The sequence below is a fragment of the Nelumbo lutea genome, chromosome 7 (genome assembly GCF_056320005.1).
Source record: "Nelumbo lutea isolate HS-2025 chromosome 7, American lotus-T2T, whole genome shotgun sequence".
In the NCBI taxonomy this organism is placed as follows: domain Eukaryota; kingdom Viridiplantae; phylum Streptophyta; class Magnoliopsida; order Proteales; family Nelumbonaceae; genus Nelumbo; species Nelumbo lutea.
Genome location: NC_142690.1, coordinates 29,868,395 through 29,988,171, shown reverse-complemented (window position 1 = coordinate 29,988,171; position 119,777 = coordinate 29,868,395). Strand labels below are relative to the sequence as shown.

Below are 119,777 nucleotides of genomic sequence, written 5' to 3'. Positions count from 1 at the left end.
GTTGATCTTGCGTTGAAGTTTGGCTAGGGTTAGAGTAAAAAAAAAAAAAAACAGGATAAATTACAAAGACCCCCCTACTATGGGTAAGTGATAAATAACCCCTATACTCATTTGCGACAGGCCTCCCTTAACTTTTTATATTTTGACAAATGAATTCGGATTAACTGACCCCAATAGCTGTGGAATTAATGAAAAGGTTGCACGCCAATATTAAGATCATGGGCCTCACTCGAAAAGGTGCGGACTCCATGTATTTTATTACTGACGTAGAACCTTATCATTGGTTCCACAGCCTGCTGAACATTCATTGTAGTCAGCCAAACATAGTTCATGACAAATGCCCTCACCTGTTAGCATTTTGTCTTGAAAAAGATTATCATTCAGTTGTTTAGGCCATGTTTGGTTCTATTCTCATTCTTTCTCAATTTTATCCAAGATGAAATTTCAAGATGGAAAAAAATTGAGTAAAAATGTAAAGAATGAGAAAATATTGCTATGAATCAAATGCTTTATTTTTTCAATGGTTTGTCATCTCACTCCTTTTGCTATTATTGGTACATAGTGCTTGTTGAGTCCGTTAGAGTATAGAGAACACTAAATTGATATCATATGGATGCTTACGGTCGCTTTATAGCTCATCTTTCCCTTGTGATGAACTTATAGTACATCGCAGGTTTGCGATAAACACATGGTTTGTTACACGATTGCAATGAACCTACGCTTAATGCAAGCCCAAGATAGATTCTAGTTAAACCTGCAATGAATTTTATATGTATTCGGTTTTGCAGTGAACCTTGAACGTGCGTGACTTTGGGAAAAGCGTGGTCTTACAATAAATCCTGGACCGCTAAGGAATCCAGATTCATTAAGAAATCGGGCTTAAATATTAATTGCACTTGTAATTGCCACGTCAGTTAAGTAAGGTGCGAAAGGCAGTAGCACACGTAGATTATGGGAATCCTCGGGTGAAAGGAAAATTAACCCTTGAGAGATCTCATAAGAACACGTGGCAAAACCTTAGTAATGCTCCTTAATGGTTGACAATGGATCTAATATTCTCTTTCCTAATAGAAAATGAGCACTTTTGGCTCATTCCTTTCGGTACCTCGGGATCCATGCCTATAAATAAAGATCCTCCTCATAACGAAATTCATTCATTCAACCCTGTCATTGGATCCCCTACTTAAGTCGTTTCCATCACTCCCCTTATCCTAACCTCTTGGTTGGTTCTTTGCTCCCAGCCTTCCTTTATCCTTCAAGGAGACCATCCCCACGTAGCCCGACCACCTACTTACAGCTAGCAATGTTTCTTTCTCCATCCATGAAGGTGAAATTTTATATATCTAGGTAAGGCAATCTCCTTTGGATGCAAGAGTGCCACCTAAGTGGTATAGAACAATGATGTCGCATTCCCATTTTTATCGCACATAAGCACTATATAGGTTATTTGATTTTAATGGGCTACACAACTGTGGTAGCTTATCCCCATACTCATAACCCCTAACCTTGGTGACAGTAGGATTCGTTGTTGAGTCTTTGTTAAAACAAGGTGCTGATTGTACCAACTGAGACATTCATTAATTGGATTGTGTATGGAGTGTTGGGGAAAATAATGGTTCAAAGTATTTATACATACCATATAATGTCTTGGTTTTCAGGGTCAACAATTGCTAAATACTAAGAGTTAGGGCCTTTTAATAGGCTTAAGCATTAAAACCCATCCTTATATATCTCATTGTTTTTTATTCTTTTTTAATAATCTATTTGTAAATTTATCAAATTCAAAAGAAAAAGAGTCTCAATGGTTCTGGATATGCAATACTTCCATCTCCAAAGTATTGATACTTTGAACCTTGTGGAAATATCAAAAAGACATTTCCATTATTTCAAGTGTGGTCCCACTTGTTATCCTATGTGAGACATGATTATTATAATGGTAGAAATTAAAGACCAATTATGGTGCATTTTGAATATTTGTTAAATCAAAATTTTAATAAATTTGGTTAAAGACCTCACATGGATTATTTATTTTTCATTGGTTCTGTACTTATCATTAAAAACTATTACTTTAACAATGTTAAAGATTCTACTGTGATATGTTATTTCAAGTTTTTTTGCTTCACCATGCAAATTTTGTTTTGAAATTATAGTAAAGTATTGCACCATGCATTTTGTATCAAAATATCACATTTGTTTGATTTTCCATATATGGTGTAAGTTGAAATATTGATATGTAATGATAAAAGCTTGGGCCTTGGAGGTAGCACCTTTCTGATGAAGCAACCACTAGCCGAGTAAAGGGTTTAATTAAAGAGGAAACACCTTAAACTATTTCAAAGACCAATTAAAAAAATACTCATCCTCTTTTGCCCGGTTTGTAAAAGGTCTTAATGTTGCTCTCATCATTAACGTCATTCTCTAGCAATGGAAAAGAACCTACAAGTAGTTAAAACTGTTGCTAAAGACCTATAACAAGGGTCTTGCTACGGATATAAAACTGTTGCACCTTCCACCATGGCAATAAGTTCTACTGCAAGAAATATCATTTAGTAATGAATATAATCGTGGCCTATTGCAACGGGCACTGACTATACTATTGCTGAAACATCTATCGCAATGGATATAATTGTAGCTAAAAACTATCAAAACATATTTAGTAGATATGTAGCAATAGCTACATAATGAAAATTGTAGTTATAAATATATTATAGCAATGGTTTTTTCATAGAACCATTTTGAAAAACCATCTCTAGCAATATTGAACAATTGATAGAAATCATCATTTGTAATGAATTTTGCATTGAACCGTTATTAGAAAATATCTCGAGCACATGTTTTTGTATAAAACTATTGCTAAAATCTATCTCTAGCAACGGTTTTTGTATTGAACTGTTACTAGAAAAATATCTCTAACAACGATTTGGAAGCTGTCTAGCAATGGTGTATCTTTAAAACTCTTGCTAGAAATTATTTTAACCACATATTTTTTCAATATAACTATTACTAAAAGAATGTTACTAGCAATAGTTTATACCTATATATACATTCTCTTGGTTCTCATGTTATACAACTGGATAATCAAATATATAAGCAAATGAATTTTTTATGAAACATTTAAATTACAAAATGAGTATACTTGCCATCATTTGTAAAAATTAAGTACATAAATATTTTTCCAACAAGAATACATGAATAAGGAGTACACATCAACACCATCCCATGAATAATTAAAAAACATGCATCAACACCACTCTCCCTCCCTCCTTGAAACGCTTATAGTAGCAAGCTCCAATAATAGACTTAACCATGTTTAGACCAGCCGTTTTGAGTGTGAACACTCTAAAATTAAATGGGACATCAAGGGGATAAAAAACAAGACCATCACCCAAGTGAAAGCTAAATGCACCAACTTGATGCGGTGTAGGAAAATTCTTGCTCTTGTTCTTTGCATTTGCATGCATAATTAAACATCTCATCTTTTTGTAAAATAAAATAAATATCAACCAAAGTTAAACAAATGAAGCAACTAAGAACTCCATGTTCTTTAGAAAATCAACTATTGAATAAGAGGGACCCATTATGGTTTAGTATTTGGCTTGTGGCTTAACACTTTCACTAGCTGCCACGGTCCTAGCCATAGTTTGGATCTATGACTAATATATTGCCACAAAATCCAACCAAATCATCAAAACATATCCAACAATGGCAAATAAAATGGGATGGTGTAAAATCAGAAAAGGAACATAAATAGAAAGACCGGGTAAAGCAATAAGGCAAATGAATAGGTACATGCACCATGTCTGTTTCTTTTTTTTTTTTCTTATTTAATAAAACATGCAATATGCTTAATTTGGAGTGTTTTAATAAAGCATACAGATATAAATATGTTTTTTTTAGTGTTTTAAAAGCATTCGGTCAATGTTTTAAAAACCGACTGGGAGTTGGAACCACTTTTATGTTCAAGTGCAGCTAAAATCTGTAACTTGTGCAATTCATAACAGTTCAAGTGCTATGTAGTGAGAATGGTTAATAAAACTATACAAAGAAATTTATTTACCACTATTTCTTAGGTTAATTGTAGATAAAAAAGGATAAATACCATACTCCCTAAAGGTGTACAAAGAACTAAAAGCATGAATGGAAATTGGAAAACCTTCATCACCATTTCAATAATCTATTTACACTGTTATAATATAATGTTTGCAGTGCCATGGAACCTAACAAAGCCATAGAGCTAAAATGCTTATCATTAATTCTTCATAATATGAATTAATTAAAAACAAATGACTAAAGGTGCCATAAAAAAAATATAGTCAACAACATAAACCAAGGGTGGCAAATTGGTGGGTTGGATTGGGTAAGGGTTGAATACCATCCCACCCATATTGACCCACCAACCCACCATGACCCATCACCAATCCATGTTAATGGATCACAACCCACATTGACCCACCCATATTGACCCACTTGACCCATTTGACCCATCCATATGACCCTTACCCACCCTCACCTATACTAACCTAATAACCTCACTTATAAATGCGAAAACAACTCAGGTTAATCCATATACCAAAAAAAAAACATTTTAAGAAAATCATCTCTCAGGACTATCGCATGGGAAATACGAGTCGGACCAACCCGCATATCCAAAAAGGGCAATTTAAGAGAATCATCTCTCTGGATGCTATCATGTGATGGATGTAGGTCAGGTTGACCAATATATTTGAAAAACAATTTTAAAAGAAACACCTCACTCCCAAGATTGACACACAACAAATACGTGTCGGGTCAATCCATATACCCGACAAACAATTTTAAGAGAACCGCCTAGTTCTCATGCCTAACACATGACAAATACGGGTTAGGTTAACCTGTATACCTGAAAAATCAAATTTAAGAGAACCGTCTCTATCATGATTGTCACATGATAGATATGGGTCGGGTCAACTTGTATGTCAAAAAGTTATAAATCATTCTAGGTAGCTACTAAAGCCAACGGTAGTGGAGCTAACTTTTCTACCTTTAGCGAGCTTTCAACAACAGTGGACCTAGAGAAACTAATAGCATTTTCTTCCTTGCCGACCTATAACTGGATCATCCATAACGATTCCTTCAAGGTCCTTACTTGACAAAACAAAATTAGAAATTTTCACTAGAAATATCATTCTAAAAAAATGGACGTTAGATGTTCTCGTAGAGACAGAGTCTCCATAGCCGATGGATCTCATGTTCCCATTGTTGGGAAGGGGTCTGTCAAGATTACTGATTCCATTTCCTTATTCTCTATCTTTCATGTTCCCATATTAAGTACTAACTTGTTATCTGTTAGTAATTTGACTAAGAACTTGAATTGCTCAGTGATTTTTTCTTCTGACCATTGTGTTTTGCAAGATCTGGTTTCGAAGAGGATGATTGTGAGTGGTCGTGAAGTGAATGGAATCTACCTCCTTGATGCGCTTCCTCATCAGCAGAGTCATCATGTTAGCAAGGATATTGAGTTAGAGTCTATGAGTCAGATTATGCTTTGCATAATCGTTTGGGTCATTTGTTTTTTTCTTCTTTGCGTTTCTTATTTCCAAAGCTTTTTGAGTCTGTTAATTTGTCCAATTTAGAGTGTGAAGGTTGTCAGTTTGGAAAACATTGTAGACATTCTTTAAAGCTAGTAATAAAAGATGTTCATCTGCTTTTAATATTATTCATACTTGTTACAGAATAGGAAATAAATACTAGGGAGATATGATTTACCTTGACTGTAGGACTGATTTGTAGGATATATGATTTACCTTGATTATAAGACTGATTTGTAGGAGATATGATTTACCTTGATTGTAGGATTGATTTGTAGGAATTTGATTAGTCTTCTTTCCTAACATAGAATTTGTAACTTGTATATATACATACGAGATTGATGAATACATATAACAAATTCTTCTTCTTCCTCTATTTACTCTTGTATTACATGGTATTAGAGCATCTAATCTCTGCCTGCCCTTTCGTTTTTGTCCTAAGTAAACAGTAGGTAGAGGAAAATTTTTGGGTGTTTTGGGTCACCTCCTTGGAGCAGTTTTTTACTCTCACCGCCCATCCAGGAAGAATCGATGCCCGCCGATCGAAGGTTCTGCAAAGTTCGGCAGTCAGCAGCCCTACGCGTGCATCTCACGCGCCACCTGAAGATTCTGTCACAATCACACGCGCCGGCACGTGAAGGCACGTCTGTCGTCGGAAAATTTTTCAGTCATTGTCTTTTGGCTCACCTCGTCCTGTATAGCACATATTTGTGCTTTGTTACTTGCATATCCATTCTGGTGTTTTCAACAGGTGTGCTCTGTTGATTTTCGATGTTCAAAATATTCTGTTTATTTAAATTTTGAGATTATGGCAGACAAGAAATTAGTAGTTATGTTGGATGTTGTTCTAGTAATGTCAAAAATAACTGAGCATAAGCTTAATGGCTCTAATTATCTGGATTGGAGTAAAACTGTTCAACTATATTTGCTGAGTATTGCTATGGATAACCATTTGACTGATGACTCTCCTAATGATGACTCGAGAAAGACTTGGTTGAGGGAGGATGCTCGTTTGTTCTTGCAACTCCATTGAAAGTGAGGTGGTTGGTTTAGTCACTCACTGTGGATTTGCTAAGGAATTAATAAACTATCTAGAGTTCTTGTACTCTGGAAAGGGAAATATTTTCCACATTTATGATGTGTGCAAAGCCTTTTACAGGGCGAACAAAGGCGATAGATCTCTAATAAGCTATTTCATGGATTTCAAGAGAACTTATGAAGAACTTAATATGTTGCTTCCGTTTAGTACTGATGTGACTGTTCAACAAGCTCAACGAGAAAAGATGGCTGTTGTTATTGGGTCTGGCACAATTAGTCCAACACCATCACTTCCTTTGTCATTTGTTCTTAGTTTACCTCAGTTATCATTTAATTTAATTTCTGTTAGCAAACTCACTCGTACCCTTAATTGTTGTGTTTCATTTTTTCCTGATTATTGTTTATTTCAGGATCTTACGACGAAGAAGATTATTGGTAAGGGACATGAGTCTGGAGGTCTCTGCATCCTTGATACACAAGTTCCAAGATCCATAGCCTGTTTTGGAGTTGTAACCCCTTTTGAAGCACATTGTCGGTTGGGCCACCCCTCTTTCCATGTGTTAAAGCAAATTTGTCCTCAATTTCAGAGTTTGTCTTCATTAAATTGTGAGTCTTGTCAATTTGCTAAACACCATCGTCTTAGTTCGAGTCCTAGAGTCAATAAACAAGCTAGTGCTCCTTTTGAGTTGGTCCATTTAGATGTTTGGGGTCTGTGTCCAGTTGAGTCCAAAACTGGGTTTAAGTATTTTGTTACCTTTGTTGATGATTACTCTTGTATGACATGGTTATATTTAATGAAAAATCGTCTTAAGGTGTTTTTCCCATTTTTCTACTTTCTGTGCTGAAATTAAAACTCAATTTAATGTTTCTGTACAAATATTGAGAAGTGATAATGCTAAGGAGTACTTGTCCAAATCCTTTCAAACTTACATGCTTCATCATGGCATTCTTCATCAAACTTCTTGTGTAGATACACCATCTCAAAATGGGGTTGCTGAACGGAAAAATAGACACCTTCTTGAAACTGTAAGAGCTTTGTTATTTCAAATGAAGGTTCCTAAGCCTTTCTGGGCTGATGCAGTTTCCACAACATGTTTTTTTATTAACCATATGTCTTCGCCTGTCCTTTAGGGTAAGACTCCTTATCATGCTCTGTTTTCAAATAAAACATTATTTCCTATTGAGCCTAGGGTATTTGGGTGTACATGCTTTGTTCGGGATGTTCGTCCTCATGTTACCAAACTAGATCCAAAATCTTTGAAGTGTGTTTTTCTTGGGTATTGTCCTGTTCAAAAAGGGTATAGATGTTATTTTCCTACTCTTCACAGATATCTTGTGTCAGTTGATGTTAACTTTCTAGAAGATACACCTTTCTTTCCAGATACTCCTCATTCAAGTCAGAGGGATGATGATGATTTGTTAATCTATATTGTTACATCATCTGGTTCACATCCTATTGAATCTGCTCCTGCTAGGCCTAAGCCACCTACATTACAGGTTTATTCTCAGTGACCAACCCCTCCGGATCCATGTCCTGCACCAGTTCCTTCATCGTCGGATCTAGTCTCAACTGATCATGTTCCTTCGTCATCAGAACTAGTCTCTAATGATGATCTTCCTATTGCTCTTCGTAAAGGTAAGCGTAAGTGTACTTATCCATTATCTTTGTTTGTGTCTTATAATCATTTGTCGTCCTCTTCCTATTCTTTTATTGCATCTCTTGATTCTATCTCTGTTCTTAAGACTGTTAAAGAAGCCCTTTCTCACCCTGGATGGCGTAATGCTATGATTGAGGAGATGAATGCTTTAGAGGACAATGGTACTTGGACCTTGGTAAATTTACCTGTAGATAAGAAGGCTATTGGGTGTAAATGGGTGTTTATAGTTAAAGTCGATCCTGATGGGTCCATTGCTCGATTGAAAGCCCATCTTGTTGCTAAAGGATATGCTCAGACTTATGGAGTGGATTATTCTGATACCTTTTCTCTTGTTGCTAAACTTACTTCTGTCAGGTTGTTTATTTCTATGGCAGCTACTGATAATTGGCCCCTTCATCAGTTAGACATCAAGAATGCTTTTCTTCATGGGAATCTTTAGGAGGAAGTTTATATGGAGCAACCGCCTGACTTGGTTGCTTAGGGGGAGTATGGAAAAGTTTGCTATCTTCATAAGTCTGTGTACGGGTTGAAGCAGAGTCCTCGCACCTGGATTGGAAAGTTTAGTCAGGCAGTCGAGAATTTTGGTATGAAGTAAGTTTGATCATTCTATTTTCTTCAAGCACTCTGCTATCAGCATCATTTTGTTAGTTGTGTATGTAGATGGATTGTCATTACTGGTAGTGATACTATAGGGATTTCATCCCTTAAATCATCTCCACACTCAGTTTCATACCAAAGATTTGGGAATGTTGAAATACTTCTTGGGTGTTGAGGTAACAAGAAGCAAGAAGGGAATATTCTTATCTCAAAGGAAATATGTACTTGACTTGTTGTCTGAGACATGAAAATTGGGAGCTAAGCCATGTAGCACTCCAATGGTTCCTAACTTGCAACTCACAAAAGATGGTGAATTATTTGAAGATCTTGAGAGATATAGAAGATTGGTTGGAAAGTTGAAGTATCTTACTATAACTCATCCAGATATTGCGTATTTAGTTAGTGTGGTGAGTCAGTACATGTCCTCTCCAACAATTAATCACTGGGCAGCTGTAGAACAAATTTTGTGCTACTTAAAATGAGCACCTGGGCGAGGAATTTTGTATGGCAATCATGGCCATACTAGAATTGAATGTTTTTCAGATGCTGTCTGGGCAAGATCCAAGGAAGATCGAAGGTCTACTTTAGGATATTATGTATTTATTGGAGGGAATCTAGTTTCATGGAAAAGCAAGAAGCAGAATGTTGTCTCACGTTCGAGTGCAGAATCGGAATATAGAGCTATGGCCAAGTCTATGTGTGAAATAATGTGGATATATCAGCTTCTGACTAAAGTAGGTCTTAAAACTTCAGTACCAGCCAAGTTATGGTGTGATAACCAAGCTGCTCTTCACATTGCATCTAATCCTATTTTTCATGAACGAACTAAGCATATCGAGATCGATTGCCATTTTGTTCGTGAAAAGATTCAGCAAGGTTTGATTTCCACAGGTTATGTGAAAATAGGAGAACTAGGAGATATCTTCACGAAGGCTCTTAATGGGGTACGAGTAGATTATCTTTGTAACAGGTTGGGCATGATTAATATCTATGCTCCAGCTTGAGGGGGAGTGTTACAGAATAGGAAGTAAATACTGGGGAGATATGATTTACTTTGATTGTAAGACTGATTTGTATGAGATATGATTTACCTTGATTATAGGACTGATTTGTAGGAGATATGATTTACCTTGATTATAGGACTGATTTATAGGAATTTGATTAGTCTTCTTTTCTAACATAGAATTTGTAATTTGCATATATACATACGAGATTGATGAATACATATAACAAATTCTTCTTCTTCCTCTGTTTACTCTTGCATTACAATATCGATGTGTGGGGACCATACCATGTTCCTTCTATGGGTGGCTACCAATATTTCTTTTTATTTGTGGATGATTTTTCTTGGTATTTTTGGATTTACTTAATGAGATCCCGTGATAAGGTACCATCATTGGTTCGACAATTTCATTAGATGGTGCTAACACAGTTTGAGGTACGAGTGAAAGTGTTCAGATCAAACAGTGCCAAGGAATATTTTGAAAAGAACCATATTTCGTATCTGTTAGAGTATGGAGTTGTCCATCATAGCACTTGTTCTTACAACCCACAACAAAATGGTGTTGCAGAGAGGAAGAACAGACACATTGTTGAGATTGCAAAAAGCATGATGATCACATCTATTGTTCCAGTTCAGTTTTGGGGAGATGTAGTTCTCACAGCAATATTCCTGATTAATAGGGTGCCCTCTCATATACTTGGATTCAGCACCCCATTCAACGTCTTTTTTCTTAAAGGGGAGATATTCCACATTCCTCTCAGGGTTTTGGGGTGTGTTTGCTTTGCACATGTTCTTGGTCCTCACCGCTCGAAGCTTGATCCAAAGGCAGAGAAGTGTGTTTTTCTTAGGTATGTAGAAAATAAAAAAGGGTATTGCTACTATGATCCAGTCTCTGGAGTCGGTATGTTACTATGGATGTCACCTTTTTTGAGTCCACATCCTTTTTCTCGAAGGGTCCTTCTCAGGGGGAGTGTTTTGGGGAAGAGAATGAGTAGTTTATTCCTCTTCCAATTCCAGTTCCTGTGTTTGATCCTCCTATGTCACCTATCTTACCACCTCCCTTGCATCTTGCTTGTCTGTATTACTCACTACAACAACTTCACAGGGAGGTTGATTCCACTACAGAAGAACCCACATCACTTTCTATCAGTTCCTTGGAGACTCTAGATTCAGCTGACATGGTATTCAGGTATTCCTCTTGATCCCTCTAATGTTTCAGTTCCTATTGATTCTACTAATCCCATTACAAATGACTTAGACCTTCCTATTACACTTAGAAAATGGAAGAAAAAGTGTACTGCTCATTGTATCTCATAACACCCATCCTACCATGGACCTTCTCCTTCTTATCGAGCCTTCATTTCTTCTCTTGACTGTTGGATGCAATGAGGCTCTCTCCAAACCTAAGTGGAAGATAGATATGCAGGAAGAGATGGAAGCCTTAATAAAGAATTGAACATGGGAGATTGTGGATCTACAAGTGGGCCAGGAGACTGTTGGATGCAGAAGGATTTATACAGTTAAATACAAGGCAAATGGAAGTATAGAAATGTATAAGGCTAGACTGGTTGCAAAAGGGTACACTCAAACCTATAACATTGATTACTTAGAGACTGTAGAGAACACTGATGTGGGCCCCACAGCTATGGTCCCACTGTGTTCGTAGGGTAGAATATGTTTTAGTCTGCCTAGGATTAGCTATTGGTCTTTTAGTTGTTTCAATTGTTATTTATTTCAATCTTATTTTCTTCTCTATTTGTTATGTAAAGACTAAGGGCAGATCTGTCCTTTCCATGTAATGAGCATAACCTATAAATATTAATTAAAGTGGTGGCAACAGAATATTAAGCTTTTGCTCCTCCTTTCAACTCTTGTGTTCTACTACTTCTCCTCCCTCTTCCTCTTCTTTCCTCTTACCTTTCTTCTTACTTTCGATCCTGAAATCCATTAGGGTTCAAGACTAATAACAGTCTTAAACTTCTACTTGGTATCAGAGCTAGGGTTTCTCATGTGAGTCTAGTCCAGCCGACCACATGAGAACCATCTAGCGCTGGAAGCTGAGAAAGCAGAGTTTGTTGATTGGTTCTTGGAGATCTCCAGAGGATTAACGGTTGTTTGAAGAAGTGCCACAGTTGCAGCGAGTTGGTGATCAGGAAGAATCAGAGAAGGCTAGGGTTCGGGTAACTTTGGTAGGCAACGAACTGCATCCTATTGTAAGTCTTTTATTTTCTAAGAGAAGTAATATCAGAGAAGATAGGTTGGACCTATCCAGCAAGGGTGGCCGAACCACTCTAGAGTTTTATCTCTCTATTCTCTAGGGTTTTGTCTTATCCATGCGGCAAACCCTAGTATTGGACTGAACCTTGTGATCTTATCCCTGCGACAAACCCTAATAGTTCTCCTCAACATTGATCAGATTTAGGGTTTCATATTAACCCTAATACAAACCTTATATGTACGGTACTGTCAGGAGTGTATGGCTTTTAGGACTGATTAAAACCTCAAATTGGCTTCAACATATCAAATTGTTCTTCAAACTGTTTCTCAGTTTTCTTTTGGGGTTTCGAACACTTCTAAAGGGGTGAAAATAGTTTGGACTGTTGTTGTGTGGTTGTTGATTTCAAATCAGTTTATACATGTTTCATGCACATCTACTGTGAGTACAGATTGGTTCTATACTGATTTTGTGATTGTGGTTGATAGTCCTAGTGCTGGTTTTGACTGTAGTAACCCTAATTTTGAGACTTCTGGTTCTTGACCGAAATGGAGTTTAAGAATCAGGCAGAAGGCAGTTTTGGGAACAATAGTTATGGTGGTGGTTCTGAGACAGGTTTTCAGATTACAATCGTAAAGTTTGATGGATCAAACTATTTGGAATGGGCACAATCAGCCATGATGGCTATTGGGGGAAGGGACAAAGTATGGTATCTCTTGGGAGATGTGGCAGAACCTTCCAAGGGAGACCCTATGTATACCAAGTGGGTCCAAGAAAACTACTTGGTTATGACATGGCTCTATAATTCTATGCAGCCCCATATCGACCGAAATTACATATGGGCAAAGATAGCCAAGGAGATATGGAATGTGATGAAAGAGATTTACTCCCAACCCCTTAATGTTGCTGAAGGGTTGAGAGATCCATCCCATGGACGCCCAAAGATTGCGGAATAAGGGGCGAATTTCAAAAATTTCTCTCCCTTCAACTGGGAATCACATTCCCTATTTAGAAAATCATATTTTCAAGGATCAATCTTGAACCTTAAACTGAACCAGATCTTAACCAAAAGGAATGGGAGAGAATAATACCTGATACGGAGAAGTAATATCTCCCAACGAAGGTGTTCACGCCCAAGGAAGGATCCAAAGACTGCTCCCACTAAAGATGGCGCAGTGCAGGATGGAGCAGAATCAGCAGTGTTCTTCCCAAGAACTCTGTCCTTCGCAAGAAACAGTAGGATGGAACGTGAGCACAGCTTCCCTTTTCAATCCTTTCTCAAAGAACTGATGTCAAGATCCAATATTGACTTCTCCCACAGCTGGAGATCGAACTGTCAAACAGGGCGGCAAGACCAGGGAGGCAGCAAGAGAGTATTCGTAGGGTGCAGAATTCTCTCTTCTTGATTTTAGCACTAAAGAGGATCTGATGTGTTTCTTGTTCTCTCTGAAGGCTGCCGCCCCCTCCTTCATTTTGTTAACTTGAAAAGATCAGCTCCTAATCCCATTAGGAGGTGCTTATCCAAATCATATTTGGATCAGCCTTCTCTTCTAGTGATAAGGATAAACCCTTATCTTATCTGCAAATTAGATTAGCTTTATCCTAATCTTATTAGGAAGTTTCTAGATCTGAATCACATTCAGATCTGGACTCTCTGAGTGGATAGGATTAAGACCCTATCATAACTGTTAATCCATCTAAGAATTCGCCCCTTTAATTAACTAAATTAATAGCTCAGTTCGAAATGGACTTTAGGCCCATTAAGCTTATGTGCTCACTTAACCTTCCTAACTGCTGCCCAGTTGGGCTTCCTTGTATGGCGTGGGACCCAAGCATTGATCTACACATCAGCCACATGGGTTTGGCCCAGCCTTTGTTACAAGGCCTGGTCGAATACACTGTTAAGACAGTGCACCCCCTGAAACCCATCAAATGGGCTCTATAGGCCCAACACTTACCCTAATATATATGGATCCCGGGAATTAAAACCTTTTTGCAAACATTTTAGAAACCATAATATATATAATTTTATATCTCATATAAAATATACTTTGCAAAAACAAATTTCAACGGTTGAAATCGGCTACCGGCAGTCTTGGTTTCTAACAGTGAGAGTGCATCCCCGATCATTACCTTTGTCCGACAAAGGGGTTGATCCTGTCACTATGATCACCCACTCAGATGAATGCTTGGATTGTCCCAACATACCCAGGTTTTGACCCCCGCTAAGGATCTCACTGATTGGTACATCAAAGACACCCCGATCCGACACCTAGTGCAGTATCATAATCGAGTCTAGGGGTCGGGTGTAACTTTCCAGTTTTGCCCATCAATCTCCAAGGTCCAGGGCAATACTGGAAATTTGGTCCAATTCAAAGATTCAATTAATCCCACACTGTATGTGCCTAGGGTCTCACCCCGGTAGCTGAGACAAGCCACCCCAACCGACTTGGTGGCACCACAGTGTCAGCCTTGTCAGGATAGGTCTCCCCAGACCGACCCACTGGCTGTGAACATTTTAAACTAACACGAGTCTCAATAAGTGTCCAGTTTAAGGGTATTACACAGAAACACACCAAGGGAACATGAATCAAATATGCACTTTTATTCATTTACAATAAACTCATAAAGTACATCAATTTTGATTGAAGCTAAGGGCATACAAAACTGTCTAACAACTCCCACTTGCACTTAGGTACAATCAGGTACTAGCCGGAGTCCCATGCTTTCCACGTGTTTCTCAAACACTTTCTATGTCAGTGGCTTAGTCAATGGGTCTACCACATTCTCCGATGATGCTACCTCTTACTATCATCCTCCCGTAGGTCCAGTGTTGTCATACAACAATGGAATGGGTGATGTGCTGAATTCCAAATTCATGAATGAACACCTTCATTCATAAGGCAGCCTCACTTACGGCAATGCGCTCGGCATGGGTTGTGGACTATTAATTTGCAACTTAGGACCCCTGTTTGCTGACACTCAGGAAACAACACACGATCCTATCATGAAAATATATCTAGATGTAGGCTTTCTATCATCTGGGTCTAACTGGAAATCGGCATCTGTATAACCTTGGATCTGTAGTGAGCTACTATCGAATACTAGACAAAACTCTTTTGTCCTTCGAAGGTACTTAAGTATGTTTTTCACAGCAGTCCAATGCTCCTGCCCTGGGTTGGCCTGAAATCTGCTTACTACATTCACTGCCTGAGCTATGTCAGGACGAGTGCACAGCATGGCATACATGATGCTTCCTACGGCAGAGGCATAGAGAACGTCTTTCATGCCATCAATCTCTTCAAAAGTCTTGGGAGACATCTTCTTGAAGAGAGTGACTCCGTGCCTGAAAGGAACATTTCCTTTCTTGGAGTTTTCCATGCTGTATCTCTTGACTATTTTGTCAATATAAGTAGATTGGGATAATCCTATTATCCGCTTCGATCTATCTCTATAGAGTCGAAGACCAGTATATAGGAGGCTTCTCCAAGATCTTTCATGGAGAATTGCTGTGATAGCCATACTTTCACCGTAGTTAACATACCTACATCATTCCCAATGAGTAGAATGTCATCTACATACAGAACCAAGAAGGTAACCTTATCTCCACTGTACTTCTTGTAAACACAGGGTTCATCCGGATTCTGCTCGAAGTCAAACGATTTGACGGCAGAGTCAAAACAGATGTTCCAACTTCTAGAAGCTTGCTTAAGTCTATAAATGGATGTATTAAGTTTACATACCATGTTTTCCTGACCTGTAGCAATGAAGCCTTGCGGCTGCTGCATATAGATATATTCAGTAAGATCTCCATTCAGGAATGCAGTTTTGACATCCATTTGCCAAATCTCATAATCATGGTATGCTGCTACAGCTAGCAGGATCCTAATGGATTTAAGCATGGCCACAGGCGAAAAGGTTTCCTCATAATCGATGCCCTCTTTCTGAGTGTACCCTTTCGCCACCAGACGAGCCTTGAAGGTCTCGACCTTACCGTCGGGGCCCTTCTTCCTCTTGTAAATCCATTTGCAACCGATTGCTTTTACCCCGGAGGGCGGATCTACTAGAGTCCAGACTCCATTGGTCTCCATTGAGTCCATCTCTGTTCTCATGGCCTCCACCCACTTCTAGGAATCTATTTCCAACATAGCTTCCGTGTAAGTCACGGGATCCTCCTCACTAGTCAAGGTTTCCACCAGGTAACTATCCTGGTCATAACCATAACGGACTGGTGGCCTAGATACCCGAGTGGATCTTCTAGGTTGGTCACTACCTGGAACTTGTGGGACATCTCCCACTGCTCCTGAGCTCTCCTCATCAAGAACAACTTCCTGACGATGGGTGTCCAGGATATAGTCGGTTTCCAAGAATTGCGCGTTACGACTGCAGAACACTTTCTGCTCACTTGGGTCATAGAATAGGTAACCTACAGAGCCTTTTGGGTAGCCTACAAATAGGCAATGACTGGTCTTGGATTCCAACTTGTCTGCACTCGTTCTTTTAACGTGTGCTGGACAACCCCAAATCTTCAAGTGTTTGACACTTGGTTTCTTTCCAGTCCAAAGTTCATATGGAGTATTCGGAACCGATTTGGTTGGAACCCGATTCAGCACATAAATTGCAGTCTCTAATGCGTAACCCCAAAAGGATGTGGGTAACTCTGAGTGTATGAGAAGCGACCAGACCATATCCAATAAGGTCCTATTCCTCCTCTCCGAAACACCGTTAAGTTGTGGTGTAGCAGGAGGAGATAATTGTGATATTATCCCATTGTCCTTTAAGTAGTCCCTGAATTCGTCAGAGAGATACTCGCCACCTCGATCTGATCGAAGGGCCTTAATTTCTCTCCCTAACTGTTTCTCGACCTCTTGTTTGAACTCTTTGAACTTTTCAAAGGATTCAGACTTGTGTCTCATTAGGTACACGTAACCGTATCGTGAAAAATCATCTGTGAAGGTGATGAAATACACGTGTTGATTTTGTGTCCTAACACTCAGGGGACCACATACATCAGTATGTATTAGGTCAAGTGTGCCTGTACATCTTTCAGGCTTACCGTTAAATGGTCGTTTCGTCATCTTGCCTTGTAGGAAAGGCTCACAAGTGGGAAGATCTTCTACAGTTAGAAAATCCAAATGACCATCCTTTACCAACCTTGTGATTCAGTCAACACCGATGTCGCCAAGTCGATAATGCCACAGACACGTGGGATTAACTGTATCACGAGCTCTCTTCTTAGGGATTTCAGCCGATGTAGTTTCGGTTATGTTAGTTTCTAGAGAAGGATGTAGAACATAGAGACCGTTCTCCAGTTCCCCGTATGCGATGAATCTGTTGTTTCTTTTAATAGTAATCGTATTATTAAAGAAGACAGAATAACCATCTGCACACAGTTTTGAGACAGAAATCAAATTTCTCCTTAAATTTTGCACATAAAGACAGTCTTTCAGTACAATTATTCATTCTCTAAAAATTAATTCCACGGTTCCTATAGCCGCGGCTGCAACTGTTGTAGTAGTCCCCAAGAAGAGTGTGACTTCTCCTTCACTCAGCCTTATGCTTACCTTGAACCCCTGCAGTGAGTTACAAGCATGAGTTGAAGCCTCGAAGTCAATACACCAGGATGCAGAAGCTACCAACAAATTGGTTTCTATAACACAAGTTTCGAAGTTACCTTTCTTGGATTCTAGGTAGGCAGGACAGCTCCTTTTCCAGTGGCCGGTCTTCTTGCAGAAGTGACAGGCATCCGATGCTTTGTCTTTCTTCTGCTTCTTGCTCTTAGTGGCTTTCTTCTGAGGCTTCTTTGTCTTCCTCTTTTTCTTGCCTGTCTTGCTAGCTTCAACAAGCATGGATACAGGCTTATCCTTTCTAATCAGTTCTTCAGCTCTTTGCAACATATTGCTGAGCTCTTGTAAGCTGACATTCAGGTTGTTCATGTTATAGTTCATGATGAACGGATTAAAGGAAGGAGGCAAAGAGTTAAGGATAGCATCTATCTGGGTTGCAAGGTCCAGCCTGGATCCAAGAGCCTCCAGTTCGTTGATGTATCCCATCATCCGAAGACAATGGTCGTGAACTTGTTGACCCTTGGACATTTGTGCGGTCATGAATTGTTTCAAGACCTTTTGTCGAGTAGAACGATTATGCTCTTCATACATTGTCCTGAGACTGTCCAATATGTCTTTGGCAAGTTTGATCTGATCGAACTGCCTCTGTATCGGGTTGTCTAAGGAGGCAATGATGTAACACCGGGCAAGGGAGTTTTTCTCCTCCCATTCTTGATAGTCTCTCCTTCGGGCCTCAGAAGCCCTATCACCCAGACGCTCCGGGGCAGGATTCTTTGCCACTTTGTCCATCTTTTCATAAGCTAGGACCAGCATAAGGTTCCTGTACCAATCAGCATAGTTTGGGCCCTTCAACTTGTTGTGACCCTCTCTCAGGCATACTCCTTAGTGAGGCAGTAGATTTTGACCAGAGATAGTGTGACCCTCTCTCAGGCATACTCCTTAGTGCACAACGAAGAAACCAGGAGGAAAGTCATGATGCAACCTCAGCAGCTTACACTTGCCTTGGTAGCTGTCAAACCCAAAACAGAGGGTGATTCAGAGAGGGACAGAAAGAAGGAAGATAAAAAGGATGTGGTGTGTGAGCATTGCAAGAAACCTAAACACACAAAAGAAACATGTTGGAAGCTGCATCCACATTTGGTCCCAACAAAGTTGAGAAATAAAAAGGGTAATGCTCATGTGGCTATGACTACTGATTCAACATCCTCATCTGGCATAAGAGGCACACCATTAGAGACCTTAGTTGTAGTTCGGGCTGCTCTAATACAATTGGAGAAGTTGGTAGTTCAGCTCAGTTACCGCAGTCATCGTCAGCCCTGACCACATCGGCCTTTGCACACTCAGGTACTCGAGCCTCAGCCTACCATGCCTCCGCTCCAAGTAGTACTAAACCTTGTTGGGTAATAGATTCAGGTGCATCCAACCATATGACTAGCTTGCCCTCTTTGTTTACTACTTATTACTTATCTTCTGGTAGGGATAAAGTATCTATAGCTGATGGCTCTCTTGTCCCTATTTCTGGCAAGGGTGACATCAAACTATCGGATACTATATCCTTGTCCTCTGTCTTGCATGTTCCTAAACTGGATACTAACCTCCTTTCTGTTAGTAGTATTACCAAACATTTGAATTGCTCAGTAACTTTCTTTCCTGACCGATGTGTTTTTTAGGACCTGGAGATGAAGAAGGTGATTGGGACTGGCTGTGAGACGAATGGGATCTATCTGCTCGGGGAGAGTTCTCGTCGGAAAAAGTCAGTGGATAAGAAGTTACTTGTTTCTCAGGTTGTGAATCCGGTTATGCTTTGGCATAACTAATTGGGTCATTTATCTTTTCGGTCCTTGAAGAGTTTGTTTCCTACTTTTTTTTATTCTGTTGAGTCATCTCAGTTGAAGTGTGAAAGTTGTGAATTTGCTAAACACTGTAGAAACTCTTATTCATTGAGTAATAAAAGGAGTAATAGTTCTTTTGATATTGTGCATATTGATGTTTGGGGGCCATATCACATTCCTTCTATGGGTGGGTACAGGTATTTTTTGTTATTTGTTGATGACCACACCCGGTTTTCTTGGGTTTATCTTATGCGTTCACGAGATGAGGTGCCTGCCCTGACCCAAAACTTCCACCAAATGATCCTAACCCAGTTTGATGTCAGGATCAAAGTGCTTAGATCTGATAATGCAAATGAATACTTTGCTAAGCCATTGGCATCGTACCTCCTTAATCATGGGGTTATCCACCAGAGCACTTGCCCTCATACACCTCAGCAGAATGGGGTTGTAGAAAGGAAGAATAGGCACATCTTGGAGGTGGCTAGAAGTATTATGTTTACCTCTAATATCTTTATTCACTTCGGGGGTGATGCTATCCTTACGGCGGTATATCTTATTAATCGGATTCCTTCCCGGGTTCTTGATATGAAACCTCCTTTTTCCCTTCTATACCCCAATGAGTTGTTCACTATTCCTCTCAAGACATTTGGTTGTACCTATTTTGTTCAGCTTCTCGGTCCCCATCACTCCAAGTTTGAACCCAAGGCCTCCAAATGCATCTTTCTTGGTTATACACAAACTCAAAAAGGTTATTGTTGTTATGATCATGTCTCAGGGAAGAAGTTTTTATCCATGGATGTCACTTTTCTTTGAGGAGACATCCTACTATTCTCGGGTCTCTCCTCAGGGGGAGAGTGGTGAGCGTGGAGTTTTGGGTCATTTTTTTCAGGGGGAGTGCAGTGAGGACAGGGTTAATATTTTTGGGGCTGTTCCCTTACCTATTCCAGTTGGTGATGAGGGCTGTAGAAGCGAGGGTGGTCAGAGGGATCAGGAGTTGAGAGTTTATCACAGGCGATGCAGGCAGGTTGATCCCAATCATCAGCAGTCCTGGCCAGCTCCAACCTCTTCTACGGCTCCAAGTCCAGATATTACAGTCCCAGGGCCCACAGAGACTCCTTCCATTGTTGTTACCTCACCCTCTGCAGATGACCTTGACCTTCCCATTGCTCTCTGTAAAGGAAAACAACATTGCACCACATCTACAGCCCACTGCATCTCCTAGTTTTTGTCGTATGATCGCCTATCTCCCTCCTACAGGTCCTATCTCACCTCCTTGCTGATGTCCCTATTCCGAGAATAGTCCTATCTTACCTCCTTGCTGATGCCCTGTTGAAAAATAATACCCGGGAGCTAGTTGACTTGCCCAAAGGAAAGAAACCAGTTGGATGCAGGTGGGTATTTACTGTGAAGCACAATGCAGATGGTTCCATTGAGAGGTACAAAGCTCGGCTAGTTGCAAAAGGGTTCACTCAGACTTATGGTATAGATTACTTGGAGACATTTGCCCCGGTAGCCAAGATGACCACCATTCAGGTTATATTATCTCTTGTAGCAAGCTACACTTGGCTTCTGTACCAAATGGATGTTAAGAATGCCTTCCTGAATGATGACTTGAAGGAAGATGTTTACATGCAGTTGCCTCCTGGATTCTATGATACAGAGGCAAGTAAGAAGGTCTGCCGGCTCAATAAGGCATTGTATGGTTTGAAATAGTCACCTAGAGCTTGGTTCGATAGATTCAGACTAGCGCTTGGAAAGTTCAGTTATGTACAGGCCCAGTCAGATCATACACTGTTCATCAAGAGGGTGGAGTCATCACTGACACTACTTGCAGTACATGTTGATGATATTGTGGTGACAGGAAATGACAACCATGAGATTGAGTCCCTCAAACAGCTTCTTCATCAAGAGTTTAAGGTGAAAGATCTGGGTACACTACAATATTTTTTGGGTATTGGGGTTGCTAGATCTAAATAGGGGATCTTTGTGTATCAGAGGAAATATGTTTTAGATCTCTTGGCTGAAACTGGAAAGATGGATGTCAAACCTGCAAATACACCCATTGAACAGAACCACAGGATTAGTGCAGAGTGGGGAGCTGCTTGAAGACAAAGTTATGTTCCAGCGGTTAGTGGGAAAGCTCTTATATCTATGCCTCACCTGGCCAGATATCAGTTATGTCGTTAGTGTTGTCAGTCAGTACATGCATTCTCCTAGAACCACACACCTTCTAGTAGTAGAAAGAATACTAGCATACTTGAAGAGATGCCCGGGTAGAGGTATACTGTTCAAGAACAATGACCACATGAAGGTGGAAGTCTATACGGATGCCGATTGGGCTGGGAGTGTTGATGACAGAAGGTCTACCTATGGATATTGTGCTCTTGTGGGAGGTAACCTGGTCTCTTGGAGGAGTAAGAAACAAAGTGTTGTCTCCCGATCCAGTGTTGAAGCTGAGTACAGATCAATGGCTAATAGAGTGGCTGAAATTCTTTGGCTGAGATCATTACTTGAGGAGTTGGGTATTGAGTATGAGAAGCATATTGATGTTGATCGACACTTTGTATGAGAGAGGGTCTCATCACAAGAAGTGTGTCTCCCATACATCACCTCCAATATGCAGCTGGCAGATATCCTCACCAAAGTTGTACCATGAAAGAAGCTAGAGGTAGATCTATCCAAGTTGGGAATGATAAACATTTATTCCCAACTTGAGGGGGATTGTAGAGAACACTGATGTGGGCCCCACAGCTACGGTCCCACTGTGTTCGTAGGGTAGAAGATGTTCTAGTCTGCCTAGGGTTAGCTATTGGTCTTTTAGTTGTTTCACTTGTTATTTATTTCAGTCTTATTTTCTGCTCTATTTGTTATGTAAAGACTAAGGGCAGATTTGTCCTTTCCATGTAATGAGCGTAACCTATAAATATTAATTAAAGTGGCGGTGACAGAATATTAAGCTTCTGCTCATCCTTTCAACTCATGTGTTCTATTGCTTCTCCTCCCTCTTCCTCTTCTTTCTTCTTACCTTTCTTCTTAATTTCGATCCTGAAATCCATTAAGGTTCAAGACTGATAACAGTCCTAAACTTTTACTGAGACCTTTGCACCAGTTGCAAAGATGAATTCTGTTCGGATCCTTCTCTCTCTTGTTGCCACATACTCTTGGCCCCTGTTCCAACTTGATGTAGAAAATGCTTTTTTGAATGGGGATTTGTAAGAAGTGTATATGGATCTTCTTGCTGGTTTCTATAGTGATGTTGAAAAGGAGAAGGTATGCAGATTGAAGAAGTCATTTATGGTTTAAAATAGTCTCACAGAGCATCATTTGACAGGTTCAGGAAAGCCTTGATTGCTTTTGGCTACACTCAGACTCAATCAAACCATACTTTGTTTGTGAAGCAGAGGGGGTCCCTGGTGTTAGTCTTGATTGTTTATGTGGATGATATTGTAGTCACAGGAAATGACCTAAGTGAGATTGACAATTTGAAGAAGAATCTGCATAGAGAATTTGAAATTAAGGATCTTGGGGAGTTGAGGTATTTCTTGGGCATTGAGGTTGCAATATCAAAAGATGGAATTTTTATTTCTCAGAGGAAGTATGTTTTGGACATTTTACAAGAAACAAGAAAACTTCGAACACAGGTAGCCAATACTCCTATTGATCAGAATCATAGGATTAATGCATCAGAAAGTGACCTGGTAAAGAACATTGGGAGATATCAAAGACTTGTGGGGTGGCTGCTATATTTATATATGACAAGACTAGATATCTCCTATGCAGTGAGTCAATACATGCATGCCCCACGAGTCCAACATTGGGAGGCTGTTGACAGGATTCTTGCTTATCTGAAGGGACACCTAGGCAGAGGCTTACTATTTGCTTACCATGGATAGTTGAAGCTAAAGGCTTATACAGATGCTGATTGGGCAGGATGCCTTGATGATAGAAGATCTACATCAGGAATTTGCACTCTTGTTGGGGGTAATTTAGTCTCGTGGAAAAGTAAGAAACAGACAGTTGTGGCAAGTTCAAGTGCAGAAGTTGAATACAGGTCCATGGCACATAGAGTTTCAGAGCTTCTCTGGATCTGCTCCTTGTTAGGAGAGATTAGTGTTAAGGCAAAAGAACCTATGATGTTGTACTACGATAATCAGACAACAATTAACATTAACAACAACTCAATTCAACATGACAAGATAAAGCATACTGAAGTGGAAGACATTTCATAAGAGAAAGGGTGACTTCTGGGGAAATTTGTCTTCCATACATCGCTTCTTAGTTGCAGCTTCCTGATGTTCTCACAAAAGGTGTTGCAAGGAACAAGCTGGAGTATGATCTGCATGAAGGAAGTAAGAGATCCATCCCATGGACGCCCAAAGATTGCAGAATGAGGGGCGAATTTCAAAAATTTTTCTCTCCCTTCAACTGGGAATCACATTCCCTATTTAGAAAATCATATTTTCAAGGATCAATCTTGAACCTTAAACTGAACCAGATCTGAACCAAAAGGAATGGGAGAGAATAATACCTGATACGGAGAAGTAATATCTCCCAACGAAGGTGTTCACGCCCAAGGAAGGATCCAAAGACTGCTCCCACTGAAGATGGCGCAGTGTAGGATGGAGCAGAATCAGCAGTGTTCTTCCCAAGAACTCTGTCCTTCACAAGAAACAACAGGATGGAACGTGAGCACAGCTTCCCTTTTCAATCCTTTCTCAAAAAACTGATGTCAAGATCCAATATTGACTTCTCCCACAGCTGGAGATCGAACTGGCAAACAGGGCGGCAAGAGAGTATTCGCAGGGTGCAGAATTCTCTCTTCTTGATTTTAGCACTAAAGAGGATCTGATGTGTTTCTTGTTCTCTCTCAAGGCTGCCGCCCCCTCCTTCATTTTGTTAACTTGAAAAGATCAGCTCCTAATCCCATTAGGAGGTGCTTATCCAAATCATATTTGGATCAGCCTTCTCTTCTAGTGATAAGGATAAACCCTTATCTTATCTGCAAATTAGATTAGCTTTATCCTAATCTTATTAGGAAGTTTCTAGATCTGAATCACATTCAGATCTGGACTCTCTGAGTGGATAGGATTAAGACCCTATCCTAACTGTTAATCCATCTAAGAATTCGCCCCTTTAATTAACTAAATTAATAGCTCAGTTCGAAATGGGCTTTAGGCCCATTAAGCTTATGTGCTCACTTAACCTTCCTAACTGCTGCCCAGTTGGGCTTCCTTGTATGGCGTGGGACCCAAGCATTGATTTACACATCAGCCACATGGGTTCGGCCCAGCCTTTGTTACAAGGCCTGGTCGAATACACTGTTAAGACAGTGCACCCCCTGAAACCCATCAAATGGGCTCTATGGGCCGAACACTTACCATAAGTGGTCCCTGGGCCAAGCCACCTTGTAACACCCAGGGACTGTGGGCAGATGCAAGATTAGCCCATCAGGTATTATCCTCAATGGTCTTACACTTAACCTCTCAGCCCATAATGATCATACACTGCCCGACAAGAGAGGACCTCTCCCTCGGCTGCAAGGAACAGTGTTGCACTCTCCACTTATATGGATCCCGGGAATTAAAACCTTTTTGCAAACATTTTAGAAACCATAATATATATACTTTTATATCTCATATAAAATATACTTTGCAAAACAAATTTCAACGGTTGAAATTGGCTGCCGGCAGTCTTGGTTTCCAACAGTGAGAGTGCATCCCCGATCATTACCTTTGTCCGACAAAGGGGCTGATCCTGTCACTATGATCACCCACTCAGATGAATTCTCGGATTGTCCCAACATACCCAGGTTTTGACCCCCGCTAAGGATCTCACTGATTGGTACATCAAAGACAGTCCGATCCGACACCTAGTGCAGTATCATAATTGAGTCTAGGGGTCGGGTGTAACTTTCCAGTTTTGCCCATCAATCTCCAAGGTCCAGGGCAATACTGGAAATCTGATCCAGTTCAAAGATTCAATTAATCCCACACTGTATGTGCCTAGGGTCTCACCCTGGTAGCTGAGACAAGCCACCCCAACCGACTTGGTGGCACCACAGTGTCAGCCTTGTCATGATAGGTCTCCCCAGACCGACCCACTGGCTGTAAACATTTTAAACTAACACGAGTCTCAATAAGTGTTCAGTTTAAGGGTATTATACAGAAACACACCAAGGGAACATGAATCAAATATGCACTTTTATTCATTTACAATAAACTCATAAAGTACATCAATTTTTGATTGAAGCTAAGGGCATACAAAACTGTCTAACACTGCACAAGTTGGGAATGTGTGACATAGACTCCCAAGTTGAGGGGGAGTGTTGAGTTGAGCCGATTTCAAGTTATTGGGCCCAATCTTTTATTTTTATTTTTAAGTTGTTAATTTAGATAGTTATTGGGTTTTAGACCCATTAGTTTATGTTTTTTAAGTTGTGATTATTCAACTACTTAAAGTAGCTGCCCTACTAAGGGCATTTTTATAATATTCTATTCTTTTGTTTTAAGTATATAAATCAAAGAGGGGTTGGCGACTAGATCTATTCAATTCTGGCTTCACCCGATTCTTTCTTTTTCTTCTCTCTCTTTCTCTCTTGCTGAAAGCTTTCAGTATCTTCTATTTTTCTTCAAAAGTATTCATCATAATTAGTTATCAACAGATTCTACTGGTAGAATCTATTAAAAGGTTCTGTTTTAATCAAGATTCCCATGAACTTGATCTTGCTTATAATCCATTTCTCATTCAAGGGTTTTTGTTAGGAAATGTTGAATGGAAAAGAAATAACTTAGCATGTCGTAGTTGTATGAGTTTATCAAAAAGAAAAATCCATGCATTTCCTGTGCACTATTCCTTTAGAAGCATGAAATGGCTAATGTAATGTTTCAATGAATAGATGAGGACTACTTAAGATGTCTAATATTTTTACTTGGTACCACTCTTGTTTGCTATCTAGTGAAGTTTTTCCCTCATTTGGGCAAGACTCACGCTTGTGTCCTTTTTGATGTCTAAATTGAATTATAGTCTGAAGAACAAAACCATGATGTTAGTTGTTGAGGTGCCTTTCAAGACAATAAAGTGGGACAATTATATATCATTGGACTCATTAATGAGAAATTGGAATCTTTGTTACTGATGTTTTGATTAATTGGAGTATTTTGGACTAATTTGTAAGCTCTAGATGTATTTGTTTACTCCTATGGGTGTGGATAAATTATACCCACAAAATTGTAAGCTAAAGTTTCATATAATGCTTAATAACTTACCTTTGCTGATAAATTATTTATGTATCATTGAATAACTTCATTTGCTTCTTCATTTGTTCCAATTGAATTTATGCTAGTGAATCCATCTACCATTTTGATTTTGCATTTGGTTGCTATCAAAGACTTTTTTTTTTTTTTTTTATAATTGTGGTTGCTTTCAAAGATTAAAACTCTTGTGATCAGTTAAATAATATTTAATTTGTTTGGTAACCTGCCAATATTTTAATTCAATCATATGATATTCTGCAATATCTTTAGGTTTGGAGAGAGAACATTTTAAAGCCCCTAGTAGGAGGCTTTGCAACTATTGAAATGATATCACAAGAAAATTGGCACAAGAATGTTTCAATAGATGGCTGAGCAGGTACACTCATGCTTTTGTAGTATATATATATATATAATTTTTTTTTATTTTTATGTGTTTTTATGACACTATTGTTTTTGGTATATAAACTAAATTTTCACCAATTTCAAGTAAAGAGACCAACTTTACTACTTAGAGTATGTAGGAACTTGTACGAAATAGTAATTATGGAATTGGTATCAAAGTTCAAAATAGTAAAAATATTTAATGGATCCCAAGTAAAAAGAGTAAGAACACAGTTTCAAGTCTTGAGAGTAGTGGCCACTTTGTTGTATAGTCCCTTGTTGTACATGGGTGCTAATTTGGAAATTTCAGATTTTGGATTGGATTCAGATTTGGAAATTCAATAATCAGATTTGAAAGTTCAATAGTCAGAAGAGAAAACAAAGAAAACTATACAAACACTAAGAAAACAAACAACCAAACAAATAACTAGCAGAACCACAACACCCATGCATCATTTTACTTCGTTGAATAACCCCCCTATCTTCCGGACTTCCAATTCCCAAACAAATAACCCTCCTATCTCCATTGTCTTTGATACAAGGTGGGGGCAACTGGAAACATCATTTTACTTCCTTATTTTACTTATCACAAACAAATAAGATAGATGTCAAATCTGAACCCCTCACTGATATCATGCCACCCTCCCATTAGCTATTTGCCTAATCCTTCCATGTTCTTTACCCAACCCACTACCATCCTTGAGTCTCCTTCTACCAATAAGTTTTCCAAGTGCTTTGGCCATTTTCAGCCCTTCTAGAATTGGCTCCATTTCAACTTTTTTTTAAGGCAAAGTATAGTAAAATGTATTGATATCAAAAGCATGGTCCTCTGTTTTTTTTTTAAGGCAAAGCATGGTCCTCTGTACAATGAGAAAAGTTGTACATGACATCCAATTAGAGACCCCCATAAAATCCACCCTCAAAACAGAAGAAGAAAAGTACCACTTCTAAATACACTACAGAGATATATCTACCTTGATATATAGATGACCTATAGTTGTGACTATAGCTAGTAATTTTATGACCCCATTAACCATAAGTTCCAAACCTACCAGATTAAATGACGTCTTTTTACATTGAAACTAGGGCTTCAAATGGTGTCCGTTTACCAGAAATCAATTTCTACATACAATACCTTGCACTTAATGCTTTGGAATTGATTGATGTTAAATTCAGAAAATTACATGGGCATTGTTTTTTTTTTTTTTAACCTCAAACTGTACTCCAGAAAATTACAAGGGAGGCTACTTAGCCCCCTAAACCCACCAACACATCTCTCCCTCTCACTGTCAACCCTACCCATTACAATACAAATAAAAGCAGAAAAATTAAACTCCCTGTTTCCATTTTATCCTGGTTACAGATCATCCAATGTAGTAGTCCTGATTGGGAGTCTTTTCCCTCTTTCCAGCTCCAATCTCATCCTAGTGAGGGCACATGAATAGGGCCAAGATCTTTTTGGCCCAAAACCATGTTTCTAATGGATGATTCTGGGGTCATTTGTCATATGTTTTGTCATGAAGAAAGCAAGAGAAAAAGAAAAGACAATATAGTTTTCTTTTAGGAGTGGGATGAGTGCTTTCATATCACTCCACTATTTTCCTCTGCTTTCTCTACCTTTTAGGAGAGAAAGTAGAAGAAGTTCAAAAGAAATTTTGCCTTGCTATTTTGCCTTTCTTTTGTCTTTTGGCTTCCCTTATCAGCCAAATCAAAGAAAATAAAGAAATACAGAACTTATTATCGTCTCACTTAGTAATAAGACAGAACCCTCCAATATAATAATAAAGATTAGTTGTAGGCTATAATCAGGTCTTGTCGGGTCATTCCCAATAGCCCCAATTAATGATCCAGTTGGTTTTAGTTTGTTATTACTGGGTCTGCTTCGGCACTAGTACTGTAAATTCACATATTGGTTTGGGACTGGGTCTACCCTGACCAAGATCAGACTCAATCCATTGACATCACTAGCAGTCAAATCAGAATTTGCCTAATCTGACTCTATTTGTGGGCTTCTGCCTGAGGCTTTCTTTTTACTCTCCTGGTTTAACCATTGGAGTTTGGATAAGGGGCATATGGTGTCGTATCTAATCCAATAGATATTTTCTTTTGGTTGGATTAATATTTGTGCTTTATTTCCAATATAGGAGATTTGGAGTTGGCCCAGCCCAGCCACCCACTTCACATTTAGGCATTTTTCACATTTCTCCTCTCACAGGATGATGTCCCACTTAGACACGGAACCTGGAAAAAATCTCCAAAAACATAGAAGCTTTTAATGAATTTTATGCTGCAATTAAGAGGTGTCTTGATTCAATGGTTTCAGTGGAGTCCTCATAATTATTTTTCACCATGCCTTTTAATCTAAAGAGTATGCACATGTTTTTCTTTCATCATTTAAGTGAGCACTATATCAAATGTTTACAATCATCTAATCAGGTCATCTACAAGCATAGAAAATGCAATGAACAAAACCAATATTGGTAACAATCGTATGGTTACCATGGGAAGTTTCATGGATTACATATGTTGGGGAAGAAATCAAAAGTAAAAAACTTGCTGTTTCCCTCGCAGTTTGAGCAATCATACACTGCTCCAATAGATAACCTGGAAAGATAATCAGTGAATCAAGTAACCAAGTTCATATTTCCTCCACTTGACAATTTTAATCTCCAAAGGAGTAAATGATTAAATAAGAGAACAATTTTTCTTCAAGTTCTTATGAATCAGAACTTCCATTAAACAAATAATAGTAGCTAAATCATGACGAAGCAATATCAATTCAAGGAAACTATGGGTGCAATTCATGAGTGATCGAATGCAAATTCCAGAACTAATTAAATTGGGTAAAAGCAACTCAATATTGTTTGTTTTCTGAGGACTGGATCTCCATTCATGGAGTATTTTTTTTGGGAGATAGGTCATTCTTTTTTTTTTTTTTCTATAGAGTTTTTTGGGGTCTCTTAGCTAGTATTGTGGCCGGGTGTATAGATTCTTGTTTTACACTAGTTAGTTGTTTATTTTGTTGATAATACAAATTACTTTACCTTTTTTTGAAAACAAAATGCCACTATTTGTTCTCATTGAGGGAAGGATCTAACCACTATGGTCCACTTACTAATACCTAATTTTTTCGTAAAGGCCATTACCTAATGTTGGTCCTAAATATCCAAAATCTTGGGTGGGGTGGCCTGGATGTAGACCTAACCTTCAACATTTTCTTCCACAAAATGGCTGCTGCTATAAGTGATGCAGTGGGGCTAGAACAAACTATCAAAAAACAGAAATGAGAGAGGAAGAGAGAGTAGAAAGGGTAGAGAAAGAGAAAAGAGAGAAATTCCAAGGAATCACTCCAAGGGGTCCTAGAATCACTCTAGGGTTTGTAGGAATCACACCATACAGCAAGAGAGCTCTTAAGAAATCTTCATTCATTCATTCCTTCAAAAGGAAGAGAATACATCTATTTATAGAGTGACTTGTGTGGCCCAAAACACTGTTCACCATAATTACAAAAAGTGCCACTCTTTATCTTGTGCATTAAGAAACACAATAACTTTCTATCTACTAATGCAAATAAACTGAAAAATTTAAAGACAAGCCCAAGTAAACTAGAGGAACAAGATGTTATATCCCAGGCCCTACACAGGACTAATTAAAATGACGAAAATACCCATACTGTCCAAATATACAAAAAATACAAAAATTTTAAGAAAATTCCATATTTGATTCTTCAGCTCCTGCATTAATAAAACTCAAGAGAATTGCATACCAGTGTTAGACAGTTTTGTATGCCCTTAGCTTCAATCAAAATGATGTACTTTATGAGTTTATTGTAAATGAATAAAAGTGCATATTTGATTCATGTTCCATTGGTATGTTTCTGTGTAATACCCTTAAACTGGACACTTAATGAGACTCGTGTTAGTTTAAAATGTTCACAGCCAGTGGGTCGGTCTGGGGAGACCTATCCTAACAAGGCTGACACTGTGGTGCCACCAAGTCGGTTGGGGTGGCTTGTCTCAGCTACCGGGGTGAGACCCTAGGCACATACAGTGTGGGATTAATTGAATCTTTGAACTGGACCAGATTTCCAGTATTGCCTTTGACCTTGGAGATTGATGGGCAAAACTAGAAAGTTACACCCGACCCCTAGACTCGATTATGATACCGCACTAGGTGTTGGATTGGGCTGTCTTTGATGTACCATTCAGTGAGATCCTTAGCGGGGGTCAAAACCTGGGTATGTTGGGACGGTCTGAGAATTCATCTGAGTGGGTGATCATAGTGACAGGATCAGCCCCTTTGTCAGACAAAGGTAATGATCGGGGATTCACTCTCACTGATGGAAACCAAGACTGCCGGCAGTCGATTTCAATCGTTGAGATTTGTTTTGCAAAATATATTTTATATGAGATATAAAAGTATATATATTATGGTTTCTAAAAGGTTTGCAAAAGGTTTTGATTCCCGGGATCCATATAAGCAGAGAGTGCAACACTGTTCCTTGTAGCCGAGGGAGAGGTCCTCTCTTGTCGGGCAGTGTATGATCATTATGGGCTGAGAGGTTAAGTGTAAGACCATTGAGGATAATACCTGATGGGCTAATCTTGCATCTGCCCACAGTCCCTGGGTGTTACAAGGTGGCTTGGCACAGGGACCACTTAGGGTAAGTGTTGGGCCCATAGAGCTCATGAGATGGGTTTCAGAGGGTGCACTGTCCATAACAGTGTATTCGGCCAGGCCTTGTAACAAAGGCTGGGCCGAACCCATGTGGTTGATGTGTAAATCAATGTTTGGGTCCAACGCCATACAAGGAAGCCCAACTGGGCAGCAGTTTGGAAGGCTAAATGAATACATAACCTTAAACGGGCCTTAAGCCCATTTCAAACTACGCTAATTTGATTAGTCACTTAAGGGGCGAATTCTGAGATGGATCAGCTGATAGGATTGGGCCCAGACCCTATCAACTTAGAGAGTCCAAGATCTGAATGAGATCTAGATCTGGAAGCCTCCTAATTAGATTAGGAGATGGCTGATTTAATCTACGGATAAGATAAGGATTATCCCTTATCACTTAAAGGGACTTCTAATCCAAATATGATTTGGGTTAGCAACTCCTAATGGGATTAGGAGCTGATCTCTTTGAGATTATAAAAGGAGGAGGGGGTGGCAGCCTTTAGACATGACATGCAAGACACACATCCTTGTCTTCAGAGCTGAGATTACCAGAAGAGAGAATTCTGCACCCTGCAAATACTCTCTTGCCGCCTCCTTCCTGCAGCCGCCGCCTACAGCAGTTCGATCTCCAGTTCTTGGGAGAAATCAAGATTGGATCTTGATTCCAATCTTTTGGAGAAAAGATTGGTGGGAGTTGTATTCACAGGCCGTCCAAGTGACTCTTGAGAAGGGTCAAGTTCTTTTGGAAGAACACTGTTGATTCTGCTCCACCCTGCACTGTGCCATCTTCAGTGGGAGCAGATTTTGGATCCTTCCTTGGGCATGAACACCTCCATTGGGAGATACTGCTTCTCTGTATCAGGTATTATCCCTCCCTACTCCTTTTGGTTCAGATCTGGTTCAGTTTATGGTTCAAGAATGATCCTTGAAAATATGATTTTCTAAATAGGGAATTCGATTCCCAGTTGAAGGGAGAAAAATTTTTGAATTTTGCCCCTTATTCCGCAATCTATGGGCGTCCATGTGATGGATTTCCTATCCCTTCAACCAGATTTGTCAAAAGTAAAAAATTAAAAAAAAAAAAAGAAGAGTAAATAAGTAGAATGCCATTTACTGTGTGGCAGAAAAATCATAGTAATGTAACCAGCTCTTTGGAGGAATTGGAGAAATTCCATGCACTGCTAACCAAAATTGACAAGGGTGCAACAGTGGCCCTGTCCACCTAGTTTTCTCATTCAGGTATCTACTTTGCTCGTCATGCTACCTCATCCCACTCTGCCTAACCCTTGGATCATTAATTCTAGGGCCTTAAATCACATGACAGGTAACTTGACATTCTTTTCTTACTATATTCCATTTCTTTTTGGACATGATAAAGTTATAATTGCTGATGTTTCTTTTTTTGCTATACCTGAAAAAAGGAACTATTAATTTCAAAAGATGATACTTACCCAAAAACAGAATAGTATTGTCAAATGCAAGAACTGGAATTTATAATAAGTTGTTCAAAAACTTTTCTTCAGTATTCATATTCCAAAATGTTTATGTTTTTCAGAAGTTTTGCTCACTGCAACTTATTTTATCAACCAGACGTCATGTTTTCACTTAGTTTCCTTATTAGGTTCTATGTCTTTACCTTCATGTCTTTTGTCTTACTCCCAAAAGTATTTAGGTTTGTTTGTTTTGCATGTCTTGGGCCTATCACATTCAACTTGGTCTTTGGGCAATCTGATTTGTTTTTTCTTGGGTATTCTATGTTTGAAAGGGATATCATGTTTATGATTCTGAGTCCAATAAAAAGTTTCTCTCTGCAGATATTACGTTTTGAGAGTTTGTTCATTTTTTCTCTTCACCCAGGAGTTTTTTTTTTTTTTCAATGGGTGAATGACAATTGTAAAGAATAACCTAATCTGGAAGTATTCTTCCTATTCCTATCAGCATTCATATACTGGAGTCCTTACCAGCTTTTGAAACTTATAGCAAGCAGAAAAGAACTACAAATATAACCAAGAAGCACTGATTTGGTTGGATTTTTCGGTCCTATATCCAAAGTTTGTTCATTTGAGCCTTTGTTTCTGCATTGTCCTATATCCAAAATTTGAAGGATGTCTAGGAAGCCTTGAGCAAACCTGAGTGGAAAACTACAATTGATAAACAAATGAGAGCCCTAATAAAAAATCATATGAAGTACAAAGTGGGGCTGAAGTTTGACATCCAGGTGGTTAAATCTTTGAGGGCAGTGGCAAATATTTCGAAAAGCAATAATAGAAATAAGATTTCAGAATCAAACGTGATCTCCCATTACATTTATTCTCGGAAGTCCTTTAGTCAGCTACCTCCGGTTAGATCAAACCAATTCAAAGACTAGGGTTCCAATTTTCTACCCAGTCCACCACACATGAAATTTGAAAAAGGGTCCTCTCAAAATTCGTCCTAACTACCAAGAAAACCAAAACGAAACTCTTACCATCAGAAAAAACAAAATAATGAAACAAAGAGAAAGCAAAGAAAAAAAAAAAGGAAAAGAACGTACCCTTTGATTAGTTGGAAAAATAAAACTTTTTTTGATTCTCTCATTGCTTCAAAACAATTACCCATTACCTTCTTTGCAAAGAAAAATTAATATCTCACAAATTAGATAGAGAAAAGACACAATCAACTTCTCAGATCAAATAAGGTCTCGATTCTTTTCAAATTTCTGAGAACAGAAATTACAGAATCCATGCCATGCGGGAGTAAGGAAAACCCTGCTTTTGGGCGGAACTTAGGAGTCCAGATCTCCTACCCACGACAACTCTACCCAATGAGATCGCAACCATACATGGAGAACATTCACGCCCTTACATGGTGTTATGCATAGGGAGATGTTCCCAATGCATGGGGGTAGTGTTTTGTGGGTAGGTGTGGGTAGAGTTGTCGTGGTAGGAGATCTGGAGTTGGAATTTAGTATAGTGGCAGTCAATTAATCTATTTCTAACTCTGGTTTATGCCCATAGCTGACATATTAACGGTTTTAGCTACGGTGTTTGTTTGTGGTTAACATATTTCTATGGTTTTTAGCAACAGTTTGCATCCATGGCTATATCCTAAATTAAAAGGTTGGACCATGTAGAGAAGATGGGCCGAATGGCCCATAGGTAGTTTATTCTTCTTGTTATTTTGAGCCCAGCCTGTCAATATTAAGTTATTTTTTTAAGTTCTTTGTAAATTCTTGCCCAACTAAGGGCCTCCTTGTAATTACTCAAATATATCTAATAAAGCAGTGTTAGAGGGCTGAGAAAGAAACTGTTTGAAAACTCTTTTCAGAACCCTCATTGCCGAAACACACAAGTCTCCTCTCCTCTCTTCAGTTTCAACATGGTATCAGAGCATATATGAACTTGAACGTCCTAGGGCTGGAGGCTTAGTCACGTATTGCCTGATTCTTGGAGGTCATTGGACGAGCCCAAGACTAGAATCTCTTGGAGAAGGGGTTCAGTGACCAGGAAGAATCAGAGAAGAAGAAAAAAGGGGAAGGGGAACAGCTCGGTTCTGTTTTTGAAGCTCGACTGTGTTTGGACTGTTGAAGCTCGAACTGTAAGTTGTGCTCAGTTTTCTGTTCTGTTTTGCATTACCTTCGACTATGTTTGGACTGTTGAAGTGTCCGAAAATCCTACCTGTTCTGTACTACCTTCAACTGCATTAAATCTGGTTTAACCCAGAAATTTCTGGGCTGTTTTTTCTCTTCTTCTTGGACTGTTAAAACCTGCCGAAACATCCTTGTAACAAGGCTGTGTATTGTTACTCTTGTTCGGCTGTTTTAGAGGGCTGTACGAACAGTTTTTGGGGTCTTTTCTCTTCCTTGACAGTGGGGTTGTCTCTATTGCCCATACTGTGTTTGTGAAAAGGCCTATTCAGCAATACCGATTGGTACTTACTCTTCTTGGATGAGTGTACAACCTTGAAAAGGTACTTCGGCTGAGTGCACAGTGCCTAGGAGTTTCTGATTACTTCTTGAAGCCTGAACTCAGTGTGTTGCCTCCTTGTGGTCGGCTGAACTCAGTGTGTTGTCTCCTTGTGGTCGGCTGAACTCAGTTATTGCTTGTTCTTATCCAGCATACTTGTAGAAGTCATCTGAAATCATATTTGGAGTGTTTACATGATGTACTCCTCAGAGTTTGAAAACAAAAGTGGTGCTGAATATGGACTGGGTCAGGGGACTCCAAGTGATTCCTTATTGACTATGACCACAGTTAAACTAGATGGAACTAATTATCTGGCATGGTCACAATCAGTAAAGATTCATGTTTGTAGTAGAGGAAAGTGGGGGTTCATTTCCGGGAGTAAGAAGGCTCCCCCAGAAGATGATCCATCCTACGAGAAGTGGATGCAAGAAAATTACACTGTCATTGGGTGGCTTGTGAACTCAATGCAGCCACAAATCAGTCAATACTACCTATGGATGAATTCAGCAAAAGAAATTTGGGACAGTGTTGCAGAAACCTATTCCCAAAAACTCAATGTGGCCCGGGCATATAAATTGAGAAGTGATGTAAAGAATTTAAGGCAAGGAGAGAAACCTCTTGCTGTATATTTCTCAACCCTGAAATTCTTATGGCAAGAGATTGACCTGATAGAAGTTGTAACTTGGGACACCACTAATGATGTAGAGACCTACAGAAAATTGGTTGAAAGGAACAGGGTTTTTGAGTTCTTAACTGGACTAAACCCGGAATATGATATCACAAAACAAAATATTCTTTCCAAGGAGTGTGTATCTTTGTCACAAGCTTATGCATTGGTGAGTAGTGAAGAGAGCAGAAGGGTTGTTCAGGTTCAAGGGGCTGATATTAATGATCACTTTGCCAATATGGGGATTAAACCTAAAGGGAATGTTGGAACTTCTAGTGGCACAGGAAAGAAAGAAGTTGTATGTGAGTACTGCAAAAGGCCGAAGCACACCAAAGACAAGCGCTGGAAGTTACATCCTAATCTTGTTCCCATTAGGTTTCAGAAAAAATATGATAGTAAAAGATCAGGAAGTGCAAATGTAGCTGCTGGGCCAGATAGTGAAGAGATGTCTGCTTCTGCACAGTTGGCAGCCATGAGAGCAGAATATGAAAAATTTGGGAAGATGATCAGTCAGCTGAGTGATGTGACCTCTGCTACCGACCCTTCAGGAAATTCTACTACTTCAGCATTTGCTCATTCAGGTATAAGGGCTTCTGCTAATCATGCTACCTCTTCAGGTAATCTCAAGATCCCTTGGATTATTGACTCAAGTGCTTCTGACCATATGACCAATCTGTCTACCTTGTTTGTTTCATATGACTTACTTCCTGGACGTGATAAAATCACTTTAGCTGATGGTTTACTTGCCCCTATCTCTGGTAAGGGAACCATCAAGTTTACGGATTCCTTGTACCTCCCTTCTGCCCTTCATGTACCTAAACTAAATACAAATTTGTTGTTTGTGAGCAGTTTAACCAAGTCACTAAACTGTTGCGTAACCTTTTTTCCTTCCTACTGTGTTTTTCAGGATCTGGAGTCTCAGAAGGTGATTGGGAGTGGCCATGAGGCGAACGGAATATACCTGCTTGATACTCCGGGACAATGCACTGATCATCTTAGGAATGCTGCTCTTGGATCTGTCTCTTCAGAGTCTGTTAGTCGGATTATGTTGTGTCATTGTCGTTTTGGTCATCTGTCTTTTTCGGCTTTGAGTCATCTATTCCCTGAACTGTTTAAGAGAATTAGTCTGTCCAGTCTTCATTGTGAGTCTTGTGAATTGTCAAAGCATTGTAGAAGCAAGTATCCTTTGAGAAATAAAAGATCTTCTGTTCCTTTTAATATTGTGCATTCTGATGTGTGGGGGCCTTACCACTTACCCTCCATGGGTGGCTACAAATATTTTATCCTGTTTATTGATGATTTTTCACGATTCACTTGGATATTCCTGATGAAATCCCGTGATGAAGTTCCAAGACTTGTAAAACAATTCCATGAATTTGTTCTAATCCAATTTGATACCAGGATTAAAATCTTCAGATCGGACAATGCAAAAGAATACCTTGAGAAAAACCAATCCTGCTATCTTTCTGACATGGGGGTTATTCATCAAAGCTCATGTGCTAGGACCCCATAACAAAATGGGGTTGTTGAGAGGAAAAACAGGCATATTGTTGAGGTTGCAAGAAGTATCTTATTTGCCTCACATGTTCCTACCAGGTTTTGGGGATGCTGTACTTACTGCTACTTATCTTATAAACCGCATGCCATCCAAGGTTTTGGGGTTTAAGTCTCCCTTCACTCTTCTTCATCCGGACAAAGACCTTTTTTCCTATTCCTATTCGTGTCTTTGGCTGCACCTATTATGTACATGTTCCAAGTGTCCAAAGGCATAAGTTTGAACCCAAAGCCCAAAAGTGTATCTTCCTTGGTTATTCCCCCAAACAGAAGGGTTATTGCTGTTTTGATCCAAAGTCTGGCAATCGGTATGTCTCAATGGATGTCACCTTTGATGAGTCTTCCCCTTTTTATGGTTCCTCTCCAGAAGGACATTGTCCATAGGGGGAGAATTTGACACAGGTGTTTGCACTTCCTCTTCCTGTCCCTGTTGAGTCCCTTGATGTGTCTGCCTCTCCCTCAAATGAATCAAGGTTGGATCAGTCGTTCCATTCTCCTTGTCCCGGTACCCTACCTCCTCGTCCTGTCCTCAATCCCAAGGTGTATCAAAGGCAAAGATCCAGAAATGTGCAGGTTGTTTCTCCTACAACACATGAGCCTCCTACACTTCCAGTCACAGAAGAGTCAATAGGTACTGGTTCAGCACCTTTGGATTCATCCTTCTCTGACCTTGATATTCCCATTGCTGTTAGAAAAGGAAAACGGAAGTGCATTGCACACTGCATTTCCAGGCACCTTTCTTACAGTTTGCTTTCACCTTCATATTTTGCCTATCTCTCTTCTGTTGCTTCTCATCCTATTCACAGGTCTATGTCAGAAGCTCTTAAGATTCCAGAATGGAGGGATGCTATGAAATTTGAAATAGATGCCCTACACAAGAATGACACAGGGGAGGTGGTGGATTTGCCTGAAGGGAAGGATCCTATTGGTTGCAAGTGGGTCTTTACTATCAAATACAGAGCTGATGGCACCATTGAAAGGTACAAGGCCAGGCTGGTTGCAAAAGGCTATACACAGACATATGGGATTGATTATTTAGTGACTTTTGCACCTATTGCCAAGATGACATCTGTGAGGGTTCTTCTATCTTTAGCTGCTCACTTTGACTGGCCCCTTTATCAATTGGATGTGAAGAATGCACTTCTGAATGGTGAATTACATGAGGAGATTTACATGTCTCTTCCTCCAAGGATGTATGGAACTGATATAAAAGAGAAGGTATGCAGGCTGAAGAAATCTCTTTATGGACTAAAACAATCCCCTAGAACATGGTTTGAGAGATTTAGAACAGCACTTGTTAACTTTGGTTATGTGCAGACACAGTCCGATCATACTCTTTTTGTGAAGAGGAGTGGACCTCTGACAGTATACCTCATTGTGTATGTAGATGATATTGTAGTGACGGGTAATGATGCCTCAGGAATTCAAAATCTAAAATATTTTCTCCATACAGAGTTTGAGATTAAAGATTTGGGGGAATTGAGATACTTTCTTGGCATTGAAGTGGCTCGATCCAAGGATGGGATTCTTCTCCCAAAGAAAGTATGTTCTTGACTTGCTCTCTGAAACTGGAAAGATGGGTGCTAGACCAGCTACTACTCCTATTGATATGAGTCATAAACTCTCAGCCTCAGAAGGGACATTGTTAGAAGACAAAGGAATCTTTCAGAGACTTCTTGGGAAACTTTTGTATCTATGCATGACTCGGCCAGATATTGCATATGCAGTCAGTTGCATTAGCCAATTCATGCATGCTCCTCGAGACACTCATTTGGCAGCTGCAGAGAGAATCCTAAGTTATTTAAAGGGCTCCCCAGGAAAGGGCATTCTGTTTGCCAAGCATGGTCATATGAAACTTGAAGCTTACACTGATGCTGACTGGGCCGGGAACATTGATGACAGAAGATCTACCTCTGGGTATTACAGCTTGGTAGCTGGTAATGTTGTTTCTTGGAGAAGCAAGAAACAATCGGTTGTTGCTCAGTCTTCTGCTAAAGCAGAATACAGGGCCATGGCACATGGGGTTTCTGAATTATTATGACTAAAATCTTTGATGGAAGAACTTGGAGTTGAATATGACAAGCCAATGATGTTGTACTGTGATAATCAGGCTGCCATCAACATTGCTCACAACCTAGTGCAACATGATAGAACCAAGCATATTGAAGTTGATCGACACTTCATTAGGGAAAGGGTCTCTTCGGGTGAAGTGTGTCTTCCTTTCATCACATCTGAAGGACAGTTGGCAGATTTTCTTACCAAAGGCATTCCCAAGGCAAAACTTCAGCATGATACCAGCAAGCTTGGCATGATTGACATCTATGCTCAGTTTGAGGGGGAGTGTAGAGAAGATGGGCCGAATGGCCCATAGGTTGTTTACTCTTCTTGTTATTTTGGGCCCATCCTGTCAATATTAAGTTATTTTTTTAAGTTCTTTGTAAATTCTTGCCCAACTAAGGGCCTCCTTGTAATTACTCAAATATATCTAATAAAACAGTGTTAGAGGGCTGAGAAAGAGACTGTTCGAAAACTCTTTTCAGAACCCTCCTTGCTGAAACACACAAGTCTCCTCTCCTCTCTTCAGTTTCAACAGACCAATTCCAACGGATAAATAAATCTGTTGCTACAAACCACCCTCTAGCATCGGATTTTGTTGTCCGTTGCTAGAAGTTAATTTTCTTGTAGTGTGCCAAACAGATTTGGACAAAGAAGATGATCAATAGACAGAGTGCATTACGCCATGATCAATGGAAACATATCTGACATCTATAAAGTGAAATTTTCTTCTATGTGCTTGACCAAATGCATTAAATATTTTGGATCAATCAAATTTGGATACTCCCTGTGAAGGTTGGCTATGGCTGGAACACTCTAACCTGCAATAAATCAAACAAAGATCCTAGACACAGTCTAATAAAGCAGTACGCAATAGAGAGCTATCTAATCTGAATTAGGCTATCCAATCAGTAAGGAACATAACTGATTTGTATCTTGGGAGCAAGATACTCAACAGACTAATTCAAGCCCCTCTGGACTGAGACAAGTGTCTCATTGACCAAGGGTCTCATCACTTGATCATCCCACCTAGGCCAAGCCAAACAGTTTTCCATTGACTTAGTAAGGATTGGAAATAGGATCCAATGTAACCAAATAATAGTGGCTTCTTGTGCATAAAAAAATCACTTTCAAGGAAGCAAACAACCAATTTTTTGTATAAGATAATAGTGATAATAATAATAAAAATAAAAATAATATAAGGAAAAGGAAAAAAAATTGGTTGTGTGTATATGTGAAAATAAAGCACAGAGATAACCAATCTTCCATCAACATGTTGCTTATCACATGGCAACTGGATTTTCCAACATGTTTGAGGATTAAACGAGGGCATATGGGCAAAAATAACAGTGAACAAGCAGCTCTTTTGAATTTCAAATCTTTTCTCAGAGACCCTTCTACTCGTTTGTCTTCTTGGAAAGGCTTAAACTGCTGAAATAGGACTGGAATCCATTGTTCTGACTCCTTCCATGTCATAGCCATCGACCTCCGAAACCCCAATTCTAATAGTTACAGTACTTGATACTAATTCTGAACTGGTTTTCACCTCTGCTTCAAAATCTATTGCCATCGGTGGTACAATTGAGCCATCGCTTTTCACACTTGGCCATCTCAGCTACCTTGATCTTACCTCCAATAATTTCCAGTTTTCCAAGATCCCATTTGAGTTTGTTAGTCTCAGAAGTCTTGCCTCAACCTCTCAAATTCCAACTTGAATGACTCCATTACATCCCAGCTTACCAACCTCTTCTCCGTAGAATACCTTGACCTTTCATGCTCTTTTCCAATAATCGATGTGTCAACCATTTCGTTTAATCGATCTTCCAGGAAGAATTCTCTCCAATCTCAGTCTACTTACATTTCCAGTGGCTACTTATCAATTACAAATTTAAATTGGTTGCAGGAGTTGGACAGTCCTGGAGAACTTAGATTGAGTGGTGTTGATATGTCTAAGGCATCAATTGTAACTAACTGGGCAGAACCCATTTCACATCTTTATGATCTTAGTTTGCTTTATCTATCTGATTTTAAAATTTCTGGTCCTATTCCCATAGACCATTTTCCTAAACTAACTCGTCTTAGTTCTCTGAAAATGGATTTCAATTTTCTAGCCTCCCCATCCCCAGATGAGCTGGTCAATTTGACATCTCTCAGTCCTGGATTTGACAAGCTCTCATCTCCAACTGTCAAGACTGCTGGAACAGACCAACAGAAGGCAGTTAATCAGTTTTACAAGAGGAGGCCACGTCAGCACAACTAACCATCCACTTGTAACAACTGCCTTGTAACAACTGTAACAATCAAGATTGTAAAACTATAAGTAGTAGAGCAGAAAAGGGAATAGGACATTGTAACAAAGTTTTCCCCTCAAACTAATTTTATCTTCCTATTGCCCATATAAACAAGGATTTTTTAAAAATGTTGAGTTTCCATTCATATATATATATATATATATATATATATTAGGTACATGGGAAATAGGTGCTACAAACTCTAGATTCCAGGAGCTCCTATACAGTAACTGTACAAAAAATCAAAACAAAAGAAAATATATAAAAAAAATGGAAGAAACACAAGTATGGTGGACAAGGGCACTACAAAACTACCCCCACAGGTTATGTGCAGAAGGAACACATTTGAAGCAGTAGTCTTTGAACTTATTAACACCATATGAGGTGCTTAGAGAACAAAGGATTTTTTTCAAGAGTAAATTTCATTAAAAAAGAAAAGAAGGGATTACAACTAAAAGGTGATAAAACATCATCCAAAAGCAAAAAACAATACTCCCACAACAGAAAACAGAAAAAAAAGAAAAAATTACAGCACAAATCCAGGGTCAACACACAAAACCAAACTAAAACCATCTTCCAAAAACTAAACAAAGCAACACTAGCCCTGATCAAGATGAGAAAGTCTCCAACCAACCCTATTGAACACTTCAAACGACAACATCTGCCTCTAAAAACCAGTGGATCAAACATTCACAACTGCTCCCATCAATCGCACTTAGTCCTCCACATCTGAAATCCTGCCCCTCTCCCTCATCCCATGCCTCTCCACTAGACCTGTTCATGGGCCGGGTAGCCCAATGGCCCGGCCCGCACCCCGGTCGGGTTTGGTCATGTAATTAGGCTTGTGGGCCTGACCTCGGGCCTAACATAGTAAGCCCGACTGTGTTTTGGGCCGAGCTCGGGATTTGTCAAAAAGGCTCGGCCCGACTTAGCATTATATATTTTATAAAATATATAATATGCATTTTGTATATTATATAAAATATATAAATAATATAATATTTATTAAAAAATATATTTATAATTTAATATATACATTTTTTATTCTTTTTTTTATAATCTCCCTCTCTCTCTCTATTCGGCCGCTAACAGTATGGGCTAAATTTCGGGCTCGGGCCCAAGCCCGAGCTTCAGGCTTTTTATGAGGGCCGGGCTCGGGCCCAAGTTGTAGGCCCGATGGTCGAGTCGGGCTCGAGCTCAGGCCTTAGAAAACTCTGTTAATACAGAGTGAAAGCCCGACCCAAGCCCGGCCCGGCACGGCCCATGAACAGGTCTACTCTCCACCTTCATTTGGAGTGCTGCTCTTTCACTTCTCCTTTTCTTTTTCTCAAACTCTTTCGAAAGCACTTCTAGCAAAAGCCACAACACCCAAAAAGAATAGGCCTACAGATTTACCAACTTCAATGTGCCTCTCCACTAGTTTCCTTGAGTCCACTCCACCAGCTATCTAGATCTTCCAAAGACTGGTTTTGGACAGCAATGATTTTGGAATTTTAAAGTAAGTTAGCAAATGACTTATTAGCATAAACTAAACATTGATGCATTTGAAGACATTACTACAAAGAGCTTGTCCTAATGTTGAGACTTAAACAAGTTGCTATTGAATATGCTCACTGATTGCACACTTGCGTTTGTTATATTTGTCCAATTACTGATCAAAAAAGGAGGTTTGTTCTAGTGTTCAGAGTAAGGAAATTGGAAAGTGCTTACTGCTAAGTGATTTCAATTAACTCAATGAAACATTCAGCATGGTTTCTGGGACACAATAAAGTTGAGTTATAAAGCATCTTTTAATTCTAACTGCCAGATAGAACTAAATGGGATTTCAAGTTTCAATGAATCAACAACCACTTGTTTCAGATATCTCATGTCCACATTAAGATAGTACAGTACCATACTAAGTTTTCAAGCTGCCGGAATTCTCTATTTCCATCATGTCTAAAGCTTTTTGATCGACTTCAGCATCGTTTCAGCTTTTGGACTTGATTGTTTCTCGAATCAAGGTGCTTTTCAAGACTCAAAGCTTTTCTCTAAATCATCTATACACTCGTAGGGGGGTTCTTCAATCATCTAATAACCATCATGGGATTCTCTAAGATTTCCCTGCTCTTCTTCGGAAGACTCTTGTGTAGGCCCTTGGGTGTCTCCCTCTCTAACATCTTGTTGTCCTCTATGTTTGGAGAATACATCTATTTAATAGATTTAGGGGTTTAAGTAGTTAAATAAGAGGTATAAGGTAGTTAACAAAAGGTAGTTTGTACTTTGACCCAAAGTTTAAAGGATTGGCTAGGCAGCTGAACTAGAAAAGGAGAAAAAAAGGAGGAAGAGAAAGTGGTTGAACCCTAGAGGGGCTTCCTGCATACCCTTTGGTGAGGGATTAAACAAACCCTGTTAGATAGTGTATGCCCTTAGCTCCAATCAGAATGATGTACCTTATGACATTTATTGTAAAATGAAAAAAGTACATATTTGATTCATGTTATTGTGGTGTGTTTCAGTGTAATACCCTTAAACTGGACACATATGAGACTCGTGTTAGTTTAGAATGTTCACAGCCAATGGATCGATCTGGGGAGATCTATCTTGCCAAGGCTGACACTGATGTGCCGCCAAGTTAGTTGGGGTGGCTTGTCTCAGCTGCCAGGGTGAGACCTGAGATACATGCAGTGTGGGTTTTCTTGAAACCCTGAACCGGACCAGAATTCCAGTATTGCCTTGGACCTTGGAGATTGATGGGCAAAACTGGAATGTTACACCTTACCCCTAGACTCGATTATGATACTGCACTAGGTGTCGGATTGGGTTGTCTTTGATATGCCAATCAGTGAGATCCTTAGAGGGGGTCAAAACCTGGGTATGTTGGGACAGTCTAAGAATTCATCTGAGTGGGTGACATAGTGACAGGATCAGCCCCTTTGTCGGACAAAGGTAATGATCGAGGATGCACTCTCTCTGATGGAAACCAAAGCTGCCGACAACCGATTTCAATCGTTGAAATTTGTTTTTGCAAAATATATTTATATATAAAGATATACATATATATTACGGTTTCAAAATGTTTGCAAAAATTTTTAATTCCCGGGATTCATGTGAGTAGAGTGCAACACTGTTCCTTGCAGCCGAGGGAGAGGTCATCTCTTGTTGGGTAGTGTTTGATCATTATGGGCTGAGAGGTTAAGTGTAAAACCATTGAGGGTAATACCTGATGGGCTAATCTTGCATCTGCCCACAGTCCCTAGGTTTTTATAAGGTGGCTTGGCCAAGGGACCACTTAGTGTAAGTGTGGGCCCGTTAAGAGCCCATGGTGATGGGCTCAGGGGTTCACTACCCATAACAGTGAATTCGGACAGGCCTTGTAACAGAGGCTAGGCTGAACCCATGTGGCTGATGTGTAGATCAATGTTTGGGTCTCACACCATACAAGGAAACCCAACTGGGCAGCAGTCTGGAAGGTTAGTGAGCACATAGATTTAATGGGCCTAAAGCCCAATTCGAACTGGTCTAATTTGATTAGTTAAAGAAGGGGGTGGATCTGGGATTTGGATTAGCAGATAGGATAGGGAGTTATCCCTATCCACTCAGAAAGCCCAGATCCAAATGCAGATTTGGATTTGGAAACTCCTAATAAGACTAGGAGGGCTGATCTAATCTACAGATAAGATAAGGGCTTATCCTTATCTCTTAAAGAGAAGTCCTGATCCAAATACATATTTGGATTAGGAAACTCCTAATGAGATTAGGAAATATCTTTAAGGCTATAAAAGGAGGAGGAGGGCGAATCTCCATTCATCTCAACACAACTGATCTTACAGGGTAATTGTTTCTACAATGCCCAAGTCTCTATGTTCTTCATCCTTCACTGATTGTGACCATGCCAAGTAGTTGTTCCCATCAAGTTTAACTGTAGTTACAGCCAACATAGAATCGGCTGGGGTTCCCAAAGTCTGTCCATATTCAGCAGCACTCTTGCTTTCAAGGTCCGAGGAATCCATCATGCAAAGGCTCCAATTAGGGTTTTAATAAGTTTTCCAAGGTACAGGGAATCTTGATGAACTTAGTTTGAGCTGAATCGGCAACAACAACCAGCTCACAAAAACAGTTCAGTCTTGATAACCGTGACAATCCAGCTCGGTGGCAGCACTTTCTAGTGTAAGAAATACTATTTCAGCCTTCAAGGGACAACCAGCAGACCTCCAAACACAAAGTATTTCAAGTCCCTAACAACCGTTGTCCCAAAGAGAAGAAATAACAGTCCACAATTCTTAAGAGGCCTTTTGACAAACACTCTGTGTAGTAGTTAACACCCTACTGTTAACTAGTAGGAACCACTTCAATAATGTTTTGTATAGGTCCAAAACAAAGGCTGGACAGAATTTTCGGACTACTACCATTGAATCCAAATCAGTTTCAGCAACTTGACAGTCCAACAACAGCCGAACTGCACTCCAAAACAACCCAGAAATCTCTGAGTTGAATCAGTCCAGCAACAGCCGAACAGTAGGGCAGAATGGAGGGTTTCGAATACTTTAACAGCCCTCCCAAGCAACGAAAATAACCCAGCAATGACTGAGATAACTTACAGTAAGTGAATCTCTTATTTGAACTTCAAACCAGGCCGAACACCTTTCTCTCTGATTTGAAATCAGGCCGAACACCTTGCTCTCTGATTCTTCTTGGTCACCAAACTATTCTCCAAGTGTGTAGAGACTTGGGCACCCTCCAATGACCTCCAAGAACCAGGTGAATGACTATAAACTTCCAGCCCTAGAACATCCTCATGCAGTTGGCTGGACTAGAACCACATGAGGGTCACGCCAAGCTCTGGCCTGCTCTGATACCAAGTTGAAAACGGTCCTCTTGAAGTATAGGACTGCTTGAGATTAGATGCAAAACCAGAAAAAATGAACAAGAGAAGATTAAGAAGTTGAGACAGAGAGAGAACTGGCGGCAATGAGAAATAGAGAGTGAGAGGTTCGAACTAAACCTCCCTCTAACACTCTAAACATTTTATTAAGTTAATCTTTGAAATATTACAGAGAGGCCCTTGAGTGGGCTAGAAATTACAAAAACAGAACATTACAGAGTATGGGCCCAGAATAAGGCCCATTATAGAGGGAAACATAAACATAACATGAAATGACAGTCTATGGGCCATTTGGCCCATCTCCTCTATAGGAATCAATTTAATATTCCAATTGAGAATGACTACAAATACTTCATCTCCTTTATTAATGACTTCCCTCGATATACCTATGCACCAATGAGAAGAAGTCCCAAAACTTATGAAAGATTTTCAACGTATGTTCTACACGCAATTTTAAATAGAGATTGAAGTTGCCCAATGTGAGTGCATAGGATAAACCCAAGTATATCAAGAGAAGTCATCAATAAAGGAGATAAAGTATTTATAGCCATTCTCAGTTAGAATATTTACCGATCCCCAAACATTAGAAAATAGAATGTGAAAAGGAAAATGTGATTTTTTTCTGACCTAAAGGAAATGAAATTCTAGAATGCTTACTTAATTGACGCACTTGAGACATAGACAAACAAATCTAGAAACAAGCACTTCAAGTACCCAAAAGACATATGACCCAAACAATGGTGCCACAAAATGATTTGACTCTTACTTGACTAACCCAAAGACCTTGAGAACACAAGGCTAGCTTTATTCTCTAGCACATATAGACCATCAGCCATGTTCCCTCTACTAATTGTCTACCCAAAGGCCAAACCTTGAAAAACACAATAGGACGAAAGGTTACTGAACAGTTCAAGGCATGCATAATATTGCTAATTTTCAACAGGTTAATGGAAAACTTAGGAACATGTAAACCATTTGATAATGAGACACCAAAAGGCAAAGATATAGATTCTTAACCAACAATGGAGGATAAGGATCCATTAGCTAACCTCGTTTTATCTTTGATAGAAAGAAGGCCGTAGGAATGAAAAAAATTGATTTACCAATCATATGGATGGAGGCACCGTAACAATAAATCCACTTGGATTCTAGGGTATGCATGATCTCATGGAAAGTAGAGGCTAAGTTACCTGAGGAAGAGGCAAGCGATGTAAAAGGGGTGGATCCATATTCTGCCTATGGATAGCCCTACCATATTCCATCAAATGGTCACAGAAGGAGTTGATAATATCCTCCTTGAGATTAGAACCCAACGGGGGGATTCTAAGAAGAAACCATAGTAGAAAACCACTTTGAGGCTCATGAGATTCAAGGTTGATCGAGGTGAACTTCTTATGGTTTGGCTTCTTGATTTGTTCTTATGTTGATTTTTTTGCTAAGTTCTTGTGCCCACTTCAGTTTTCGTACAATTTGCAACATGTCTCACGGGTGTGCCAGAGGTCAACAAGTTAAATTGAAACATTGAGATTCGAGAAAGAAGTCGAACTGAAATACTTTATTTTCTCATAATGGATTGATGCATAAGGCTGAATCTTGATGGGAAAGGATTAAATCAGAGAGGGGGAAACAAAGAGAGAGGCAGGATTTAATCAGGGAGAAAGTGAGGAGAAAGAAGATAGAAGAGAACCACCACTGGGATGAGGAAAGTGGATATAGACAAGTTGGTAGAAAGACGGGAAGAGGTCAACAAGAATGGATAAATCCATAATTAAATGAATGATTCATTGTGAACAAAGGAATTCAGGAATGACTCGAAATAGAAATAAATCAATCAATTAAGTAAAAACAAAAAGAAGAAGAACGAATGAATGAATGACTGGAGGAAGAAAGGAAAGAAACAAAGCAATAAAACAAAAAATAAAGAGGTTTTGGTGAAGAGGTTGGATTAGGCTCCAAGTGGTTCTCGTGTTTAGTTGTTTCCATTCATATTTAATAGTTTTAGGAGTTTAAATGGTTGAAATATGAGATGTAAGGTGGTTGACAGAAAGTGGTCGGAGTCTGTACTCCAACCCAATGTTGAGGGATTGGCTAAGTGGCTGAATTGGGAAAAAAGGAGGAACAGAAAGTGGTTGGACGTTGAAGGGGCTTCCAACAAAACCTTTTGGCAAGGAATTAGGACAATAGGTAGTTGATGGAAGTCATTTATATGGAAGGAAGGAAGAGCATTCACAGTTCGGAGGTGAATGATTAGCTCCCAAAAGTCTATTGAACAGGAGGGGCAAGTAGAAGACTTAGACCGGTCTAAACCAAAAAATACGGTGTTTGACCCAACCCATGTTACTTTAAAGAGAGTATTGGCGCCATAACGAATGCTATTGCGAAGTAGGGATGAAATAGGAGAAATTGTTGGATTGGTTTATATCAAAAGAGAAAAAGATAAGATTTCAACAAGGAAAGATGAGGCCATTTTGCTTCTTCTTGTCTTTATCAAATTAATTCATTCATTTCAACATTGATTGATTCCTCAATATCTCCGTTAAAATTAATTCATTCCTTATCATTCTCATATTTATGCTTATATTTATCAAGATGAATGCATGAATGTAACCATATGAATGAATGCATATATGAATGAATGGATTCTTGATGCATGAATGCAAAGAAAAGAATGCGCCATTCAATGCATGCTTAAATGCGAGAATGAATTTATTAATAATGAACAAATCTATGCTTCAATCCATACGCATGAGTGCACAAAGGAATGTATAAATGCAAAATTTAATGAATGAATTAATGTGAACAAAAGGAATTTAGGAATGAATCAATGTAGAAATGAATGAATCAATTAGGTATGGAACAAAAAGAAGAAAAGAAGAATGAATGAATGTAGGATGGAAGCAAGGAAAGAAACAAAGCAATAAAAGAAAAAAAAATAAAAATGCAAGAGAGGTCTTGTTGAGTAAGATTCGATTACATTCTAGGTGGATTTTGTGTTTAGTTGCTTCTATTCAGATTTAGTAGGTTTTGGGGTTTATGTGGGAGACTTGGACCAGTCAGTATCACAAAGGAGGGGCTTCCAACCGAGGCATGTTGCTCTAAGTAATTACGAACTATCATAGCAATTAAATGGGCCGTTAGATTACTCATAGCCCAATACCTATTCTATGCCGAAAGTTGAAGTTAAAAAGGCTCAAAAACCTTGTCGTGATTCTAACAAAGAAGAGAGACGAGAGTTATTACCATCTATCAAGTAGAATTTTATGTGGGTAGAGACAGCAATAAATATAGGAACAAGTGAAAGCAATATACACAAAACAAAGGCAGTATGCTAGAATTTATCAGTTACAAGCCTATTCGTCAAAATGTAAGAAAGGAAAAAGAAGCTTATCAGCATACCATTCTGGCCTCGCTTTAATAAGGAAAGAGTTGGATTACTACCAAAGCATAGAATGGGAGAGTTAGAAAGATGCAAAAGCCTATAAATAGTTGATTTCCCAACAACATGTGATTCCTTTCCTACTAGGCCTTGACCCTATTTATGAGCCCATTTGGGTACAAATCTTGGGCATCAAGGATCTCCCTTCAGTCCAAGAGGTGTATATGCATTGGTTCATTGCAAAAAGCCAAACCAGAAGAAGTTCACCTCGAACAACCTTGCATCTCATGAGCCTCATAGTGGTTTCTCTACTACCAGTTTCTCTCAGGATTCCCCCTGGTCCTGATCTCAAGGAGAATATTATGAACTCCTTCGCTGACCATTTGGAGCAATATGGTTGGATCATCCGATAGGCAAATTCTAGATCCACCCCTTCTACATCGTTTACCTCTTCTTCAAGTAACATAGCCTCAACTTTCCAAGTAGCTACTAATAACCTAAAATCCCCATGGATTAGTGATTCCAATGCCTACAACCATATGTGAAGATATATCTTGATGTACATTATTAGAGTAGTCCTTGTTGTATAGTATCATAGTTCTTATTATTTTATTTGTTCTTTTTATCTTTAAGACCTGTAAGGGCATTCTTGTAACTGTACATACTTTTTATCTCTTTAATATAAAAGAGGCTCTTTGGGGTGGGATATAAAAGAGGCTCTTCCTGTTCGTGAACGATCTAAATTAATTGCTCAGTCTGCTATGTGTGCCTTTGTGGGATATAGTCCTGACGACAAAGGGTTTTTGTGTTATGATCCTGTTATTCGTCATATTCGGATTTCTCGGAATGTTGTGTTTCTTGAACATATCTCCTTCTTTGTTGGGGTTGCTAGATTGTCTGCTCCTTCCATCTCTGTTTTGCAGGACTTTGATTCAAATGGCACTACTACTTCCTCAACCGAGAGAGATCTTCTTGTCTTCACCCGCAAGCGGCTACATGTCCTGGCTCCTACGCCTACAACACTCCTTCCACCCGATCCAGAGCATTCATCTCAGATATCCTCTGTAAGTGATACCTTGACCCAAGATCCTCCTATTTTAGATAGTAGTTCAGTTATTCCACTCTGTCGTTCTACCCGTATCTCTCGACCTCCTAACCGCTATGGTTTTCCTTCAAACCATAGTTCCTATTCTGTTGTACTTTCTTCCACAGATATCCCTAGATCTTAAAACAAGCCATTAGAAGTTCTTAGTGGAAAGAAGCTATGGATGCCGAAATTCAAGCCTCTATGAGAGTGACACTTGGGATCTTGTGCCAGCTCCTCCAGATGCTTCTATTGTTGGAAGTCGTTGGGTCCATACTATCATACTAAAATCAGATGGCTCTCTTGATCGATATAAGGCCCGGTTAGTTGCCTAAGGATACAGTCAAGAATATAGGATTGATTATGAAGGAACATTTGCCCTGGTTGCTAAGATCACCACAGTTCTGACTCTTATGGCCATTTTTGTTGTTTATTCCTAGACTATTTCTCATTTAGATGTGAAGAATGTGTTCCTTCATGGCAAATTAAAGGAGAGTCTACATGAAACCTCCACCTGGATATTGCAGTGATCCTTTACGTGTCTGTCGCCTGAAGAAGTCTTTATATGGCCTGAAACAAGCACCCAAGGCTTGGTTTGAGCGCTTCCGGGATGTTGTTGTTGCAATTGGGTATAATTAGAGTTCCTCTGACTACTCCCTCTTTGTTTAGAGAAGACCCCACGGTATTACTATTCTTCTATTATATGTTGATGACATGCTCCTAACGGGGGATGACCATGACGACATTTGTGAGCTGAAATCCTTTCTTCATAACTCACTTCGCATAAAGGACCTGGTCCTCTCACTTACTTCTTGGGTTTGGAGGTTCATCGTAGCAGTCGAGGGTATTTTATTTGTCAACAAAAATACACCTCAGATCTCGTCAAACTAGCTAGAATCACTGATGAGAAACATGTTGATACCCCCCTAGAATTGAATGTCAAGCTATCCAAATCCGAAGGCCTCATCCTTCCTAATGCCACCCTGTACCGTCAGCTTGTTGTCTCTTTGATATATCTTACTATGACCAGGCCTGATATTTCACATGCAGTTTAGGTCATCAGTCAATTTGTCTCTGCCCCGAGACAACCTTATATGATTGTAGTTCGCCGCACATCCGTTATGTTCGAGACACAACCTCTTAGGGGCTATTTTTCTCGTCCTCATCATCCATACAATTGAGGGTTTATGCTGATGTTGATTGGGCTGGTTGCCCTGACACCCGCTGATCCACTACTGGGTTGTGCGTCTTCATGGGTGACTCTCTCATCTCATGGAAGTGCAAGAAACAACAAAGCGTCTCTAAGTCTTCCACTGAAGCCGAGTATAGAGCTATGTCTTCTGCATGTAGCAAGATTGTTTGGCTGAAGTCACTTTTCATTGATCTTGGGACTTCTCTTCCTACTCCTATCCCTTTATGACCATTCTTGACACCCCTAGATCTGTTTTCTTCTAGATCTAAATTCAGTTCACATCATATACTGGTAAGTCAACTGTTTTTCAATCCAACAACCTTCTCTCAAGCAAAGATAAAGTGAAGATAGCTGATGGATCTTGAACTGTTCAGAAACCTTTCTTCCTTACAAGTAAGTCAACCATAAAATGTTTAGAAACCTTTCTTCCTCACTCTTGTGTTTTTCTGGATTTGGCCTCTGGGAGACGATTGGTAGAGGGGACATGGTTGATGGTCTACATATGCTAAGGAATAAAGATAGCATTACGGTCTCAGGGTCTTTAAGTCAATCAGATAAGATTCAAATCATTTTATGGCACCACCATTTCGGTTTTATGTCTTCTGAGTCCTTGAAATACTTGTCTCCAAATTTGTTTATGTCCGTGTCATTCAGTAATTTTAAGTGACAAGTGTGTCAACTAAGCAAGCATTGTAGAACTCCATTTCCTTTATGTGACAAAGATCATTTTTTCCTTTTATTATTGTGTTTTTTGATCTCTAAGAATCGGTTAATATTCTAATTGAAAATAGGTACAAATACTTTATCTCATTTATTGATGACTTTTCTCAATATACTTGGGTTTACCCTTTGCACTCACGAGAAAAAGAGCCAAAACTTGTGAAAATTTTTCAACATATGGTTTACAATCAATTTCATGCTGATGGCGGTAAGTTGTAAGTGGGTTTTTACTATCAAATATTATGTTGATGGCACCATTGAAAGGTACAAGGCTAGGCTGGTTGCAAAAGGTTATACACAGACATATGGGTTTGACTATTTGGAGACTTATGCTCCTGTTGCAAAGATGACTTCTGTGAGGGTTGTTCTGCTATCTCTGGCTGCACAGTCAGACTGGCCTCTTTATCTGCTGGATGTAAAGAATGCATTTCTAAATGGAGAGTTACATGAGGAGGTCTATATGTCTCTTCCTCCAAGGATGTATGAAACAAGTATGAAAGGGAAAGTCAATATGCTGAAGAAATCTCTTTATGGACTTAAACAGTCCCCTAGGGCATGGTCTGAAAGGTTTACGGCTGCCCTTGTTAACTTTGGCTATGTATAGACTCAGTCTAATCATACCCTCTTTGTGAAGAGGAGAGGATCTTTGGCAATATATCTAATTGTGTATGTTGGTGATATTGTTGTGATTAGTAATGATGTATCAGGGATTAATGATCTTAAATCTTTCATTCATACAAAGTTTGAGATCAAAGATTTGGGGGAACTGAGATACTTTCTTGGCATAGAAGTTGCTCAATATAAGGATGGGATCCTTATCTCTTAGCGAAAGTTCTTGCTCTCTGGAACAGGGAAAATGGGTGCTAGACCAATTGCTACTCCTATTGATATGAGTCATAAATTCTTTGCCTCAGATGGAGTATTGTTGAAAGATAAGGGAAGGATGGGATCCTTATCTCTTAGCGAAAGTTCTTGCTCTCTGGAACAGGGAAAATGGGTGCTAGACCAATTGCTACTCCTATTGATATGAGTCATAAATTCTTTGCCTCAGATGGAGTATTGTTGAAAGATAAGGGAGTCTTCCAGAGGCTACTTAGGAAACTTCTCTATCTAAGCATGGCTCGGCCAGACATTGCATATGCCATTAGTTGCATTAGTCAGTTCATGCATTCTCCTAGGGACACTCACATGGCAGCAGCAAAACGAATAATGTGTTATTTGAAGCCTCAAAAGGGAACTCTATTTGCTAAGCATGGTCATATGAAACTTGAAGCCTACACAGATGCTGATTGGGCCGGGAATATTGATGACAGAAGATCTACTTCTAGATAATGTAGCTTGGTGGTAGGTAATATTGTCTCTTGGAGAAGCAAGAAACAATTAGTTGTTGCTAGATCTTCAACTGAAGCTGAGTATAGAGCCATGGCTCATGGAGTTTCTTGCTGTTACGGCTTCAATCCTTGATGAAGGAACTAGGTATTGAGCATGATAAGCCATTGATGTTATACTATGATAATCAGGCTGCCATGAACATTGCTCACAATCCAGTGCAACATGATAGAACCAAACATATTGAAGTTGATAGACACTTCACTCGAGAAAGAGTGGCTTCTGGAGAAGTGTGTTTACCTTTCATCACTTTTGAAAGACAATTAGTTGATTTCCTCACCAAGGGCATACACAAGGCTAAACTTCAGCATGATACTGGCAAGCTTGGCATGATTGACATCTATGCTCAGCTTGAGGAGAGTGTAGAGAAGATGGGCCGAATAGCCCATAGGTTGTTTGTCCTTTTTATCTTTTTATGTTCTTTGCTGTATTGGTCCTTTATTTCTCCTATGTTATGTTCTTAATTTTCTACCCAACCAGGGGCCTCTCTGTAAATTACTAAAGTTTAAGTTAATGAAATGGGATTAGGGGTGTAAGAAGAGGTTAGGTTCGAACTCTCTCTGAACCCTTATTGCCGCCACCTTCTTCTTCCTCTTCTTCCTTCTTGATACCTGATTTCTGCAACTTTCAATCGATTCTCTGCAATATTTTAAACAGTCCTTTCATTTCAAAAGGTTGTTTTTCTTCTCTTTTAAAGTCAAGGAAGGGCAAAGGGTTAAAACAGATACTCATTCTGTTATGCAAGCCAAACCCCTCATTGTCAAGTGAGCTAACCCAAGGAAGTAGTGTGGTCTACAATTACTATAGAGGGGATGTATAAATGAGGTTAGTTTGTATGGGCGTAGGTAAGTCGAGTGGTATTCATCTGAATAGGCTTCCAAGGTGAAATTGATTTCATTGAAACAAATCAACATGAGTTTCCTTAGAATTGGTTCAGATTGGTTTAGTTGGATCAAATAGAGTTGGGACAGATGGTAAGATCCTAATAGGTGTTGGAAAGTCTTATGCTTTAAAGGATTTAGATTAATGGAGGTATTTCATGTGCTAGTGATGTTGCAACTCCATTGTAACCAACGTCTACTTGGATGGAATTATATAGGAGTTCAAAGGACCTAGGTTTGTTGTTATGGTAAAGTAGGGATGAAATTGAGATAAATTGTTAGTTGATTTGTATCAAAAGAAAAAGATATGAGGTTTTAACAAGGAAAGAAGAGGTCATTAATCTTCTTCTTGTTCTTTACCTAATTAATTCATTCATTTTTCTTCCATTTATTTCTACATTGAATCATTCCTCGATTCCTTCATTCAGATTAATTCATTCATTATTATTTTAGCATTATGCATGCATTCATTATTGTGAATGCATGATTGAAGCCATATGAACAAATGCATGTATGAGTTAATGGATGATAGATTGAATGAATGAATGAATGCATAAATGAAAGCATGAATTCATGAAAAATGAACGAATCAATGCCTCGATGCAGATTTATAAATGAACAAAAGAATGGATAAATTCATAATTGAAAGAATGATTTTTGTGAATGAAGGAATCCAAGAATGAGTCGAAGTAGAAATGAATGAATCAATTAAGTATGAAACAGGAAGAAAAAAAACGAGTGAATGAATGAACGAAGGAAGGATGAAAGGAAAGAAACAGAGCAATAAAACAAAAAATAAGAACGGAAGAGAGGCCTTGGTGAATGGGGTTGGATTAGGTTCCAATTGGTTTTTGTGTTTAGTTGTTTCTATTCAGATTGAATAGGTTAAGGGTTTTTAATGGTTGAAATAAGAGGTGTTAGGCGGTTCACAAATGGTGGTCTGTACTCTGACCCAAAGTCTAAGGGATTGGTTTGATGGCTGAACTAAAAAAGAGAGAGAAGGAGGAAGAGAAAGTGGTTGGACCCCAAAGGGGCTGCCTACATACCTTCAAGAGAGGGATCAGGCCACTGTATAGTTCACCAGGGTTTGAATTTCTGCAATGATGGAGAAAGATGGTTGCATAGGTGATGGAAGGTTATTTAGATGGAAGTAAGGAAGAAATGAGAGCACTGACAGTTCGGAGGTGAATGATGAGCACACAAAGCTTAATACCTCTACTATCCCAAGAGTTGAAGTTAAAAAAGGCCTAGGGGCCCTTCTATTGATGCTAATAAAGGAAAAACGCGTGGGTGATTTAATATACACATGTTTGGGTAAAGTAAAGGTATAATAGATGAAAGAAAGCATCCATCATCGTCTTCATCAAGTTCTTTAGCTCGTAGTTGCAACTCAAGTGTAGGTTCTCCCTCAAATAGTTATCTCCAGTGAGTACATGTTAAGAAATCAGATCAAGAATCGTTGGACAGAAGAAACCACAAGAGTGTAAAATGAAGAGGCCCGAAGTTTTTAGATGATGGGGACTGCACATATGACAAGAGCAATGAAGAGTCAAATGGGCTGATACAATGGTACTAGGCAATGTTGATTTGCAAACAAACCTAAATATCTTGAACAAAACTAGTTTCAATATAGAACTCTTATAATAAAATTTTGGCAAAAGCACTGAAAAGTAGAGGTAACCATAGAAGAAGACAAAAATACCGGACATCTAGAAATCAAAGCATATGACGATGGATTCTAGACAATGGGTGACAATTAGTATGAGGAGATTTAATATTTTGGTGGACACCCTTCACCTTAAAGGGATCCCATTTCACTTGGTCCAACCTCCAAGCAAACCCAATTTGCTCTAAATTTGATAGATTACTGTTCTCTCTGGATTGGGAAGAATATTGGGGTGGATTGAATGAATTAATGAATGAAAGATTGAAGGAAGAAAGAAAGGAAAGAAACATAGCAATAATACAAAAAAAGAACGGAAGATAGGTCTTGGTGAATGGCGTTGGATTAGGTTCCAAGTGGTTTCTATGTTTAGTTGTTTCTATTTAGATTTAAAAGGTTTAGGGTTTTAAGAGGTTGGATTAAAGGTGTCAGACAATTCACAAATGGTGGTCTGTACTCCGACCCAAAGTCCAGTAGATTGGAGAGATGGATGAACCAGAAAAGCGGGAATGAATGAGGAAGAGAAAGTGATCAGACCCTAAAGGGGCAAGAAATTTACGCTTTAGCGAGGGATTTGGCCATTGTAGTTCACCGGGTTGGAATTCTGACAATGATGGAAAAAGACGGTGAGCGGTTGCATAGGAGATGGAAGGTTATTTAGATGGGAGGAATGAAGAAAAGAGAGCACTGAGGGTTTGGAGGTGAACGATGAGATCCCAAAAGTCCCTTGAACAGGAGGGGCAAGTAGAAGACCTAGACCAGTCTAAAAAAAAAAAGAGGGTTTTTGAACCAACCCATGTTGCTTTAAAGAAAGCAGTGACACCATAATGAATGTTATGGTGAAGTATGCATGAAATCGGAGAAATTGCTACTGGATGAAATTTAGAGGTGTAAGGCAGTCAAGGGATGATGGTTTGTACTCTAGTTCAAATTATAAGGATTGGTTAGGTGGCTAAATTGGAAATGGTTAAGGAAAAGGAGCAAGAGAAAGTGGTTGGACACAGAAAGGTTACCCTCTAGCAAGGGATCAGGCCGTTGTAATTCACCAGAGTTGAAATTTCGGGAGTTGAAGTTGGTGGATCACTCATAGCCCAATACCTCTTCTATGACGAAAGTTGGAAGTTGTTACCATGTGGTGATGCTAATAAAGAAGAGACATGAAAGCTTTTTTTTGGAATTTCGAGAGTTGAAGTTGGTGGATCACTCATAGCCCAATACATCTTCTATAATGAAAGTTGAAGTTGTTACCATGTGGTGATGCTAATAAAGAAGAGACATGAAAGTTTTTTTTTTTTTCTTGATAGGAAAAGTTGAGGGGCTACCCAAGACAAATCTGATTGAGATCTTTTGGGACTGAACCTAAACTAGTTGGACGATAGGAAGGGGCATTGCGTGCTAGCCAATCAGCCTCCTGGTTTGCCTCGCGATAGCTATGCCGGAAGGATATGCTTGAACTAAACTCGGTCTTGAGGAAGAGACACTCACTGATGATGCTTTCCAATCACCATGGGGGCCTAACTCTTTCCTTATTAATCGGATAACCTCCTTCGTCCTTCATGGTCGCTCTCCCTTTAAATTATGTTCCCCACCTTGTCTCCCTTTCCATTAACACCCTAGGTCTTTGGCTGTGTGTACTTTGTTCACAATCCGAGTCCTAAGTTAGACAAGCTAGATGCACGCTCTATTAAGTGTATCTTTGTTGACTACTCTTGGACCCAGAAAGGGTATAAGAGTTACAATCCCATTACTCGGCAGTCTTATGTCTGCCCTTATGTCACTTTTTTTGAGTCCGTCCCGTTCTTCTCAGGACCTGAAGTACCGGTATCTCCACCTTTGCTTCCTCTCCCTCTTCCAGTCCGTGATCCCGTTCTAGTTATTCCAGTTGGGGCTGGACCTTCACCTCCTCCAGTGCAGATTCCTACTGAAAGACCACTGATCCGACACATGTATACTCATCGACAGACACCAGCTCCTCCTCCAGCTTCTACCTTGTCAGTGGATCCTATTGTTGCTCCTGTTCCAGAACCTTCAGATCTTGATCTTCCCATTGCTTTATGGAAAGGAAAGCGTAGTTGTGCCCTCCATCCCATTTCTGATTTTGTTTCAGTCTCACCTTTCCGCTTCACATCGCCTGTTTGTTTCACTTTTGTCATTTATCTCTATACCTAAGGATGTCCAGGAGGCCTTTACTTCACCCAGGTGGCATCAAGCAATGGAGGAGGAACTCTTAGCTCTTCAGCATACTCAAACGTAGGAGCTCACTACTCTTCCTCCCGGTAAGCATGTTATGGGTTGTAAATGGGTGTATACTATTAAATACTTGTCGAATGGTAATGTGGAGTGTTTGAAGGCCTGACTTGTTGCTAAAGGTTATTTGCAGTTGTATGGGGAGGACTATATGGAGACCTTCTCACCAGTGGCAAAGATTGGCTCTGTCCATGTCTTAATTTCCCTGGCCCTTGTTTCAGGGAGAGCCACCGCCTGATTAATTGAAGAGACCCCAAAAAAATAGGATTTAAGGTCCAAAATAAAACCCATATGGTCAATAGCAATGCACCCTATGGTGCACCAACCATCCGACTTGTAGGATGCATCAAAACTAACTTTGATAGCCCCAGGGTTGGGACTGCACCATCTTATAAAATACCATTCTATAGAAATCTCATTGGGACCAAAAGAAAAACAAGATTTGATTTCTCCGCAATAACCAAGAGTCTTTTTTACAATAATTTGGGGACGAGTAGAATTATTGTTAAAGCACTTGTCATTTCAATTCTTCCAAATAAATCAAAGCAACACTGCCAACTTTTCTTTAACAAACTATTCAGTAATAGAATCTTAGTTTCTCAAAGCACTGGACCACTAGATATTTATCAAATTATCATTAGAACTTGGGATCAGCAGCAAGGATCCCACCCTTAACCAAATCTGCTTACCATTAGAACTTGGAATCTTAGTTCCCCTACTAGCTCTCACCTCATTAGAAGGAAAATCATTAAAAAGAATCTGAAAGGAAGCTGATTTTCTGCATTCTAGAACAAAGCACTATGCTGGAATTTATCAGTTATAGGCATAACCATCAACACATAAGCAAGGACAAAGAAGTTTATCAGCTAAATATTATGTGCTAACTTAGTTTGGAAAGAGTTGGACTACTACCAAAACACTGAATATTTGATCTCCCAACAACAGGTCTTTGCTTTGAGACTAGGCCTTAACCCATGTATGAACCCATTTGGGTATAGATTTTGGGCAGCAAAGATATCCCTTTTGTCTAAGAGGTGTATGCATTGATTTAATTTGTGGAGAGTAGGAGATCTTCTATGAATCCCTTTGAGGGCAACACCATGGCTCCAGTTCAACAAAAAAGGGGAAATCAAAAAAGGGTAGACGATAAAGTTGTAGTGTATTAACTATCAAAAATCCAGACACACTTGTGAGACATGTTGGGAATTGCATGGGAAACTAAAGTGGGCAGAAGAATTAAGCAATAAATAATCACAAGAACAAACCAAGAAGCCAAACCAAAAGTTCACCTCAGCCAACCTTGCAACTCATTACCCGCTAAGTGGTTTATCTACACTCCTTCTGCAAACATTTGGAGCAACATTGTAGGGCTATCCAACAGGAAGATTCAGAACCCACCACCTCTTCTACATCGTTTGCCTCTTCCTCAAATAACTTACCCTCTAATTTACATGTACCTTCTAATACCCTAGAATCACCGTGCATTATTGATTCTGGTGCCTACAACCATTTCACTGGTAAGTTGACATCTTTTTTCAGTCTAACACCCTTCTCTAACAAAGACAATGTGTGATTAGTTGTTGAATTCTTCTCCTCCATTTGTTTTACATGTTCCAAAGTTTCCCATTAACCTGTTGTACATTAGCAGTATTGGACATGCCTAGAATTGTCCAGTATGCTTTCTTCCTCATTCTCGTGTTTTTTAGGATTTTGCCACCGAGAAGACAATTGGTAGAAGGAGCATGGTTGGTGGTCTATTTGTGCTAGATGAATAACTACACTTCCGATCTTAGGGCCTTTGAGTAAGTAAAGTAAGAGTCAAGTCATTTCTAACACCATCGTTTGGGTAATATGTCCTCTGAGTCATTGAAGTACTTGTTTCCATAATTATTTAGGTTTGTTTAAATCAATGATTGTCACATGTGTCAAGTAAGCAAGCATTGTAGAAATTTATTTCTTTTATGTAATAAGAAATTAGAATTTCCTTTCACATTTTGTTTTTTGATGTTTGAGAACCAATTAATATTCCAACTAAGAATGGTAAAAATAGTTCATCTCCTCTCGATATACTTGAGTTTACCCTATGAGAAGAAGTTCCAAAACTTGTGAAAGATTTTCAACATATGGTCTAAACCCAATTTTAGACATAGATTCAAGTTACCCTATGTGAGTGCATAGGGTAAACCCAAGTATATCGAGAGAAGTCATCAATAAGGGAGACAAAGTATTTATAGTCATTCTCAGTTGGAGTATTAACCAGTCCCTAAACATCAAAAAACAAAATGTGAAAAGGAAAATCTAGTCTTTTATTACTTAAAGAAAATGAAGTTCTACAATGTTTACTCAATTGACAGACTTGCCACACAGACTTAAACAAATCTGCAAACAACTACTTCAAGGACTCAAAAGATGTATGGCCTAAATAATGGTGCCAAAAATTATTTGACTCTTATTTGACTAACTCAAAATCCCTAAGACTACAAGGCTAGCTTTTTTCTCCAAGTGGTTCTTGTGTTTAGTTGTTTCCATTCTCATGTAATAGGTTTAGAGGTTTAGATGGTTGAAATAAGAGATGTTAGGTGGTTGATAAAAAGTGGTCAGCTAAGGGATTGGTTAGGCGGATGAATTAGAAAATGGAAAAAAAAAAGAAGAAAGATTAAGTGGTTGGACCCCGAAGGCGCTTCCTACATACCCTCTGGCGAGGGATTAGGACATTGTAGTTCGTTGGGGTTGGAATTTTGGCAATGATGGAGAAAGACGGTGGGCGGTTGTATAGGAGATGGAAGGTGATTTAGATGGAAGGAAGGAAGAAAGGGAACATTAAAGGTTTGGAGGTGAATGATCAACTCCCAAAAGTCCATTGAATAGAAGGAGAAGGTAGAAAACTTTGATTGGTTTATACCAAAAAAGAGGGTATTTGAACCAACCCTTGTTGCTTTAAAGAGACTACTGGTGCCATAACAAATGCTATGGCGAAGTAGGGATGAAATAAGAGCAATTGCTGGACTGATTTGTATCAAAAGAAAAAAGCTAAGGTTTTAACAAGGAAACATGAGGTCATTTTTCTTCTTCTTTCCTTTACCTAATTGATTAATTCATAAGATGACTGGACCCTAGGACCATTTAGTGTAAATGTTGGGCCCATTAAGAGCCCATAGTGATGGACTTAGGGGTTTATTGTATTCGGTAGTGAATTCGGTCAGGCCTTGTAATAGAGGCTAGGCTGAATCCATGTGACTGATGTGTAGATCAATGATAGGGCCCCATGCCATACAAAGAGAGCCAAGCTAGCCAACATTAAAGAGGAAGTAAGCCTGAAAGCTTTATGGGCCTAAAAGCCCATTTCGAACTGGGTTAATTAGATTAATTAAATAGGGGGGGATCTGGGATTTGGATCAGCAGATAAGATAAGAGATTATCCTTATCCACTTAAAGAGTTCAGATCCAAATAAAATTTGGATCAAATGAACTCCTAATTTGATTAGGAAGGCTGATCTTTATCTAAAGATAAGATAAGGGATTATCCTTATCACTTAAAGAGTCCAGATCCAAATAAAATATTTGGATTAGGAAACTCCTAATGGGATTACAAAATTTTCTCTTTAAGGCTATAAATAAGAGAGCAGGGCGAACCTCCAAAGACACATTCGCTGAATTCAGAGAGAAGACAACACAATTAGACTGCTCTTGCCTTCTGCTCTTTTTTTCTTCCTGCTCTTGCCGTCGTACCCTATTCGATCTCCAGTTCTTGGATTGGATCAAGATTTGATTTTGATATTGTTTCTTGCCAGAAGAAACAATTTAGAAGCTATGCTCACTGTCCCATTCGATTCTTGCTGAAAAATCACTAGTTCTTGGTGATGAACTATCTGTTGATCTTGTCTCACCCTAAGCTCTGTCATCTTCAGTGGATGGAGGATTTGGTACTCTCTTTGGGCGTGAACACCTACGTTGGGAGGAGCATTCTTGCGTGGATTCCGTATCAGGTATATCCCTCCCCTAATTTGGTTTCAAATTTGGTCTGGTTTGGTTACAAGAACGAACCTTGAAAATGCAGTTTTCTAAATTGGTAATAGGATTAAGGATGGGAGTAAAGAAATTTTTGAAATTTCGCCCAACCTTCCTGTAGGGTTTGGCCATCCATACGATGGATCTCCCATCCTTTCAGTGGTATCAGAGCCAGGTTCAAGTCTTGAACCAAATTAGGACAGATCTAAATCTGCACAAATGGGCAGATGATATGGAAATTAAATCTTTATTATTCTCTAAAATTTATAGAATTTTTCTATGAATTTTTCTTGAATTTTTTGGCTACACATGTGATGGAGATCGAATCTTTATGGTGCCAAGATTGGCACACCTTGCGATTTCTCTTCTATTCAATTCTGGTCTGTAAATAATTTTTTATTTTTAGACAAATTGTATAGGAATTCGATGTGATGTAATAATAGAAAAGTTAGGTTTTTCTATTTTATTTCCATCTGGAGATCACTGGAGCGTGCAATAGAGGAGACGAAATTTTCGCAGAAACAAGTTCTGCGATCTGCGATCTTGCAGATATCAATTCTATAATCTGCGATTAACTATTCCTTGCAGGTTTGCAGGATATCCAGAAAGTCACAGTGTTGCCCTCTGATATTAGTATCTTGATAATTTGATTATCTTGAACTAAATTATTTTCAAATCATTATTCTGGAATTAATTCTTGAACTGGACACCAAAACTTGGACGATTTACACAAGATTTGTACCAAACTGGTTGGACCAGATTGTTGGTTCGATGGGGTTGGTTTTTCTAACCCTAATTCGATTCAGGCCAGAGAGTTGATGGCCCACTTCAATCTTTATTTCGGCCCACCTCTATAAAAACCTAATTTTAATTGGATAATGACTGAATCAGCCCTAAATTAGCTACATGGGTCGAACTGCTTTTTGCAGTACCACCCATGTACCTAGATAATGTTATATGATAACATTATGGGCTCTATTGGGCTGATACTAATTTAACCTAATTAATTAAGGTTTTATAGATATTCTAATTGATTGGATCAATTTATTTCATACATGTGATGTATGGATGTGTGATGTGCTACGTACATGGACCGTAAGTACTTGGCCCATGATCATCTTGATAGTGGCTCTTTTACACACCATGGCTGAATGCACATCATTGCCATGGTGTCCATAAGACCATTGGGTGATCTCCCGCTTGGTGGGCCCCACATCAGCTTCCTCCCCAAGAGGAACCGTGCAAAACCCTAGTCGTTTAGGGCCCATTTAAATCTGGCTTTGAGAAAGTCAATGGGAGCCACTTTGGTTTGACCTAAATAAAACTAGGTCGTAACCCTCCACTAAAATAAGAGTGCATGTGAAAGGGAGATTCATATGATGAACTCTCTAAAGGCCTTCCATCATTAACATGAAGATGGGTCCTTCGGTAATGAGGAAATGCACCAAAAGTTGCGCTATCCATTTGCTGATGGATCTATTGGATTGTTTCATAAGATGATAGGGGCGTCATAGACTGATGTGGGAGGGGCCTATCCTAAACGGACTCTCACTGTACCTTGGCGTTCACGAATATGATGGGAAAGCACTCACTGGACAGAAAGGTTTAACCTAAAATGGCAATAAACCTTATCTGAATGTGGTGGGGTTATGCAGTTGAAATAGTTGGCTCCATGCACCCTATGTGGTTTCCCACATTTTCATAGGCATAGTTCACAGTCTCCGTCACTGAGATTGGAGGGAAATCTCAAAAATGAACAAATGGAAATGGAACATAGATTAAAAGCCATATCTATGTAGAAAACATGAATCAAATCAGGTTGTGGACTAATATTTGCTTTGCCTTTTATCAGAAATGGTAAACAAACAATTCGCCAAATTGTTGGACAACAATAAGCTTAAGGGCCCAAATTACGCTGACTGATATCGTAACCTTATGCTGGTCCTGACGTCCGAGAAATTGGACAAGGTTGCTAAGAACCCTGCTCCGGATCGTCCGGGGGATAGGTCTTCTGAGGCTCGCAGGAGGGAATATCAAGAATGGGATGGGAAAAACTCTCTTGTCCGATGCTATATCATAGCCTCCTTAGACAATCAGATACAACGACAATTCGATCAGATCAAAGTGTCCAAAGATATCTTGGATAGTTTAAGGACAATGTATGAGGAGCAAATTCATTCTACTCGTCAGAAGATCCTAAAACAATTTATGAACACACAAATGTCCAAGAACCAACTAGTTCATGTGAAGGGATAGAAAATCCATCATATGGACGCCCAAGATTGCGGAATAAAGGGGGGGCGAATTTCAAAAATTTTTCTTTCCCTTCAACTGGGAATCGAATTCCCAATTTAGAAAATCATATTTTCAAAGATCATTCTTGAACCATAAACTGAACCAGATCTGAACCAAAAGGATGAGAGAGAGATAATACCTGATACAGAGAAATAATGTCTCTCAACGGAGGTGTTCACGCCCAAGGTAGAAACCAAAATATGCTCCCACTGAAGATGGCGCAGTGCAGGGTAGAACAGAATCAACAATGTCCTTCCTAAGAACTTGATTCTTCCCAAGAATCACCTGGGCGGCTAGTGAATACAACTCCTACCAATCTTTTCTCCAAAAGATTGGAATCAAGATCTGATCTTGATTTCTCCCAAGCAATGGAGATCGAACTGCTATAGGCGGCGGCTGCAAGAAGGAGGCGGCTAGAGAGTATTTGCAGGGTGCAGAATTCTCTCTTCTGTGATCTCAGCTCTAAAGACAAGACTGTTGCTGGTGAGTCTCTTGGATATCTAAACGTTGCCGCCCCCTCTTCCTTTTATAGTCTTAAATGGATCAGCTCCTAATCCCATTAAGAGTTGCTAACCCAAATCATATCTGGATTATAAGTCCCTTTAAAATATGGGATAATCCTTATCTTATCTGCAGATTAGATCAGCCAGTTCCTAATCTAATTAGGAAGTTTCCAAATCTAAATCTCATTTAGATCTTGGACTCTCTGAGTGGATAGGGTGTGGGCCCAATCCTATCAGCTGATCTTATCTCAGAATTCGCCCCTTAAAGACTAATCAAATTAGCCCAGTTCGAAATGGGCTTAAGGCCCATTTAGGGTTATGTATTCATTTAGCCTTCCAAACTGCTGCCTAGTTGGGCTTCCTTGTATGGCATGGGACCCAAACATTGATCTACACATCAGCCACATGGGTTCAGCCCAGCCTTTGTTACAAGGCCTGGCCGAATACACTGTTATGGACAGTGCACCCCCTGAAAACCATCAGATGGGCTCTATGGGCCCAACACTTACCCTAAGTGGTCCCTGGGCCAAGCCACCTTGTAACACCCAGGGACTGTGGGCAGATGCAAGATTAGCCCATCAGGTATTATCCTCAATGGCCTTACACTCAACCTCTCTGCCCATAATGATCATACACTGCCCGACAAGAGAGGACCTCTCCCTCGGCTGCAAGGAACAGTGTTGCACTCTCTCACGTATGGATCCCGGGAATTAAAACCTTTTGCAAACATTTAGAAAGCATAATATATATACTCATATCTCATATAAGATATATTTTGCAAAACAAATCTCAACGATTGAAATCGGCTGCCGGCAGTCTTGGTTTCCATCAGTGAGAGTGCATCGCCGATCATTACCTTTGTCCGACAAAGGGGCTGATCCTATCACTATGATCACCCACTCAGATGAATTCTCAGACTGTTCCAACATACCCAGGTTTCGACCCCCGCTAAGGATCTTACTAATTGGTATATCAAAGACAGCCCAATCCGACACCTAGTGCAGTATCATAATCTAGTCTAAGGGTCGGGTGTAACTTTCCAGTTTTGCCCATCAATCTCCAAGGTCCAGGGCAATACTGGAAATCTGGTCCAATTCAAAGATTCAATTAATCCCACACTGTATGTGCCTAGGGTCTCACCCCGGTAGCTGAGACAAGCCACCCCAACCGACTTGGTGGCACCACAGTGTCAGCCTTGTCAGGATAGGTCTCCCCAGACCGACCCACTAACTGTGAACATTCTAAACTAACACGAGTCTCATTAAGTGTCCAGTTTAAGGGTATTACACAGAAACATACCAAGGGAACATGAATCAAATATGCACTTTTATTCATTTACAATAAACTCATAAAGTACATCAATTTGATTGAAGCTAAGGGCATACAAAACTATCTAACATCATGACCATTGTCTTAAGATGACGGGGTACATCAATGACTGGAGGCTCTTGGATCTAGGCTAGATAATGTCACCAAAGTTGATGCCATCCTGAACTCTTTGCCTCCTTCCTTTAATCAGTTCATAATGAATTACAATTTGAACAACATAAACATTAGCATTCAAGAACTCAGCAATATGTTGCAGAGGGCCAAGGAGCTAATAAAGAAGGACAAGTCCGTTGCCATGCTTGTTGAAGGTGGCAAATCAGGCAAGAAGAGGAAGGTAAAGAAGAAACCTCAGAAGAAAACTAGTAAGCCTAAAAAGCAGAGGAAGGACAAGGCATCACATGCTTGTCACTTCTGCAAACAGGTCGGCCACTGGAAGAGGAACTGTCCTCAGTACCTGGAGACCAAGAAACAAGGTAATTTCGAATCCTTTGTCATAGAAACCAATATGTTGGTGACTTCTGCTTCCTGATGAATTGACTATGGGGCTTCTACTCATGCATTTAACACGTTGCAGGGGTTTAGGGCAAATAGAAGACTGAGTGACGGTGAAATGATTCTTTACTTGGGGACTTCTACAAGTGTTGCAACTACAGCCATAGGAACTGTAGAATTGTTTATTAGAGAATGAACAATTACATTAAAAGATTATATATGTACCCAATTTGGGAAGAATTTTGATTTCTATTTCAAAACTGTGTGCGGATGGATATTCTGTTCTCTTTAGTAATGTGATTACTATCAAAATAAATAACAAATTCCTCGCATATGGAGAACTTGAGAATGGTCTCTATGTTCTCCATCCTTCTCTGGAAACAAATATAACCAAAACTACGTCGGATAATAACCCCAAGAAAAGAACTCGTGATACAGTTAATCCCACGTGCCTGTGGCATTACCGACTTGACCACATTAACATAGATCGTATCACAAGGTTAGTAAAGGATAGTCCTTTGGATTTTCTAACTATAGAAAATCTTCCAACCTGTGAACCTTGCCTTCAGGGTAAGATGACGAAACGACCATTTAACGGTAAGCCTAAAAAATCAACATGCACACTTAACCTTATACATACAGATGTATGTGGTCCCCCGAATGTTAGGACACGTAATCAGCACGTTTATTTTATAACATTCACCGATGATCTCTCTCGGTATGGTTACATGTACCTAATGAGACACAAGTTTGAATCTTTTGAAAAGTTCAAAGAGTTCAGGCAAGAGGTCGAGAAACAATTAGGGAGACACATTAAGGCCTATTGACAGGTGTATTATATGTATTGTACGCAAGTTTAGTGCCCGTAGGGGTATTTTTGTAATTTTGTAGACCTCTTGTATTGTACGGCCAATATAGTATAAATACAAATGCTTCACTCGACTGAAGTAGTTCTTTTGAGGCCTTAACTCAGTAGCCTCTTCTTTCTTCTTCTTCTTCCTTCTTTCCTTTCTTCTTCTCCTGCTCAACATGGTATCAGAGCAGGACCGTCCAGGCCTGGAAAACAACCAGCTGAGGTCTCTCTCCATTGCTGCATAGAAGCTATAGTCCTGATGCTCGAAGACAAGGAAGAGGAAGCTTTCTCTAGTGCTACGATTAGTCTCCACTACCGAGTAGGGTTCTGCCGAGTAGGGTTCTCTAGTGTTACAAGTTTTTTCTTCTTCATCCTTCATCCTTCAGCCCAAGGTGCTGGTAACTGGAGTTGCTCAGCTAAGAAGCCTGTAGAAAACCATCCCAAATGTACGAAGGAGGGTTCTGACCTGAAGAGAAGTTTGAGTCCATGACTGTACTGCCTATTCAGAGATCAGGTGACCTAGCTGAGAAGCTGCATTAATGTTGTAAAATTGTAGGTCATTCAGACTTGGTTACACTGCAAGTGCAGTTCGTATATTGTTATGTGGACTCCTACACAGTGTAGGTCATACAGCCTAGTACTGCAGTTGCAGTGTTTGTGCTTGGTTCTCTGTGAAACCGAAAATCAACAAGTGCCTAGTTGTAGACTGTAGCAGCTCTGTAAGGCAGTGTTCTGAACCTAGAAGTATGAATAGTGAAGATTCAGCTACATCCAGAATCTCCACAATGCTGAATGGAATGAGTGGGAGCAGTGTCCTATCCTTCCCTATGGCTGTTGTTCCTCTTGATGGGTTAAACTACCTAGAGTGGTCAAGGGGGATCAAGCTATGCATAACTGCAAGGGGAAAAATAGGCTACATAAATGGAAGAATCAAAGAACCACCTTCTGGAAATGCAGAACATGATAGATGGGATCAGGAGAACAGTATGGTTATGTCATGGCTTTTGATCTCCATGCAACCGCAAATAAGGAAGAACTTCATGTGGGTTGAAACTGCAAATGAGATCTGGGAACAGACAAAATCCACATACTCTGAACTTCGACACTATGCCAAGATTTATCAACTGCAAACAGCTTCATCTACTTGTAAACAGAGGGAGAGGAGTTTATCAGTTCATTACTCTGATTTGTCCACTGTTTGGAAAGAGTTGGACGATTACCAGAATACTGATTGGAAGTGTGATGAAAATGCAAAATTGTATAAGAAACTTGTCTCACAGCAAAGAGTGTTTGCTTTTTTACATGGTCTCAATCCTATCTATGAATCCAACAGAGTACAAATTCTAAGTTCTAAGGATCTTCCTTCAATTCAGAAGGTCTATGCTCTTGTCCAGTCTGAAAAGAGCAGGAGAAATTTGATGAACAGCACCGAAGGGGATGCAATTGTGTTGGCGGCAAAGGGGGGTACCTTTACTAGTGGTGGACCTTCTTCCAAGAGAGGGGATCTCTAAAAGAAAGCAGAAGATAAGGAAAATTTGTGGTGCACTAATTGTCAGAAACTCCGGCACACCAAAGATACATGTTGGGATCTCCATGGGAAACCAAAGTGGGCTCAGGATTTACCTAAGAAGCAAGGCTCAGATGTAATTAGAAGACCCGGGCAACAAGGTACCAAGAAACACCACAGGGCCAACATGGTTACTCGGGAGAATCGGCCATCCACTTCTACAAGAAAGCAGAAGATAAGGAAAAATTGTGGTGCACTAATTGTCAGAAGCCCCGGCACACCAAAAATACTTGTTGGGATCTCCATGGGAAACCAAAGTGGGCTCAGGATTTACCTAAGAAGCAAGGCTCAGATGTAATTAGAAGACCTGCGCAACAAGGTACCAAGAAACACCACATGGCCAACATAGCTACTCTGGATCTGACCCAAGGGAGGATATTGTAAACTCTTTCGGTGACCATTTAGAGCTTTATGGTAGAGCAATTCGCCAGATGGATGCTCCTCCCACCACATCTTTTGCATCCACATCAGGTAATCCTACCATAGCTTTCCATGTTGCTTCTCACGACCTTGACTCTCCATGGATCATTGATTCTGGAGTGTCAAAACACGACCGGTATGTCCTCTTACTTTCAAACTTATCACCCTCTTTCCAGAAGAGATAAAGTGAGACTAGCTGATGCATCATACACTACCATAGCTGGTCAAGGAACTCTCTCTCTTCCCCTTGGCATTACTCTTTCTAATGTTCTTCATATTCCAAAATTCCCTGTGAATTTGTTTTCAGTCAGTAGTGTTAAAAATTCCTTAAACTATTCTGTGACTTTTTTCCCTTCCTATTGTGAGATTCAGGATCTGGCCTTGGGGAGGATGATTAGTAGGGGACGTATGGTTGATGGACTCCATATGCTAGAGAATACGACTGGCCTTCATGTTATAGAATCTATGAGTCTGTTCAGAAAGAGTACAATGTATTTGTGGCATTATCGTCTGGGTCATTTGTCTTTTGAGTCCTTGAAAGTTGTTTTCCCAGAACTATGCAAGTCTGTGTCTGTTTCTAATTTTTCTTGTCAAACGTGTCAGTTAAGCAAGCATTGTAGAACTCAATTTCCTCAAAAAATAGTAAATCTGAGTTTCCTTTTCACATTGTGCATTCTAATGTGTGGGGCCCTATTACTTTACCTTGTGAGAGTGGCTACAAGTACTTCATTACCTTCATTGACGATTATTCCAGATACACTTGAGTATATCCAATGCGAACCCGTGAGGAAGTATCAAAAATTATCCAAGATTTTCAGCGGATGGTCTTCACCCAATTTCAAACCGAAATTCAAATATTTCAATCAGACAATGCAAAAGAGTTTTTTCATAGTGACCTCATGGAGATCTTTGCTTCACATGGATCACTTCACCGGAGCTCTTGTGTCCGCACGCCACAACAAAATGGTGTGGTTGAACGGAAGAACCGACACCTTCTTGAAGTGGCATGGGGTTTACTACTCCACATGAATGTTCCTAAACGATTTTGGCTTGAGGACGTCCTTTGTTCTACATACCTCATTAACCGAATGCCCTCTCATTGGTTAGAGTACAAAGCCCCACATCAGCTTCTCTTTCCTAAGGCCCCTCTTCTTTCTATTCCTGCTCGTGTTTTTGGTTGTCGGTGCTTTGTCCAAAACCTATCTCCCACCCGGGGGAAAGTGGACTCTCGTGCTATTCCGTGCATATTTCTTGGCTACTCATTCTCTCAGAAAGGGTATCGTTGCTTTGATTATGTTTCTCAGAAATTCTATGTCTCCATGGATGTTACCTTCTTTGAAGATGAGCCATTCTTTCCTGTTTCTCCTCAGGGGGAGTGTAGGCATGAGGAGAAACTGGTTCAACTTCCTCCTCTTCCTACTCCTTCTCCTTCTCCCCATTCTCATTCTAATCCTATACCTTTCCATGTTTTTTCTCGTCGTCGTAAAGGCCAACCAGGTTCAAGAGCTGTGGAGAATCCAAAAGCCGTACCTCAAGTGCCATCAAATTCCTTGGGAGAAGATCATACTCACTCAGGTAACTTGACTCCCAACCTCCCTGTTGCTAATGATCTTGACCTTCCCATTGCCCACAGGAAAGGTGTTAGGTCGTGCACCACTAAACACCCCATTTCCAACTTTGTTTCCTATGAGAACATCTCACCTTCATTTCGTGCTTTTCTTATCTCCATTGACAGTATCCCTATTCTCAAGAATGTGGCAGAAGTTCTCTCAGTACTAGAATGAACAACGGCCATGAAGGAAGAAATTGATGCCCTTCATAAGAATGGCACGTGGGAACTTGTTGATCTCCCTAAGGGAAAGAATCCAGTTGGATGTAAATGGGTGTTCACTGTTAAGCATGGGGCTGATGGAACCGTGGAGAGGTATAAAGCTCATTTAGTGGCAAAGGGTTTTACTAAGTATATGGAGTTGATTATGCAGAAACCTTTGCCCCTGTTGGATGTAAAGGGTTTTACTATTAAAGTCCTTTTCTCTCTTGCTACCAATCTGAATTGGGATCTACATCAGCTCGACATCAAGAATGCCTTCTTGAATGGTGACCTTGAAGAGGAAGTTTATATGGTTCAACCCCCTGGTTTTTTGGCTCAAGGAAGTGAACAAAAAGTGTGCAAGTTAAAGAAGTCCTTATACGGGCTGAAGCAATCACCAAGAGCTTGGTTCAGCAGATTTTATACTACAGTTCAACAGAGGGGATACAAGCAATGTCAGTCAGATCACACACTGTTTGTAAAAACAGAAGAACATGGCTGCCCTAATAGTATATGTGGATGACATAATTGTTACTGGTGACTGGAAGGATGAAATTCAAAGTTTGAAGGGCTTCCTTGCCACTCAATTCGAAGTGAAAGATCTAGGACCCGACAAATACTTCCTTGGAATTGAGGTTGCCCGATCAAAAAAGGGTATCTTCATCTCTCAAAGGAAATATGTCCTAGATTTTCTTAAGGACACTGGAAAGATTGGGGTTAAACCAGTTGACTCTCCCATTGACCCCAACCATAAGTTAAGTGACAGCCAAGGTGAACCTCTTAAGGATGTGAAGCAATTTCAAAGGCTTGTAGGGAGATTGTTGTACCTCTATGACTCGTCGAGACATAGCATATGATGTTGGTGTCCTCATCCAGTTCATGCATGCACCTAGGTCCACTCATCTTGAAGCAGCGGAGAGAATACTGCGGTATCTTAAGAAGTTCCCGGGTGCTGGCTTATTATTCCAGAAACATAGACATTTGAGAGTTGAAATTTACACAGATGCGGATTGGGTTGAATCTCAAAGTGACAGAATGTCTACTAGTGGCTATTGCACCTTTGTAGGAGGGAACCTTGTTACTTGGAGGAGTAAGAAGCAAACCGTGGTAGCTAGATCCAGTGCTGAAGCTGAGTATCGTGCAATGGCACACGGAGTAGCCGTAGGTATGTGGATAAAGAATCTATTGGGAGAGTTGGGTTTTGCAGTTGATAAACCCATGACTCTACTCTGTGACAACAAGGCAACTATAAGTATCGCTGCCAACCCGGTACTACATGATAGAACAAAGCACATTGAAGTTGACAAGCACTTTATCAAAGAGAAAATCATCATAGGCGAAGTATGCTCTCCATACATCAGCTCTGAAGACCAACTAGCAGACATCTTTACAAAAGGGCTAAACCATTCCAGACACCAAGGTCTCTGTGAAAAGTTGGGCATGATTGATATCTATGCCCCAACTTGAAGGGGAGTGTTGACAAGTGTATTATATGTACTGTACGCAGGTTTAGTGCCCACAGAGGTATTTTTGTAATTTTGTAGACCTCTTGTGTTGTACGGCCAGTATAGTATAAATACAAATGTTTCAGTCGACTGAAGTAGTTCTTTTGAGGCCTTAACTCAGTAGCCTCTTCTTTCTTCTTCTTCCTTCTTTCCTTTCTTCTTCTCCTCTGCTCAACAAGGCCCTTCGATCAGATCGAGGAGGCGAATATCTCTCTGATGAATTCAGGGACTACTTAAAGGAAAATGGGATAGTATCACAACTAACTCCTGCTACACCACAATTTAATGGTGTGTCAGAAAGGAGGAACCTGACTTTATTGGATATGGTCCGATCACTTCTTGTACATTCAGAATTACCCACATCATTTTGGGGTTACGCATTTGAGACTGCAATATACGTGAGGAACCGAGTTCCAACCAAATCCATTCCGAAGACTCCCCATGAGCTTTGGACCAATAAGAAACCAAGTGTAAGACACTTGAAGATTTGGGGTTGTCCAGCACATGTTAAAAGAACAAGTGCTGATAAATTGGAATCTAAGACCAGTCGTTGCCTATTTGTAGGTTATCTAAAAGGCTCTGTAGGGTATTTATTCTATGGCCTAGGAGAACAGAAGGTGTTTTGTAGTCGAAATGCCCATTTCTTGGAGGAAGATTACATCCTGGACAATCATCGTCAGGAAGTTGTTCTTGATGAGAAGAGCTCAGGAGTAGTGGGAGATGTCTCACAAGCTCCAGTTAATAACCAACCTAGGAGATCTACCCGGGAATCTAGGCCTCTAGTTCGTTATGGCTATGACCAAGAAAGTTACTTGGTGGAAGTCACGACCAGTGAGGAGGATCCCGTGACTTATACGGAAGCTATGTTGGGCATAGATTCCTTGAAGTGGGAAGATACCATGAGAGCTGAAATGGACTCAATGGAGACCAATGGAGTCTGGACTCTAGTAGATCCGCCCCCTAGGGTAAAAGCAATTGGTTGCAAATGGATCTATAGAAGGAAGAAGGGCCCTGATGGTAAGGTTGAGACCTACAAGGCTCGTCTTGTGGCAAAAGGGTACACTCAGAAAGAGGGAATCGACTATGAGGAAACCTTTTCGCCCGTGGTCATGCTTAAATCCATTAGGATCCTACTAGCTATAGCAGCATACCATGACTACGAGATTTGGCAAATGGATGTCAAAACCGCGTTCTTAAATGGAGATCTTACTGAAAATATCTATATGCAACAACCGTAAGGTTTCATAGCTGCAGGTCAGGAACACATGGTATGTAAACTTAATCGATCCATATATGGACTTAAGCAAGCTTCTAGGAGCTGGAACATCCGGTTTGACTCTACTGTCAAACAGTTTGACTTTGAGCAAAATCCAAATGAGCCTGTGTTTCTAGGAAGACCAGTGGGGATAAAGTTACGTTCTTGGTTCTGTATGAAGGCGACATTCTACTCATTGGGAATGATGTAGGAATGTTGACCACAGTGAAAGTATGGCTTTCGCAGAAATTCTCTATTAAAGATCTTGGAGAAGCCTCTTATATCTTGGGACTTCGACTCTATAGAGACAGATCGAAAAGGATAATAGGATTATCCCAATCTACTTACATTGACAAAATAGTCAAAAGATATAGTATGGAGAACTCCAAGAAAGGAAATGTTCCTTTCAGGCATGGAGACACTCTCTCCAAGGGTATGTCTCCCAAGACACCTGAGGAGATTGAGGGCATGAAGGAATTTCCCTATGCCTCTGCCATAGGGAGCATCATGTATGTCATGCTGTGCACTCAGCCAGACATTGCTCAGGCCATGAGTGTCGTAAGTAGATATCAGTCTAACACAGGACAAGAGCATTGGACCGCTGTTAAAAACATAATAAAATACCTTCGAATGACAAAAGAGTTTTGTTTGGTATTCGATGGTAGTTCACTACAGATCCTTGGGTATACCGATGTCGATTTCCAGTTAGACCTAGATGATAGAAAGTCTACATCTGCATACATCTTTACGATGTTGAGGATTACACCTGATGGGCTAATCTAGCATTTGCCCACAGTCAATGGGCCTTCATAAGATGGCTGAACCCAAAGACCATTTAGTGTAAATGTTGGGCCCATTAAGAGCCCATAGTGATGGACTCAGGGGTTCACTGTATTCAGCAGTGAATTCGACAAGGCCTTGTAACAGAGGCTAGGCTAAACCCATGTGGCTGATGTGTAGATCAATGATAGGGTCCCACGCCATACAAAGAGAGACAAGGTAGCCAGCATTAAAGAGGAAGTGAGCCTGAAAGCTTAATGGGCCTAAAAGCCCATTTCGAGGAATTCACATTTGGGATTCAAATTCATGCCTCTAGAAATGAGCTTACTTTCAGTTGGAAGCTTGTCACTGAATAGGAGGAATAAGAATACTTTAATGTTTGGAGGAATCTTGAGATTCCAAAAAGACCTTTGACAACTAGCAATAAAGCCACTTTCACTATTCCAACTACACTCTTCATTGTAGGCCAATTTTACAAAAAAATTTCCATCCAGAGCGAGTCTCCAAACAATTCTATCCTCAGATAACTTAGAGGGAATCAAGATTGTTTTGATGCAATGCCAAACACTATCAGGAACAAAACTCTAAACAAGATCCTCCAACCAAATCTTTCTATCATGGTCAATAACATTGGAAACACAAATATCCAAATTTGACACAACCTATGGATTAACAATCTCAAGGAAAGGAGAGTTACCAGCCCAAACGTCCCTCCAAAAATTGACACAGTTTCCATTACCAATCGTCCAAATAATACCACTCCTAAGAAGATCTCTGGAGTCAAGAACACCTCCCCTATCCCAAGAGATACCACACTTAGACTCCACCACCATAAAGTCTACGTTATTTAAATACTTGGCTTTAACCACCATAACCCATAAATTATCTTTGTTTGTAATAATCTTCCACCCTAGTTTAGCAAGGAGGGCCTTGTTAACCCATTTCAGGTTTTTCAATCCTAGACCTCCCATTTTCTTAGCCGTACACATTCTCTTCTAGTTAACAAGATGAATAGGATTTTGACTTCAAGAATTGGACCAAATAAAATCCCTTTGGGCATTTTTCAGCTTGCTAATAACACTATTTGGGATTTTGAAGGATTGCATTAAAAATTGGGGGATCATAGAGGAAGCAGAATTGATCAAAGCCAACTTGCTAGCAAGGGAGAGAGTATTTTTCTTCCACCTGGAAAATTTACTAGCCATTTTCTCACTAAGAGATCTAAATACCTCTTTTGAAACTCTCCCATTAATAACAAGAGCACCCAAGTAACTTTTATCTTTTTTTCTCCAAAGGAATTTAAGAATTCTGGCCATAATCTTTTGAAGCCTACCAAGAATATTCTTGGAAAAGGAAATAAAAGACTTACTGTAGTTTGGAAGCTGATCATAAGCCAAAGAGAAACTATCAAAGATATTTTTCACCTTAAGCCAAGCATTAATTGAAGTTTCACAAAAATAGGGATGGTGGAGCCATTTCTTGATGCCTTACAACCAACAAGCTTATCCCCACTCGTGGCTTCTTTCAATAGCATACTACTGAAAGGAAGCTGATTTTATGCATTCTAGAACAAAGCACTATGCTGGAATTTATCAGTTATGGGCATAACCGTCAACACGTAAGCAAGGGCAAAGAAGCTTATCAGCTTAATTTTACGCGCTAACTTTGTTTGGAAAGAGTTGGACTACTACCAAAACACTGAATATTTGGTCTCCCAACAACAGGTGTTCGCTTTCATACTAGGCCTTAACCCATGTATGAACCCATTTGGGTATAGATTTTGGGCAGCAAGGATATCCCTTTTGTCCAAGAGGTGTATGCATTGATTTAATTTGTGGAGAGTAGGAGATCTTCTATGAATCCCTTTGAGGGCAACACCATGGCTCCAGTTCAACAAAAAAGGGGAAATCAAAAAAAGGTAGATGATAAAGTTGTAGTGTATTAACTATCAAAAATCCAGACACACCTCTGAGACATGTTAGGAATTGCACGGGAAACGAAAGTGGGCACAAGAATTAAGCAAGAAATAACCACAAGAACAAACCAAGAAGCCATACCAAAAGTTCACCTCAGCCAACCTTGCAACTCATTACCCTCTAAGTGGTTTATCTACACTCCTTCTGTGAACATTTGGAGCAACATTGTAGGACTATCCAACAGGCAGATTCTGAACCCACCACCTCTTCTACATCGTTTGCCTCTTCCTCAGATAACTTACCCTCTAATTTACATGTACCTTCTAATACCCTGGAATCACCGTGCATTATTGATTTTGGTGCCTACAACCATTTCACTGGTAAGTTGACATTTTTTTTCAGTCTAACACCCTTCTCTAACAAAGACAATGTGTGGTTAGTTGTTGAATTCTTCTCCTCCATTTGTTTTACATGTTCCAAAGTTTCCCATTAACCTGTTGTACATTAGCAGTATTGGACATGCCTAGAATTGTCCAGTATGCTTTCTTCCTCATTCTCGTGTTTTTTAGGATTTTGCCACCGAGAAGACAATTGGTAGAAGGAGCATGGTTGGTGGCCTATTTGTGCTAGATGAATAACTGCACTTCCAATCTCAAGCCTTTAAGTAAGTAAAGTGAGAGTCAAGTCATTTCTAACACCATCGTTTGGGTAATATGTCCTCTGAGTCATTGAAGTACTTGTTTCCATAATTATTTAGGTTTGTGTCAATCAGTGATTGTCACATGTGTCAACTAAGCAAGCATTGTAGAAATTCATTTCCTTTATGTAATAAGAAATTAGAATTTCCTTTCACATTTTGTTTTTTGATGTTTGGGAACCAATTAATATTCCAATTAAGAATGGTAAAAATAGTTCATCTCCTCTCAATATACTTGAGTTTACCCTATGCGAAGAAGTTCCAAAACTTGTGAAAGATTTTCAACATATGGTCTAAACCCAATTTTTGACATAGATTCAAGTTACCCTATGTGAGTGCATAGGGTAAACCCAAGTATATTGAGAGAAGTCATCAATAGAGGAGATAAAGTATTTATAGTCATTCTCAGTTAGAATATTAACCGGTCCTCAAACATCAGAAAACAAAATGTGAAAAGGAAAATCTAATCTTTTATTACTTAAAGGAAATGAAGCTCTACAATGTTTACTTAATCGACACACTTGCCACACAGACTTAAACAAATCTGCAAACAACTACTTCAAGGACTCAAAAGACGTATGGCCCAAATAATGGTGCCAAAAATTATTTGACTCTTATTTGACAAACTCAAAATCCCTAGGACCACAAGGCTATCTTTATTCTCCAAGTGGTTCTTGTGTTTAGTTGTTTCCATTCTCATTTAATAGGTTTAGAGGTTTAGATGGTTGAAATAAGAGGTGTTAGGTGGTTGATAAAAAAGTGGTCAGCTAAGGGATTGGTTAGGCAGATGAATTAGAAAATGGAAAAAAAAAAAGGAGAAAGATTAAGTGGTTGGACCCCGAAGGCGCTTCCTACATACCCTCTGGCGAGGGATTAGGACATTGTAGTTCGTTGGGGTTGGAATTTTGGCAATGATGGAGAAAGACAGTGGGCGGTTGTATAGGAGATGGAAGGTGATTTAGATAGAAGGAAGGAAGAAAGGGAACATTAAAGGTTCGGAGGTGAATGATCAACTCCCAAAAGTCCATTGAATAGAAGGGGAAGGTAGAAGACTTTGACTGGTTTATACCAAAAAAGAGGGTATTTGAACGGACCCTTGTTGCTTTAAAGAGATTACTAGCGCCATAACGAATGCTATGGCGAAGTGGGGATGAAATAAGAGCAATTGCTGGACTGATTTGTATCAAAAGAAAAAAACTAAGGTTTTAATAAGAAAACATGAGGTCATTTTTCTTCTTCTTGCCTTTACCTAATTGATTAATTCATTTTTTATTCATTCACCACTATATTGATTCATTCCTTAATTCTTCGTTAAAATTAATTCATGCCTTGTCATTCTCACATTTGTGCATACATTTATTAAGGTGAATGCATGAATATAACCATATGAACGAATGAATGGATGCTTGATGCATGAATGCAAAGGAAAGAATGCAGCAATGAGTGCAAGCATAAATGCGAGAATGAATTCATTAAATATGAACGAATCTATGCTTCAATCTGTATAGAACACTGATGTGGGCCCCACAGCAGTGGTCCCCACTGTATTCGTAGGACAGCATGTGTAATTATTTGTTTCAGTCATAGTAGTGTCAGTTGGGGTCAGTTTGTTATTTCAGTTTTTTATTTATTTTATTTGTCATGTAATAAGGGCAGATCTGTCCTTTTCTCTATGTACTGAACATAACCTATAAATAGTAAGAGAGTGGCGGCGGCAGATGTGTTAGAATCCATCCCTCCTTTCAAACCCTTGTGTTCTCCTGTTTCTCTTCTCTTCCTCCTCCTTCCTCACTTTTCTCCTACTTTTCTTAACCTAAAATCTATTAGGGTTCAAGACTGGTTGCAGTCTTGATCTTCTACTTGGTATCAGAGCCTATCTAGGGCTTCTCATGTGTTTCTAGTCCAGCCGACCACATGAGGACCAGCTAGGGCTGGAAGCTTATGAAGTATTCGTTGGCTGATTCTTGGAGATTACCAGGAGAGTTTCGTAGCTGTTGAAGACTTGTCGCGGTTTGCAGAGAGTTGGTAATCAGGAAGAAGCAGCGAAGGCTAGGGTTCAGGTAACCATGGAAGGCAGTGAACAGCATTCTTTGAGTAAGTTTTTATTTAGTTTCCAGAGACAGCTATCAGTCGAGATAGGTTGGACCTATCTAGAAGGAGAGGCCGAACTGCTTTAAGGTTTTTCTCTCTAATCTAGGGTTTGACTGTTGGGCCGAACCCTCTTTATCTTCTTGGAAAGTGATTGTTTTAGATCAGTTTTAGGGTTTCAAATTGACCCTACGACAGGTCCTAACTGTACGGACTGCTTGGAAAGTGCGGCTGAGAACTTATTTCAGACCTATGAATAAAACCCTAATTCTGCTCCAGCATCTCAGATTGCTCCCTAAGCTGGTTTCAGACCTATTTTTGGCTTCGAGCTCTTCTAGGGGATAAAAAACTTGACAGACTGCTTGGTACTGTGATTGCCGATTGATTTCAGAACAGATTTGTATTGGTTTCATGCATATATTGTGATTGCCGATTGGTTTCAGATCAGACCTGCACTAGTTCATGCATATACCGTGATTACAGATTGGTTTCAGATCGGCCTGCATTGATTCCATACTGTTTTCTGATTGTGATCGACTGTCCAAGTGTTGATTTCAGGTGTAGTGGCTCTAACAGTTTGTAGCTACTAATTCTTGACCAAAGATGGAGTTTAAAAATCAAGGAGAAAGTAGTTTTGGGAACAGCAGTTATGGTAGTGTATCTAAAACTGGGTTTCAGATTACAACTGTGAGATTTGATGGGTCAAATTATTTGGAATGGGCTCAATCATCCATGATAGCTATTGGAGGAAGGGGAAAACTGGGTTACCTCTTGGGAGATGTGAAAGAACCTTCCAAGGAGGACCCAACGTACACCAAGTGGGTTCAAGAGAACTAATTTGGTTATGGCATGGCTGTGTAATTCTATGCAGCCACATATCAGCCAAAATTACTTGTGGGCAAAGACAGCCAAGGAGATATGGGATGTTGTGAAAGAAACCTATTTCCAACCCCTTAATGTTGCCAGAGCCTATGAACTGAAGTGTGAGGTGAACAGTCTTAAACAATGAGAGAAGCCGGTTTCTGCCTACTTCTCTACCTTGAAATCCTTGTGGCATGAGATTTACCATCTAGAGACCCTTGAGTGGGAGAGTCCCAAAGATGCACAGACTCACAAAAAGCAAGTCGAGACAAATAGGGTGTTTGAGTTTCTGGCTGGCTTGAATTCAGAATATGACATTGTGCGGCAACAGATACTGACCAGAGATAGTGTGACCATCTCTCAAGCATACTCCCTGGTGCATAGTGAAGAGACCAGGAGGAAAGTCATGATGCAACCTTAGCTCCCTTCCCCAGCCCTGACAGCTATTAAACCTAAGTCAGGGGGTGATCTAGAAAGGGACTAGAAGAAGGAAGATAAACAGGATGTGAACATTGCAAGAAACCCAAGCACACAAAAGATACTTGTTGGTCATGTGGCTGTGAACACTGATTCAGCATCCTCATCAGGCACAAAAGGCACATCCCTAGAGACCTTAGTCGTGGTTCGGGCTGCCCTCATACAGTTGGAAAAGGAAGTTGGGAGTTCAGCCCAGCCATCTCAGTCACCACCAACTCCTGCCACATCTGCATTTGCACATTCAGGTACTCGAGCCTCAGCTTACCATGCTTCAACTCCAGGTAGAACTGACCACTGTTGGGTAATAGATTCAGGTGCATCCGACCATATGACTAGCTTGCCATCTTTGTTCACTACTTCTCACTTGTCCTCTGGCCAAGATAGAGTATCCATTGCTGATGGCTCTCTTGTTCCCATTTCGGGCAAGGGTGACATCAAGTTATCGGATACTATCTCTTTATCTTCAGTCTTGCATTTTCCTAAGCTTGATACTAACCTGCTTTCAATCAGTAGTATTACCAAACATATGAACTGTTCAGTAACCTTTTTCCCTGATCAGTGTGTTTTTCAGGACTTAGAGATGAGGAAGGTGATTGGGACTGGCCGTGAGACGAATGGGATCTATATGCTTGGAAAGAGTTCTCGTCGGGAGGAGCCAGTGGATAAGAAGTCCTTTGTTTCTCAGTCTGTGAGTCCGGTTATGCTTTGGCATAATCGATTAGGTCATTTGTCTTTAAGGTCCTTGAAGAGTTTGTTTCCTGCTTTATTTGAGTCTGTTGAGTTATCAAAGTTGAGGTGTGAGAGTTGTGAGTTTGCCAAACATTGTAGAACTTCTTATTCTTTAAGTAATAAAAGGAGTAATTCTTCTTTTGATATTGTGCATATTGATGTTTGGGGGCCATATCACATCTCTTCTATGGGTGGGTACAGATATTTTCTATTGTTTGTTGATGACCATACCCTATTTTCTTGGGTCTATCTTATGCGTTCTCGGGATGAGGTTCCTACTATGACCCAAAACTTTCATCAGATGATTCTCACTCAGTTTGGGGCCAAAATCAAAGTCCTTAGATCTAATAATGCAAAGGAATACTTTTTTAAGCCATTGACCTCTTACCTCCTCAGCCATGGAGTTATTCACCAGAGCACTTGCACTCATACACCGCAACAGAACGGAGTTGCCATAAGGAAGAATAGGCACATCTTGGAGGTGGCTAGAAGCATTATGTTTACCTCCAATGTACCTATTCGCTTCTGGGGTGATGCAATCCTCACAGCAGTATATCTCATTAATCAGGTTCCTTCCCGGGTTCTTGATATAAAAACCCCTTTTTCCCTTCTATACCCAGACAAGGAGTTGTTCATCGTTCCCCTTACAACCTTTGGTTGTACCTGTTTCGTTCAGCTTCTCGGGTCTCATCATTCCAAGTTTGAACCTAAGGCCTCCAAATGCATTTTCCTCGGTTATGCACAAACTCAAAAGGGTTATTGCTGCTATGATCTTGTTTCAGGGAAAAGGTTTGTCTCCATGGGTGTCACCTACTTTGAGGAGACACCCTATTATCCTAGGGTTTCTCCTCAAGGGGAGAGTAGTGAGAGTGGGATTTTGAGTCTCTTTTCTCAGGGAGAGCGCAGTAGAATCTTTCCTCGGGGGGAGCGCAGTGGGAGTGGGACTGTTCCTTTACCTATTCCACTGGGTGATGAAGGTTGTAGGGGTGAGGGTGGTCAAAGGGATCAGGAGTTGAGAGTCTATCACAGGTGATGCAAGCAGGTTGATCCTAGTCATCGGCAGTCCAGGCCAGCTCCAATTCCTTCTGCGGCTCCAGATCCAGGTATTATAGTCCCAAAGCCCACTGAGACACCTTCCACTGTTGCCACTTTCCCTCCTGTGGATGACCTAGATCTCCCTATTGCCGTCCACAAAGGGAAACAGCATTGCACCACATCTACAGCTCACTACATCTCACAGTTCTTATCCTGTGATCGCCTATCTCCCTCTTACCGGTCCTATCTCACTTTCATTGCCAATGTCCCTATTCCAAGAACAGTGCAAGAAGCTTTATCAGTTCCAGAATGGAAAGATGCAATGCAAGTCGAAATTGATGCCCTGTAGAAGAATAATACTTCGGCACTGGTTGACCAACCCAAAGGAAAGAAACCGGTTGGATGTAGATGGGTATTCACTGTGAAGCATAATGTTGATGGCTCCATTGAAAGGTACAAAGCCCGGCTGGTCACAAAGGGGTTCACCCAGACTTATGGTATAGACTACTTAGAGACCTTTGCCCCAGTAGCCAAGATGACCACCATCCGAGTTCTGTTATCCCTTGCAGCAAATCATTCTTGGCCCTTGTTCCAGATGGATTTTAAAAATGCTTTTATGAATGGAGACTTACAAGAAGAGGTCTACATGCAGTTGCCTCCTGGATTCTATGATACAGAGACAGGTAAGAAGGTTTGCCGACTGAACAAGGCATTGTATGGTTTGAAACAGTCACCTAGAGCCTGGTTTGATAGGTTCAAATTAGCCCTTGGAAAGTTCGATTATATACAGGCCCAGTCAGATCATACACTGTTCATCAAGAGGGTGGAGTCCTGTCTGACACTACTTGCAGTATATGTTGATGATATTGTGGTGACAGGAAATGATAGCCATGAGATTGAGTCCCTCAAGCAGCTCCTTCATCAAGAGTTTGAGGTGAAAGATCTTGGTGCACTACGGTATTTTTTGGGTATTGAGGTTGCTAGATCTAAACAGAGGATTTTTATCTCTCAGAGAAAATATGTTCTAGATCTGTTGGCGGAAACTGGAAAGTTAGGTGTTAAGCCTGCTGATACACCCATTGAACAGAATCACAAGATTAGTGCAAAGGGCGGGGAGCCTCTTGAAGACAAAGTTATGTTCCAACGTTTGGTTGTAAAGCTCCTATATCTCTGCCTCACTCGGCCAGATATCAGTTATGCAGTTAGTGTTGTCAGCCAGTACATGCATTCCCCTAGAACTTCTCATCTCCTTGTGGCAGAGAGAATATTAGCATACTTGAAGAGATGCCCGGGTAGAGGTATATTGCTTAAGAACAATAATCACATGAAGGTGGAGGTCTATACAGATGCCGATTGGGCTGGGAGTGCTGATGACAGGAGGCCTACCTCTGGATATTGTGCCCTTGTGGGGAGTAACCTTGTCTCTTGGAGGAGTAAGAAACAGAGTGTTGTTTCCCGCTCTAGTGCTGAAGCGAAATACAGGTCAATGGTTAACGGAGTGGCTGAAATCTTATGACTGAGATCACTGCTTGAAGAATTGGGTATTGACTATGAAAAGCCCTTGATGTTGTATTATGATAATCAAGCAGCTATTAATGTAGCCCACAACCCAGTGCAGCATGACAGAACTAAACATATCAAAGTTGATCGACATTTTGTGCGAGAGAGGGTCGCATCACAAGAAGTGTGTCTCCCGTATATCACATCTAATATGCAGCTCGCGGATATCCTCACCAAGGCTGTACCAAGGAAGAAGTTAGATGCAGACCTATCCAAGTTGGGAATGATAAATATCTACTCCCAACTTGAGGGAGAGTGTAGAGAACACTGATGTGGGCCCCACAGCAGTGGTCCCCACTGTGTTCGTAGGACAGCATGTGTAATTATTTGTTTCAGTCATAGTAGTGTCAGTTGGGATCAGTTTGTTATTTCAGTTTTTTATTTATTTTATTTGTCATGTAAGTACTAAGGGCAGATCTGTCCTTTTCTCTATGTACTGAACATAACCTATAAATACTAAAAGAGTGGCGGCGGCAGATGTGTTAAAATCTGTCCCTCCTTTCAAACCCTTGTGTTCTCCTGTTTCTCTTCTCTTCCCCCTCCTTCCTCTCACTTTTCTTCTACTTTTCTTAACCTAAAATCTATTAGGGTTCAAGACTGATTGCAGTCTTGATCTTCTACTCAATCCATATGCATGAATGCACAGAGGAATGGATGAATGCATAATTTAATGCATGAACTAATGTGAACAAAGGAATTTAGGAATGAATCAATTGAGTGGGGTTCAATTACGTTCCATGTGGTTTTTGTGTATAGTTATTTCTATTCAAACTTAATAGGTTTTGGGGTTTAAGTGGGTAAAATAACCGGTGCAAGGCAGTCAAAAGATGGTACTATGTACTCTGATTCGAATTCTTAGGGATTGACTAGGCGGCTGAACTAAAATGTGGAAAGAAAAGGATCAAGAAAAAGTAGTCGGACCCCAAAGGACTGCCTACATACCCACTATAAAGGGATCAAGACATTGTAGTTCACCGGAGTTGTAATTCCGGCAATGATGGAGAAAGATGGTGGGCAGTTATCTGAAGGATGGAAAGTGGTTAAGACAGAAGGAAGGAAGAGGGAACACTGATGGTTCAAAGGTGAAGTTAAAAAGGCTTAGGGCCCTTGTTGTGATTCTAAAAAAGAAGAGACACGGGAGTTGTTACCATCTGTCAAGCAGAAATTTATGTGGGCAGAGACAGCAAAAGAAATATTGGAACAAGCGAAAGCAATATACTCGAAACAAAGGCACTATGCTAGAATTTATCAAGTACAAGCCTATTCGTCAACAAGTAAGCAAGGAGAAAGAAGCTTATTAGCTTACCATTCTGCCCTTACTTCAATTAGGAAAGAGCTGGATTACTACCAAAGCAGAGAAGGGAGAGTGAGAAAGATGCAAAAGCCTATAAACAGTTGGATTCCCAACAACATGTGCTTCCTTGGCCTTAACCCCATGTATGAGCCCATTCGGGTACAAATTTTGGGTAGAAAGGGTCTCCCTTCTGTCCAAGAGGTGTATATGCATTGGTTCAGAGCAAGAAGACAAAACTAGAAGTTCACCTTGGCCACCTTGCATCTAATGAGCCTCATAGTGGTTTCTTTACTATTAGTTTCTCTAGAAACAAGTACTTCAAGGACTCAAAAGACGTATGGCCCAAATGATGATCCCACAAAATGACTTCACTTATACTTGACTGACTCAAAGATCCTGAGACCACAAGGCTAGCTTTATTCTCCAACACATATAGACCTTCAACCATGATCCTTCTAGAAAGTCTTCCAGGAGGAAAAGTCTTGAAAAACACAAGAATGAGGAAGAAAGGTTACTGAATAGTTCAAGGAATATGTAATACTATTAATGGGCAACTTTGGAACATGAAAACATTTGAAAATGAAAGGCCAAAAAGAAAAGATATAGATCCTTGACCAGCAATGGAGGACAAAGATCCATCAGCTAATCTCACTTTATCTTTATAGAGGGAAAGGTGTAGGACTAAAAGCTTGACTTACCAGTCATATGGTTGGAGGAACCGGAATCAATAATCCATGGGGATTCCAAGGTATCAGTCGCTACATGGAAGACAAAGGCTAACCTTGCTCCCCACAGTATTTGCATTTTTTTTCTCTCCACTTTTCCTTCTTTCAAAATTCTCGAAGGCCTTCCTAGAAAATTCATCGCCAACCCAAAAAAACAAGCCCAAGCTTTTCCCAACTATAACCTCTTTGTCGACTAATATTTTGTTAGTCACATCACTTGAGTCTTCCATCACTGTCATTCTCTTGCAACATCTAGGATCAACTAGTATTAGAATCAATATCACTAATCTTGTTATTAGGAAAATTTTCCTACACCGTGGGAGCCCGAGACTAGTCTTGCACCTTCTCCCCCCTCTTTAAACCCATTTGTACATTTTTGGAGGTCCTGACCCTACCAATCCTACTTTTAAACTAAAAAAGGGAGGTAAGTTGCCTTAACTGATCGTGTGCCAACACAACAATTAAATGCACTGGTAGATCACACATTGCCCAATACCTATTTTGTCCCGGGAGTTGAAGTTAAAAAGACCGAAGTCCCTTTTTCTTAAAAGACACATGAGTTACGTAATATACATGTGGTTGAGGAAGGTAAAGATATGATAAATGGAAGAAAGCATTCATCATTGTCTTTATCGAGCTCTTTAGCTCATAGTTGGAACTCAAGCGTAGCTATCTCTAGTGGGTACTTGTTAATGTCTTCTTGGAGGGAATTACATGGAGTTCAAAGTACCTACGTTTGTTGTTATGTTGAAAGAATGTTATGCTAAAGAAGGGATAAAAACGAAGAAATTGTTCGATGATTTATATATATCAAAAGAACAAAAGACGAGGTCATTTATCTTCTTTTTTTTATCAATAACCAAAAATTTCATTAAATGAAGTACATGTTTTTGTATGCCCTTAGCTTCAATCAATTCTGATATACTCTTGATATTTAATGTAAATAAATGAAGTACATGTTTGATTCATGTTCAGTGGTATGCTTCTGTGTAAGACCCTAAAACTGGACACTTAATGAGGCTTGTGTTGGTTTTGAATGTTCACAGCCGTTGGATAAGTCTGGGGAGATTTATCCTGCCAAGGCTGACACTGGTGTGCTACCAACTGTTGGGGTGGCTTGTCTCAGCAGCCAGGGTGAGACCCAAGGCACATGCAGTGTAGGATTAATTGAACCCTTGAATCGGACCAGATTTCCAGTATTGCCCTGGACCTTGGAGATTCATGGGCAAAACTGAAAAGTTACACCCGACCCCTAGACCCGATTATGGTACTGCACTAGGTGTCGGATTAGGTTGTCTTTGATATGCCAATCAGTGAGATCCTTAGCGGGGGTCAAAACCTGGGTATGCTGGGACAGTCTGAGAATTCATCTGAGTGGGTGATCATAGTGACGGGATCAGCCCCTTTGTCGAACATAGGTAATGATCGGGGATGCACTCTCTCGGATGGAAACCAAACTACTGGCAGTTGATTTCAATCGTTGGAATTTTGTTTTTGCAAAATTTATATATATGATATATATTTAAGTATGGTTTCAAAATGTTTGCAAATGGTTTTAATTCCCGGGATCCATGTGAGTAGAGAGTGCAGCACTGTTCCTTGCAGCTTAAGGAGAGGTCCTCTCTTGTCGGGCAGTGCTTGATCATTATGGGCTGAGAGGTTAAGTGTAAGGCCATTTGGGATAATACCTGATGGGCTAATCTTGCACCTACCCACAGTCCCGGGGTTTTTATAAGATGGCTTGGCCCAGAGACCACTTAGTGTAAGTGTTGGGCCCATAGGGTCCATGTGATGGGCTCAGGGGTTCACTGGAATTTCTAGTGAATTCGGCTAGGCCTTGCAATAAAGGTTGTGCCAAACCCATGTGGTTGGTGTGCAGATCAATGCTTGGGTCCTACGCCATACAAAGAAGCCCAACTGGGAAGCAGATTGGAAACTAATTGAGCAATGATTACTTAATGGGCCAAAAGCCCATTTCGAACTGGGTTGATGTGATCACCCACTTATGGGGCGGATCTGAGATTAGGATTAGCAAAAGGATTGGGCTTTTAACCTAATCCACTCTTGGAGACCAAATTCAAATCAGATTTGAACCTGGTAATCTCATGATAAGATCAGGAGTAAGCTAACCAAATCTACAGATAGGATTAAGATCATCCCCTATCCAGATGTTGATTTGGATTGGGATAACTCCTAATAGGATTAGGAGATTTCTTAACCAAGAAGATAGAGGAGAAACCCTAAGGATGATTAACAGAATTCGAACCTAAGGTTTAAGTAGAAAATCCTCCTGCGCATTGAGATAAGGATCTCATACACTCCAGAGTGAAGAGAATCAGCATTCGCCATCTTCATCTCAGGAGTTCTCCTCCAGCTGCCGCCATTCACTGCAAGATTCGATCTTTGAGAAGAGGAAATCAAGAAATCAGTTCTTGATATCAGTTTTCCAAAAAGAAACTGATCAAGTTCAGTGCTCATTGTTTCCAGAGGATTCTTCTGAAGAATTCAGTGTGTAGGATGCACTCTGCTGGTTCCGTTCCACAGTTGTTGTGTCATCTTCAGCAAGAACGGATCTTGGTGTCTTCTCTGGGCGTGAACACCAACTTTGGGAGATATTGTTTCTCTGGATCAGGTATAATCCCTCCCTTGTCTTTTGGTTCAGATCTGGTTCGGTTATGGTTCAAGTAGGATCCTTGAATATTGTATTCTAAATTTAGCGAATATGATTCCCAGTTCGAAGAAAGGTAGGAAATTTTTGAAATTTGCCCACCCATTCCGCAACCTTTATGGCGTCCATACGATGGATCCTACCATTCTTTCAGGATTAGGTTCCAAGTGGTTCTTGTGTTTAGTTGATTGTATTCAGATTTAATATGTTTAGGGGTTTATGTTGTTGAAATAAGAAGTGTAAGGTGGTTGACAAATGGTCATCTATACTCCAACCCAAAGTTATAAGGGATTAGCAAAGTGGCTGAACCAGAAAAGTGGAAAAAAAAGGAGGATGAACAAGTGGCCGCACCCCTGAGGGGCTGCCTACATACCCTCTGGTGAGGGAACAGGCCGTTGTAGTTCACTAGGTTGCAATTCCGGTAATGACGCAAAAATATGGTGAGCGGATGTGTAGCAATTGGAAAGTGTTTCAGATGGAAGGAACAAAAGAGAACACTGAAGGTTTTTAGGTGAATAATGTGCACCCAAAATTCCCTTGAATAGAAGGGGTAGATCGAAGACTTGGATTGGTCTAAAATAGAAAATAGGAGTTTGAACCAAGGCATGTTGCATTAAGGATAACATCCCAATGGAGCAATCAAATGCGCTGGCAGATCACTCCGAGCCCAATACCTCTTCTATTCCAAAAGTTGAAGTATAAAAGACCTAGGGCCAATTTATTAATGCTAATAAAGTTGAGACACGTGAGGAAATTAATATGCACGTGTCTGAGGAAAATAAAGTTATGATAAATGGAAGAAAACATCCATCATCATCTTCGTTGAGCTCTTTATCTCATAGTTGCAACTTAGGATAGATTCTCCCTCAAATAGCTATCTCAAGTGGGTAAATGATAAGAAATCAAATAAGGAATCACGGGATAGAAGAAATTCCATGAATGTAAAACCAACAGCCATTAAGTTTTTAGATGATAGGAACTGCTCAAACAACGAGAGTAGTGAAGAGTCAAACGGGATTGATACAATGATACAAGGCAAAGATGATTTATAAACAAACCCCAAAATGATGGACAAACCTAGTTTCAATATACAAATCTTATCTATTGAGGAAGAAAAGACCAATGCTATACAAGTTCTTGAAGTTGAGGAAGGGTAGACTATTAAAACAGACGTTCATTCTGTTGTGCAAGCTAAACCTAACCCAACAAAACAGTGCGGACTGGAGGTTAGTACAAAGGGGATAATTAAATGGGTTAGTTTGTATGGGCATAGGTAAGTCTAGTGGGTTTGAATTCAATAGGCCCCACAGGTGAAATAGATTTGGTTGATACAGATTGGTCAGTTCGTTATAACATAGTTGGGACAGATGGTGTGATCCTAAAAGGTGTTGGTGAGTGTAAAGTCTTTTGCTCTAAAGGGTTTAGATAAACGGAGGTAGTTCATGTGCTTGTGAGGTTGCAACTCTGTTTTACCTAACGTTTGCTTGGGAAGAATTACAAAGGGATTCAAAGGACATGGTATGTTATTATGTTGAACATATGTTATGGAAAAGTAGGGATGAAATGGGAGAAATTGTGGGTTGATGTTTATCAAAAGGAAAAAAAAAAAAAAAAGATGAGGTTTGAACAAGGAAAGATAAGGTCATTTATCTTCTTCTTGTACTTTACCTAATTAATTCATTCAAAAGTACATTGATTCATTCCTCAACTCCCTTGTTAACATTAAATCCTTCATTACCATTCTCGCATTTATGCATGCAATCACTAACGTGAATGCATGACTGAAGCCATATGAATGAATATACGTGTATGAATGAATGGATGCTTGAATGCATTAATGCTGAAGCAAGAATGATGTAATGAATGCATGCATACATGCGAGAATGAATTCATGAATAACGAATGAATCAATGCTTGAAATGCAGATGACAAATGCACAAGGAAATGGATAAATGCATAATTGAATGAATGAAATATTGTGAACAAAAGAATTCAAGAATGAATCAAAGTAGAAATAAATGAATCAATTAGGTAAGAAACAAGAAAAATAAGAAGAACGAATGAATCGTTGAATGAAGAAAGCAAAGAAACGGAGCAATAAAACAAAAAATAAGAACGGAAGAGAGATTAGGTGAATGGGGTTGAATTAGGTCCCAAGTAGTTCTTGTGTTTAGTTGTTTCTACTCTGATAATAGGTTAAGGGGTTTAAGTGGTTGAAATAAGAGGTGTAAGGCAGTTGACAAATGGTAGTTTGTACTCTGACCCAAAGTCTAAGGGATTAGCTCGGCAATTGAGCCATAAAAGAGGAGAAAAAAGGAAGAAAAGAAAGTGGCTGGACCTCGAAGAGGCTGCCCACATACCCTCTAGCGAGGGATTAGGCCACTATAGTTCACCGGGGTTAGAATTCCAGCAATGATGCAAAAAGATTGTGTGCAATTAATTGTATAGGAGATGGAAAGGTCATATAGCTGGAAGGAAGTAGAGAGAGCACTGACGGTTCAGAGATGAACAATGAACTCCCAAAAGTCCCTCTAACTAAAGGGGTATGTCGAAGACATAGACCGGTCTAAACCAAAAAAGAGGTGTTTGAATCGAGGCATGTTGCTTTAACTAATCACGTGCCAACACAACAATTAAATGGGCAGGTAGATCACTCAAAGCCCAATACCTTTTTAAAACTGCCCAGTGCCCTTTTATTGATCTTAATACAGGAAGACACGTGAGTCACTTAATATATACATGTTTGAGGAATGTAAAGGTATGACAGATGGAAAAAAACATTTCATCATTGTCATCATTGAGATCTTTAGCTCATAGTTGCAACATAGGCGTAGGTTCTCCCTCAAATAGCTATCTCCAATGGGAACTGAAAGAATGGTAGGATCCATCTAATGGACGCCAAGAAAGGTGCGGAATGGGGGCGAATTTCAAAAAAATTTCCTACCTTCTTCCAACTGGGAATCATATTCCCTAAATTTAGAATACATTATTCAAGGATCCTACTTGAACCATAAACAAACCAGATCTGAACCAAAAGGAAACAGGAAGGATTATACCTGATCCGGAGAAATAATATCTCCCAAAGTTGGTGTTCACGCCCAAAGAAGTAACCAAGATCCACTCCTGCTGAAGATGACAGTTGTGGATGGAACGGAACTAGCAGGGTGCGTCTTACACATTGGATTCTTCACAAGAACCCTCTGGAAACCTCGAACACTGAATCCTAGTGTCTTTCTTGCAAGACTATTGTCAAGAACTGCTTTCTTGACTTCCTGTTGCTGCAAAGATCCAATCTTCCAACAGGTAGTGGCGGCGGATGAAGGAGGAGAAGTCCAGGGACGAAGAGGGCAGAATTGTCTCTTCTCTCTGGAGTCTGTGAGAGATCAAATCTCAGATTGCAAGATGTGTTTCTTGCTTTCTCAAACCCCCTAGTTCGAAATCTGATATTTCTGCTAGGGTTTTCTCCTCTTTCTTCTTGATTAAGAAACCTCCCAATATTTTGGGAGTTATCCCAATCCAAATCAGTATTTGGATAGAGGTTAATCTTAATCCTATCTGCAGATTAAGTTAGTTAACTACTGATCTTATCAGGAGGTTACCAGATTCAAATCTAATTTGAATTTGGTCTCTTAGAGTGGATAAAGTCAAAGACCCAATCCTTTTACTAACATTAATCTCATATTTGCCCTATGAATTCGTGATCATATCAGCCCAGTTCGAAATGGGCTTTTGGCCCATTAAGTGTTCAGTGTTTAACTAGTTTCCAACCTGCTGCCCAATTGGGCTTCTTTGTATGACGTGGGACCCAAGCATTGATCTGCACACCAGCCACATGGGTTCGGCCCAGCCTTTATTACAAGGCCCAGCCGAATTCACTGAAAGACTCAGTGACCCCCTTGAGCCCATCACATGGACCCTATGGGCCCAACACTTTACATTAAGTGGTCCCTGGGCCAAGCCATCTTATAAAAACCCAGGGACTGTGGGCAGGTGCAAGATTAGCCCATCAGGTATTATCCTAAATGGCCTTACACTTAACCTCTCAGCCCTTAATGATCAAGCACTGCCCGACAAGAGAAGACCTCTCCCTCGGCTGCAAGGAACAGTGCCGCACTCTCTACTCACATGGATCCCGGGAATTAAAACCTTTTGCAAATCTTTTGAAACCATACATATACATATATATATATATATATATATATATATATCTTATTTTGCAAAACAAAATTCCAACAATTGAAATCAACTATCGGCAGTTTGGTTTCCATCAGAGAGAGTGCATTCCCGATCATTACCATTGTTCGACAAAGGGGCTGATCCTATCACTATGACCACTCACTCAGATGAATTCTCAGACTGCCCCAATATGTCCAGGTTTTGACCCCCACTAAGGATCTCACTGATTGACACATCAAAGGCAGCCCGATCCGACACCTAGTGATGTGTCATAATCGAGTCTAGGGGTTAGGTGTAACTTTCCAGTTTTGCCCATCTGTCTCCAAGGTCTAAGGCAATACTGGAAATCTAGTCCGGTTCAAGGGTTCAAGCAATCCCATACTGCATGTGCCTTGGGTCTTACCCTGATGGCCGAAACAAGCCATCCTAACACTTGGTGGCACACCAGTATCAGCCTTGGCAGGTTTTGACCCCCACTAAGGATCTCACTGATTGACACATCAAAGACAGCCCGATCCGACACCTAGTGATGTGTCATAATCGAGTCTAGGGGTTAGGTGTAACTTTCCAGTTTTGCCCATCTGTCTCCAAGGTCTAAGGCAATACTGGAAATCTAGTCCGGTTCAAGGGTTCAAGCAATACCATACTGCATGTGCCTTGGGTCTTATCCAATGGCTGTGAACATTTAAAACTAACACAAGTTTCTATAAGTGTCCAGTTTTAGGGTCTTACACAGAATTATACCAAACAACATGAATCAAACATGCACTTTAATTTATTTCCACTAAATAACAAAAGTACATCAAATCCGATTGAAGCTAAGGGCATACAAGACTGTCTAACAGGAACATTGTTAGACAGTGTATGCCCTTAGCTCCAATCATATTGATGTACTTGATGACATTTATTGTAAATGAATAAAAGTACATAATTGATTCATGTGTTTTGGTATGTTTCTAAATAATACCCTTAAACTAGACATCTATGAGACTCGTGTTAGTATAGAATCTTCACAGCCATTGGATAGATCTGGGCAGATTTATCCTGCCAAGGCTGACACTGATGTGCCGCCAAGTTGGTTGGGGTGGCTTGTCTCAGCTGCTAGGGTGAGACCTGAGGTGTAAGCAATGTGGGTTTTCTTGAAACCCTGAACCAGACCGAAATTCTAGTATTGCCCTGGACCTTAGAGACAAATGGGCAAAACTGGAATGTTACACCTGATCCCTAGACTCGATTATGGTACTGCACTAGGTGTCGGATTGGGTTGTCTTTGATATGCCAATCAGTGAGATCCTTAGTGGGGGCCAAAACCTGGGTATGTTGGGATAGTCCGAGAATTCATCTGAGTGGGTGATCATAGTGACAGGATCAGCCCCTTTGTCAGACAAAGTGAATGGTCGGGGATGCACTCTCTTTGATGGAAACCTAAACTGCCGACAGTTGATTTCAAACGTAGAAATGTTTGCAAAAGATTTTAATTCCCGAGATCCATGTAAGTAAGTGCGGCACTGTTCCTTGCAGCCGAGGGAGAGGTCCTCTCTTGTCGGGCAGTGCTTGATCATTATGGGATGAGAGGTTAAGTGTAAGACCATTGAGGATAATACCTGATGGGCTAATCTTGCATATGCCCAGTCCTTGGGTTTTCATAAGGTAGTTGGACCGAAGGACCATTTAGTCTAAATGTTGGGCCCATTAGGAGCCCATGGTGATGGACTCAGGGGTTCACTGTCTCCTAAAGTGAATTCGGCTAGGCCTTGTAACAAATGATGGACTGAACCCATGTGGTTGATGTGTAGATCGATGTAAGAGTCCCATGCCTTACAAAGAGAGCCAACTAGGCAATAGGTTAAAGGTGTAAGTGAGCACATAGTCTTAATGGACCTAAAGCCCAATACGAACTGGGCTTAAATTGGTTAATTAAAAGAAGGCAAGAACTGATTTATAATCTGATTAGGATTAGCTGAAAGGATAAGATAAGTCTTATCCATTTAAGAGTCCAAATCCAAATATCAGATTTGAAACAAGAAACTCTCTCCTAATTAGATTAGGAGGCTGATCCAAAGAAGACTATAAATAAGGGGCGAATTCCTCAATTTCAAAGACAGCAATCTGTAGCATTCTCTCCTTCTTCTTGCTATCCTTACCCAATTCGATCTCCACCTATCAAGAAGAGTTCTTGATATTGTTTCTTGGCAAAAGAAACAATCTTAAGTCGTGCTCACCAGCCCTTTACTCCATTCCTACTGAAGAATTCGGTTCTTGTCGAAGTGTCATCTTGTTGATCCTGCTTCACTAGACACTGTCATCTTCATTGGAAGCGGGTTTTGGTTTTCTCCTTGGGCATGAACACCTTCATTGGGAGTTACTGTTACTTCGTATTAGGTATATCCCTCTCCTCCCTTGGTTTCAAATCTAGTCCGGTTTTGTTTCAAGAATGATCATTGAAAATGCAATTTTCTAAAATAAGGAATGCGATTCCCAGACGAGAGAGCGAAATTTTTTGAAATTTCGCCCAACCTTCCTACAAGGTTCGGCCATCCATATGATGGACCTCTCATCCCTTCTAACATATTAAGAAATTAGAATGGGAATTGTTGGATAAAGAATTCCCAACAGTGTAAAACAAATAGCCCAAAGTTTCTAGATGATGGGGATTGCTTAGATGACGAGAGTGGTGAACAATCAAATGGGACAGATATATTGGTACTAGGCAATCTTGATTTGCAAAAAAAAAAAAAAAAAAAAAAATCAATATGATGGATGAACCTAGTTTCAATATAGATATCCTATTTGCAGAGGAAGAAAAAACTGAAGCCATACAAGCTTCTGAAGCTAGTCTGCCCTCTGATTTTTAGTTCCTCTAGTAGAAAGTTCCTCGCGTCCACCTTGAGATACCTCCTCCATTGGTTGGCTTCCACAAACTTCTCCTCCATCCAACTTCTTGCTTCTTTTCCTTGGTTCTAGAACTTGCCAAGCATTAATGGAAATGATTGTTAGAAACCTAATATGACCCGCAACTCAGCCTTTACAATGTCTTTTTCTTTAAATGGTTTACATTAATGGAAGTAGTTCGCGTGCTAGTGAGGTTGGAACTCTATTGTAACTAACGTCTGCTTGGGAGGGAATTACATGGGGGTTCAAAGGACCTTGGTATGTTATTATATTGAAGGAATGTTATGGAAAAGTATGGATGAAATGGGAGAAATTAATGGCTATTTTATATCAAAAAAAAAAGATGAGGTTTAAACACTTGGTCCAACTTCCAAGAAAACCCAATTTGCTCAAAGCTGGACAGATTCCTATTTAATGAGGGTTGAAAGAACCACTGAAGAGGTTTGGTGGCTAAGGCCCTACCTAGGATAGCCTCAGATCACTAACCTATAGAAGTAGGACAAGAAGCTCTTGGTAATGGACCTAGACAATTCAGGTTTGAAAATATGTGGCTTGACACACCCAAACTTCTTGCCTAAGGTTAAGGAATGGTGGAGTGAAGAGTTGAGAGAAGTGAAATGTGATGGGGTTAGATTCCACAAAAAATTAAAAAGGTTGAGAGGCAAAATAAAAGAATGGAATAAGGTTCAATTTGGAAGAGTGGAGGAGGTAAAAGCTAGATTATTGGTTCAGATTGAGGAGTTTGATGCAAAAGAATCCCAAGGGATGATGGATGAGCAAGACAGAGAAATGAGGAGGAAACTGAAAAAGGAGTTAGAGGAGACTTTGTTGAGGGAGGAGATCTCTTGGAAACAAAAATCCAGACATAAGTGGATCAAGGAAGGGGATGGGAATACCAAATTTTTTCATGATTTGGCTAATGGAAGAAGGAGGAAAATTTTGATACTAAAGCTTGAGGTTGATGGTGTGGAGATAACCTCTCAAGAGGATATCACCAGAAGGATTGTGGATCACTTCAAATCCATCTTTCAAAGACCCTTAGAGAATCGGTTAATAGTAGGGGAGGAGAATTGGCCAACTTTGAACCAAACAGATAAGGGATGGCTGGAAAGACTGATTGAGGAAGAGGAAATTAAACAAGCTGTTTTTTCTATGGATAGGGCTAAGGCTCTGGGTCCTGACAGATTTACAATGGTATTTTATCAGGACTATTGGGACATAGTCAAAGAAGACTTAATTGGAGTATTTAGAGAATTCGAGGATAAAAATTATGTGAGCCCTGGAATCAATGCCTCCTTTATAGCCTTAATTCCCAAAAAGAATGATGCTAGACACCCCAAAGATTTTCGGCCAATTAGCCTGGTGACAAGCATCTATAAGATTCTGGCAAAAGTGCTCTCTAGGAGGATCAAAGTAGTTCTCCCCTCTCTCGTTAGCCAAGCACAAGGAGCCTTTATACAGGATAGACAAATTACAGATCAGATCCTTATTGCAAACGAAAGTGTGGAAGAGATAAGGAGATCGGGCAGGAAAGGATTTGTTTGCAAATTGGACTTGGAGAAAGCCTATGACTTAGTGGATTGGAATTTCCTGGTGTAGATGTCGAGAAGACGTGGATTTGGGGATAAATGGTGTAATTGGATAAGAGGATTCTTAAACTCTTGTTGTTATTCAGTGTTGGTGAATGGGGTGGTTAAGGACTTTTTTCCAGCCAATAGAGGCTTAAGACAAGGGGATCCACTCTCCCCTTTCCTCTTTACACTTGTTGCTGATGTCTTTAGTAGGATGATCTCCAAAGCAGATGAGGAGGACCAAATAAAGGGATGGAGAATAGGGAGCAAAGGCATTCCAGTAACTCACCTTCAGTTTGTTGATGATATTGTTATTTGATGTGAAGGGATTGAGTTGAGCAAAGTGGAGAACCTTAAGATTTTAATAAGTACTTTTGAGAGTCTCCAACTTGAAGGTAAATTTTGATAAAAGTTGTGTGGTTGGAGTAAACTTAGAGAATAGGGAGATTGAATCCATTGCAGAATGCTTAGGTTGCAATATTTCTTCTTGGCCTTTGACATACATAGGGCTACCCTTAGGAGCCAACCCTAAAGAAAGTACTTTATGGGCCCCTATTGTGGAGAAATTTGATAAGTGCTTGGCGACTTGGAAAAAGAATTACATTTCAAGAGGGGGTAGGCTGACTTTAATTAAGGCTACACTTGCCAACCTTCCAACCTACTTCCTTTCTGTGTTTAGGATTCCTCGAAGGGAGGCTAAGAAATTGGAGAAGAGAATGAGGGACTTTCTATGGGAACCGGGAGAGGTGAAAAAGGATCACTTGATCAGATGGGAGATAGTTAACAAACCAAAGGAAGAAGGGGGTTTAGGGATAGGGAACATAGTGCTGAAGAATGTAGCCCTTCTTGGGAAGTGGCTATAGAGATGGCCTCGAGAGAGAGAGAGAGATTATGGCATGAGGTGGTGGCAAGCATTCATTGTTGTGCAGGAAATGGTTGGGATTCCGGGATATCTCGCCGAGCTACCCTTACTACACCTTGGAAGGCTATAGATGGTATTCTCCCTCGCTTCCTCAGATTCATCAGGTATGATGCTTGTTCTGGTAATGCTATTCTGTTCTGGGAGGATGTTTGGGTGGGTAGTCAACCCCTCAAAGATTGTTTCCCCTCGCTCTATTCCATTTCCCTTCACAAACATGAGCCAATTGCAACTTTTCTCCCGAGCCCGTTAAACCCCTTATCTTTAAACTGGGACTTTGGATTTTGTAGAGGGTTAAGGGATGGTGAGTCAAATTGTGTTATTGAGCTAATTCATTTACTAGAATCTGTTTGCTTGGACCCCACTTCTTCTTATCAAAGGGTTTGGACTCCTCTTCCAAAAGGTACTTTTACTTGCTCTTTTTTTCTAAAATCCCTCAGTTCTAACCCCTTTTCCCAAGGATTCCCTGTCAAAGAAGTCTGGGCGTGACCTATATGGAGGTGGCTGCCCTCACTTTGTCTTTCCCCAAATTGGTGTTCCTTGTGTAAGGCCGAGAATGAGGGTTGTGTCCATTTGGTGATCTCCTGTTCCTTTGCTACAGCTATATGGAGGTGGAGCCTTTGTTTATTTGGAGGCAGGTGACCTTTGCCTTCTGATTTAAGCTTGTTATTCAACCCATTTGTCTTTGTTTGGCACACTAGATGAGGTAAGGTCATGTGGAAATGTGTCAGGGCAGCCACTCTGTGGACTCTTTAGGAGGAAAGGAATGCAAGAATTTTCTTAGAGAATGAAAGAGGATTAGATGAAATGAAGGATTGTATCCTAAAAAGAGAAATCCATTGGCTGAAAACTGTGGATATCTTTGATGACTTCTCCTTTGATGATTTGTGGAGAAATTGGCTAGTAATAGCTAACACTTCAACAAAGAATGATAGAATTCTGTCAGAATGGATTCCACCTTTGGAAGGTGTCATCAAGCTGAAGTTTGATGGAAGTAGCCAAGGCAACCCCGAGCCTTCAGGTATAGGGGGTGTCCTAAGAAATAAGGACAGCAACATAATTTTCCTATTCTCAGGACCGGTGGGAGTGGAGGATTCCACAAGGGCAGAAATCCTTGCTACAGTACAAGGAATTCAAATCGCCAACCAGCTTGGGGTGGAGGATCTCCTAGTTGAAGGGGACTCTCAGGTGGTAACCAAGTGGCTCCGAAACTTGGATACCACCATTTAGGGCTACAAAGATTTCATCAAAAAAGTAAAGTGGTTAACCGGTAATATGAGAGTTGAGGTAAAATGGGTTAGTAGGTCTACTAATTCTTTGGCTGATTCTTTAGCCAAACAGGGGGTTTCTAGGGAAGATTTTTTTTTTTTGTGCTTCTATGTAAGTTGTTATTAATTTTGAAATCTGTACTTAACTAGCCCGGAGAGGTTGCAACTCGTACCTTTCCTTGAGGACTTTGTACTATTGTCTATTGTTGTTTATTAAAACCATTTCAATTATCAAAAAAAAAAAGTTTAGGGTTTTAAGTGGTTGAAATGAAAGGTGTTAGGCGGTTCACAAATGGTGGTTTGTACTCTGACCCGAAGTCAAAGGGATTGGCTAAACGGCTGCACCAGAAAAGGGGCTGCCTACATACCCTCAGGAGAGGGATCAGGCCACTGTAGTTCACCAGGGATTGAATTTCTGCAATGATGGTGGGCAGTTGTATAGGTGATGAAGGGCGATTGAATTTCAACTGGTTTACCTATTAACCTTGTTTCTTCAAACAAATCAAGTACATATTTCCGCTGACAAAGATTTATGCCCTACTTTGATCTAGTAACTTCTATACCCAGGAAATATTTCAACTTCCAAAGATCTTTTGTCTAAAAGTGATCTTGTAGGAAGGTCTTCAATCTGTCAATCCCAACTTTATCACTGCCAGTTATGACAATGTCATCCACATAAACTACCAACAAGATCTTCCCGGCCACAGAGTCATAGCTAAATACCGAATGATCAACTTGACATTGTCTCATTCCAAACTCCTTCACCATCTCACTAAATTTTCCAAACCAAACACGGGGAGACTGTTTAAGCCCATAAATTGCCTTCTTGAGCATACACACTTTACCATCCTCCCCCTGAGCAACAAACCACGGTGGTTGCTCCATGTACACCTCCTCACCATCTCACTAAATTTTCCAAACCAAGCACGGGGAGACTGTTTAAGCCCATAAATTGCCTTCTTGAGCATACACACCTTACCATCCTCCCCCTGAGCAACAAACCCCAGTGGTTGCTCCATATACACCTCCTCTAGAAGATCACCATGAAGAAAGGCATTTTTAATATCAAGTTGAAATAGAGGCCAATCATGCATGACAGCTAAGGAAATTAACACACGGACGGAGCCAATCTTTGCAATTGGAGAGAAGGTTTCAACATAGTCATACCATAAAGTTTAGAATACCCTTTTGCAACTAAACAGGCTTTCAGGCGTTCCACTCTTTCATCCGGTAGATACTTAACAGCATACACCCATTTACAACCAACAACATGCTTAACTGGGGGGAGAGTGGTGAGTTCCCATGTCTAATTGTGATGAAGAGCATAGAGTTCCTCTTCCATGGCCTTCCACCACCCTGGCGATGTAAGAGCCTCCTGAACATCCTTAGGAATGGATACAAAGGACAACAAAGTAATAAACTGGCGATGGGAAGCAGAAAGGTGAGATACAGAAGAGGAAGAAGAACCTCCGTAGGCAAAGGATATGTATCGGAACCAGAGAAGTAAGGCACTGATTCAAAAAATGTAACATCAAGACAAACAAAGGATTTTCGGGTAATATGATTGTAGCATTTATACCCTTTCTGGGTCCTAGATTAGCCAAGGAGGATACATTTAACGGAATGAGCATCCAACTTGTCTAAACCAGGGCCAATATTTTGAACAAAGCACACACACCCAAAGATTCTAGCTGTCAAGGGAAATGGAGACAAAGTAGGAAACAAGATAGAGAATGGAGAACGACCATCAACAACAAATGTGGGCATGTGATTAATGAGAAAACAAGCAGTAAGGACTGCATCACTCCATAATTGCTAAGGAACACGCATATGATGAAGAAGAGACCGAGTTGTTTCAAGTAGATGTCTATTCTTTCTCTCAGCTACCCCATTTTGCTGACGAGTGTGGGCACAAGAGGTCTGATGAACTATACCATGTTGTAGGTATTGCTGAAAGAAAGAAAGAAAATACTCTTTACCATTGTCAGAACGAAGAATTTTAAGTGAAACACCAAATTGTGTACGCACTTCAGCATGAAATTTTTGGAAAATGGAAAATAATTCACTTCTTTCATTAAATAAAGTCATGTCATTCTGGAATAGTCATCAGCAAAAGTTACAAAATATCTGTAACCATTGTACGATTCAATTCTAATTGGATCCCAAACATGAATGAACACACCTGGAGTAGATCCATTAGCAACACCGTAGATGGGGGAAGTAGATCCATTAGCAAGGGTAACATTATTTGATGTAGAGGTTAGAGAAAGGGAGGCTCCAGAGTCAATTATCCAAGGTGAAGGTTTGGATGCTAGGCAAGCTATAGCTGAATGAGCAAGGGTGCAAGTGTTCTGATGCAGTGCCCTGAAGAAATATCTAATACTCCTCTCGGAGAATACTCATTATCTCCCTCCCAGAAGTAGTTGTGACTGTAGAAGATACTAGATCAACTGGTTAAGTATCACTAACTTCACTACCACCAGCAGTTGCAAGATTGGCCCATGTGGATGGTGGGCCATGTAAATCATAACAAAAATTAACCATGTCCTTCTCTTCCAAAGTGTGTGCATTTCCTTGTTGTGATCCCCCTTCCTCTTCCACGGCCTCTCCCTGAATCATGACCTCCTCCACTAGTATGACCACCCATAGGATTACCACGGCCCCCCTTAACTGTACAGCCACCTCCTCTCTGCCCATAAGAACCACCTTGAGTACTAACCAGTGCTGATCTTTCAGAAGTTATGTTACTCTTTGAGGGGCTAAGTGATATCCTACGGATACGGGCAAACACTTCTTCGAGAGTCGAAAGAGAAGATCTTCCCAATATATGTGCCCTGACCGGTCCATACTCTGCTTTTAGTCCTACCATGAACCACGTAACATCAAGTTGTTCCCTTTGTTGTTGCTGAATTTTAACGTCCGAGGTTAAGGGACGATAGAGTTTAAGTTCATTCTGAAGATTTTTCATGCTAGCATAATATTCTTCGACAATCTGATTTCCCTACTACAAACTGAAGTATTCTTCATAAAGCTGATAAACCCTTGTAGTGTTGTCTTGTCCCGAATAGAGTTTCTTGGCATGTCCCCATATATCCCTCGTTGTATCTAAACATATGAAGTTAACACTGATTTTTGGCTCCATACTGTTCCACAACCACGTTGAGGGGCTAAGTGATATCCTACGGATACGGGCAAACACTTCTTCGAGAGTCGGAAGAGAAGATCTTCCCAATATATGTGCCCTGACCGGTCCATACTCTGCTTTTAGTCCTACCATGAACCGCATAACATCAAGTTGTTCCCTTTGTTGTTGCTGAATTTTAACGTCCGAGGTTAAGGGATAATAGAGTTTAAGTTCATTCCGAAGATTTTTCATGCTAGCATAATATTCTTCGACAGTCTGATTTCCCTACTACAAACTGAAGTATTCTTCATAAAGCTGATAAACCCTTGTAGTGTTGTCTTGTCCCGAATAGAGTTTCTTGGCATGTCCCCATATATCCCTCGTTGTATCTAAACATATGAAGTTAACACTGATTTTTGGCTCCAAACTGTTCCACAACCACGTCAGGATCTGTGCATCCTCTTGCTCCCAATCACTAAAACCCAGGGATTCAACACTCGGTTTCTCCTCCCGTACATGTTTCACTTTCTTCTTGGCCTTCAGAAACACTTCCACCAACTTGGCCCACGGAACATAGTTTTTTTTTATAAAACTTGGCCCATGGAACATAGTTTTCACAGTTGAGTTTGAAGGATGTCATTCTTAAAAAATTAGGGGATACCATCACACTCGATTTCTGGTCACCACTCGAATCACCCACTGACACCATATCAAACTACAAAGCTGGTCACAAAAAAAAAAAAATTCAGCTACTGCACTACTGTTCTTCTACTTCCACACCAACACACTTAAAGTCACCACTAGCTTGCCCTAGCATGCATTCGGCCACTTTGAACACCACTGATCTGCGCACAGGCAGATTTAAAAACACCCAGAATCCCTCTTGAAACTGCTCATTAGAGGGTCAGACCACAACCACTACACCTACTCGACCACCATAGCTGCCACATATAGTGACATCAGTCCACACACAGACAAAACCTTGGATTTCTTGTTCACTCGAACTGCTGTAATTGCCTACTTCACCAGAACCAGAAATCTGGGTTACTTCACAGTCCTCTAATCCAGATTTCTCACAGCATAAAAAAAAGTTGTCGCAGAAACAAAAACCCTACTGTCACGAACCTCTAGATGTTGCCATAAAGACCTGGGTTTCTTCTTCTCTAATCCAGATTTCTCATGCCCAAAAAAAAACAAGAAAATAAAGAAGGAGAAGACAGATGGTTGCAGTGGGCTTCTAATACGAGCGCTCTGATACCATGAAAGTGTTCAGCCGAACAGAGAAGAGAAGAGAGAGAAAGAAGAAAGAAGAAGGAAGGGGAGAAAGTGTCGAACTGGTCAGACTTTTCGTCTAACCCCGCAACCATATACTTAAAATTTGAAAAAAAAAAGATTCAAAAGACTGAAATGCCCCTGCATGTGAAGAGACATACAGCCAACACAATACGTAAAGGGAAAAGACTAAAATACTCTTCTCTAACTGACTCTAGCAAAAAGAAATAGAGTAATAAAACAAAAAATAAGAACAGAAGAGAGGTCTTGGTGAATGGGGTTGGATTAGGTCCCAAGCAGTTCTTGTGTTTAGTTGTTTCTATTCAAATTCAATAGGTTTAGTGTTTTAAGAGGTTGAAATATGAGGTGTCACACGGTTAACAAATGATGGTCTGTACTCCAACCCGAAGTCTAACAGACTGGCTAGACGGCTGATCCAGAAAAGGGAGAAAGAATGAGGAAGAGAAAGTGGTCAGACCCTGAAGGGGCTGCCAACTTACCACCTAGCAAGGGATTAGGCCGTTGTAGTTCACTGGTGTTGGAATTCCGGCAATGATGGAGAAAGACGATGGGTGGTTGTATAGGAGATGGAAGGTGATTTAGATGGAAGGAAGGAAGAAAATATAGCATTGATGGTTTGGAGGTGAATGATGAGATCCCAAAACTCTTGAACAGGAGGAGCAGGTAGAAGACTTAGACTAGTCTAAACCAAAAAAGAGGGTCTTTGAACCAACCCATGTTGGTTTAAAGAAAGCACTGGTGCCATAACGAATCTTATGGGAAGTAGGGATGGAATAGGAGAAATTGCTAGATTGATTTGTATCAACAGAAACAAGATAAGGTTTCAACAAGGAAAGATGAGGTCATTTTTCTTCTTCTTGTCTTTACCTAATGAATTCTTTCATTCATTTCTACATTTATTCATTGCTCAATTCCAGCGTCCAAATTAATTCATTCTTTATCATTCTCGCATTTATGCAAACATTCATGAAGGTGAATGCATGAATGGAAACAAATGAATGAATGCATGTATGAATGAATGGATGTCTGATGCATGAATTCTAAGGCAAGAATGCAATCATGAATGCATGCATAATCGCAAGATTGAATTCATTAATATTGAATAAATCTATGCTCCAATACCTATGCATGAATGCACAAAGGAATGGTGAATAAATGCATAATTGAATGAACGAATTAATGTAGACAAAGGAATTTAGGAATAAATCAATGTAGAAATGAATGAATCGATTAGGTAAGGAACAAAAAGAAGAAAAGAAGAATGAAGGAAGCAAGGTAAGAAACAAAGCAATAAAAGAAAAAGTATGAATGCAAGAGAGGTCTTGTTGAATGGGCTTCGATTATGTTCCCCCAGTGGTTCTTGTGTTTATTTGTTTTTATTCAGATTTAATAAGTATAGGGTTTAAGTGGGTGAATTTAGAGGTGTAAAGCGGTCGATAGATGGTGGTTTGTACTCTAATTCGAATTCTGAGGGATTGGCTAGGCAGCTGAACTGGAAATGAGAAAAGAAAAGGAGCAAGAGAAAGTAGTTGGATAGCGAAGGGGCTGCCTACATACCCTTTGGCAAGGGATCAGGCCGTTGTAATTCACCGGAGTTGGAATTCCGACATTGATGTTGAAAGATGGTGGGCGATTGTATAAGGGATGGAAGGTAGTTGAGACAAAAAGAATAAGAAAGAGCATTGATGGATCAGAGGTGAATGATGTACTCCCAAAAGTCCCTTGAACGGGATGGTCAAGTGGAAGACTTAGACCGGTCTGTACCAAAAAGAAGGGGCTTTGAACCGAGTCATGCTGCTTTTAAGTGATTACGTACCAACGTAGCAATAAAGTTGGCTGGTAGATCACTCACAGCCCAATACCTCTTCTATGAAGAGAGTTGAAGTTAAAAAGGCTCAGGGCCCTTGTGGTGATGCTAATAAAGAAGAGACATGAGTGTATTGAGTCTTCCCAAAGTTGTTACCATCTATCGCAGAATTTTATGTGGGCTGAGATAACAAAAGGAATATGGCAACAAGTGAAGGCAACATACTCAGAACAAAGCACTATGCTAAAATATATCAGTTACAAATGTAAGTAAGGAGAAAGAAGCTTATCAACTTACTATTATGCCCTCACTTCACTTTAGAAAGAGTCGAACTCCTACCAAACACTGAATGGGATACTGAAAGAAGGGTTGGGATCCATCAAATGGATGGCTGAACCATGCTAAATGGTTGGGCAAATTTTCAAAAATTTCTAATCCTTTCGGGAATCGAAATCCCTATGTTTCAAAAAACTGCATTTTTTAGGATTGGTCTTGCACTAAACTAGACCACATTTGAAATCAAACAAAGAGGGAGATGTATACCTGATACGGATGCCACAAACGCATATCCCAAGGTGGAAGTTCACGCCCAAATTAGTGACGCCACATTGCCTGACCACCTCATACTTACACACTGTCTAACAAATAATGATAAAGACGCCAAAGCCTATAAATAGTTGTTCTCCCAACAACAGGTGTTGCTTTCATACTAAGCCTTCACCCATGTATGAGCCCTTTGGGTATAGATTTTGGGTAGCAAGTATCTCCCATATGTCCAAGAGGTGTATGCATTGATTTCGTTTGCATAGAATAGGAGATCTGCTATGAATCCTTCTGAGGGCAAGACCATGGCTTTAGTTGTGAAAGGTAAAACTAGTTCAGCAAAAAAGAGGAAAATCAAAAAAAGGTAGATGATAAAGTTGTGGTATACCAACTATCAAAAATCCAAGTACACCTGCGAGACATGTTGGGAATTGCACAGGAAACCAAAGTGGGCACAAGAACTAAGCAAGAAATCAACTCAAGACCAGAGAAAGAATCCAAACCAGAAGAATTTCACCTCAGCCAAGCTTGCATCTCATGAGCCTTAGAGTAGTTCTCTACTATGGGTTCTTCTTAGAATTGCCCCACGGTTCTGATCTCAAGGAAAATATGATATCAACTCCCCCAATGACCATTTGGAACAATAATGTAGGGTTATCCGACAAATAGATTTTGGATCCCAATCTCAGTATTTGGCCTCCAGGAAGTCAAGAATTGTACAACTTCCTTTTTCCTTTACATAATAAAAGATTAAAATTTCCTTCTCACATTGTGTTTTCTAATGTTTGGGAACCGGTTTATATTCCAACTGAAAATGACTACAAATACTTTATCTCCCTTATTGATGACTTCTTTCAATATACTTGTTTTTACCCTATACACTCACATAGGGTAACTTGAATCTCTGCCTGAAATTGGGTGCAATCCATACTTTGAAAATCTTTCACAAGTTTTGGGACTTCTTCTCATGAGTGCATAGGGTAAACCTGAGTACATTGAGAGAAGTCATCAATAAAAGTGATAAAATATTTGTAGCAATTTTCAATTAGAATATTAATTGATTCCGAGACCTTAGAAAACACAATATGAAAAAGAAATTTTGATTTTTTATTACGTAAAGAAAATGAAGTTCTACAATGCTTGCTTAGTTTATACACTTGACACTTAAAACCACTGATTAACACAGATTTGAACAAATCTAGAAACAAGTACTTCAAGGATTTAAAAGGCATATGGCCCAAAGGATGGTAACACAAAACGACTCGACTCTTACTTGACTGACTCAAATCTCCTGAGACTGCAGGGCCAGCTTTATTCTCCAACACATATAGACCATCGGCCATATTCCCTCTACCAATCGTCTTCCCGGATGCCAAATCCTAAAAAGCACAAGAATGGGGAAGAAATATTACTAAACAGTTCAAGGCATGTGTAATACTGCTAATAGACAACAGGTTAATGGGCAAATTTGGAACATGTAAAACATTTAATAATGAAAGACCAAAAGGCAAAGATATAGATCCTTGACCAACAATGGAGAAGGATCCATCACCTAACCTCACTTTATCTTTGCCAAAGAGAAGGGTGTAGAAAGGAAAAAAAGGTTGACTTACCAATCATATGATTGGTAACACCGGAATCAATTATCCACAGGGATTCTAAGGTAACATGTAAAACATTTAATAATGAAAGACTAAAGGCAAAGATATAGATCCTTGACCAACAATGGAGAAGGATCCATCACCTAACCTCACTTTATCTTTGCCAAGAGAAGGGTGTAGAAAGGAAAAAAAGGTTGACTTACCAATCATATGATTGGTAACACCGGAATCAATTATCCACAGGGATTCTAAGGTATCAGTAGCTACATGGAAAGTAGAGGCAAAGTTAACTCAAAAAGAGGCAAACGATGTAGAAGGGGTGGATCCAAAATCTACCTGTCAAATAACCCTACTATATTGTTCCAAATGGTCATGGAGGGAGTTGATAATATCCTCCTTGAGATCAGAACCTGAGGGTGGCAATTCTGAGAAGAACTAATAGTAGAAAAACCACTTTGCAGCTCATGAGGTGCAAGCTTGGCCAAGGTGAACTTCTAATTTGGATTCTTGCTCTATTCTTATGCTGATTTCTTGCTTAGTTCTTGTGCCTAATTTGGTTTCTTATGCAATTCCCAACATGTCTCACAGGTGTGCCTGGATTTTTGACAGTTAGTACAGCATAGTTTATCTTTATCATCTACCTTTACACTTTGTCAAACTTCAAAGGTAAAACAATAAGTTTTTTGGGTAATCCTAGCCCAAATGGGGTCAATTGGAATATGGGTTTCAAAAGGGGCCTGAGGGAAAATGAACGTGCATCCTTAATTCACTTGCTGGATCTTCTAGGACAAATTCTTTTGGACCTGTCCTTGGAAGACTCCAGAGTTTGGAAAGGCTCCCCAAATAGCCTATTCTCTTGTTCCTCTTTCTTTAATGTTCTTGCCTCACCTAGCAACCCGGATGGGGACTTCCCTGTAAAGGAAATTTGGAGTAAGCCTATCCCCCAAAAAATTCAAGCCTTCTGTTGGGAAATTTTCCTTGGCAAGGTTAATACGTTTGATATGCTGCAGAAAAGAAGGCCTTTTGCTTGCCTTTCTCCTCACATGTGCTCCCTTTGTAAGGAAAGTGGTGAGACCTTGACATACCTATTTTTATCTTGTTCCTTTGTGCATCTTGTTTGGGATTCTTTTTGTCTTCTCTTTGGTTGCAGGTGGGTTTCTCCTCAAGATGTGGCAGGTCTTTTAACCGAGATTTTTTGAGGCAATCAAAGAAAAGAGGGAAAGTTATGTGGAAAGCAACAAAGGCAGCTATTTGTTGGGTGATATGGGAAGAAAGGAATAATAAAATATTCTTAGAAAAGAGTAGAACCACGGAAGAGGTGATTGACACAATCAAAATTAAAGTAGCCCATTAGGTAAGCTCTTTGAATATCTTCCAAGAGTTCTCAACTACAAACATTATAAGATCCTGGACAAAAGTAGAGCACAATCTTCAAGAGTGAAAGAGAGATTAAGGACGGAATGGAAACCCCCAGATGGTAACAGAATTAAACTGAATTTTGGTGGAAGTTCATTTGGAAATCTGGGATTGTCAGGTATCGGGGGAGTAATTAGAAATTCTGAAGGGAGGATATTAGCATTATTCTCTAGACCTATTGGCATGGGCAACTCCCTAAAAGCTGAGGTAATGGCTTTGCTACAAGGATTGAAGATAGCCAAGCAACTTGGAATGAGGAAAGTTGAGGTTGAAGGGGATTCCAAGGTGATCATCTTTTGGGCTAATAACAATAGAACTACTCCGTGGACCTTCAAACAAGTGCTAAGGGAAGTGGAAAAGGTTGCAAGGGAGGTAGTGGCAGAATTTAAATGGGTTAGAAGGAGTGCAAATGGGCTAGCTGATCATCTTACTAAACAAGGGGCTTTGAGGCAACAATTGTTTTGGGCTGCATTGTAAAAGGGATGGAAATATGTAATCGTATGGGACTTTTAGTTCCATACACAAAGTTGTAAAACTTCTTAAATCTAATTTCAAATAAAAGTTTCCTTTGATAATCAAAAAAATAAACTTGGAGCCAAACCAACTGATACTTCTATAGATATGAACCACAAACTTGGGGGTTGTGATGGTGAGACCTTGAATGACCAAAAAAAATACCAAATACTTGTGTGTTGACTTCTCTATTTATCTATGCCTAGGCCTGACATTGCATATGTCGTGGGAGTTCTCAGTTAGTTCATGCATGCTCCCAAGGCAACCCACTTAGAAGCTGCAAACAGGGTGCTTAGATATCTGAAGAAATTCCCAAGGACAGGCCTTCTTTTCAAGAAGCATGGTCACAGAAGAGATGAGGTTTAGACTGATGTTGATTGGGTCAGCTCTGTGGATGATAGGAAATACACTAGTGGCTATTGTACCTTTGTAGAAGGAAATCTTGTTACTTGGAGAAGTAAGAAACAGAGTGTGGTAGCCAGATACAGGGTCATGTCACATAGAGTTATTGAGCTACTATGGATCAAGAACCTATTAAGTGAATTGGGTTTTCCCTTTGATGTCCCATTGTCACTCTATTGTGACAATAAAGTAATTGTCAACATTGCAGCCAATCTAGTCCTCCATGATAGAATCAATCACATTGAAGTTGATAAACATTTTATTAGAGAGAAACTTGAGAAAAGAGAAGTGTGCACTCCATATATCAGCTTAAAAGAACAACTTGTAGATGTGTTTACTAAGGGATTAAACTCCTTGCGGCATCATAATATATGTGACAAGTTAGGGATAATTGACATCTATGCTCCAACTTGAGGGGGAGTGATGTAATATTAATCATGTGTTGCAGGGGGCACTTTGGTCTTTTGTCTCTTTTTATAATGTATGGTCGCCCTAATATATATATATATACGAAGTTTGGCACCGCTAGAATATTCTTTTGGCTCTCTCAACACTTTCTTCTCTTGTTCCTCTTTTCTCTCCCTCTTCTTTCTTCTCTTCTTCTTCTATCTTATTGAAATTAAAGCTTATTCTATTGTGTAAGCCACACCCCTCAACATCGAGAGCTAACACAATGAAATGAGAAAAATTGCTAGATTGATTTGTATCCAAAAAAAGAAGGAGTTTGAACAAGGAAGAATGATGTCATTTTTCTTCTATAGTTCCTTAACTAATCAATTCATTCAGTTTTACATTGATTCATTCCCCAATTCCTTCATTCTCTTTTGTGAAGATGATGATCGAAGTTGGTTTAGGCACTAGAAACTCACCATATAGTTTTTTGAGCATTTGTTGAATTTGAAGGTGAACTTTCATAAAAGTTGTATAGTAGTGGTGAAATGAGAGGAGAGTGAGATGGAAGTGTGTGTGGGCATCTTTGAGTGTGTGGTGTCCAATTGGCCAGTAAAGTATTTGGCTTCCTCGTAGGGATAATCCAATGAGACAAAATTTCTGTGGTAGAAAAATTTGAAAAGAGGTTAGCATCTTGTAAGAGAAATTATTTGTCTTTGGGAGGAAGAGCCATTATGATAAAATCTACTTTAGCCAACCTTCTGATATACTTTTTGTCAGTATTTAAAGTGGCAATGAAGATTTCTAGGAGGTTGGAAAAGCTAATAAGGGACTTTTTGTAAGATCCAGGTGAAGAGAAAAAGGATCATAAGATTAGGTGGATCCTGGTAAGTAGAAGTAAGGAATGCAAACGCTTAGGCCGAGGGAATTTTTAGAAGAGTAATGTGGCTTTGTTGGGTAAGTGGTTATGGAGATTTCCCCCAGAAAAAGAGAAGTTGTGGACAAAGATTGTGATGAGTATTCATGAGGTTGCAAGCAATGGATGGGATGCTGGAATCTCGGCGAGCACTACAAAAGCTTCACACTGGAAAGCCATCCAAGCTTCTTTGCCTCTGTTCTTGCCCCGAACAAGGTATGCTTTGCATTCTGATAACCTCATTAAGTTTTGGGAGCAAGTGTGGATTAGGGAATCTCCCTTGAAGGATCGATTCTCATCCTTGTTTGCTCTATCTACTTTGAAAGATGAGCCTATTTCCAGTTTTTTGGTACCTTCACAAGCTTCGTCAGCCATTGGGTGGAATATGGGTTTTAGAAGAGTAATTAAGGAGTTAGAATTGAATAGTACTTTGTATCTTCTTAGTATCCTTGAAGGAGCTTTTCTAGGTCCTACTAAACCTGATAGCAGAGCATGGACTTTGTTAGCCTCTGGTATTTTTTCTTGTGCTTCTTACTTCAAAGCTCTACTCCAGCCATTGGATCAGTTAGGGCAGCCTTCTCTAGTAAAGGGAGTTTGGTGCAAACCTATTCCTCTGAAGATTGGGAGTTTTTGCTAGGAAGCAATCCTAGAAAGAGTCAACACTTGTGATCTCCTAAAGAGAAAGAGGCCTTATAGTTATTTATCTCCTTGCAGGTGTGTTCTTTTCAAGGCTAAGGGTGACACTTGTTACCACTTACTAATTTCCTGCTCTTTTTCTAATCACATTTGGGAGTAGTGTTTATCTTTGTTTGGTACAGATGATTAGGGTTGCTGCATGTTGGACTATTTGGGAAGAAAGGAACGGGAGAGTCTTTTTTAGAGAGAAAAAAGTCTTCTCGATGTCTTGGAGGTGATTCGGATTAGAGTAGTGTAATGGCAAAAGTATTTGGGAAGAAAGGAACGGGAGAGTCTTTTTTCCCCCTTTTCTAAGTTATTGCTTTGGACTTAAGCATTCACCTAGAGTGGTTTGAAAGATTGTGCAAGGCAATGAAAACTGTGAGGTATCATTAAAGCATTGCTGATCACACACTATTCTATAGAAAAAGTGGAGTGAAATTATCAGAATTGATTGTATGTGGATGACATGGAGTGAAATTATCAGCATTCAAAGGAGAACAAAATACTTATGAAGTTTTTGGCCTCAATGTTTGGGATAAAGGACTTAGGACCTCTAAGGTACTTCCTAGGAATAAAGGTGGCCAGTTCTAGGGAAGGAATTTATATTTTTTAAACAAGGGTGAAACTTGCTGTTGTAAGTTAGGACAAATTGGGGTGGGTTTAGGGATTGGGAACAAATGAACGAATACCAGAAAGTGTGACCGAATGGATGAATTAATGAAGGAAATGTATGGATGCATGAATGAAACCATGAATGTATGAATGAATGGATGCATGAATGCAGTGATGAATGCATGCATAAATGTGAGAATGAATACAAGAACAATGAATGACCGAATGGATGAATTAATGAAGGAAATGTATGGATGCATGAATGAAACCATGAATGTATGAATGAATGGATGCATGAATGCAGTGATGAATGCATGCATAAATGTGAGAATGAATACAAGAATAATGAATGAATGGTAGAATGTAGATGCATGAATGCACAATGGAATGAATAAATACTTGAAGGAATGAATGAATTAATGTGAATGAAGGAATTGAGGAATGACTTGATGTAGAAATGAATGAATTATCAATTAGCTAAAGAAGAAGAAGCAAGGAAGGAACCACCCATCTGGCAAGGAAAGAGGGGCCTTCTAATCAAGCTACGCTTTCTTCTCGTCAGTCAAAGGTGAGGGCACACAACGAGGTAAGAGTTGACCCTTCATCTCCGATCACCTCTATTTCTCCTTCTTGGACATCTCTACTTTCTGTTAATTTCTTAAAAAAGGAAGCTCAGAGGTTGTAGATGAAGGTGTAAGGAAGACAGTCGATGCTTCAAGGGTAAGGAGGTCTGGATCAAAAGTAAGAAGTGGAGGAGAAGAGCGAGGATGATCACACAGGAAAGAGTGAAATCAGGGAGGGGAATCAAGGGGCGAGATAGGATTTAATAAAGAAGAAAGTGAACGGAAAAGAAGATAGAAGAGAATCACCACTGGGAAGGAGGAAAGTGGATATAAACAAGCTGATAGAAAGACAGGTAGAGGTTGGCAAGACATTGGGTTTATTCTTCCTGGGAGGAGAAGAGGTGGTGAGAAAGGCTATAGAACAGTACGAGCGGAACAGAAGGGAAGAGGAAGAAAAAAGGGTCAATAACGGAGAATATCAAGAAGGGGGGAGGAGGGCGAAGGGAAGATAATAGGACCACTTGAAGAGGAATAGAGGGGCTGTTGAAGGGGGGGAGGGGAGAATCAGAAGATGAAGTTAATATCAAGGAGTGTGAGAGGGTTGAGAGATGGAAGGAGGAGATAGGTGGTTATAAATACTATGAGAAAACAGTCCTAACATTGTTTTGTTACAAGAAACCAAATTGGAGTCTTTTGGTCTGAGGATGAAGAATGAAATACGAGGGTCCAACAATGGAGAGTGGGCAAAGCTGGATGTGTTCTTCCTAAGACCAAAACAAGGGCTCAGCCCTTATGTTTTGTATAATTTCTTTCTTATTTTTCTTCTCATAAATATGTTGATTTTCAATCTTTTGATATGGGGTTTGTTTATACTAATTTTGTGCAGATTCTGATTTTTTTGAAGAATCAAGAGAAGAAATTTATTGATAGAAAAACAAAAAGTGCAGCAGTAGGTGTTAAGATATCACTAAAGCAACTGAGCAACCCCACATGGAGTCTCTTCAATTTCCTTCAACTCCTAGTCACTAACCGATGTTGATTGGCCTCCTTCCCTTCCACGTTAAACCCCGCCATGGATGACATCATCATCTTATTCCTTGGAACACTTCCTCCACCAAGTTGATTCAACTTCCAAAAGAATCTGCACCTTAATCCAAGCACCATTGACCAGCATCTTTATGCATTTGGGAACCTCTTCATGTTTGAGGCCCTCTATTCTCACTCTCGCTGTGTGAAGGTCACGGAGGTTGCGTGCTGCCAGAACTCCACCCAAGGATTGAATTAAGTTTTATGAGATTTCTTCCTCCCAGTAATTGAACGGAAGCCCTACAAGCTGCCCTAGAGCTCTTCCAGTGATAAACCTTTGGTTGCATGACACGTACCACTTCTCCACCCTTATCTGCCTTAGAATCATCTAAGGGTTTTAACTCTCATAGTACCTTTCGATTTGAAATTCTCAGTGACCACCTTCATGACCCTTCCCCACAGCTTGATGTCAGAATCGCAGCCTTCTTCCAGTCTCCCTTATCTACATTTAAGACAATATTTCGATCTTGAAGTCACTATTTACCATAGCTTGGTGGCCTTCGATCGTTGGCATCCAAAGTGAATCCCCCTTTCCACTAGGTTCCTTGATCCACTAACTCACCAGTTAACAGCCTTGTAAGAAGAGTAACCCTCAAGGAATCAACTTTTGTGGGGTATCTCCTTTCCAAGTTGATTATTTACTTGTATAGTATAAGGGACTCATCCGTGGATATTGCATAGCTCCAAAGTTGTCTTTGCAAGTCTGAGAACTGAATTTAGAGATATTTCCTAGTAATATTTGCTAGAAAAGGACAAAAAGATCTAGGGAACAAGAGCAATTAATATAAGTTATGCTACCTAGATATATGTACATGCATTGTGTACCTAATCAAATACTATATTTTACCCAATAGAACACCAGAAACCTCATGGACACTTGAAGACTATATTTCATGGCATTTACACTTCTAAAATGTTTAAAATATGCCATTCTAAAGAGATATTATAAAAACTGTCTACACATAAGAAGCAAATATCATAATTGACCTATCTCCTAAGCTAGAATAAGAATTATTTCATGCCACTTCAATGTAAAATATGCCAATAAATATCAAAATCATAACTGAAAAGAGACATCTTTATAAGAACAAGATGCACAAACTTACATTCGCCAACAAGAGCAGTTAACTGTGCTATCTCTTGAGCTAGAATAAGAATTATTTCAGTAAGGTGTCCAGCAGAGCAGCCAACAATTACATCGTCAAAACTTGATGAATACTCCCCAGAGGTAGATAGAGCAATGTCAGGCAACTGGAGAGAAAATAAAGGCACCCAATTCTTGTATACAAGTAGGAATTGCTTGAGGAAGATGTGAAATAATTTCCTATTTCCAACCAAAATTAGAATGGAAGTTTATAATAGGAGATCAAACCAAACATGCCAAATTAGCAATTATTTTAACAAATTCAAAAGCAAATACAAATTATGTACTGTTAACATGCAGTTTGCCAATATTATCAACATATAGTTATTTATCACATATCTGGAGAGAATAAAAAAAATCAGCATAAATAAAGAAAAATAGCCTTGCTTCCAGTTGTAAAACATGGGATACCCAAAATACAAAGAGAAAACTACCTGGAACTAAACCATTGCATACCCATTTTTTTATCACTCTGGTCTTTTCTTTCAAGGGAAAAATTATGCAAGGTTGTTTGCTGCTGGTTACATTTTTTTTTTTGGCTTGAAAAGTAAAAAAGAAAATTTCATTAAAATAAAAGAGAGTACAATCTGGATAGGTTATAAGATAGCACCTAAACAACCAAAAATCTTTACACAAACATTACAAATTTAATTTTCTAGATTACAATTTCGAATCCCCTCCACCTCCCATAAACTTCCCCCAAATCTTCTCTCTAAAGCTGAGAGAACTCTGGCAAAATTAAGACCCAATCTGCAAAGGATTTACCCACCGCTGCCACTAATTTATCCAGCTTCTGTTCATTATCTTCAAATATTCTTCTATTTCTTTCTTTGCAAATGATATTTTGTTCCATTGGACACTTACGTATATGGCCCCGTTCACTTTTCGGTAAGTTACACACCCGGGTAAGTGCATTTAGCCATGTTCCTTTTTTTCCAAGGTAAATAAGGTTTACCTGGGCGATGGGTATCACTTACTGATACCCAGGAAAATAAAGTTTCCCTGGTCCCCACATAAATCTGAAAAAAAAAAAGAACATGGATTTCTTGGTCAATGGGAACCAAAATCCCATTGACCAACTTTCCCCCCTCTCAAAATCCAAAAAAAAGAGCGCCCCCTAAATTGTTCTGTTGTCTTACATTTTAGAATAAATGAAACAAGTTTTTAAAGCTCTTGCTTATTCTTGAATTTTGTGATGCAACGTCATCTAGGAATGGTTCGGAGATTTCTAAGAATAATTCTTGAAGAAACCCCAGAAAAACTCTAGGACTCTATGTCTTGCCAATCTGATTTTTTCTCGAGTCCTAGAAAAACTCTAGGACTCCCTCTATCCCCTTTGTACACTTTCTTTATTATTATAACAAATCAGTTTTTGTTGTTCATCAAAAAAATATATTCTATTCAAAATTGAGCCCAAGGTTGCAGTCTCGGAGACGCTAAAGGTTAGATGTGAATCAGAAAGGCAAGATTTGTTGACCTCGGAAGAGAGTGCCTTTGTCAATTCAGAGAGGCTGGAAAGGGGAGAGAAGGGAGACGGGAAAGCAAAAAGTAACGCAGGATTTGAGTTGGAATATGAAGATGAGACCGAAGGAAAGGAAGTGTCAAATGATGATAAATCCACTGAAGGTCAGGTTGAAGGTTGTTTTGAAGATGGTTTGCATTTTGAGGAAGTAAAGGTGGAGATTGAGTGTGGACATGGGTCGAAAGAGAAAACATGAATAGGAGGAGAAGAAATAGAAGAATGGGATAATGTGGGCAATAGCTATTATTAAAAACTCCAAATTGATTCGTGAACACATCTATTAAAAAGTATAGACTTGTAAAATATTCCTTATAAAAAGGTTTAAATTTTTATTTTTTAATGATGATTCCTAGAGATAATGCATTCAATTGCATTCATTATATATTGTCTACTTATTTATGTCAATTAAGCAAGTAGATAAAAGGAAAATGTTATGTTGAAGTGCCCATCACGAACCCATATAGTGCCAGAATCCAGTATGTGTCCAGCAAGGATGCTTCATCCACTTGGGAGAGTCCATATGAAAGACAATTAACAAAGAAAGCACCATCTTGCCCATTCCTTCCAAATTTCCTAGTCCAGAGGCTGGCAATACACAGTCTTCCTATACTGATAACAAAGATAACCCCTATAAAAACCTAAGACCTCTTTATCATTTCTCCAACATACACTGATCCTGCATACCTTTCAATTCTTTTTTTTTTTTTTTGATAGGTAACAAATTTTATTAATAATAAAAAAAGAATAAAGTATGTATAAGGC

At 39.9% G+C, this 119,777-nt stretch overlaps 1 long non-coding RNA gene across 1 annotated transcript; it reads right to left on the bottom strand.

Annotated features, from left to right (window-relative positions):
• Positions 1-29,465: 29,465 nt before the first annotated feature.
• LOC148845930 (uncharacterized) lies at positions 29,466-117,673 on the bottom strand. Its single transcript, XR_016102438.1, has 2 exons — positions 117,456-117,673; positions 29,466-29,715 (listed from the first exon to the last, which is right to left on the bottom strand). It is a non-coding gene; the product is annotated as an uncharacterized LOC148845930 (long non-coding RNA).
• Between the last annotated feature and the right edge of the window lie 2,104 nt (positions 117,674-119,777).